Source organism: Euprymna scolopes, chromosome 19 (genome assembly GCF_053919585.1).
Source record: "Euprymna scolopes isolate OS-2025 chromosome 19, ASM5391958v1, whole genome shotgun sequence".
Classification (NCBI taxonomy): domain Eukaryota; kingdom Metazoa; phylum Mollusca; class Cephalopoda; order Sepiida; family Sepiolidae; genus Euprymna; species Euprymna scolopes.
The window spans coordinates 48,660,801-48,804,979 of NC_136500.1; the positions used below are offsets into that span (position 1 = coordinate 48,660,801).

Genomic DNA, 144,179 nt, shown 5'->3' on the forward strand with positions numbered 1-144,179 from the left:
TTTTACGACTGTTTTGTTAGATTAATTATGCATACATTGGACGAAGCTCTCTAATACTTGTAAATGACATTTTTAACAGTTTTATTTTTTTCAGGATGTGTATTCCTGGTGAATTTGATTTCGACGTTCACATATAGATCGCTGTATCGGCGGTAGGTATCGAATCTTATAATCTAAGTCGAAAACTAGGATACGTGCATCTGAAATATATTGACCTCCATGTCTGCTCTTTTGTCTTAGTAACCGCTACACCAGCAAAATAGGAACCGGTCATTTCCGTAAATTTTATCAGTTACCAAAATCCCCCTCTCGACATTGCAGACAAAGTCCGGCGGAAAAGCAAGTTAATACTGTCGGAGCCAGCGCAACTGCACGAGTTGCTAGAAGGCGTTGCACTGCTTCACCATTCGGCTATCGGCATTCCAAACTAATAAGTGAATATAGCAGAAAGTCGGTTATAGTTAAGATAGTCTTCTCTTTTTTACTTCCGGTTTCTGCTGTCCTTTTGACTGAATAATTAGACATAATCAATCGGACAAGAAAGCCATTCTTAACATGGGGAAAGGGGAGTTCACATTATCTATGAGGAAGATTATCATTAATCAGAACGAACGATATCTTGCTTATTACCGCCGCCACGGAGATAAAACCGGAAGTAAAAAAGCAGATAATCTTGACTTTAATCGAAAATATTCGAAAGAGATAAGGCTGTTTACTCTTCTCTGAAAAAATCTTGGTAAATTCAAAGTGTCTCTTGCTTTAACTGATATAGGTGTCAGTCAGTTTGAAGGTGGTAGATTTATTGTTTGTGTTATAGTGGTGCGCACTTTTCAATTCCAGAGTATTAAAGTAGGGATTTTTTTTTCCATTTTGTGAAAGAGGAAACACGTCTAGTAAGGTAGAGAGATTTATAACTCACCACCATACTTCGTTTATGATAAGGCCCGTAAGTGATCAGAACATGACCTCTCACAGGAAAAACGCTTGGTTCTGTTTCCTTCGAATAACAATCTTCTTTCTTCTTCTTCTGATTCAATCTAGGTTATATTGAGACATGAAAAGCTCCAGGATTTTTAGAGGTGGATTAAGTACTTATGACGACCAGACAACACATAGTTTCGATAAGTTTTGGGATATCTTTCGACTTCATCATCATCATCATCATCATCATCATGGACACTCTCGTCTCCGTCATTTTCATTGTTTTCGTTTGTTCTAATTATTTGAGGTAATATAATTTCATCCTCATCATATGACGGGTTTTCGTCTGTAAAATTAAACGTGTCTGTGAATTTTACACACCGGATTCTTTTTATTTTATTTTTTTCGGGAAAAAATATTAAATTGGCTGGACTGTTTTTATCGTATCCAAGAAATATACCTCTGTCGGGTTTAATATTCAATTTACTCTTTTTCTCTCTATATGCGAAGCAAGTTGAACCAAATATATGCATTCTGCTTAAATTTGTTTTTTTACCGCAGAAAGATTCATATGGAGTTTTAGATAGTGTTTTGTTAAAGCACCTGTTGCGTATATAGGCTGCCGCCATAAGTGCATACGTCCAGAGGTTTTTAGGGAGTTTTGATTCAATGAGTAGGCATCTTGCCATTTCAAAAAGTGTCCGCCACGCACGTTCAGCAGTCCCGTTTTGGTGTGGCGATCTAGGAGCTGATGTTTCATGCCTGATATGATGGTTAATTAGTCAAAGTTCAAAGTCTTTATTGGTGAATTCCGTACCGTTGTCAGAGCGAATACACTTGATTTCACCGTAGGGGGGCATGTCGGCTAGATATTTCTTAGTTGCTAGCGGGGTATCAGATTTGTTCTTTAAAAAGTAAACCATTATTAAACCTGAATGGCCATCTACGAAATTCAACACATATCTATAATGTTCTCTGGCCATCGGTTCTACGGGACCGTTCAAGTCACAATGCACCACTGATAGGATTTTTTTTTGGGCCTTTTTGTCTGGTATCTTGTTTTGATAGTTTGACATTTTCCCTTGCGTACAGACGTCGCAGTTGAAAGTTTTTGATGTTTGTATTTGCATTCCATCAACTACAGTCGGCAACTTTTTGATATCAGGAATATTGCAGTGTCCAAGAATTTTATGCCATGTTTGTAGATCATGGCAGGCGGTTTTTGATGGGACTACGCTATTTAAATAATATAGTCTTCCATTTTCTTTAATGTCGAATACAGTTCCATTCGGGTATACCAGTTTTGATTTATTGGGGCTAAAGTTTATATTTGCACCTTGTTTTGTGGCAGCTTGTACAGAAAATATATTTTGTTTAACTTTTGGGATTAGAAGAGCGTTTTCTAGAATACAGAAACACAGTTCACCTTTATTGCTCTTTAGCGAGATTTTCGCATTGCCTCTTTTCAAAACGATATCATTGACTCGACTCCCGTCAGCTAGTTCTACAAAATGATTTTGTGGCTTAAAGTTGGGATCAAAATTGATAAAATCAGATTCCTTTGTAATCACATGTGCCGTGGCCCCACAATCGACAAGAAAATTATTATTGTTTGTTGAAGCATCAAATGTACACGAAAATAAAAACGTATGTTCGCTAACAGAGCTCTCTACATTTTTAATGTAGTCGCCATTTTGAGTCCTGTATCTACATTGGAAACTCTTGTGATTAGGTCGTCCACAATTATAGCAAATAATTTTTGTACTTTTTTTTTAGGAAAAAACCTGCTTCTGGCAAAGTTGCGTTTTTTATTCCTGGCATGGGTATAATTCGATTTTGGTGTTTTTATGTGTGTATTTTTAAATTTCATGATATTTGTGGATTCGTTTTTTTCTGTGATCATTTTTTCAGTTTCTTGGTAACTTCTGAGTGCTACCTTGAATTAGCTAAAACTCATGGGTTTTTCTTTCTGGGTTATCACGGTGGTAAATGGCTTGAAATCACTCGGTAATCCCTTAAGGACCATGGAAATTAACTATCTTATCTGTCACTTATAACTTCACCGGATATTTTTAAAGAATTTGCAGTTGTTTCGGCTCTTATAATATAATCAGTAATAGTTTCGGCTTCCATTCGTTTTAGAGAGGTCAGTTCAGTGTATAAAGAAATAATTTTGGGTTTTCCTTTCGATAAATAATGCTCTCTCAATATGTTTAATGCTTTGCAGCCGTCGTCCAGGGCTTCTCTCATTACCAGTGATAGACTTCGGTCATCTAAACACTGTATTAATTCCGCAAAGACAGTTGCGTTCTTTTCAATGAAGTCGGGGTCGTTTTTGTTTTCAGGTTGTGTTTGTAGTACTTTGTGTAGCTTTTGGATTCGTAGATATCCCAGAAATTTAACTTGCCACAATTCGAATTTTGATTCGGATCCATCGAAATAAAGACGCACGCTGGGCGCATAACCTCTAGAAGTGTAAGCCATTTTGAGTTTCAGAACAGTTTGAGATGGTTCGCTGTTACACACAAGTCCTGGGAGGTGACTTTTTTGTAGTATACAGTTCCACAGAACAAAATATTCTTACCGTGTCGAAACCCGGGAAAAGAACATGTGAAATTGCTCCAGAAAAGGTTTAATATTTATGAAGCAATTCTGGTTTCTGATTGGTTGGTAGCAGAACGTGAATTTATTTGATTCGTCAGTTCTTAGCAGCATCGTTTATAAATAGAATCGTCCGACTGTGTGGGATCATACCCCATTGGCCGTTCAAAATATTGCAACAATACGTATATCTCGCCTGTCCCATTTCCTGATGATGCTATAATCAATTAGATGCCAGTGCTTTGATCCACGATGTCCTTTTGCGAATAGGGAGGTGAAACACGGTGTTTGTTATCAGCAGGTCATGTCCAGAGCAGGTTTAAAGGAGGAGAAAACCATTGCTATTACATTTTCCAATACATGTTTTCCTATAATACCTTCCCAAGCAGCACTGTCCCAGCCTACTCGTGCATTAAAATCACCAAGTATGATGAGTTTGTCTGGAGTTGGTGTTGCACCAATGATGTTATTCAAGTCCTCGTAGAACTTGTCTTTGATGTCATCAGGGTTTGTCATCGTAGAAGCGTATGCACTGACAAGAGTAACAAACTTCTTTCCTTTTGAGAGAGGGAGTCTCATTGTTATTAGAAGGTCATTCACTCCTTTTGGGGGTTCAGCCAGTTTATTCATAAGCGCTTTTTTCACCGTAAAGCCAACTCCTGCCTCACGCCTCTCAGGTCCTCTGCCACTCCAAAAGAAAGTGTAGCTCTGACCTCTTTCATTAATTTCACCTTCACCTGCCAGTCTTGTTTCACTTAGAGCAGCAATGTCAATATTGTACCTGGCGAGTTCGCCTGCAGTGAGTGCAGTGCGTCTTTTTGGTCTGTCTAGGTCATTTCTATCAAAGAGTGTACGAACATTCCATGTTGCAATCTTTTTTTTCTTCTTTATTTCAACCGCATTATTAGGGTTCCCATTGACCTCGATAAGCCAGCCAGGATATAGTGGAGCAGGCAATGTTTGGGGCACCTTTACTAGCCCGTTCCCCATGCCACGGGGTGAGCAGTGCGGTCCTAAAGAGTGCTGCTCAGGCTCTCAGACGGGTGCCGAACTCCATTTCCGCTCCCGTTAATGGAGAGCGACCCTATGGCCTGAGCCGCCTGAGTTCAGGTTTCCGGCTACGACTTCCAGTGTACCCATACCTATCACTTTGTCGCTCGCCAAGTGAGAGGGGGGGTGATGGATGACATGCGTTGGGAGTTTGTTTAAAGTGAAGCTGGTTTGCGTAGAGCCAGCCTCACTCTCGTCCAAAACCAGCCTGGTCCAGCAAAAAGACAGGGTCGAGACAGCTGGGGCCAGGTAGGACTGCAGGAGCTGCCGGAAGGAGACGAGTATGCCAGCCAACCGCCTACGGGGCTTCACTTCAAGGTCCACAGCCGAAGTCCTCTTCCTTGGTGGTTCGCCCTGGTCATGGATGCATGGAAGTTACTGTAAACAGAGTTCAGTCCTGGATGTTAGTCCAGTCTGGTGAACTCTCCACCCAACAGTGCTGCACCAGCACCGTCCCCTCACAAGGTTTGGCAAGCCTGCTGAGACCAGTACCCATGCCACAATATATACGACTATAATGCTCCCTATCTTGGGTTGAGCATATTGGGAAGTGATATACAAATTACCATTAGCGTATGAAGCGATGTTTTTTGTGTAAACAAATTGAGCTTAGGTATGTGGACAATGTCAAAACAGAATAGCACAACGGTTAGAAGCTCTGATTGTCATATTGGCGGTCAGGTTTCTATCCTGGCTTGAGTTAGTTGCTTGTCTAGCCGTACTGATGAGCTGCGAAACAGAACTGTATGTTGATGACTGTATATATATATATATATGATCTTGGCCTCAATATTAATTTTTAAAAAATACCTTCCTTATATTTTTGCTATTTTGTTCGATGTGTACCTAATTAGCTCTCCTTGCCCGTTTAATAATTGACTTCGATTCATACTAGTTATTCCTACATTATTCTTTGAATCATTTCATTTTGAAACCTAATCATTCATGTTTCAAGTTCAAGCAACTTTCTCTCCTATATTTCCTGATACATTTTTTTATTTTATTATTAAATGTGACTGAGTGTCCGCAAAGCTTAACGATCTTGGGCCAAAGTGTTCATTTTGTATATTATGCGTTTAGAAATTATGCGTTTAGAAATTCAAGCGGTTTTATTTCTTGTGAAAACGGATCAACCTAAGCAAATTCTGTGATTGACACCATTTTGCACATCGTAAGATAAAAACAACTTTTATCATCCTTGAGTGGCCTTTAGGTCTTGACGACTTGTGTTCAAGGTTAACAAATTATGTAATTTGTTCGATTTTTTTATCGTTAATATTGATGTTAAGAGGAGATTGTTTTGTTTTTGTTTTTATCAATGATCATGCATTTAGTCTTTGATGTGTTCATAGAAAGACCAAGTTGTTTCTAGTTCTTCTCAAGATTATCCAGAAATAACTGCAAGCAGAGTTGATCAAGATACTTGTTTCAGCTATGTCTTTCGCATAGCTCAGATTATATTAACGATGGAAACCAATTAAAGCAAAGCAGATTTACGTTGTTGCTTTGTTTTCTAAATAACTTATCTTATAGTGACACAGAATAGAATTACTGAAAATACGACTGTGAGGCGTCTTCCTATCCCGAACGTTTCAAAATGTTTCAGCGGTTCTTTTAGTCTTTTTTTTTTTTACTTTTACTCTCGATATTTTTGCTCTGATAATGAACAACCTTCGTCCACTTGTTATTTTTTATTTTTACTTCCGACAGGTTTTTCATTTTTTATGAATCACTTTCTCGCACTCTGTGCGAGGGGGGCGTTCATAGTATCACGCATTATCCTTTTAGATGTCTTATAATAAACATATAATTTCTCGCGTTATTGTGCATGTTAAATAATAGGAGCCACGTTTTCAGTGTGACAAAGGTTAGAGGAAACTTTTGATGGAAGTTGTGTGGGGCCACGTAACTTTCAATTTGTACGAAGGAATGCATGTTTCAGAATGGAGACAGAACACATTTAACGGCCGACACAGTGAAAATGGACGAAAAAAAAAACAAAAAACAACCTGGGTTCACAACGATGATGACGGCGACAACAGAGATGGGAAGATCAAATTAAATAAAATATTTTCTTTCACGTTTCTAATTTTATGAAGATGAGGATCGATAACACTCAAGAATAGTTCGACAAATCCAAATAATATCTATATTTTATTTATAACTTTTTCTTAATATATAGATTATAAAAATGAAATTTTAAATAAAGAGTTTTTGAAATAAATATTATATCACAAATAGTTTCTTAAAACATCTTAAAATTGACAGCATAATATAATAGAAAATGATGGAGAATAAATTTTAAAACACAATTATTTGAATTAAAGAATTCTTTTTGCATCAATTTCTCAAATCTTTTACATTACAATCGTTTTAAAACAATTATGTCTTCTTTTCAGAACGTTAAATGATAAAAAAGTTGAACGTTGATGGTAAAAAAGCAAATCTGCACAATTTCCTTATTTCAATTCAAGCTAGGCCGAAAAGCTGCTGAAATAGCTTGCGAGATCAACAAAGCGTTTGGCCCAAGAACCACTATTGGACACAGAGCACAATAGTGGTTTAAGAAATTTCGTAACGGCGACGAGAGTCCTGAACATGATGAGTATAGTGGTCTGCCATCGGATGGTGACAATGATCAATTAGGAGCCTTAGTCTACGCACAACTGTTCGAGAACTTGTTTATGAATTAGACGTAATGTATACGACGATTTCCAACCACTTGGGAGAGATTGGAAAGACAAAAACTTGATAAATGGGTGCCTTACAAATTGAATAACAACCAAAAGAAACACCATTATGAAGTGTCACTATTCCTTTATTTAACCAACAAGAACGACCTGTTTCTCAACAAGGCTGCAACATATGATGAAAAGTGGGTTCTTTACGACAACTCGGCTAAGTGGTTAGACACTTATGTAGCTCCAAGATACATCCTAGAGCAGAGTTACATCAAAACAAGGTCATTCTGACTGTTTAGTGGTCTGCGATCGGTCTCATCCATTGCAGTTTTTTTAATGCAGGTGAAACCATTACGGCGAATAAGTACTATCAACAAATGGATGCAATGCACCAGAAACTTCGACAACGACACCCAGTATTAGTCAATAGAAAAGGCCCTATTCTCCTCTATGACAATGCCCGATCGCACATTGCTAAACTGCTCTTGCAGAAGTTGAACGAATTGGGCTACAAAACTCAGCCTTATCCGCCATACGCTCTAGACCTCTCACCTTCCGACTGCAGCTTTTTCAAGCATCTTGACAACTTTCTGCATGAGAAATGCTTCAAAAACCTAAACGATATCAAAAATGCATTCAACGACTTCATCGCCACCAGAACACAAGATTTTTACATTATTGGCATAAATATACTTATTTTGCATTGGCAAAAGAGTGTTGATTCTGATAGTGCTTTTTCCGATCAATATTTTTTTTGTCTGAGCCGAGATATGTTAACCTGAATTTAAAAGTTAAAAATCGTAAGAACTTTCTTTTCAACCTGATAATATCGTTAAGATTGTAATCGGAGTTTTGTTAAATAATTTTCAGTGGACGATCCTGGAAACCTGAAAATCATATTCAGCAGGAGTTGAGAGGGTTAAGTGACTTCCGGGTCTTATTTTTCTCTGTAGCTGGCAATACTTGAATGAGGAAAGACATATTTGCATGTTGTCCCTTTATTTAAAAATTTGAGACGACATTCGAAATGTGGCCTGGTGTATTGAAACGGCCTATCTGCTAGAACATTTTCACACAATTGCTGACATTTAATTGGATTTGTTTTATTATTGTTTGTTTAATTTTCGATTTTTGAGCGATTATCGAGGCTCGACTGTGGCTCTAATGAGACCACCATTTTGTTCTTCGTTCTAACTCGACAGGCTTTACAGATTGGATAACAGCAGACCACCCCAAAAATAAGATTCAGGTTTTATATCTAAGGCAACAAATTAACCTTATGTTCTTTGTTTTTTTTTTAAAAACCTCTTGTTGTAAATGTACATTTTTTAATTGAATAAAATGAAAATGAATTTGAAAAGTATATTAGCGAATGAGTTCATTTCATTGTTTGGTTTTCATTCATCTCTATATTTCGTCAGTTGTTATCGAAATGTTTTTTTTTAAATTAGGAATCTCATTAGCCATCTATAATATAAATCTCACCTGTCTGTTTAAATGTATGTATGCATGTTTGCATGTCTGCCTAAAACTTTCGATAAAGGGACGGATTTTCATGAGATCAGTATCATTTTAAAGCCCGACCCTTCGGACGACAAATATTAAAAAATTGGCTAAACTCATTAATTCCTTCACTCTCAACTGGGCACTTTTCTACAGCCTACTACAACTTTTTGTTTATGCTCAACACACACCTGCAAACACCCACGCAACACCGGGCAGTCAGGCTAGTTATACTGGAATTACTATGGCGCAGGAAGTGTGACGAATCATAGTTAGTAATTCAGTTTGTCATCATTTTTCATCATTTTTGAGGAGATAGAGAGTAGGTTTACTTTTTGCAATTTTGTTACCCGTTTGACCTCTTTTGTCCTTTAATCCTCACGTTCCTGGATGTTTCTGACAAAAAGTGAAGAATTGCAGTTTTCTGGGTTGGAATCTATCCATTTAATATTTATTGTAGCCTAATATTGTATCTTAAAGTAGTTTTTCTTTTTTTTTTAATATTTTTTTTTACATCAAGTGACTTCAGGTCTTGTATGGAGCAATTTCCACAAAAAATCGTATAGTATGAGGTTCAGACATATAAATAGATGTATTTTCTCATCAATCCTAGTGCATCAGTTTTAATCTTATAGCTTAACAGTAAAAATAATGAAATAGTCTAGACAGAATATGAACAGTATGGGTTAGGGTTAGTCTGGGTTAGCAACTTTAATTATAATTGATGATAGTAGAAAGTGAACGATAAGTTTAATTTTGCCAGCGTCATAACCCTCACTTATTTTGTTCTTTAGTCCTTATAGTCCATGAGCGATGTTTCTGATAAAGAGGGAAGAATTGCTGATTTCTAGGGAAACTATCGATCTAACACTAGCTTTTGACCTCGAAGTCGTATTTTTTAAACTTCTTACATTAAGTGGCTTTATGTATTGTTTGGAGGGATTTCAATTAAAAAATTCTTTTCATCGACAGAGAAAAAACAATTACTGGTGACCACAACCCTCAAAAAAAAATGTCACCATGTAATCAATAATAAACTTACATCTATAACTGACTTGTCCACCAAGTTTTAGTCATGAATGACCAACATTCTTTATTTTATCCTCATTCAATAATATACGGAGACACTTTATCAGCAAATGGTGTGAGGAATCCTATGCATATAAACATATACATAAATATATAAACATATACATAAATATATAAACATATACACATACCTAACTTCATGTAAGTAAATCTGCAATTACAAGGTATCCCCCCTCCCACAAAAAAGCTATTTATGGAATTGTTAATAAAATTCACAAATCCAACCATATAAGATACAAATATCAACTGTCTATGCCTGGCTTGTCCACCAAGCTCCATTCATTAATATCCAACAGCCTTTGTTTTATCAGTGTTCAATGATAATTACACCTGAGTACAACTTGCAAAATTGTCATTTTGTTTTGACAAGCGAGTTACCACTTATCAAGGCCTGAAGGCCACTCAAGGATGAAGGTAAATATTTGAATTTTCAAATGACTGGTTGTGCCCATTATAATCCCTATGATCTCTTAAAAATAATTCAAAGAAACTGATTTTCTTTTTCTTTCACAAAAAGCTTTCACTCTCTATTTGCCTTTTTTGCATAAAATTAAATTTTTTTTTTTTTACATAGGCGTCACCACTTATCAAGGCCGATAGGCCACTCAAGGATAAGGGTTAAAGAGTGTAGAGTAGTCAAAAGGACAATATAGTAATCGATAGTAATGGAAGTTCGGTAAATTTGTTAACTTGAGTGGAACGGCTCATCAGAAACTTGTTCACGTTGGACTTAAAGACAACTATATTATAGACAGCTGGAAAGCAGGAAAACGGAAGACAATTCCACATGCAATTCTAAGAAAGAAGCTTTGATCATGGAATCTATGTTTAGGTTTAGGTACAGATAAAGAGTGGGGAAAATTATTGATAATGTTTTCAGCTAGTCTAGTGTTTCTTGTGAAAGTTTGGCGAGGGGGGACCATAGATTGAAGCTCAGTTGAACACTTTCCATGAAAATAACGATAAAGCAGAGACAAACTCGCAACATCTCTTCTGTGAGATAGAGGTTGCAGCGAAGAGAAAAGGACATCTCCCACCAGGCCACGAAGTCTATTTTGAACCCTATCAAGGCAGGACAAGTCTTTTCTAGCAGCCCCTGCCCATATGTGGCAACAGTATTCCATCCTTGGACGTATCTGGCTCTTATATAGATAGAGAATTGCATCAGCAGTGAGATATCTACTGGATCGATAGAAGGATCCTACCATTTTTCCAGCGGCCTTGGCAACAGATTTGATGTACGTATTCCATTTAAGATCAGGAGTAAAGGTCAAGCCCAGAAGCCTGTCAAAACTTGAGGCCTCCCCAAGACGAGAGCCATTCATTTTAATTGATGCCAGATGGGGATCAGAACGTTGATGATGTAAAGATAGAAGCTTGGTTTTAGATACATTAAAAGTAACCAGCCACTCCTTTCCCCATTGTACAACGTGATCAAGATCAGAGGAGAGAGAATCAGAGAGAACTTGGTCGTTTACTGTCTTAGATGTGCTACCATAGATGGTAGTGTCGTCAGCAAAAATGTCTACGAATGATGTAAGGATGTGATTTGGAAGATCATTAATGTAGATCAGGAAAAGAGTTGGGCCCAGGATGGACCCCTGAGGGACTCCAGGATTTATACTGTGAGCTTCTGATTTTTGCCCATCAACTACTACTCTTATGAACCTATCAGAGAGAAATGATTTAATAATTGAGAAGACATTTCCAGCTATACCATAGCTGGAGATCTTGTGAAGTAAACCTTTATGCCATACCCTATCAAGAGCAATTGCCCTAGAAAGGTTGCCTCTGTCGAGAGATTCGCTAATCCTATGAGATATAACTGTAAGCACATCTGCTGTAGATCTAGCAGAACGGAAACCATATTGTGTGTCACTAAGGTTATTTTTGCTGAGATGGTTGATTACTTCTCTATTTAACACAGATTCCAGCAACTTACTCATGACGCACAGGAAACTTATTGGCCTGTACTGAGAGGGGGATGAACGATCACCTGAATTCTTAAATACAGGGCATACTGATGAGATTTTCCAGGGTGATGGGAAGCAATTTTCCTTAAGACAACGTTTAAACAGTTTTGTAAGTATGGGTGCTAGTTCTGGTTGAAGTTTTTTGAGTACTATAATTGGAATACCGTCAGGGCCAGTTGCTTTACTGGAATCAAGGTTTTTGATTAGCTTGGCAACATCACATACAGATATTTGTATATCACATAGTGTGTTTTCTGATACAGGAGGAAATGTTGGGGGTTGATTAATTAAACTAAATATAGCTCACATTACGAACAGCAGCGTCCCAAATTTTTTCATGATCAGTTTATTAGTTTAGGAGTGAATCTTATACATGTAAGAACTAGTTTACATTAGACTTGAACTCTTCTTTTAGCACTGTCCTGATGATGGATTTCTCTCTTTGTTCTACATCCGTTTAATAATAAAAAGATTACAGAAGATTATATCTGCAGATGTACATGCACGTCATGCGCCAATATGATTGTTAGTATATGTTTTGCTGAATCTTCGCACATGATTACAACTCCACCGCATTTTGCCACTTAGTAGACGAACCAGAATTGATTTGATGCACAATTTTTGCTGCACCATTTTGAGAAACCTCCCAAATAACAGATATGCCCAGCTACAAGGACCCCGATCAAAAAAATAAGTTGATAAACGGTGACCCATTAAATGTCTTTGAACACCTTACCGGCTCTCTATATAAGAATTTATTTTTATAGAATCACTCCAGACAAGAGGTGAAGCCAATTTATGTAAGGAGCTAACAAGAATAAGAGATGATTATTGTAAAGAATAGATGCCTTCTTGAAAGGTTTCAGTCTTGAAAAAGACCAAGGTTGTAGATAGATAAAAAACTGTAAGCAGGAAGAGAGTTCCACAGGCTTGTGGTAATTGGAAAGAAGCTACTGGAATAGGAAGCTGTATTACATTGAAGTATCAAAGCAGTAAATTAATGGAAACCATTGAACAAATGAGTTACACGAGCTGAAACAAAGGAAGCAGAGAATAGATCGAACAATTCCGAAGAAAATATGCTGTAATAATATTTGTAAAATATACTGAGACTAGCACCATCACGTCTTTTGGAAGTGAGTTTGTTTTTATTGTTTACTCGATGTTTATTAACAACTACACTTGATTAAAAAACAAAAATATAAAAAAAAATCTTTGTGCAGTCATCATGGAATGAAGATGTCATATTCCAAAAATCACATAAATTGATCAAGTAGCTTTTTTAAATTAAGAAAATAAAATGTTATGATTTTTAGCGATTAAAAAGAATACAAACAAAATCCCTGTAGTCGAATTGAATTGTCGCCCTTGAATTTGGGTAAAATTTAAAACAATATGGCTGCACTTGGTTTCCCCCTCTCTTCGTCATAAAATTTTATTTTCTTGATTAAAAAAAAATTACTTGATCAAATTATGCATTTTTTTTAATATCATATCTTCATTCTGTGGCGAGTACATACATCATGAAGATTTTTCTGTATTTTTTTTATTTTTATATAAGTGTAATCTATAATATAAATCTCACCTGTCTGTTTAAATGTATGTATGTATGTATGCATGTATGTATGTATGTATGTATGTTTGAAACTTTCAACAGAGGCGACGGATTTTCACGAGATCGTTATCGTTTTGAAGCTCGACCCTTCAGACGACAAATATAAAAAATTGTCTAAAAACATTAATTCCTTCACCCTCAACTGGGCACTTTTCCACAAGGAAATCATCCCTTCTTTTCAATTGACTAGCCTTAATTTAAACCTTCGCCACTTCCGGTTTGTTGATGGATGCAATGGCAAAGATGTCACTTTGTTTTGTTTTTTTCACGTTCGTTTCCTCCTTCGCAGTACGGGTTCGAGCCTGTCTGCCTACTGCCACTTTTTGTTTTTTTTTTGTTTTTGCTCAACACATACCTCCAAACACCCGGGCAATGCATAAATTCAAATGTAATGTGAACAGACATCTTGCTGCTTAACTCCCTACATAATATTCATGTCCCTGATAGTAGCCCCTACATCAAAGTGGCACTGTGTCTTGTTTGGTTGTTGTGAGTGAAAATGTAATATATATATATAGTGTTTCATGGTAAACAACTGATGATCCCTTGAAAAATAAATTATTGGTATTATAGTAAATTCGAGAGCGAGTTGATGCAGTGATTGCAGGTTATTAAATGACTTACTGACTAGATGGTTTTCTAACAAATGAAAAAAAATTTTTTTTGTATAGTTTTAAAGGTTAAAAACTTCAAAGACTATATATATATATATATATATATATATATATATATATATATATATATATATAAAATAAAATAAAAACTACAATTAAATTTACTGGATTATTTATCTTCCACCAGACTATCCATTCACGTGTAATCACCTTTTTCTTCATCATATTCGCTCTGCTTCACTTTTTTGTTATCAAGTAAGATCTTTGACTTACTTGTTGCTTCATCAAATACTTTTGCATGCAAAATCCGATCCTGCATTTTGCTAATTCCTACCCTCTGATGAGAAGAAAAGTATTTCTTTGAAACTCCGCGGATTAAGGACTATCCACTTATCAAGTGTTTCTTTTTCAGATTAAATATGTTTTTAACTTTTTCAAAGTGTTTTTTTAACATGTTTTATTAACTGTTTGCTCGTATATATATTGGTAGATTGAAAATTATTAACAAAATAGCATTTAATACCAATTCTGATATATTAAACGTATTTCACAATTATAAATAATAAATAATAACTAAATACAAAAATAAATAAATAACATAAGTAAATAAATAATATCACTCAACAAAATGTAAAAATCCAAAAAATAAATATATAATCGACTCGATCACACAATTTTTCTTGCCTATTCCTCATCTTGCCAGATTACTTGAATATATATATATATATATATATATATATATATATATATATAGTAAATAAATGGCAAAACCTATATTCCAAAATTCATAATGTTGATCATCTTATAATGTATTCCTTTAATTCAGTTGACTTTTACAATTTTGTTAAGAATTGTAAAAGTCAACTGAATTAAAGGAATAAATTATAAGATGGTCAACATCATGAATTTTGGAATATAGTTTTTTGTCATTTATTCCCAATATTGCTCTATAATTACATTGAGCTTCTTAAATAAGGATTGGTATATATTATAAGAAAATATATTTCTACAGATATATATATATATATATATATATATATATATATATATAACTAAAAAGCTCTTTCTAAGCGACCTACTCCTGATGACGATCACAAAGATCGAAAACGCTACAGTTATAGTTGAAACAAGAACACTCGGAGCCACATTATACAATTTACATGCCGAAACCAAAAACATTGTTCACTGTGTCGATAATATAACCAGGAAAATTTAAAGAGAAAGAGAGAAAAAGAGAGAGAGAGAGAGAGAGAGAGAGAGAGAGAGAGACAGGCTCTGTGCTTTTCAATCAAACTTGCTTAAATATAACTACCTGAAAACACACACATACACACATTAAATACACATATGTCTGGATAGTCAAGGATAGTTTAATCATTAAAACGAGTGTGATTAAGTTAATAATAAGAAAAGATTATTTATTTGTCTGCCTCTCTACGACGGCAGGATGTGATAGCAACGGGTGGGTGAAGACAGTCTTTAGAAAGTACTTATGAGAAGTGCGCGAGCCTTTCCTAGTCTCACACAAAAACACGCGTTTACATTTCAAGCTATATTACTTGTCATATACATATGCACACAAACATACGTGCCCACATCCACACACGTACATATATTCACGTTCGCGTATATACACTCACATTCATGTGTATACTCACACACGAGTACACACACGCATGGACAACGTAACTTCCCCTTTCAAAGGAAATCCACACATGCGTAAAAGACCAGCGGAAACACCTATAAAAGCAAGAGCAATAAGCAGCTTCTCCCTTTTTCAGACCAGCTTCCTAGCTGGACGGTGCCTCACACCACTTGCTACTATGTGGGACAAAAAGCTATCAGACCGTACATACATTTTATATGCTTTCTATCTCCATAACCTGGATTGACTTTCTCACTCTATCTCCCCTTTCGTTTTGGTCCATCAACACAGACATGTGCGCGACTCTCTACTGAGCTTAACCCTCTCTTTCTACAGGCCGGCTTGCCACTTTGCGTTTCTCTATTGCATTCCCCTTTCCTAGTCGTCAACGGCCGAATGAACACATGTACACCCAAGACTTTCATTTCTCAACAGAAAATAAACGACATGTTTATTTTATTCCAGCATTTGAGTTCTTTGTTTCCTTCATTCAATGCGTTTCATTATTTTTTCTTGTAGCGAGTTAGGGTATTTATATCCTGGTCCACTGGTCCGCAACAGAAGTTGTCACCTAACCTAAAATTCTCCTCAGTATTCTTAATAAAGCTATACCCTACTCTTTCAAGGGACTGCCTCCATGGAATTATTGTTGGCAGTATTGCGCCTGAAAGAAAAGATACTGGGCTTAGATATTAAGCGTTAGCAAAAAAGTAAAAATAAAAATACAAATATAAAATATTAATTAAAAACAGTAGCGTGAGGTACGTAAAAGGGGGATAACTCATCTAAAAATGCAACAAAAACAAAGGGACGTCACTCAGGCTTTGTAAGAGAGACAATTTTCAAGGGTGGCAACTGTAAAGTAAATAATCTCATAGTTCTAAATCAGAAATATTGGGTGATATCTGACTATTGATACTATAGCCATGATGTAAGAAATTACGTCATATTGTTATATAGAAAGCCTAATCTAGTCTTTTTAAATATTTACATAAAAAGCATTAAATTAGATTATTACATATTCATATTAAAGTCATTTTTGTAAAATAGAACGGGTAAAATTAATTCAGAAAAGTTTTACACCATTCTTATGTCCCTTATAGAGATTAATTTTACCCTGAAAAAAAATCCAATTCTTGCATGGAGAAATGTGGTAGCCGTTCTGTGGATAAGCTTTGAAACACAAATATGGTGATGGAAGGTTTTCATGAGAAGGAACATGAAAATGTATACAATTTTAGAGCAATTTTACTGGATGAGCAAAAAATGGCATATAATACAAGAAAAAGGTCATTGTTCATAAAGGAGAAGGTTTGTTACGTTTGCAAAAACGTGCTTCGCGAGAACTTATCTGGCTGAAGAGTTTAAGCAATAAGTTGCACTTGTGCGTCCCTAAATTTTCTCTTTTTATGTAGAAGTAAAGGCTTTTCTGCATGGTTCTGCCGAGAAGTAGACCAGCAGTTCAAGATGGTAATGCTGAAAAAAAGTGACTGCCATCAAGGACATTTGTCACCGAGGTTCAGCCGTTGTGCTGCTAGGTTAAGGGGGTAGGTTCGAAAAAAAACCAGAGCACAATGTGTAAGGATTTTATAAGAGTAAGGATTGAAGTGTCTATTAACCAATCCATAGGGCCCTAAAGGACATTCAGTGAGGGGAACATAAATTTTAATACTCTTTATGAAGATCAAAATTAAGATAGAATGATACTAAAACACATATAACATATACAATTCTTATTCTAATTTTATCCAAATCCATTATATAATCTTGATTTTGGAAATTGTCGAAAATCGAAAGTTTGAACTTAAAAAGAAGAAAAAACAAAATTCAGTGAAGCCTCTTTGTTCCCTAATGACTATAGACCAAATGAAATGCAAATCTTAAATGATTGAATTTCCAAATGTGAAGTGGTGCTCATATTATGACCACTAAGACACGTTCAGAATACCACGTAAAAACTATAATTTGGGGAATATTTATTAATTAATGTTTAATATGTTCTTTAAACATAAAAATCTGAGGTATCAGAATTTTAATGAAGACCTTCCACTCCCTCTTTGTTTTTTTTGTTTTTTTTTGTTTTTTGCATAAAACAAAATTAAACGAAATACATTTTGGTATTGCAGTTGTGTCTGATAATGATTAGTTTATATGTTTAGAAGTGAACTCAGCTTAACCAGATGCAGCTGGACGCTCTACTTATAGCTTCTCTATAGCTCATTCCCTCAGTCATGTTCCTGACTTGCCTCCCAGACCATGAACACCAGCAGGCTCCACTTCTAGACCTATTCCTTGCCACAGTATCCAAGGATTGTGCGACTAATACCCACGGTCCACTTGGAAATGCAGACCACCTAGTGGTATCAGTAGATATCACACTTAAATCCCAACCCCAAGCTAAGGAGCCATTGCTCAAAACAGCAAAAGGCTAACTGGGAAACAACCATCAGAGATGTGACTTGAAATTATATCTTCTCTCTTCCTGTTGAACAGTGTGCCAATGAGACAACTGAATGGCACAAAGCAGGCATGGAATCACATGTTCTAACATGGAAGTATTATAGCAAACCCCATTTATCCCTAGTAGTCACTACAAATTGTGCACAATTGCACAAAGACAGCATGCATTCTGTTGGTTCGTACGTTATAAGGCAAATACAAATAGACAAAATAGATGCTAGAAATCATTGCAACATAAAATAGCTACAGTCAAAGAAGGCATGCTGAAATAACTAGGGAATGCATAGAATTGCAAAAGATATTTGGAAAATTTATAATAGTATAGTGAATAAAGAGCAATCAGTAATTCCCAAACTATCCAACAACCAGAAGGTTGCATGCATGGCAACCGAGAAGGTAGAATTGCTTGCCTAGCGATTCGCCTCCAATGCCACCTTAGAACTAACAAATAACTCCCTCCCAAATCTCCCTATGCAGATTGAAGCCACACTGGTTGATGTGAAACTCACCCCTTCTCATGTCCACGATATCATAAAAAAAACTTAGACACATAAGATGGCCTCTGTGGTACCCATGTACAAGAATTCTGATGAAAAGACTGACCCTCTCAATTATCGCCTTATCAGTTTCCTCCTCTCTTCACTAAAAGCTTTGAAACCACTAGTCCACCACCTCGCAAAAGCTAATCTTCTCTCTGACAAATAGTATGGTTTTAGGCAACTAAACTGCAGATATTCTAACAGTCATCTCTGAATGCATATACCATGCACTGGATAAGGTGGGCAAAGTCAGGGCTGCAGCCCTTGATATTTCCAAAGTCTGGCATGAAGAGCTGCTAATGAAAATTAAACTGTACAGTATAAATGGACGTATACTAAATATAATTAGATCCGTCTTAGACAATAGGAGAATCCAGGTTGTCATTGATGGACGTTCATCCAAGCAGCATAACATTAATGCAAGAGTGCCTCAGGTGTCGATCATTGAATCACTATCATTCCTGATATTCATTAACGATCTCCCTGATAATATTGTGTATGAGATGAGTATATTTGCTGGTGATTCAATGCTCTATAAAATGTACAAAGGAAAAATGGATGTACACAAATCTAAGATAATGGCAGAATTGTTAGAAAATTACTTCCAGACCTTAGTGGAATGGGTCGTAAATGGATGGTAACATTTAATGCTAGTAAGACTAAGCTGCTCACCTTTAACAATTGCAAGACATCTCCCAAACCACCGATACCCATGACAAATAACACCTACCTGAGAATTCTTCCTTTAAACTCTTCAGTTTAACATTCACAGGTAATATGAACTGGAACAAATACATTGAGGACATTGCGAAGGCTGCTACATGAAGGTAGGTTCCCTCTATCATGCTAGAAGACTAGTCACATCTGAGAGTATCCTGTAGCTCTACAAGTCCACCATTTGCATACCATGCATGGAACATTTGTTGCCACATCTGAGTTGGTGCATCCACCACTAGTCTCTCTCTCTTGGATAGATTCCAAAAAAGAGTTTCCAATCTAACAGGTCCCACTTTGTCAACTAAGCTCCAACCCCTGTCCCATCACTGCAATGTTGCATCCCTGTGCCTGTTTTACAAGCATTTTAATGGAATGTGCTCTGGTGAACTCGTTGCACTTGTGCCTTTTCAACATAAATATCTCTGATAAACCTGCTTAGCCACAAAATAACACCCCTTCACTGTTGAGGTCCCTAAATGCCAGAAGCTTTCTACTCTAATAATTTCTTCCCTTGAACAGCTAGACTTTGGAATTCCCTTCTTGCTACCTGTAACATTGACTGTACTGATGTGCAGAAGTTTAAATGTAACATAAACAAATATCTTGTTAATCTTTTTTAGACCTGCTCCCAAATATTAGCCCCTTTTTTTTAGACCCCTCACATCCAAGTGGCGATATGCCTTGTTAGGGGTGAACGTGAATAAAAAAAAAAAAAGAAAGTGCAATGTAAAGAACCTACTGTGTATTTTATACAATTATTTTTTATATATAATGGCTTGAATTAAAGTTTAAAATGCAAAAGTCAAGTATAATGCTTCAACTGTACTCTAAACAGAAACATTCATTTCAAACGCGCCCTACTGTTGATTATAAACGCCGTGCCCTTCTGTTTGTGCGATGATAAAACTTTTCAAATGCACTTGCATTGATTAACTCATATTTAGCAAAATAATAGATACGAGGGTCGTTCCAAAAGTAAAGCCTCCTATTTTTTAATTTAAAAAGTTGAAAATCTACGAAGACGGGAGTGGTACCATTAAAATGAGCGACCTTTTGTTCTCCAGAATTTATTTTCTACATAGTCACCATCATTCTTGATGCGCTCGTGACAGAAATTCGATGAAGCATGCTCCTGATTTCAGGGCAGGGATTGTTTTCTTATAAAAAAAATATACGAGCATTATTTTTTATGACGCTCCTCGTATATGCACTTTAAACATTTGAAATATTTGTATTATTTAAACTTAAAAAGTCGGCCAAAAAGGGGAATAACTCTTTATCAAGGGAGATCATTCCGATTAACTTTATACGGCGTTTTGAAAAACAAGTTTTCTCCTATTAAAAAGTGTCTGCCGTTCCATCTGCACCGAAAAGAATTCTTGTGTACCTTAAACATGCCAGTCGTGATAAAAAGCCAGTCTTGGCTAAGTTCACACAGGTAAATGATTATTTATCTCACCCAGATAGGTTAAATTTCAAACTGTTTAATTAGAGGTTAATTGCTTTCTTCTTAAGACATCACATACATATCGCTACAGACGTTTTGTATAGTTAGTTTTTTTTTCCTCCTAAAAAATACTGTTTTTCGAAAACCATCTTCTGAAAATCTTATACTGAAATCACTTTCTATTCGTTAATTTAATTAAATTCGAATGTCAAAGTTCATCGCCAGATAATATTTTTTATTTGTTTTATACATAGAAGCGGCGCCAATTATGTATTCGTGGCGGTGCAAGATTTAAAAAAAGTTAAACCTTTAAATCATTAGAAAGAAAGTATTGAGGGAGGCGGCGGTCATTTTCTTTTTGTTTTTTGTTTTTTTCACCTCTAGTTTTCTCAGTATTTTGTAGCGGTGACAAATAAAATTGTCCACCGTAAAAATTGTGCCGTCATTATGACGTTTTATTGTGTATACTAGCGGTTCAGTTCAGCCAGGCTTTGCTCGGGCCCTACTGTTCATAACTTTATATGCATATGTATATATATATTAAAAAGTTTGACTAACCTACATCTAAAATTTCAAGTGTTTAGACCCAAAATTGGCGGAGGAGTTTGGTAGAGTCTGCAAAGGTCAACTCTTTCAACTTTGACCTGTTAGCAGCCAAATTTTCGTCCAAAAAAGTAATTAAAATCTTGCTGCATGTTTGAATACCCGTTATATAAAATTTAGATGTTTAGATCCAAAATTTGCGGAATAGTTTGCTAGAGATTGCAAAGATGAAATCTTTTGAATGTTAACCACTTGGCAGCCAAATTTGCGGCCAAAACCCGATTAAAAAGCTTGCCCCATGTCTGAATAAACTTTATGTAAAATTTCAAGTGTTTAGACCCAAAATTGGCGGAGGAGTTTGGTAGAGTTTTCAAAGATCAAATTGGTGAACTTTGACCCTTTGACAGCCAAATTTCTGGCCGAAAACCGATTAAAAAGATTTTCCCAAATCTCAATACCCTTTATGTCAAATCTCAAGTCTGTAGACTGAAAATTGACAGAGTAGTTTGGTAGGGAAATGTACACACACAGACACACACATACAGACATACAATTTCACTTTTATAGATATAATATATAGATTAATAACCAAAATATTGACACACCTGCTCTCATAAGATCACCAATGTTAAGCAATGTTGAGCCTCATCGGTACTAAAATGAGTGACCATTTGGGAATTCCAGGTGCTGTATGTGTGCTCCACTTATCTCAGCATTGATTCTAGTCGTCTAGTACTTCTCATTGCAACTGGACTCAACCAATGCCGATTCAGGAAAGGTGTGGTTGGAGATTGTGCTACCCTTGCAGAGGATATCTATTATCTTTCAAGACTGAACAGGGACATCGAATAACCAAGATAATCAAAACAACCTCAGACTCCTATACTTTTAGGAGTAAGTTAACTTTCAAAAGATTCCAGTGATTCTAAATGATTCCAGGAGATTATCAGAAGATTCTAAGAATACATATATTTGGTGTTTCACTATTTTAAGGAGTCACTAGTTTTGGAGGGTTTCTATAGGAATTTGGATTTAGGCATAGGTGTTTTGAGGATGAACCTGTTTCAGAGAAATATTTTCAGTGAAAAAGGTTTTTAGGTTTATAATTAAATGTGAGAAAATGAGAGACATGTTATACGAAAGACACAAGCAAAAGAAATATTTTATATATGTTTAAAATGGAAGTTTACATCAATAGGAAATTGTAAATTTTTTTTTTTTTTACAATTTTTTTTACAAAGGAGTCACCACTTATCAAGGCCAGGAGGCTACTTGAGAATAAGGGTTAATGAGATTACAGTGGTCAAGGGGAACATGTCAGTCATCGTTAGTAGCTGAAATTTGGTAAATTGGATTACTTAAGAGGATTGCTCCTCAAGAATTTGTTCACATTGGACTTGAAGACAACCGTATTGTAGTCAGTTGGAAAGCAGGAAAACGGAACAAAGTTCCACAGGTGTGCAGTTCTAAGAAAGAAGCTTTGTTTATAGAATGTACATTTATGTTTAGGCACAGATAAAGAGTGGGGGAAATTATTGATGGTGGCTTCAGATAGACGAGTGTTTTTCATGAAAGTCAGGCCAGGAGGAACCATAGATTGGAACTCAGACAAGCACTTGCCATGAAAATAATGATAAAGCAGAGACAGACTCGCAACATCTCTTCTATGGGAAGAGAAAAGGGCATCTCCACTAGGTTACGAAGTCTATTTTGAACTCTGTCAAGGCAGGATAAGCTGCTTCTAGCAGCTCCTACCCAGATGTGGCAACAGTACTCCATCCTTGGATGCACTTGGCTCTTATACAGGTAGAGAATTGCAACAACAGTGAAATATCTACTGGAACAGTAGAATGATCCCACCATTTTCCCAGTAGCCCTGGCAATGGATTTGATGTACGTGTTCCATCTCAGACCAGGAGTAAAGGTGAAGCCCAGAAGTTTGTCAAAACATTGAGCCTCCTCAAGATGAGAGCCATTCATTTCAATTGATGCCAGACGGGGGATCAGAGCATTGATGATTAAAAGATAGAAATTTTGTCTTAGATGCATTTAAATTAACCAGCCACTTTTTCCCCCATTGCACTACGTGCTCAAGATTAGAGGAGAGAGAATCAGAGATTTTAGAGTCCTTGTAAAATAAGGTGGATTCTTTAGCTGAGATATTTAAGAAGAATAAATACTTAAAGACATTGCATTTAATTTCTCCGCTCAGTTTTACAAATTATATTTCATTAAAAGTTATTAATAATTGTCAATGTTCATTTGCTTTCATATTAGAAAGAAAGTTCAGTGAGAAAGTTTAGAAATATTTTAATGAATAAATTGGTTTTAAATGAGCAATGACAACAAAGGGATGTGTGTGTATGTGTGTGTTGCGCTTTGTAAGTGTTAGCCGAGGCATTGCTCAAGGCTCAAGAGAGAGGTGTTGAGGGAACATTGGTCTGTGGCTTCGGCTCAACTGGTTATTGATGAAATATTTGGCTTTTTATAGCATTGAAGGTGGATTGAAAATGACAATTTTGATAAAATTGAGAAATGCATCTAATTGGCTTAGAATGTTTTTATTTGTTTTTATTAATTCAGACGAGAGTATGTGTTGAACTATCTGCATGGACACAAGTTTAAGCATTTTCATTTTGGCCGCTGAGGTGTAAACACTGGTGGCCACATATCTTTAGCTTTTGTTAGAAGTATATTAAAATCTTTAGACTAAATTTGTAGAACAATTTCCATTGAATACATTTGTAGAACAATTTCCATTAAATATATTGGAAAATATACACAAACTAAATTTCCTTTGATTAAAAAAAAAAAAAAATCAAAAGATTGACAACAAAAAGATACATTACTAAATGAACATATGAGGGGTGTTCCAAAGGTAAAGCTAAAACGTTGATGGGAGTGGTACCATAAATGAGCGACCTTTTGTGCCCCATAATTTATTCTTCTACCATTTTCAATGCAATTTTGCCAGCTTCTTTAGATGCCTTGGTTGTAAAAGTCCAAAGCACACGTTATCACTTACATCTCTGAAGCTACTCTGAAATCGACAAACCCATCTTCTTACTTTGCTAACATCAACTACATCGGTTTCATGAACATTCAACAAGCGCCAGTGAATGTTGATCAATTCAATTTTTTTCTACATGGAGGAATTCCATGACTTCTCTTTGCACGTCCTTGACAGGGGCTGCTTTCATAGTCTTATATCGGTTAATAAACTAACCTTGTTTTTCCTTCCATACTATGTTTTTCATTTACTATCAATATATAGAAGTACATCCTGCATCTCTAAAAGACTTTTGTTTTCATTCAGTGCTACATTTTTATTATTAATATATATATATATATATATATATATATATAAGAACAAGTAGTTGATAAACATGTTAAAAAACAATTTGAAAAAGAGTTAAAAACATTTTTAATTTTAAAAACGAAACACAAAATAAGTGGATAGTCTTTAATATGCAGAGTTTTGAAGAAATACTTTCCTTCTCGTCAGAGGGTAGGATTTAGTAAAATGCGGGATTGGATTTTGCTTGCAAAAGTATTTGATGAAACTACAAGTAAGTCATAGATCTTACTTGATAACAAATAGTGAAGCAGAGGGAATATGGTGAAGAAAAAGGTGATTTCATGTGAATGGGTAGTCTGGTGACAGGTAAAATATCCAATAACGGTAAAATCCAAAAATAAAATCCAAAAAAGTTGGTTAAGTTTCCATTTCCACAAGTAAAATCCAAGGGAAGCGCGTGATTAGAAGATGGTCTAAAGTAATCCAAAAGGCAGAAATCCGTGGAATAATTCACAAATGGGGGCAAGGAAAAGGCAATGAGTTTAAATAATATTATTAAAAGGAAGATAAGATGTGCATAGAAAAAAGAATTTAAAACGACCATCAAGGCTGGGCTAATTTTGGGAGAATGAGTGAAGAAGAAGAAAAAAAATTGAATTGTGATTGAGTTAATTTTAGAATAGAAAAGCCAATGTCAAAATGATCCAGACAAGATCACGTTGAAAAGGTGCCAAAATTTAAAGCAAAAAAATGGGGTCAAATGAAATATACAAGTTATTACTTAAGAATTAAATCATCAGCAGGAGTTATTAAAGGAAGCAAATGAATTATTAAATATATATATATATATATATATATATATATATATATATATATATATATATTAAGTAATGTGATTTATAATTTAAAAGTTTTAAAATTTTTAAAATTTAAAAATCAAAATTTAATTAAATTAAAAATCAGTTTCATAAGAAGGAACAACAACAAAGTCAATTATCTGTACGATCGTTTCGGAAATCCGTGCTTTTTATTTGTGGTATACATGAAGTCACGTAGAATAATTATACATAGTTTTTTTGGTAAGCACGGTCTCCTCATCAGCAAATTTAGGAGGATTTCTATTGAATTGAAAAGACACCAAAAATAAACCTAGCATTAAAAGTAAGGCAGATGAATCTGAAAAATTGAAGTAAAAGGTTTGGATATAAAATTTATAAGAAAATTAATAAGGAAATTGGTATAGGTTAGAGATAGAAATGAGTAGAAAAAATATATATATTTTTGAATTTACATAATAAATTTGATTTAAAAATATATATATATATAATTACCTTTTGCTTACCAAAAAAACTATGTATAATTATTCTACGTGACTTCATGTATACCACAAATAAAAAGCACGGATTTCCGAAACGATCGTACAGATAATTGACTTTGTTGTTGTTCCTTCTTATGAAACTGATTTTTAATTTAATTAAATTTTGATTTTTAAATTTTAAAAATTTTAAAACTTTTAAATTATAAATCACATTACTTAATATTGAATTAGCTCTAGGACATTTAACTATCGAGCTTATTATATATCTAAATTACAACGAGCATTTCCTGTATTTTAATTAAACTAGTAATTTCACTATTACATTAAAATACACTTAGCTCTTTAGACTATTATTCTAATCTCCTTTATATATATATATATATATATATATATATGTATGACTCAGGATACTGAGGTTCTTCTCTGACAATCAGGATCAAATCATAAACAGGCAGAATAATAAGTTGATCTGCAAAGACACCGAAGAGGTTCCCGTTATGAAGCATGCAAAGTTTTCTCGTTTCCATTATGCTTTTGACATCATCTTCAGTGAGGGGATTATCATGCCTCTATTTTTCTTTCAAAAGAGCCTGAGAGTCACTGCTTAGATTTACTAAGAAGTGATAAGGAGTATGGTAAATCCTGGATTGATGAAATCGCCACCAGACGCTTCTACATCTTCCAACGGGAGTCAGCTTGTGTACACAAGACCAAGACGACCCAGGTGTGGCTGCTCAACAAGGTTCTTCACCACTGATTGCTGAACTTATGGCAGCCCTCCTCACCCAACTGCTATCCCTTTGACTATTTCTTCTTCCCGGGTATGATTGAGATCAAAAGCAACAAGTATGCTCACAACGCAGTTGAGTCTCTAAAGAATGCCATCACGTTCTTTATTAGAGACAACCATGGTCGCCAAAGTGTGTAACTCATTTTCCCCTGTCTTGTGATGGTTTTCTCCTCTGTCAGCGCTTACATTGAAAAATAATGTAGTTTGTAACTGTTTCCAAATAAAATTTTGGGTCTTTGTATTTTTATTTCTTATTCCGTTTTTTTTTTATGTGCATGATTTGCTGCAACAGTCTGTGTATATCTATCTATATATAAAAGTGAAAGTGTGTGTGTGTGTCTGTCTGTGTACATTTCCGGACACAATAACTCTAAATTTTCAGTCTACAGACTTGAAATTTGATATGCAGGGTACTGAGATTTGGGAAAATCTTTGTAATCCATTTTCGGCCATAAATCTGGCTGTTAAGAGGTCAAAGTTCAACGATTTGACCTTTGAGAATTCTACCAAACTCCTCCGCCAATTTTGGATATAAACAGTTGAAATTTTAGATATAGGTTCCTTGGACATGTATCTAACTTAATTACTTGATTTGAGCCCAAAACAATAAATGTCAAGGGGTCATAATAGGGGTCGAAAATTTTAGCTACTAATATATAAATGTATGTACGTATGTTTGCATGTCTGCCTAAAACATTTGGCAGAGGCGACTGATTTTCACAAAATCAGTACTGTTTTGAAGCTCGACCCTTCAGACGACAAATACCGAAAAATTAGCTAAAAACATTAATTTCTTCACTCTCAACATGGCACTTTTCTACAGGGAGGGATCGCTTTTTTCACCGATATTTTCGAAAGTCATCCCCTCTTTTCGATTGTCTAGCCTTAATTTAAACCTATGTCAGTTCTGGTTTGGTGGTGGTCATAACAGCAAAGACGTCATGTTTTTTTCCCCCATTTTTTTTCTCCTTCACGGTACGAGTTCGAGCCTTCGCGGTACAGGTTCCTACTATCACTTTTTTTTTTTTGCTCAACACACACCTCCAAACACCCGGGAAACGCCGGACACCCATGCTAGTATGTATATATATCTATATATACTTTTTTTTCAGTGTATTTTAGATTATTTTGGTGAATCCGGGTTGACTACTTCGGTTCAAGGCTACTTGCAAGATAACTGTTTTGTTATGACAAATGAGATAGACCCTCATACAACACCACTCATACTAAAGGTCAGTATATATAAATGAGGCGACCTTGCATATTCACCAATCTAAACGACTTCCAGTTTTGAAACTCGTCGAACGTAAGCAATGTTATTTAATTTGAGGCACCCACTATATTATATTACTTTACTGAATTTTTTTTTTCAGCAATATCATCTATTGGATTCGTTTTTATTATGTAGCGGATAAATGTACATTTTCTTTTCATTAATTTAAATTATTAGATATGAAAATTTCATCTTTTTTTTAATCATGTTAAGCAAACATTAATTTATTTTCTTTTACATTTATTTAAATCAATTCATATTAAAAAAATATCTTACTACCAGTATATTTTTTTGCTGTAAATATTTTGCTGTAAATAAACATATTGTAATAAAAATAATCAGTTTCTGGATATTATTATGTTTTCACCAACATTTTCATTGGGGTATTCAGATTAAGTGACGTTGTTTACTTCTGTTGAGTTTCAAAACGGAAGTCACTTGTATTTGTAAATATGCAAGATCCCCATTAATTAATCAAAAATTTTTATTTAAAAGGTATTAACTCTGAACCAGCCCATTATGTAATTTAGCTCATTTAGCATAAAATTTAAAGTGTTTGCTAATGGACTGGGAAGAGCGAGGTTCGAGTTATACAAAAAACTCAGAAAATGGTATTTGATGCCTCCTTGTTAAGTATTCAGCATTATAAATCCACCTACCTCCTCCAATCAAGACTTGAAAGAAATATACACATTATAACTATATTGTCCTGGTACCCTTCGTAACTGGATGATACACTCATAGACATTTAGTTTTCTATTTCCTGATTCCAAAAAACTAATTTCTCCCTTCTAAAATTCCGGCAATTCTAATTGGCTGAGAGCTGAAAAATCGATTATTCCTGATTACACACCTTATTACAAAAACGAATGCATGAGATCTTTATAAATATGGCAGCTCTCTCTACACAAAGCAATAGTTCTATGAATATATAACCAAATACAAAAATATTAACAGCTCCTAATCATATATTTACATACTTAAATGCTCACAGTTAACTGCACACCTATTATTACCACACAACTACCTCCACCTTACAAAAGGCAATCCTTGAAACAAAAACATAACATTTATAGATAGCATTGTTGTTTTTTTTTGCTTTTGAATCTCCTTAATAAAACGGCAGCAATGCTTTTTTTGTTTTTCTTTTAGTTTGTTTTATAACAGGCCATTTCCTTTTTTTATATGTTTTTATTTATATTTTTTCTGTACCTATGCACACATTAACATCACGCAGATATCCCCCCTCCCCCCCCAAAAAATTAAAAAAAAACCCTGAAACATAACATTAATATTTTCTTTAAAATGACGGCTTTTTTTTCTTTTGATTCATAGTATTTGTGTGTCAGGGTCCTTACAGCAATTATCAAAGTTAAATTTGAAGCAAATATTTTGACAACCTCCCTCAAACTCACAGGATGAAGTGTATATTCCGAGAGCCATTCTTAACACTGGCATTCTTAACATAAGAAGGTTGAGAGTTGGGCAGCAACAACAACTGTACTTTATTGTTTTTTATGAGAGGGGCATGTTTGATTATAGATCCAGCTACAGACTTTCTTTTAAAATGACGACTTTTATAGATTTTCCGATATGCTGCTTAAAATTTCATTTATATTTGGCGGATGCAGATAGTTTTCACAATATAAAGCCCTGTATTATGCACTTTAAATTACTGGCCGCCAGATTAGTATGCATAGGTAGAAAAATCTAATTATATCCGACCGACACTGCCACCCCCAAATTTCTTTGTTGGTTTATAGTATTTGCATGTGGAGATCCTCACAGCAATTATCAAGGTTAAATTTGTGGCAGATAATACATGAAACCACTTGATATAAAGAACAAAAAATATTTCTAGGATGCCAAAACTAGACAATTATGTGTGAGTTGTATGAATTCTGACTCAGAAAACAGCAATTATTTTCCCCTTGTCAGAAACATCACTCGTGGAATATGAGGACTAAAGGACAAATTTTCAGTAAATTTGAAACTATGTATTATCACTGTGAAAAACATGTTCATTTGTAAAATTTATGAAAAATCAAATTCTTACTGTTTTTTTTTTTTTTAATCATTAAAAATTGAATTTTTAATAAAAATACAAGTTTTTTTATCCAATTTATAATTTTTAATAAATTCTGACATAATTACTTTTGGTTCAGGGCATTATCTTTGTGCCATCATTTATTAACACTTTGATAATTTCTATTAGTGTATTATGTTACATGGACTATAATGGCAGAACATGAGCGAAAGCTCAATGGCTTCGAAATAGAATGTTTCCTTGGAGTAACTTTGCAAATGCAAATTTCAGAAAAAATACCTTATATTAACAGCTCCATCAACAACGTTATTAAAAAAAGTGGCCATGCTGCCAGACTTCAGCTATGTAAAGAAATCATATCACAAAGATTTCATTAAAAAAAGATCCAGAGGACGATTGTCAAAGAGACATGCTGATTAGATAATGATTTAGATTTGCATGCCTCTCCTGATAGCTGAAAGATTGGCCTGAGATCATGGTAAGTGGTGGAATTTTGTTTTCAAGCATGTGGTGAAGCTCTGTCAATTATGCAAATAAGTTCAGTCAATCTTCTCTTAACCTTAATTCTTTTCTTTTATTATTTCTTTTCTTCAATTCAAAAATGTCTAAAAATGCGTAATATTTTCAAAGTTTTTTCTGAATAAGATTAACAATTAGGTATGTTTAACTAGTTAACAGCACAAAAAATATAAATCCACAACAAACGACTATTACCAAAGGCAAGATGTATTACTCTTCTGTTTACTTGGATCAGTTTTTTTGTGTTTTTTAAACCGTTTTTTTTTTTTTTTTTTGTTAAGCTTAATACACTGATAGTGTTGTAGCAGTCTTAGTCTAGGACTTATTTTCTTGCATGGAGAAATATCTGCTAAGTGATTTGGCTACACATTGACCAACCAGCTTGCAGGACATACTAATTTCATCTGTCCCTTGAAGAACTTCTTCAGCCCCTTTGGGAATCACAGTCGGAAAGTAATGTCTCTGTTTGATGGATGCTTCAGCAATGATGATCTTCACATGAAGATAACTGTTGACTGATCTGTGAACCTTCTTTTCTTCGCGTGGACATCATCATACGTTCTTCCAATTAAATCTTTCTGTCGTTGTAATAAAAGAGATTTTGTTTTCTTCCCATGCAAAATTTTTCCGTTTACTACTAATATGGATCTCACATTTCTATAGTATCAACTCTGTGAAGTTAGAGCGAGAGAAAAAAAAGATGGCTGACATTAGAAGATCACGTGGGATCTCGATAATCGCTCAAAATTCAAAAATTACACAACTCCATTAAACTGATTCATTGAAAGATTTTGAAAAATAACTTTTTCAAAATCTTTCAAGATCAAGTGAGTAAAATTATCTGCCTTGCATTAAGATTTAATGTTTTCTTAATTCATAATAATTCAATAACTACATTGCAAAAAATTTTTCTATATATCAGGATTTTTGATGTTGGATTCTGCACATCTTTCTGACTCTCTCATCTCTGACAAGGAGAAAGTATTGCAATGGTTGGAAAAATGGCTTGTTACTTTTAACACCTCATGAACCAAGCTTTTCTCTTTTCACCACCAATGCTCAGACCCTCACTTCCCCCCAGTCAAAATGAATTGCTTTCTCCTCATGGAAACCCCTTTCTTTGATAAATTTGCATTCCACTGATGTTCACCTCAGACTCAAAATGAGACACCAAATCTGTTGCTAAGGTTGGTAGAAAAATGGTTGAATCATTCTTACACTCTAGAAAGTACCAGACTACAAATGCAATCCTTTACCTGTATAAAAGCCAGATTCACCCTAGAATAGAGCACTGCTGTCATATCTGAAGAGGTGCTATTCAGAGCATTCTTTCTTGTTTTGACAAACTACAAAATTAACTTTGCAATCTAATGGAGAATGATCTCTTCTTGTCCCTGCACAGTCTTTCACAAAGTGATGCTGATAACCTGTTTTTAGTGCATTGTTATGTCCACAGTAGATACTGAGCTCTAATCCCTGCCCTGACCGCTCTTCTGTAAAACACCCACAGTAAGAACTCGTCTGACTACGATCACAGCAATGAACTTTCTTTTCTCTCTTTCAGTATCAAAAACCATATGGAACTTTCATGAACATTTCTTTTCTGAACATCCACTATGAAACACAATACATTTATCATGCAATACATTCTTATGAATGTCTGAAAGAAGACCTTCAGTGATGCACTTCCCTCATTGCCAATTTCGGTTTTGCATGACACTGACTCAAACAGCAACCAAGATCTGACTCCAGGCGTGCCAGACTGTCTCCTTGAAAGCTATCAGCTACATGTGCCGACATTGCAAAAAAACTGTTCTGAATATCTATGGCCTTTCTTTTAAATGATATGACAGCAGACATAATGCTGACATATTAGTAAAAACTAGCAGGACCCGTTAACTGACGTTTCCTGATGTAAACATGCCTCCTCCCTCTTATGGAAAAATTAAAGTACGGTTGTTGTTGTTGGTGTTGTTGTTACCCAACCCCCATCCTCCTCATGTTAAGAAAGGCTTTTGGAATAGACACCCAATTTTGGTAGTGGGGGTGGCTGTCAAAATATCTATCACAAATTTAACCTTGATAATCAGTGTGAAGATCTCCACATGCAAATACTATAAACCAACAAAGAAATTTGAGGGTGGCAGTGTTGGTCGGATATAATTAGATTTTTCATAAAAGCAAAGCGAATTTTATATTAGTATGTTAGCCATTCAAATTATTATTAAATGTGTTTGAATAACATTGCAAAAATATCTGATGTTTAGTGATTTTTATCTCTTTTCTCTTGAGTAGAAATCGCCTTTGACATGGGTTATTTTTTAAAGGCTCTGAAACAATAAACATGAGCACCATAGAATTTTTCCTTTGTAACAATTTAAATCTATCCTCAGGATCATCATCATATTTGGTTTAAAATGTATTAGAAATGCTGACATGGGTTAGTTTTTTTAAAATTAACCCATTTATGTTAGACCTTTATTCATCCCTCTCAAATCCATCTTTATCAATTCCTCCCATGTTTTTCTTTGACTTTCCCCTCTCAACCAATCCTGCAAATCCAACTCTTCTACATCTACTAATCCAAAAGTTTTCATTCATTCTTTCAATGTAACCAAATCAGCAGTCTCCTGTTCTTCACGCATCTTCCTATACAGTTTATATTTAATCTTCTTTTGAGATCATCACATAACACTGTACAGACTCCATTTCCATACATTATCACACTGCATACACATACTTGAGGTATTGTCTTTCCTTCGTAAATTGTGAAAATACTCACCAAAATTTTATTAAAAACGTGAAACAACTCCAGTATATTTATCAAGCTAAAAATATAGAACTGATGGAGTTTAGTTTTTAAATTGATTCTCATCATTTCTTGTCTTCCATTTTCAACAGCATCCCTCTTTCTGTCCTATTCATTCGTTGACGACAAGTGTCTTACTTCCAAATGAGGTCCTAAATCGTGGCATCGATGTTGGAGTAGCTGTCATTTTAGAGAGTATGGACAATAAAGTCTTACTTTCACGCAGAGCCAAGCATCTACGTATATTTCCTGGACTCTGGGTACCACCAGGTAAGTACCTGTTTTTATCCATACTAGCAAGATCCCATGGATATATCACGATGTTTTCTACATCAATTTATATAATTTGTTGTTAATAATAATATTTCTTTTGAATTAATAAGTGCCTGTCAGGGTCAATACTATTAAAAAAGAAAATATTTCTCCATTCAAATTTTTTTAAAGTCATTTCCAGCAGAATATTCTTTAAATAAATATAATGAACATGCCTCTTCTTTTTTAAACATTGTAATAATCAATTTTTTTAAAAACAATAAATATTGTCTTATTACTATAAAAATCATTAATGATTCAAGAGTCCCTTAAACCTTTTGGGTCTTAAGTCCTCCACTGCATTGCTGAACATTACACCAGTTACCAGTTACCTCCATCTCTGTCGGTCAAGGGCAAAGGTTTGTATTATGACAAAGCTCTCTCTCGTCTACTTCACAATGTTGTCCATTTCTTTCTCTTCTTGTAGCTTCCACCCTACATTGTCCCCTGGAGAATTGTTTTTGCTAGAGTACTGGCTTTCATCACATACCTATACCATCAAAGTCTTTTTTTTTTTAAGATAGAATTTGTTTAAAACGTTTCTGTTGTGACCCTAGAAAAGGGTCGTGAAGAAAGACTCAAACAATGGGTTTAGGTAGAAAAGAATATATTGTATAAGAAAGTGAATACAAAGAAAGGTTGTTGGTATTTTCTGACTATTAGTTAGACAGTCTGTAATCTCGCCTTGTGTTGCAGTAATTCCTCATGACAGTATTAAAATCACGATTTTTATAATAATTAGAAGAGTCCATTATGAGTAAATGGGTTTTTGTGTAGGATCGCAGTTGTACGCATTACTTCATTTGTGATATAATTCACAGTCAATACTTTTTTTACACATTCCATTTCAACTTCTTGAGATTTTCTTTACAGCTCTCGTGTTAGTGTTCATGTTCCACAGGCATATAAAAAGATCAGTAGGACATATAATTCTTAACTAAATATTCTTCAAATCAACCAAAATGAATGTTACTTTTTCAAATGAAGTTCATGGAATTATAAAATTCGATTTTGGAACAATTTATTTTAAAATGTGTAAAGTCGGATTTTTTTATCACTAATCATCATTTTTGCTGATTGGACGATCACATTGTTTTAAATAAGTGTGAAAGGTGATAACATACAAACATGAAATGTCTCAGCATATTATATAGATTACAAACTCTCAGAAGTCCAGGTTGTTTGTTTATTTTACAGCATATCAACTCTTTTTGAATTATTCAATTCCAACTTCAGTTATTTTAGTAAAAAATTATTTGTTTGAAGTTCTTTATATTTTCAAATATTTATTCATAGAGTTTGGTTTAGTTGTTTTATTTACAGAATATCAACCTTTTCAAGTTATTTAATGTTGGAAATTGGTAAAAGTTTTTATGTTTCAACTTCTTTATATTTTCAAATATTTATTCATGGTGTTTAGTTTAATCGTTTTGCAGAGAAAAATTGATGTTTTTGCTTTGAGACTTGCAGAGCATGATGAATTTTTGCAAAGGAAAAGGAAAAATAAACAATAGCATCAATATTTGGTGAATTTTAGACCAGGAAACCGATGTCTTCAGACAGCCCAATCTGGTAGCATCAAATCAAAAGTGCAGGTACAAGACCTTGAAAACCGCATAGGTGAAACTTTTCGGTCATCATCTCCATTGTCAATCATTTTCTTGCTTCATACTCCTTGCTCTGGATTTAAACAATTCCCTGCTTTCATGGCAGTGGATGTAGTCCCTTAACAAACTGCATCGCCCATAATCACATAACAAAAGAGGCGTCCATGTATAGTAAAAGCGATCATGTCACTTACACTAGGGAAAGGCTCTCCTCAATACACTCCATTCATGTAGTAACTTCAAAGCAACCACTTTCATCTGTGGCTTATTCAGAGATGTAATATAACAGGTTCAGTCGTTTCTTGACATGGTTCTGTTGAGACCTGTTGACTTTTATTGATGCGATAATAATCAAGGTTATCATTGACCAAGTGGCCGGCCTCATACACCATCACACTCGATGCTGCAATTTCACTTTCTTCAGAACTACTCACCACATGAGGATACAATTTAGGAGACCCAGAAAAGAACATTAAAAAAGAAGAGTTATGTCCCTTGCACTAAAAGAAGCCAGATTTATGGCCCTTGTTGAGAGTAGCCATGGCACTTTGGAAGATAGACAAAAAAAAAGTGTCTCCATCACAAGCTTTAATCATTATACATCCAATGTCTTTTCATTGATATTAATATGTCAGTTTGTTTAATAAATTCGCTAAAGATTATACTTTGTCTTTTGATCATTTTAAGTGCTTATTAAACCGATAATGTGTATTGTCAAGATGTAACAAATGCAAGCAGAAATTGCTAACATAATAAACAACCCATCCGTGTAAACTGTTTGAGATGATCTATAACCGTATCTGTTTCCCATTTATTAACTCTTCTGCTAGACTCATATCTCCTTTTTCATATATCCCTAAGCTTCATCAATGCCTTCCACTTCATACATGTAAAATTTAGCTGGAGTAGTTGCAGTACAGACACCATTTTTCGGTGTGATATCTATATAATAATAATATGTTGAGACAATTTCAGGTTCATACTTATGTTGTCACCTTTCACCCCTTTTGTAAAAGATGGGACTGCCCGATTGCTGAAGATTCGATGCAAAAAAAATGAAATGAAAAAATATTTACTTGATTTTGCTGGAACAACTGCTAATCTCGGTCAGTGCAATGGTTGCCACAAGATAGACCAGAGAGTAGATCTCAGGTTTTTACATCAAACTTTTTCATTCTCTTAGATGCATGTCCGAACTAAAACTGAGAATGCATCTCTTAGAGTAAATTAACCATGTACCTAGATACGAAGCTGGAAATTTATATGTCTCGGTGTGTATATACAATGTCTAGCATTCCAAAATGGTCAACTATCTGCTACTGGCCACTCATCATTACTTAACTTCGGTGATCTGGTCAGAACAGGTGTGTCAACATGATTATATTATATATATATATATATATATATATATATATATAGAGAGAGAGAGAGAGAGTCATCCACATACAGTATTGTTTCACTGTCATCAGTGTGGTTAAACCAGCACCTTTCCCTAGCCAGGAATTTAACCTACAATCATCGTGTTGATAGTTGGCAATTCAAACCTCCAGCCCATGGGATCAGTGCTTGCAAATAACTTCATCAAATGTCCAATACATACATAAATATATATATATATATATATATATATTTATATATATATATATATATATATATATTTATGTATGTATGTACGTATATATCCAGTCACACAAAAAATAGCAAGTAAAAAAACTGTGAAATGTTTCCATTTAAAGTAATTGTGGAATTGAGAAAACGAATCGATTTTCATTTTTTTTTTCTGTTTTCTATACCAATTTATACGTTTTTTCTATCTTTTATTCCTTTTGTAATTGCACTGACACAGACATTATTTCATATAAATATTTGTGTGAATAATAATGAAAATTTCTCATCAATAAAATATAGAGAAATCTTTTACTTTTGTCTAATATTTACTTGCAGGCGGCCATCTAGAACATGAAGAAACAGTAAGTAATTACAGAATTAAATTAAAGAAACAGTAAGTAATGCAATCAAGTTCTTCAACAATGTGCATCGGAAATTAAATAAAAAAACCCAAAGCAAAAAACTTCTGTAACTAAAATTCAAGCATGTATCTTATTTCCTATCATTGTTGCAATTTTTTTTTTTAAACATATTTACCCCAGACAAGGCCCATTGGCACTAAGATGTAAAGTATTACTGTAAATAAGGCACCATGCCTACAGGGACATTTTAAGTAGGAAGTTGCACAGCAGAATGTCTGTTCACATTACATTAAAATTTCTGCATACTAGTACAGTCAGGAAAGCAGAAAACAGGGAGGAGATTCCAAAGTCTACTAGTTCCAGGGGAGAAACTTTCACAGTAGAAGTCTCTCCAGCACTGGGAAACCTTTAATGTAAAAGCATGGGATTTTACTGCTTGCTGGGTTAGGGATGAGTATTTACATTGAAGAGGCACCAGTACTATGACTTCATTGAGGCACACTTCTTTAAAGTAAACGAGCACAAGGATGCTACATTTCAGCAATGGGATAGGGGGTTGAGTTCGGTTGAGTGTTAAGATCTATTAAAGATGTTTTTTTTGTGACCTTGTCTAATAGAGAGTATATTTAAACTATAGCAGTTATATTTTGATAGATTTTATATGTAAGCTTATGTTTGTAAGGGTAGTGATGTGATTTATTATCCAATATAAACACTTTGTGTTGAATGTACATTCGTTGAACTATTTATAGTTTTCCCATAAGCTAACTGAATTAAAGACATCAACAAAAACGGCTGCATCGTTAATACACCCTGTTCAACTCACCATTAGCTTGGAACCCTTACCTAATATTTGACGTCAAATCTTTTCATAACCTTTATTTTCTGTTAAATGATGCTGTAAAATAAAGCTGATGAAATGATAGAATAAGAGTTTGCCAGTAATTTACTTTTTTAAATGATATCGCCTTTCTACAAATCCATTTGTTATATATTCGTTGCAGTCGGTCATTCAAATGTGATTTTCAGTCGATATAATTACTAAATCTAATTTTGTTACTGGTCTATGATATATACACACTGACAGTAAGTAAAACACAACACAGCTGATCTATAAAATAATATTTTCTTTTTATTTCACACCGACAAGCAGTTTTGGATTTAAAGTTAAAACTAATGTTTTAACACCTGAAAGCACATGGGGTTAGTGTGAATGTTGGTGATGAAGAAAATGTGTCAGCTTTTCTTTCTCTTTGATCGACTGCCCCACTTTCTGTTTATATTGATTTATATAAACATTCTTTCTTCCTGGAAGGTTTAATATTTCCCATTGTCTATTGTCTCAAATTCTTTAACCAATATCCTCTCACATATTTCTGGGTCAAATTATACACTTCAATAGACAATGATGCAAAGTTCTGCATTCCACACATGGAATCCATTTGCATGTGTGCAAGCCATCAAATGCTTCTCTTCCTGGGAATCCAACATATTCAAGTCTGCTGTTGAAGTTTGGAAGAAGAATGTCGAGATAGCCATTTTGTAGCAGAGTTACTGCATCTGTATCCATTCTTATGGCCTTGTTTCATATGAAGAAAAGAGTCACTGTTTTGGTTGAAAGGACAAACTTCTCTACAATTTTAGATCAGTTTTATTCAAACTATTTGATGAACACATAACATGAGAAAGAATTATGGAAACAAATATAAAATAGTTCCACATATATGAACTATAGAAATGGAATAAAGTCTGAGTTTCCTGTCGTTAAGCAAAGCCGTTGCTAGAGACAAGGTGAGAAAAATAACATCTTGTTACATTGACATCGCAAATAGAACAGTTTATAATTTGCAGGAAAAAGGTTTAGGTGGAAACAGAAGTCTCATACTCAAACAGTGTTCATATCATCGAATGTATATATCGTTTCATGAGTTAAGACATTCAGGTGTGCTTCTACCGAATCACATATTAATCTGTGTGTGAGAACATGCAAATCTTTCATCCTCTTTGTCTTTGCAGTCTGTATTCTGCATACTTACAAACCACATGTTGCAATATAACATTACAAACGCAGTAAACTCTACATCAGTCATGGCAATTGTGACAAAGAGTTGTTAAAGAAACTAATGCTTAGAAGTAACCGCCTCAATACAGCAATAACTGACGGTGTCTGCCAGGGTCCGCTATTGGCATCAACTAACAGTAACCTCCTAAAAAAATCACTATTCCTCAGTTAACACAGATAACTGCCCAAAAACAACAATAATTGCCAAATATGATAGCCAGTGGATACCACTAGCTACCACTGCCAGACTTTGCAAGATGGTGGAATCCAGATGCTTCCATTTTGGCCATTGCTACCTGTACCCGCAATTTTCTTGAGCCGAGAATAACTACCACCAGCAACTACTGCCATCTACTTGTGTTCTGTGTTAATATTATTTTAGCTGTTTATCCATAGTCAGTAATTTACATCTCACATATGATAATACACTAGATAACCAAAGATTGTTTCGTTTTCAGGGTGGGGTCACAGTAGCTGTTCTGACTCTGCGATATTTCCACCAAGTAATGCTGGTACACAGGTAAAATGTGCATAAATATTAATATACAAGTATTTATATGTAGAGGATTCACTCCTAAACTAATGGGTAGATGACATTTCTGAAATTTGGAGATGAGGTGTTCAAACATTGCGAGACTATGTGAACTCGATCCTTCCAACTATACAATTCATGATGGAAAAGAACATAACAAATTATTGTTCCTAGATGTGTTGATAACCAGCATTGGTCAGGGGTTTATGTCATCTGTATACCGAAAACCAACTTTTACTGGACAATACCTAAACTTCAACTCCCACCATTGATATAATGTAAAGAAAGGAATCATCCATTGCCTACAACACTGAGCAAATGCAATACGTAGTAAAAGCAGTGCATATCAAGAGGAGCATTTGTCACCATGGCTTGATCTTCTATTGTTTTTTTTGTTTTTTTTACACAGTGATCACCAATTATCAAGGCCCGGAAGCCACTCAGGGATAAGGGTTATTGCAAGTACATTACATTAGTGTGGAGATTTGATGAAGTGTTTACTTAAGGGGGCGGTTCATTAGGAATTTGTTAATGTTGGACTTGAAGACATCTAAGTTGTATTCCAGTGGGAAGCAGGCAGACGGAACAGAGTTCCACAGGCGTGCAGTTCTAAGAAAGAAGCTTTGTTCATGGAATCCACATTTTGATTTAGGCAGATAAAGAGTGGGGGAAATTTTTCACAGTGGATTCAGCTAGACGGGTGTTCTTCGTGAAAGATTGGCGAGGGGGGGACCAGAGATTGGAGCTCAGACGAGCACCTGCCATGGAAATAACGATAAAACAAGGATAGACTCGCAACGTCTCTTCTGTGGGAGAGAGGTTGCAGGGTAGAGAAAAGGGCATCCCCCACTAAGCCACGAAGTCTATTTTGTACTCTGTCAAGGCAGGATAGGCTGTTTTTAGCAGCTCCTGCCCAGATATGGCAACAGTATTCCATCCTTGGACATACTTGGCTTTTATATAGATAGAGAATTGCATCAGTAGTGAGATATCTTCTGGAGCGGTAGAAGGATCCCACCATCTTTCCAGCGATCTTGGCAACAGACTTGATATACATGTTCCATTTCAGATCAGGAGTAAAGGTCAAACCTAGAAGCTTGTCAAAACACGGGGCCTCACCCAGATGAGAGCCATCCATCACAATTGATGCCAGATGGGGATCAGAGCGTTGATGATGTAAGGATAGGAGTTTGGTTTTGGATGCATTAAAGGTAACCAGCCACGTCTTCCCCCACTGAACCACGCGCTCGAGATCAGAGGAGAGAGAATCAGAGAGAACTTTGTCATTTACAGCCTTTGATGTGTTGCCATAGATGGTCGTGTCATCAGCAAAGATGTCAACGAATGATTTAAGTATGTGTTTAGGGAGGTCATTGATGTAGATCAGGAAGAGAGTTGGGCCCAGGATTGACCCCTGAGGGACTCCAGCATTTATATTGCAGGCCTCCGATTTTTGTCCATCGACCACTACTCTTATGAGCCTATGGTGTGTCATATCAAGGCGTGCATATCAAAAGGAGATGGACAGTTTAAAAGAAAACCTCCACCGAAATAACTATTCAGAGAGCATGACATCAGTTCTAAGAAATCTGGACCAAACACAAAAGGACATCACTCAGAAACTCACCACAGTTTGTATACCATATATGAAAGGCTTGTCTTCTTCAACGAATATGTAATCCATATGACATTAGGACAGTATTTAGGAGTGATTAACTCTCCAGAAACAGCTTGTGAGAGTCAAGACCCCTACAGAAAAAATCATGACTAAGAACTGTGTATATGAAATCCTATGTAAATGTGGAAAACTATACAGAGGTGAAACGTGTCGTCCGTTGAAAGTACGGTTAGAAGAACATCGAAAAGCCATAGTACGTGGAGAGACTGAAAAGTCAGGTATAGCTGACCATATCTGGAAAGAAAAGGGAAACCATTTACCATCATGGGACAAGTAAACATTATAGACAGAGCGGAATGGTGGGGAGTAAGACGACTTAAAGAAGCAGCACATATGCTTTGGAACAACCAATTATTAAGTAGACCTAGTATAGAATTTAATATGATATGAGAACCATTAATTATAAACAATAGATAATATAAACAAGTAATAAGTAAAAACATTGATATATATATATATATATATATATATATATAATGTGGTGAAGCGTATTCGGATGGCTGTTTTCGCATTGTACACAAGGCCCATTCTAAACAACATCTCAATATTTTGGAGGCCATAACTGTACTCATGCGTAAACCATTGCTCTGTAGGCAAAAGGAGCTGTCACATAAATTAGATCTGTTAAAGAGCTTTGATTCAACGGGAAGGACAAAAAAAAAATGCCTACATTGCGTCATTATTTGTTGTTTCTGCACTTATTTGCATTTTTTTTTTTTAATTTTGTCCCAGGTTCTGAAATGTGGACGATATATCACGGGTTATTCATTCCTCATTTAATTCACCCCGTGTAGTTTTATAATTTTTTTTTTTTGGTTTCCCCCCTCTCTTCGCCTCCACTTTTCAATTGCATAAATTATTTTATTTTAATTGGTGCCGACATGATTTCTTGACAACGGTCGGATGAAAGGTACCTCAAGGTTCTTTTTTTATTTTAGTCGAATAGTCTTTTGACTATTTTTAGTATCTATTTTTTTTTCTTCCTGCATCGATCTTCCCCCAAATTTTAATGACTCCACTTATCCTTTTAAAAACTTTAATATATATATATATATATATATCTCAATGTTTTTACTTATTGTCTATATTATCTATTTGTTTTGTCTAAGAAGCAATCAAAGTCCTGGAGGAGGATTTACGGCTGTATTTAAATAGTCTTTCATGTGGAGTGCAGAGTAACAATCTAATTGAGTGGAGGGCATCAGGTAATACGTCTTTCCAGCTTCATATTGCTAGAGTGTAAGGTTACTTGAATGGTCTTCCATAAAGTGCCATTCAGTTTCTCAACCTGTCCATTCCATTCAGGTCTGTATCTACTTGTGTTAGAGGTAGCAATACTTTTTCCATGTAAGAAATCTCTAATTTCTCACACAAGGAAGTCAGCAGCCCAGTCAGTATGTATCATATCAGCCATCCCAAAAATTGAAAATAACTGATTTAGACAACGGATGATTGTTTTGCTTGTCTTGTCCTTATAGGAAAAAACAAACGGAAAATGAGAATACTCATCAATTATAGTAAGGAGGTTAGGAAGGTAATTGGCCTTTAAAATCGATGTGTTCCCTTTTTACTACAGACAAATTTGGGCTTTCAGATGCTGGCAGGAGGAGCAGGAGTTGGTTATGCTTTTTATCTGGTCTAAAGAGAAGGAAGATTCCTCGTTCTGATAAAGTGGCAGAGCTGTGTAACACCAGGATAGCATAATCGAATATGCAAATCATGTAGGTCTTGCAAAATGTGAGAGCTGAGATGTGAGAGGATGTGTCAACAGCTGTATTTTACATTCCTGGACGGTAGACAATACTGAAATTGAACTGTGACAGTTCAACGTGCCATTGACATATTTTGCCATTTTTAATTTTTAATTTTCTACTAAATTGTCAAATATAAAACTAATCCTCTTTTGATCTATAATCACTTTGAAGTGTCTGCCAAGTAAAAGTGGCGCCACTTTCAAAGAGCTTCAATGATCACAGCAGCTTCCTTTTAAGACAGCATGATATTTAATTTCATTCATGTCCAACGCCCGTGAAAAGAATGCAACAGGTCAACCTTGTTGATTTAATGTAACAGCTATGCTGTAATTACTTGCATCCATCTCTACTTCAAATACTTTATCTAGGTCAACTGTTATTAGAGTAGCGTTTTTTATGTCATTTTTTCAAAGTCTGAAAAGAGTTAAAAACAGATTGAGGCAGTGGAAATTCCTTGTTATGATTGAGCAATAGTATCTTGTCAGAGAAGTTTGGAATAAACTTGCTATAGTACGAAAATATTTCGACTACTTGTTTTTGAGATGGTGGCATTTCGAGAAGTGGTTTCAGTCTTTGGTAGTTGGGAGCAATTTGGTTGTTTTGTATAGTGTATCTAAGTAGAGTGATTGTAGTAGGCAAAATAATGCTTTTTCTTTCATTCAGGGTAATATATCTTTTCGCTACATCATAGAATCTTTGAAGATTGTGTTAATTTTTTATTTCTTCCACATATTGTGATGTTCTTTACGTACACAAAAGTATCTGTTAGGTTTCCTTATCTATGATGTCATCAATGAATCTTTAGAATGCACGTACTCCATTAGTAATGTCAAAAAGGGAGGCGAGTGAATTGGTAAAGTTTACAGCTTACTTCAAAAGCTGTGTATTTCTGATCAATGTGACTTATCAGTATTTGGTGCTAGGCAGACTTCAGATACTATACCGCACTATGTCATCAATCATTTTATTGATGTTAGGCATAGGATAAGCATCCAGTTCCATAAATTTATTTATGATTTATGATATCACTGTAGTCAACAACCATTTTTCTTTTGTTTGTGATTTTCGTTGGAGGTCACTAGACTTACGGAACTGGATGCTCATTCTATGCAAGGAGACAACAAGGACTCTATTATGCCTTCTCTCAACTTCCTAACAGTTTCCTCCATTATGAATTTGTTGTCAGCAATCGTGTGACGATGTGATTTAGTGGCAATGGGAGTTGTACGTGGAGAAAGGTAAGAAAAGAGAGGAGAGGGAGGGATGTTTATAGATGGAAAAGAGTTATTCTTGTTAATAGTTCCAATAACAAGTTCATCCTCAAGACCATCGAATTTTAGAGTCACTCTTTTGTATTTTTTTAGGATGTCTTTCCCGATAATTATGTCGATAAAGAAAACCTTAATCACTTCCACTGTCATGCCGGGATGGGTCTTATTTTTTTAGAGCAATGTCTACAATGGTTTCACCAATAATTTTGGCGTGTTGGTAAGGATTATTTTTTATTTTTTTTTATCGAATCGTGAAGAGTTTCAGTTTTTTTATGGTATTTTTGCTGATAAATGTTCCCATGCTACCAGATTCTACCATTGCATTCACAAAATGTCCATTTATTTTACATTTAGCGAACGTAATATCTTTTGCTTCTGTACCTAGTCAGGCGAGACTAGGCGAGAGCGAGTCAGGGTCGTATAATGCAGCAGCAGTAGAAGAGGAAGATTTACATACCTTAGCCCAATGTCCGTTTTTTTACATTTCCTACACGTATAGTATTATACGTAAGGCATAGCTGTCAGAGATGCCATGAGTTTCCACAGAAGAAGCAAGCTCTTTTAGGTTGGCCATTCTCCTTTATAGAGGCTGTGGATGTCTTCCAAAGAAATTACAGCATGTAAATGTTTTGATGGGCATTTAGAAAAAAAGTAACTCTTTCTTTGTTTCTACACCATTTACATATGTAAATTAGATGGCAAAATAATCTGTCTCTTTACTTCTATATAAGAATAAAATATTACTACTAATATATGAGAATAATAATACTGAAGTAAATAGATTTATTTTTTGTAATATTGCAAGATGTAATACCAGAAATCTTTGCATGTAGAATAAATAGTGGCAGTTGTTGTGACCCAATGAGTTACGGGTATGTCTAGTATATTAGAAAATGAAAAGAAAACATGTGACACATAAGTTTGTTATTTTTGATAATTAAAAATGCCAAAGTTAAAACCAATTTTATTTGATTATTCATAACAATCAAACACTTTGTTTTTTGTTTAGAGTAAATTTTATCAAAGCTTTTCACAAATTAAGCACTAAGATTCAAAAATAATTATCACTAGCCGGACCTGTGGAAATTCCACAGGGGACTCATTCATATGTAATATATAGATGTTGGCATTCTGTAGATGTTCAGTGTAAATGGAGACGCTCTGATATTAATGTAGTTTTTTTGTTAAAACTGTAAAAGTATTTATCTAAGCTAGCACAAACGCCTGGCAAAGCCGGTCGTTAAGTACGCTTAAATATGATATTTTAATTCTTGCAGATTTCATATATATTACAGAGTTAAATGTTCTATCGATTTTTATATATTATAAAGTTGCGATTTCAAAAATAAAAAATATATCCATATGACTTGGGTGCATTAAGCTTGAATCGAAACTGAAATAAAAAATTATGAAAAAAAACATATGTATATATATATATAACATGAGTTCCTTCAGCTATAATCGAAACCGAAACCAAAACTTATGGAGAATTCTCGGTAAAATTATTTATGACAAGAAATGAAAGTACATAACAATTAAACGACCCAGATGTAAGCGTGACACAGAAAATAACAGACATGCTATCGTATTAATATATAGATTATTGAATTGCCTATGAAATTTTTATCCTTTGAAATTGTGTTCACTTTTGTTTTGATACAAGGCTTTGTTATCAATGAAGATTAGGAATTTTCAGTAATTCTTGCTAGCCCCTATTTTATAATTTAGTTCTTATATCTTATTAGTGAGGTTTTTACAAAGGGGGAAGGATTGCTGTTTTCTGGGTCGGCTGGTTTTAGTGAGTGGTATGTGATTTAAAGTTAGCCCATAGCAGTCATCATTATTTAATTATCAATATATCTATCCATCTTATTAACCCTTACCCTTGAGTGGTTTTTAGCCTTCATAAGTGGTGCCTCATCAGAAAATAAAATAATGGAATTTTAGTTCCAAAAGCTTTTTGTTTATCGTGTACTAGGTTTCTTTTTTCTCGGTTATAGCCTTGGAGAGAGATATAACAGAAACATTACATTTATGATATAAGATTATCACTTAACTAGTTGTTTTTAGTATTATTATTATTATTACAAGGGAGTCACCGCTTATCAAGGCCCAAAGACCACTCAAGAATAAGGGTTAATGAGTGTCAGGTAATCAGTGAGACAATATTGTCATGATCGAGTTAGTGGTAGAAATTGGGTAGAATTTGATTATTTAAGAGAACAGACCAGCAAGAATTTGTTTATATTGGACTTGAAAGCTACCATGTAGAAAGTAAATTTTCATAAAATTTGCATTTAGTTTTATGTACACATGCCATGAAAATAATGATAGAGCAGAGATAGACTCGAAAAGTCTCTTCTGTGAGAAAAAAGGTTTTAAGAAGAAGAAAAGGACTTCACCCACTAGATTACAAAGTCGTTTTTTTTAAATATTTTTGTTATGTTTTGATCTAATAAAAATAATCTAAACATTTTTCAGACTGAATATTGCAACAATTTGACTGTTCATATCCATTTTATATTCCAGCTCACTGAAGCAGGTCTTCGCGAATTCAGGGAGGAGACAGGATTTGAAGTGTTACCTAAACAATGCATTGGTGAAAAGTTGAACTTAATGGCATTTTGGGAGGTAAGTAAAACCTTGCAAAATACAGTGTCAGCTTTACGTTATTAAAACCCCTTATTCTGTTTCAAGTACACTGTTCCACTTCAATATATTTCTTTCCTTTTTTTTTCATTTTTGCTCTAAGGATCCCTTAAATCCTGTCTTTAAGTATTTAAACATTTTAGTAGTTGATTGTATGATACTATCAATGTCCTTCTCAAAGTGTTAGGAAGTGATTTAAGCTAAAAGGTATAAACTATTACAAAGAGAGGAAATAAGTTTATCAATAGAACAATGGTATAGAAAGTGAAGTTAGTTGAAAATCAATGGGGAGGAAGTTGCTTACCAAGGTACACAAAAGCAATCTAAAATAGGATTGTTAATCAAGCTGTAAGAGTAATTAGAACAAAAGACTGGACAGATGTTAGTACATTTAGAGTTAGTTTATGGACAGTTTAGGAGTGGAAGCGAGTTTTATAGATAGTCTTGAGTTGACGACAGTGGCCGGTAGTTTACAATTTGGGACAGTGGATGACAGTTGGTGGCTCAGAAGTCCCCAAGAGAGATCAGAGAGAATCAAAGTCAGGAAAGATAAAATCAGCAGAGAAAAAAAAACCAAAAAAAAACTGGGGACCGATGTGACCAGACATCCAGCAACGAATAACATGTGGGATTCCGTTTTTTTATGCTACATGATGTCATCACACACCAACAGTTCAACTCAGTTATATCAACAACTTGTTTCACTTGTAACCACAAAAATAATCATTGAATAATCAACTGAGCATATAATGCCTTTTACTTTGCCCGTGCTGTCAGAGTTCAGCAAGACTTTATCTGAATTAGTATATTCAACAATTTTCCATTACTAACTATTATTACGATATTATCCCATTGACTACTACACACTCAATAACACTTATCCTCGAGTGGCTTCCGGGCCTTGATAATTGGTGAGCCCCATGTAAAAAAAAAAACTGTTGCAGATCTTAATGAATGTGTGACAGACATGTATTGGGAATACTATTTGCAAATGTTTATGTTATTGAATTTCAAAAAAGAGGCCTACGACATTGGCACATGATCATAGAGTTGCGAGATCAAGATAAGATCAGAACAGTTCATCAAGTTGGTGCAATTGTATCAGCAGAGATACCAGGGCCTGAAGATCCAGAACTTTGTGATTTGTAATCGTACATGGTCCAACCTCATTGTAATTACTTGATTATGTGATAAGATGTTTGTTACTGATGTGTGTTTTTTTTAATTTTCAACTACCGTGGAATTTCCACGGATTCTGCTAGTTATTATTAATATTATTATTATTCTTTTGTTTCTAGTCTGTGTATCCTGCCAAATTGAACCATGGAGATCCCAAACGACATCATGTTGTGACCTACCTTCATGGCCGACTGAAAGATCTCAGCTCTGAGGCCGTATCTGCTCAGCTCCAGATAGAACCAAATGAGGTGGATGCTTGTGTCTGGCTAGACAAGGCAGTTGTTTCTGCTATTGTGGCATCTGATGAAGAACAAACAAATACAACAGAAAGGCATCAACCTAATCTCCCATCATATTTAACGTTAGTTTCCTTTTTTGTTATTTTTTAGATGAGGCACAAATCATAACCTACATAAATATAGATTTAGGCTCCTTGCACTGAAAAATGACGTCATGTGTGAAGTCTTAGCAAGCAAGATCTGTTGAACAGTCAATAACTAGTAATAAGAAGAAATATTTACAAATTTTAATAGATTTTCAACTACTACTAACATGATTATATTTATGGCTGTCTTTTTAGTTTTTATTTTTATAAAAGCTGATCTTTGCATTTTATAAATTATTTTTATAAAAATAATAAAAAATGCATTAAATTTTTTTATTATTTCCCTCAATCTTAAAACTATGATTTTTGCATTAAAACAAAATTAATAAAGCATGTTTATGCTTTTTACTAATGAAAAAGACGTTAATTTTATTTTTTTTCACATAAAAAAAACGTTTTCATTTTAAGAACAAACCATAATATGCTGCAAATTTATAAGCATTTGTGTGCATATATATTTAATAGTCTCAAAATACATACTTATAGTAAGTGAGTTACAAAAGCGCTTGTTTCTTTCTACTAAAAGAATTCGCCAGGCTAACTGTTAGTCTGGCACATTCCTTTTATGGAATGAAACACCTGTCATTATATATATATATATATATATATATATATACACACACAGTGGCACAAAAAAGAATGTTCGCACCTATCATTTTTTTCAAAGACCACAAATTTAAGCTAAATTGAATGTAACTGTTTAAACAATCTATACCTCATTTGATTCGCTTTTTATCCCTCTATAATTTTTCCTCTCTAATCGTAATTGTTGTTGTTTCAGATTATACAATGTAACATTTAGTCCATGTGCCTCACATTTCTCTTAGTGATTGTCAGTACTTCATTAATCTCCACCTTTTTGGTTTATCCAATCGTGAAATCAGCCACATATTTAAATGATGAGAAAACTGTAGAAATGACTGTGTAAAAGCACCAAAACACTAGCAGTGTTCATGATACCCCTAAATCTGGTCGTCCTAGAGTTACTTCTTCAGGGAAGATGATGCTATCAAGATCCGCAACCTTGGAAACAGATTTTAAATCCAACAACAGTGTAACCTTGTTAAAAAGTGCTCTCTTTCCACAGTTAAGAACAGATTGAAGGAATTTAATTTGCAAGGCTGTGTTGCAAGATGCATGCTAATGATTTCTGTAAAGAACAGAAAGCGTTGTCTGGATTTCATCAGATGCAATGAAGATCATAACTCTTCATATAAGTCGAAAGTGATTTTTAGCAACTAAAAGAAGTTCAATAGTCAAAATTTCAGCTTTTTACAGTTATTATTTCTAACAAATATTAGGTTTTAAAATGTTGTCCCATTGGTTTTGAACGCTATTGTGTATATATATATATATATATATTTAAAGAAAAAATAGAAAAAAACCGAATGAAATTATTAAAAAATCAACGTTTCGTCCTTGTCTCAGAGGACATCTTCAGGATAATTGAAATAAAAATGTGATAAAAGAAAAAGTCATAGATCGTGCGAAAAAAGACAGTTTTTTTAAAATCCAACCCATGTCGGGAAAGGACGACTGTCTTTTTTCGCACGATCTATGACTTTTTCTTTTATCACATTTTTATTTCAATTATCCTGAAGATGTCCTCTGAGACAAGGACGAAACGTTGATTTTTTAATAATTTCATTCGGTTTTTTCTATTTTTTCTTTAAACATAACGTCAACCACCGCTGGTACATTTTTTCATTCCTTATACATATATATATATATATATATATATATATATATATATATATACACACACTAGTAGGCCACGTGGCATTGCCTAATAGTAAAATATGCTTTAATATGATATTTTGATTAATTCAGATTTCGTATTTATTATTATATTATATTGGACCCAATATATAGTAATGATTTTAAAAAGTTAAGAAAAAATGACCCGTGTACCACCACCAAGAATTGAAACCAAAACGTTTAGCTTACAATTTACCTTTTCCGTTTATTGTAATACTTCAGCTATGAAGACATGTTTGCTGCAAGGCTAAAAATTAAAACATGAACCAATAAATTTATTTATTGGGACTATTATCCTCATCTTTCTTAGTTGTTGTTTCACGACGTTTCGCCCAACAATTCCTTTGGCCTTCATCAGGTGGTAAGTAAGCCTCTGGCCAGTTTTGAGTAGGATTGAAACCACTATCTTCAGACTATTCTCACCTGGAACCGTAGAGATTCAACGTCTCTATCCACTACACCACGAACCCCGAACTTCATATATAGGGTATTCGAACCCATGCAAAACTTCGGAGCTCATGGCACAGTGGATAGAGACGTTGAATCTCTATGGTTTCAGGTGAGAATTGTCTGACGATAGTGGTTTCAATCCTACCCAAAGCAGCCAAGAGGCTTACTTGGCCAAAACATGGTGAGACGACAACAACTATGGATAGCAGTAATTGCTAAGAATGCAGTTAGGAGATTCAGCGTCCCTATCCCGTCGTGGTTACCACCTGACGAAGGCCAGAGGAATAGTTTGCCGAAACGTCGTGAAACAACAACTAATAAAGATGAGAATAATAGTCCGCAATAGATAAATTAATAAATAATACTTATCTCAATAATGAATTGCAATTAAATAATATATATGAACCAATAACTATAACGTTATGTATATTTGTAATGTCATCGTTCAACCTTCACCTGGCAAATTCACTTTTTTTAATTTTCACAATTTTGCACCTATTTTCTCAGGCTAAAACCCAAATATAAAGTTTTGCATGGGTTCGAATACTCTATATATGAAGTTTCTGTAGACCAAAAACTGACAGAGGAGATTGGTAGGCAAATTTTTTTTAAACAAATATATATATGCCTGCATAAATATATATAGAAAGAGGTTTGTGTTTACTATAAACTTTTTATGCAAATATTACGCAAGTATAAATCATGTAGAATATCTGCATGAATATAATTACACGTAATAGTTAACTAAAGATGATCATCCCATAAGAAAAGCAAAAAAACTAATAGGGAATTAATTAAAATGAATGTTGAAAAGAATATGCAAATTAGCAAATGAATAGAATTCCATGACCCATATATAACAAACTAGTATTTTCTTTATGAATAAATAGAAAAGAGGGTTGCCTTTTTTCTGTTGTTCTTGGCCTTCGGGCCGGGATCAAAGTGTGCCTAAATTTTTTGTTCATTTTCCCAATTGTATTTTTTTCCTGTGAATAAAAAATTTAATATCTCAAAGTGTAGTATCTGTTCTGCAGATGATGCACTTAAGGTAATTTGTCCTAGTCAATGGAGGGGAAACCCTCTATACTGGGACAATTATTATTTTTGATCCCAACCAGAATGCTCCTTTTCCCTTTTTTTCAGGGAGCTGGTTTAACCCACATTAAAAACGACCTCGTGTCACATTTTGCTTTGGTGGGAAAGCAAATAAATACTAATAGAAAAGAGTTTTTTTTAATATGAATATCAATTCATAAAAAGAAAATTTATAGGAGTATATATTCACATATATATATATATATATATATATATATATATATATATATATTACTACTACTGCTACTGATAATTTGCTACATATATAATTATGAATTATAAATAATTATTTAAATACCTTCAGACACTAGTATTTCATACTGACACAATCATTAGTGCAGGAGATAACGATCAATGCTGGTTTTAGGATTTGAACCCTGCCATGAAGCAACCTTTGACTTCATTAGTAACGAACATACCCAAGGACCACCGTTCACCGCCACAAAATCAAGGGAAATTTTTAACATTAGTGAAACTTAACGTTTAATATAGAAGATCTTAGAGTGATCAAATAACAGGAAGCCACAATCTCACACACAAAGCTAGCTGACCGACTTTTTCAATTTCCCAGACAGTGTTCAATTCTAAAATTTTTTTTATTTTTAAAGGGGCAACAATAATTATAAATTATAAATAATTATTTTAATACCTACAGACATCAGTGTCTCATGCTTACGCAATCATAAATGCAGGAGATGCTGATATATATATATATATATATATATATATATATATATATATATTACTGATTTAGAATTTGATAACTATGCATTTGAAGTAGAACATCATAAAACTGAGTATTAATTTTAAGTTGAGAAATATACTTTATTTTTTATTGTAAATTGATTCAACAATCTCTTTGTTCTTTTTCTCCACATTTATGTCTTTCTACAGAGGCCATATTTTATCAGAAGAACAGAAAATGGTGGAATGCCGCCTGCCTTTATCCCCTTTCTTGCGTGTGGCATCTGAAAACTGCGATACTGGTCTGGAAAGGGTCAGTTCGGGGACCAAATTTGCTTTAGAACAATGGTTAAAATTAGCCAGCTGATTATTTCAAACAAATTTTAAGACTCACGGCAGCAGAATGTTGATTTTTATGAAAAAGGTGCATGTACGTTCTGATTCTACAACCCTTTCTATTTTGTGCATGTTTTATGTTTTATGGGAAAATTTTTGTTCACTCATAAAAAAAAAAAAATGATAAAAATAAAATTAGCTAAACTTGAGGACTTCTTAAAACTAAACAAAACTTTCATGAGCAAAGTTTTTTTTCTAGAACTGTTCGTTTATAGAACACAATACTTCAAGGATGCTTCCCAGCTAACTATAATATGGCCGTTTTCAAGTTTAACTAAATAAGTTCTTGTTGGGCTGTCCTCTCAAATATACAAACACTAACCTAGTTTCACCATTACTGATTATCACCGGCCATTTGAAACTCATTTACCCTTATCCTCGAACGGCTGTTGGGCCTTGATAAGCTGTTAATACTCCGCCTAATTAAAAAAGAACTGTGTTTGCCCAACCTACCATTTTATTTAATAAAATAAATAATTGCTTCTGCCTTCCCTACTTCTCAACTTTATCAAATATTCAAACTCCAAAGCAAAAAGGATATCTTCAGATGAAAATATTATTATTTATTTTATTTTACTTGTGTTCACCCCTAACAAGGCCTATCGCCACTTGGATGTAAGAGGCTACTATTTGGGACCATGCTTAGGAAAGATTAACAAGATGTTGGTTTACATTACATTTAAACTTCTGCATATCAGTACAGTCAGGGAGCAGGTAGCAGGAAGTGAATTCCAAAGTCTTGCTGTTCGAGGGAAGAAACTATTAGAGTAGAAAGCTTTCTGGCATTTAGGGATCTCAACATTGAAGGGGTGTGATTTTGTTGCTAAGCGGGTTTGTTGGGGATATGAGAGGATTGAAAATGATAAATAGAATGAACAAATTTTTAAGACTATTTATTACAAGTATTTGTTGACATTCAATTTAAAAAAAACAAGTCCACAGGGAAGCAGTTCCATGTAATTGTTTTCCACAAATAAGACGTTCTCAAAAAAAATATCTTTTTATGGAAATTCTATTTGATGAGCTATTTTTTGGGAATTTAAAAGTTAAATTCAATTTTTATGGTTTTATTAAAATGTGAACATACAAAATGATTAAAAAGCTCCCCCCTGCCCTTAAGAGTTGAGAATAGCTTTCAAAATAGTAATGTTATTATTTTGACATGATTCATAAAGTGCACAAGTACCAAAGAAAGGAATTTTCTTTGCATCTGGTGTAACTAGATGAGTTCTTATTGCAAAAGTCTTACACTTACAAAAAAGAAGAGATTGAAGCTCAGTCAAGCACCTTCCATGGAACTAGTGATAGAGGAAACGCTAGCAACATCTCTTCTGTGGGAAATAAGCTACCATAAACAACAGATTAAATCTTTCCCACTAGATTGTTAAGTCGATTTTGTACTCTATCAAGGCATGAAAGAGTGCTTTGTGACACTTTCCTAGAATTTTGGCAGCAGTACTCCATCTGGATATAACCTTAAGCTGCACCCATTAGTATGTCACCATTTTGGAGTTTTGGGGAGCATGAAGTCATTCTTTAGTTGCTATTAATCCCTGATCCATTCAGAATCAGTGTAGTAGTCACTCTCATGGTCCCATCTAAAGGGAATAAAATGTGGACCTTGGGTTTACTTTTGTCAGCCTAGTAACTCCGGCTTCCCTTATTTTGCTCTTTAGTTCTCACATTCCATGAGCGACGTTTATGACGAAGGGAAAAGAATTGCTGTTTTCTGGATTAGAATCTATCTGTCTAACACTTATCATTGGTTAATTGTTGACTTAATTATTTTTTAGTTCCTTACATCAAGTGGCTGCATGCCTTGTCTGAAGTGATTTTCATAAAAAATTTAATGCTTCAAGTTTTTGATATCTTCATTTGAAGATATCAAAAACGTTGAGGATAGAAAAAAAAACCTTTTATCAAAATGTTTGAATATTGGATTAAATTATCCCAAATGGGTTGATATACCATAAAAGAACCAAACCAAACCAAAGACAAACTTGTATATTTTTTTCTTTTCATAGCTAAGAAAATAATGTCAGTTTTTTTTTTTTTTTTTTTTTTTTTTCACCTTTAACTTGAAAATACTTATAAACTTGCTTTGACTCAAATAAAAAAGATGTTTTGGAATTTTTAGATGAAGATTCATTGGATTATTTGAAATGTTTTAACTATTGTTTTCATCTTAGTTGTTATTATTACAGCATTCCAGGTGTAACTGACCTTCTTCAGGTTCATTTCTACGAACTTGAGAATCTTTCTGTTTGACATTCCACATGTTTCCAAGTTATTGTCTCCAGTGTTGCTGAGTTAAACAGAGTTGAAAGGGAAAAGATAACAAAATACCAAAGGTCTTGTGTACGACATGAAAAGAAACTGGAATTTTATGAAGATCTCCATCATTCCAGTAATTATAGGAGTAACTGAACCCGTGAAAAAGAATTTCAAGAACTACCTGGCAAATATACCAAGTGAACCAAGTGCTAAATAGATTCAAACAATTGCACTTAAATGGACAGAATCCTAAAAAGATCGCTCAGCTGGAATGTAGAAGATAGCAGTGCAATGTCTGGCATCCTCAAAACAAAATAAAAAAAAAACTAGAAAAATTTTCAAATTCAAGAAAATGCATCTGAAAAAGGTCGGAGTACACATTGAAAGATTATGATAAAAAAAACAAAGATTAAAAGCAAGATGAGAATAGTCATCCAAATAATAGAAAAAATATTTTTGCCAGAGAAACACAATTTATGTATGTCCATTGGATGCAAACAGTTGAAAATTATTTTCAGTCAAACGTCATGTAGATTTTCTTCTGCAAGAAATGGTTGACATGCATCAAGAACTGACAGTCAGTGGGAGATAGTTTGCCAAGTAAGGTGGGTGATGCAAAATTTCTTGACTTTTTCTGTTAGCCAATGCTCGACATATGTTGATGATTGAATTATTATGAATTCAACAGCTGACAAGGTTTAATCTGCACTTTAGAGGATGCATTCCACCACCAAATAAACGCAGCCATATCCAAGGTTATGTGGATGGACAATTGATAATAAGGAGAATTTGAAGGATGTGCAGACATTTGTCTACCTTGGCTCTTTCGCAGTGATGCCATCTGATCAAGGCATGAATATGGTTGAATGAAAAACAAGTAAAATAATCCAACTCCGACGGTATATATATAAACAATATATATATATATAATTTATTACGGCAGCTAATACATTAATTGAATAAATATGCAACACACTCACGATTAGAGTTTAACGGTTAACAAACACATAAATATTACGACGCCATATTGAAAAGAAAAATTCGTTAACTCTGCCTTTTTATAAGGGAGATAACTTAACAAATTATATGCATATTAATGCCAATATAAAGGGAGACAACTTAACAAACTCATCTTTAAAAGTTTTTTTTTTCTTTTTTGATTTTTAATTTCAATCATTCAAACTGCCTTGTTGTAAGACGCTTCTCAATAACCAAGGGGATGCACCCCGTTTAGTGAGGCAGTCTGCCAATTGTCTTCTTGTCTCTTGCCATTGGAACTCTTCAATCTGTCCATTTTCCACAAGTTCCTTAATACCACTGATTTCGATCTGTAATCGTTTTTCTTTGACAGACTTTGTTGATTTGACCGCTTCATAGAGAGATTTACAATCAGTGACACAAATTATAGACTCTTGGGATTTGTTCTTCCTGTTGTCAATTCACCAAACAGGGTGGAGATGAAGACAGCCATATCAATAGCTTCAGACATTGAAATTGTTTCTGCAGCTAAGGTACTGTGGGCAATCCGTCTGATTTTCTTTGAGTTCCACCAGATCAGTGAGACTTTCCCAGATGTCCCAGTGAGGAATATGACATAACCCCCCTGACTTCCACCATCAGGAAGATTTCCCAAAGCGGCATCACTAAATATCATCAAACGTAACTGATCATTGTCACCAAGATGTTGATACTTCAATGATAGCTTGGATGCCTTAGCTTTTCCAACAATTTTGTTGGCAGTTATCAGGTCCTTTATGATGCTATGGTTAATATTAGTCGCTAGGCTACAGACATCAAACAATAAGTCCGGTCGGCTCTGATGCGCTAACCACAACAATTGGCCGATCTTGGATCTGAGTGAATTTATCTCAATTTCTGTTAGCGGTGATTCTTTTTCCATGGTCCTTGAACAATCTATTGGAATGGATTATATACTGTCGGTATATTTGTTTTGGTTTATTAATATTTCTGGACCGTAGCAATTAAGCTCAATTCCACAGTATTTGAAGACCTTACTATCCTCTTTTCCAATTTTAAATGCGCTGCGTATTTTGCTGATGGTATTGTTGAATATCTGGTCCCCTGACCAAATGAAGTCATCTACATGACACGCAAAAACTCCAACTAGGTTATCAGATTTACTAATCCAGTAGAAAACTGTAGGGTCCATTTGAGGCATTACACCACCATTTTCAATCATAACTGATTTCACTTTATTATACCACTGTAGAGAAGCATCACTCAGTCCATAGACGCACTTATTTAGCCGCCATATCTTGTCACTGAAAGCTTCTTTGGGTGGTCTGATGTATACTACCCTATCCATAGTGTGACCCTGCAAAAAGGCAGTTTTTATGTCTATGGAGTGTAGACTCCATTGCTTTTGGGCTGTTAATGCCATAAGTCTTAAGGATCCATGAGCACAGGTTGGTGAATCCTTTTGAATGTCATTCTTGGGTTCTTCAAAACCTCTAGCGACCAGCCTTGCTTTTTGCATAACCCCATTAGGTGTGTTTTTTAAACTACACACCCAGCGCGTAGATATGCATTTCTGTCCTGCATCATCTATTTCAGTAAAAACATTGTTTTGTTTCCATCTGTCAAGTTCTCTTTTCTTGACCTCATCGAATTCTCTACATGCCACCATCATTATAGTGTCTCCTTCTGTGGGTCCTATCAGTGGTTCTGCCACATTAAGATCCGTGACTTTACTTAAATCTACCGACATCTCTTCATTCTCCAAGTTTACTGGCCTTTGGATTTTCACATTAAACCAATGTTTGTTTCTGCCGGTGGCTTTTCCAGCCCGACTTATTATTTCCGCCTGTATTTGTCCATTGCTTCCCTTTTGGTTGTATGTGATGATGTTACCAGGCTTTATCTTGGCTATAGGATCGGGTTGTGGGTCATTTTTTGTCCCAACCTCAGCTGTTTCAGTATATTCCTCATCAGATGTTTCATAATTATAGTCCTGGCTATCAGAGGTTTTTGATGCTACTGAAATTTCATTAGAGTTTACATCCGCAAGTGGTGAGTTACACAAACGCAATCTGCATTTATGTACTCTCACAAGCATTCCACCATGTCTGACAAATACCACAGGACCATCCTGACCAATGACAACACCTGGACCCTTCCATTCTTGATTGTCTAGTCTTTTGTAATAAACTTTATCCCCCGGTGAGCAGAGATCAGGTGTGGGGCGTGTTTCTTTCCTTAAGGCCCTCCTAATTTTCTCAGATGATTCGGCTTTGATAAAAGCCTGTCTTGCAGCATGCAATCCATTTATGTTGTTTTTTACAACTTCACTTGTGGTGGTCCCTTCTAGTGCAGGTGGTTTATCAATAAGGATCGTGGGAATGTTTGGATTTCTTCCAAAAACTATCTGATAAGGGCTATATCCATGTACGTTTTGTAACGAATTCTTTGCCATAATGGCCCAATTTAGTGCTGTTTCCCAATCCAGAGTGTAGTCGAACCTCAACTCCAATAATATTTCAGTTAGTATCTAATTGTGTCATTCCAATAGACCATTACTCCAGGGTGAATATGCAGCAGTGGTAGAGATGTCTATGTTAAAATTTTCAGCCATATCTTTCATTTCAGCATTGTCGAACTCACCTCCCAGATCGCTGAACATTCGTTTAGGTGCTCCATGGATACTAATCCAGCATTGAATGAATTTTTTTACAATTTTAGATGACTGCTTAGTGTTAGTGATGCAACCCGCACTGAACCGGGAAAATTCATCTATGATATGCAAATACCATAGGTTAGGTTCGAGTTGATGAAGATCCATGGCTACAGTATGGTTGTAGTCATTAGCTAAGGAAAAACCAACAACTGGTCTTGGTGCAGGTTTTCTATAATATATTCAGAGATACTCATGTTTTCAGGCCGCTGGAATTTATCAAAGTTTTAGTAACCCTCGTACATAGAGTCTAGAGAATCCTTTAAAAACAAATTGTCTAATACATTAATAAGATTCGACATACCTTCGTCTGTGTTGAGTTCTTCCACTTCAATTCCCATAGCTGCCCGTTTTGCATTTCCGTTAAGTGAAAGGCTAACAGCCAATGCCTGTTTGTTCTTTGGTAAATCCGTCATCATTGTCCAAATCTTTATTTCATTTTTCCAGCATGGGTAGTCGTTCTCATCAAATCTAGGGGGATTTTTGTAGTTAACGGCCATTTCCTCTTTGTGGTCGTTCGTTAAAAACAACTTCAATTATTGGTACATAGATCGTTTTCGCTCGCAACCACGCTCTGCTACCATGAAAAACAAGTAAAATAATCCGACTCCGACGGTATATATATATAAACAATATATATATAATTTATTATGGCAGCTAATACATTAATTGAATAAATATGCAACACACTCACGATTAGAGTTTAACGATTAACAAACACATAAACATTACGACGCCATATTGAAAAGAAAAGTTTGTTAACTCTGCCTTTTTATAAGGGAGATAACTTAACAAATTATATGCATATTAATGCCAATATAAAGGGAGACAACATGAACACTGCATCGGTGCCGCAAGATTGTTTTTTAAACTGTCTCATAATATTCTTCCTTGCTCATTTCATTCACCCTCATCCTCGAGTAGCTTTTAGCCTTAATGAGAGGTGAATCATTAGTAAAACACCAAAACATATAACAACTCCATTATTTGCTCTGGGTGACATGTTGCTTTATTTCGTTTTCTTTTTTTTTTGTATTTTGTTTTTTTTTTCACCTGTAATTCATCTCAATGATTGCATCTTCCCAGGCTCCCCCCTTTTCCCACAGGTGCTGTTGGAAGAACTTCAAAAAAGACTTTCGTTCACCTAGATGGCAAACATCAAAGAGACAGAATCTATCTTGTTTCTTTGTCATGTTGATTTCTTGCCATGACATTATATCCTGACATGTAGCTCTAATTCTAATCTTAAACTTCTAATGGAAGTTTTTATTTCTCTGCTTAATCTACCCCATGTGGAAAATTCCAATTTTAGCGTTATTCTAGCTCACTCACATCCAATATTGCTGTTCAACATGGATTACCATTTATCTGATATTTTTAAAACACATTTTAGAAAGAACTTATTTATGTATTCTCAGCAAGTCCTGTGAATATATACCAGAAAGAATAGTTGGGAATAAGTCATATACCATCCACTATGACTATGCAATTCCTATAATTCGTACTTAGAAAATGGAGCTGTTAAATCTGACATATTGATGAGGTACAAGGAGAAATAAGTATTCTTAGAAGTTAGTGTTCCTAACAATACTGGCTTAAACAGACCTGAGAGAGAGAGAGAGAGAGAGAGAGAGAGAGAGAGAGAGAGAGAGAGAGAGAGAGAGAGAGATGAGGAAATACCAAGGTCTTATGTAAAACATGAAAAGAAACTGGAATCTTAGGAAGATCTCCATCATTCTAGTAGTTATAGGAGCAACAGGACTCATGGAAAAATAATTTCAAAATCTACCTAGCAAATATACCCGGTGAATCAAGTGTAAGTGAGCTACAAACAGTTACACTTAAAGGGAAAGTTAAAATCTTTAAAAGATCTCTTGGGTGGAATCTGTGAAATGGCAGGTGAATGTCTGGTATCCAGCAGGATGCTTCATACCTGGCTAGAACAAAATAAGAAAGTTGAAAAAGTAAAAACTAAAATAGAATTATTTTTTTATTTTTTTTTTAATTGATTTAAAATATAGGAGATCTTCATATCCCCCCCACCAGGTTCAAAATCTGAGAGCAATTTTTGTGAATTATCCGTGTGATTTGTCAGCGAACCACTTATCTGCTTTGCCTGACTATGCTTTGTGTGGTGGAGGGGGCAAGATAGAATGTAGCTTTGTATCTTTGAAAAAAAAAAACTGCAACAAAATATTATCTTTATATTTTGTGTTTTTTTATCGTTTAAAAATATGGGATTCAAACATCTGTTAGCATTTAGAAATCAGAAAATCGAAATCTCTTTAAAAAAAAAGAATGAATTACTTCCTAACCCTTTGAAATTTGAAAGGAATTTAGAAGCATTGAAACTGTCAAATAGAAAGTAATTTTAACTGTCTTTAAAATTGTAAGAAAATCCTCTTGTATTAAAAAGTTTTTGAAAGTTTATAATTAGACATTAAAACAATATTGACAACAATTATAATTTTCTAACAATTCAGTTCAGTTAATAATTCAATAACCAGGCGGTACTGTAATAATTAAATTTAACTATCAAAATTGAAAATAATTTTGTAAAACAAAAACCAGCGGAGTTTAAAAAAGAAAAAAGAGAGATAAACAAAAATTAAAGTAAAAAGATTCCTGGGCAATGTTGATGCGCAGAGACCCATTCATCCATGTATGGAGTATTGTTGTCCCATTTGGGATGGTGTATCTTCTACTAGTCTCCAACATAATAGGTCCCGCACTGCCAATTAGGCTTCAACCTCTATCCCTAGATGAAATGTTGGACCCCTCTGCCTGTTTTACAAGTATTTTAATGGTAGGTACTCCGAAGAACTACAAGCCCTTGTACTCCCTCAACATAACTCCCGACATAGTATCTCTGCAAATTATGTCCCAAATAGCAGCCCCCTACATCAAAGTGGCACTGTGCCTTGTTTGGTGTGAAAATGCAATTAAAAAAAAATATTATGCTGAACTGAAATTGGTCAATTATGGGTGGCTGGAATTTGCTTCTTTCTCATCAGAAGAAGATGTGGCACAAGAAGGTATGGGGGAATCAAGTCAGCATCCTTAAAGAAAGAGCACTCTGGCCTATTAAAAATTGCCTGGATAGCCCCATCTGGTACCTGAAGCAGTCAAGAATAAACTAACTTCTCCCCAAAGAGAGAAGATAAGGCGATTTTCATTTGCAGGCTTTTCGACAGCATGGACAAAATTCAAATCCGCACGATTTTCTTGTTCCAGTTCAAACTAAGCCGAAAAGCTATCAAAACAGCTCGTGATATCAATGATACGTTTGGCCCAGGAACCACTAATGGACATGTGGCACAACAGTGGTTCAAGCAATTTCGCAATAGTGAAGAGAGCCTCGAAGATGAAGACGGTCGCAGCTGGCCGAGTGCAGTTGATGACGAATATTTGAAAGCCTTAATTGGAGTCGATCATCGCATAACCACACGAGTTGCAGTCGAACTCAAAGTTGACCACTCAACAGTTGTTCGCCATTTAAAACAAATAGGGAAATCAAAAACGTTGAATAAATGGGTGCCACATGAATTGAGCAATAATCAAAAAAATCATCATTTTTAGGTGTCTTCTATGTTTCTTCTGCACAACAAAAACGATCAATTTCTCAAGCGGATTGTGATGTGTGATGAGAAGTGGATCCTCTACGACAACCAGCGACATTTAGCACAGTGATTGGATGCTGGAGAAGCCTTTAAAACTTCAAATATGTCCTATTTTTATGAAATGTATATCATATGTATAAAATTATAAAATTACCCTTCGTGCTGAATATCTTTATACATTCTTCTTGTATAATTTCAAATCTGCATGATTTTCTTGTTCATGTTAATGAAATTCAAACCATATGTATAAGGCACTAATTTTTTGAGCTTTCCAACATTTCAGCTTCTTTTGACGATGTCACGTGGGTGAAATGAGCAATGGAGGATGCAGTAAAGACAAAGAAACTAATACGTTATTATGAGCGTATTGAACAAGTACATAGAAGTGATCTTCATTTAATTCCAAGCAGTGTCGTGTTTTCCTGATAGTTTATAAATAAAAATAGTCTCTGTTACAATTGTTTCTTATTACTTCGAGAGATTAAATAATAAAAGAGAGAGTGAAAATCACTGTATTTATACCATGCACAAAATTTCAGGTGGAAATCTTTCCTGTGTTTTAGATTGGTTGAAGGAAATTGTTGATTTGAAATTTTGTCCAATCAAGAGCTGATACGTTACAATATTCACTGCAATTGCTACTTAAGAACAATTCAAATTAACCGGGAATAGTTTAAATTAATCGAGAATAGTTTAAATTAATCGAGAACAGTGGCAAAAGGGAATGATTTAGTGAAAGAAAGACGATTATTACTAATTGGTGTATGCTTTCTTCTTTTTACAAATTGTAAATAATATTGTGGAGTCTGCGTTCTGACCAGATGAAAAATAGCTCTTTTTCATGACTGCAAAAAAGAATAATGGATGATTTCTTAAGAATATCACCAAAAAAAAAACACCATGAGTAGTTATTAATGATTATGAGAGAGTAGTAGCTATAAGAGATAAAATATAGTTTTGTGGTCATAAGTGCAAATAAAAGAGTAATTATTTGGCTCACCCCAAGTTAGACACAAGGTCAGGTGTGAGTTAGCTGAAAGTGTTTCTGTATGAACGAACTGGATTCCAACATAGTGCACCAAAGCTTTCAGTCTGTGTCGTTAACCACAGCCTCATGGCTATTAGAGAGTAAGAGGTTAATGGCTATGGGAAAGCAATAGTTATCAGCGAAAAAAAAAGTAACTAAATGACGACAAAAGCGCAAATTATCTCAGTTAAAATAATAGAGTAGTATCTCTAAGAAAAAAACAGTTCGGTTGGTGTAAGAGATTAATGATCAGTGGCTGAAAGAGATTAATGATCAGTGGCTATAAGAGATTAGTGATCAGTGGCTGTAAGAGATTAATGATCAGTTGCTGTAAGAGATTAATGATCAATGGCTGTAAGAGATTAATGATCAGTTGCTGTAAGGGATTAATGATCAGTTGCTGTAAGAGATTAATGATCAATGGCTGTAAGGGATTAATGATCAGTTGCTGTGAGAGGTTAATGATCAATGGCTGTATCGAATTAATGATCAGTGGCTATAAAAGAATTAATGATCTGTGGCTGTAAGAGTTTAATGACCAGTGGCTGTAAGAGATTAATGATCAGTTGCTGTAAGAGATTAATGATAAATGGCTGTAAGAGATTAATGATCAGTTGCTGTAAGAGATTAATGATCAATAGCTGTAAGGGATTAATGATAAGTGGCTGTAATAGATTAATGATAAGTGGCTGTAAGAGATTAATGATCAATGGCTGTAAGGGATTAATGATCAGTTGCTATAAGGGATTAATTTACAGTGGCTGTAAGAGATTAATGATCAATGGCTGTAAGGGATTAATGATCAGTGGCTTTGAGAGATTAATGATCAGTGGCTGTAAGAGATTAATGATCAGTTGCTATAAGGGATTAATGATCAGTGGTTGTAAGAGATTAACGATCAATGGTTGTAAGAGATTTATGATCAGTGGCTATAAGGGATTAATGATCAGTGGCTATAAGAGATTAATGATCAGTGGCTATAAGGGATTAATGATCAGTGGCTGTAAGAGATTAATGATCAGTTGCTATTAGAGATTAATGATCAATAGCTGTAAGAGTTTAATGATCAATGGCTGCAAGAGATTAATGATCAGTGGCTATAAGAGATTAATGATCAGTTGCTATAAGAGATGAATGATTAGTTGCTATAAGAGATTAATGATTAGTGGCTGTAAGAGATTAATGATCAGTGGCTATAAGAGATTAATGATTAGTGGCTATAAGAGATTAATGATCAGTGGCTATAAGAGATTAATGATCAGTGGCTATAAGAGATTAATGATTAGTTGCTATAAGAGATTAATGATTAGTGGGTGTAAGAGATTAATGATCAGTTGCTATAAGAGATTAATGAATAGTTGCTATAAGAGATTAATGATTAATTTCTATAAGAGATTAATGATCAGTGGCTGTAAGAGATTAGTGATCAGTTACTATAAGAGATTAATGATTAGTTTCTATAAGAGATTAATGATCAGTGGCTATAAGAGATTAATGATCAGTGGCTATAAGAGATTAATGTACAGTGGCTGTAAGATATTAATTATTAGTGGCTGTAAGATATTAATGATCAATGGCTGTAAGAGATTAATGATCAGTTGCTATAAGAGATAAATGTCAGCTGCTCTAAGAGATTAATGATTAGTTGCTATAAGAGATTAATGATCAGTTGCTATAAGAGATTAATGATCAGTTGCTATAAGAGATTAATGATCAGTTGCTATAAGAGATTAATGATCAGTTGCAATAAGAGATTAAAGATCAGTGGCTGTAAGAGATTAATGATCAGTTGTTATAAGAGATTAATGATCAGTGGCTATAAGAGATTAATGATCAGTTGCTATAAGAGATTAATGATCAGTTGCTATAAGAGATTAATGATCAGTTGCAATAAGAGATTAAAGATTAGTGGCTATAAGAGATTAATGATCATTTGCTATGAGAGATTAAAGATCAGTGTCTGTAAGAGATTAATGATCAGTTGCTGTAAGAGATTACTGATCAGTTGCTATATGAGATTACTGATCAGTGGCTATAAGAGATTAATGATCAGTTGCTATAAGAGATTAATGATCAGTTGCTGTAAGAGATTAATGATCAGTTGCTCTAAGAGATTAATGATCAATGGCTGTAAGAGATTAATGATCAGTGGCTATTAATAATCAGTTGCTATAAGAGATTAATGATTAGTTGCTATAAGAGATTAATGATCAGTTGCTCTAAGAGATTAATGATCAGTTGCTATAAGAGATTAATGATCAGTGGCTATAAGGGATTAATGATCAGTGGCTGTAAGAGATTAATGATCATTTGCTATAAGAGATTAAAGATCAGTGTCTGTAAGAGATTAATGATCAGTTGCTGTAAGAGATTACTGATCAGTTGCTATATGAGATTACTGATCAGTGGCTATAAGAGATTAATGATCAGTTGCTATAAGAGATTAATGATCAGTTGCTGTAAGAGATTAATGATCAATGGCTGTAAGAGATTAATGATCAGTGGCTATTAATAATCAGTTGCTATAAGAGATTAATGATTAGTTGCTATAAGAGATTAATTATCAGTTGCTCTAAGAGATTAATGATCAGTTGCTATAAGAGATTAATGATCAGTGGCTATAAGGGATTAATGATCAGTGGCTGTAAGAGATTAATGATCAGTTGCTAATAGAGATTAATGATCAATAGCTGTAAGAGTTTAATGATCAATGGCTGCAAGAGATTAATGATCAGTGGCTATAAGAGATTAATGATCAGTTGCTATAAGAGATTAATGATTAGTTGCTATAAGAGATTAATGATTAGTGGCTGTAAGACATTAATGATCAGTTGCTATAAGAGATTAATGATCAGTGGCTATAAGAGATTAATGATCAGTGGCTATAAGAGATTAATGATCAGTGGCTATAAGAGATTAATTATCAGTTGCTATAAGAGATTAATGATCAGTGGCTATAAGAGATTAATGAATAGTTGCTATAAGAGATTAATGATTAGTGGTTGTAAGAGATTAATGATCAGTTGCTATAAGAGATTAATGAATAGTTGCTATAAGAGATTAATGATTAGTTTCTATAAGAGATTAATGATCAGTGGCTGTAAGAGATTAGTGATCAGTTACTATAAGAGATTAATGATCAATGGCTGTAAGAGATTAATGATCAGTGGCTATTAATAATCAGTTGCTATAAGAGATTAATGATTAGTTGCTATAAGAGATTTATGATCAGTTGCTCTAAGAGATTAATGATCAGTTGCTATAAGAGATTAATGATCAGTGGCTATAAGGGATTAATGATCAGTGGCTGTAAGAGATTAATGATCAGTTGCTAATAGAGATTAATGATCAATAGCTGTAAGAGTTTAATGATCAATGGCTGCAAGAGATTAATGATCAGTGGCTATAAGAGAGTAATGATCAGTTGCTATAAGAGATTAATGATTAGTTGCTATAAGAGATTAATGATTAGTGGCTGTAAGACATTAATGATCAGTTGCTATAAGAGATTAATGATCAGTGGCTATAAGAGATTAATGATCAGTGGCTATAAGAGATTAATGATCAGTGGCTATAAGAGATTAATTATCAGTTGCTATAAGAGATTAATGATCAGTGGCTATAAGAGATTAATGATTAGTTGCTATAAGAGATTAATGATTAGTGGTTGTAAGAGATTAATGATCAGTTGCTATAAGAGATTAATGAATAGTTGCTATAAGAGATTAATGATTAGTTTCTATAAGAGATTAATGATAAGTGGCTGTAAGAGATTAATGATCAATGGCTGTAAGGGATTAATGATCAGTTGCTATAAGGGATTAATTTACAGTGGCTGTAAGAGATTAATGATCAATGGCTGTAAGGGATTAATGATCAGTGGCTTTGAGAGATTAATGATCAGTGGCTGTAAGAGATTAATGATCAGTTGCTATAAGGGATTAATGATCAGTGGTTGTAAGAGATTAACGATCAATGGTTGTAAGAGATTTATGATCAGTGGCTATAAGGGATTAATGATCAGTGGCTATAAGAGATTAATGATCAGTGGCTATAAGGGATTAATGATCAGTGGCTGTAAGAGATTAATGATCAGTTGCTATTAGAGATTAATGATCAATAGCTGTAAGAGTTTAATGATCAATGGCTGCAAGAGATTAATGATCAGTGGCTATAAGAGATTAATGATCAGTTGCTATAAGAGATGAATGATTAGTTGCTATAAGAGATTAATGATTAGTAGCTGTAAGAGATTAATGATCAGTGGCTATAAGAGATTAATGATTAGTGGCTATAAGAGATTAATGATCAGTGGCTATAAGAGATTAATGATCAGTGGCTATAAGAGATTAATGATTAGTTGCTATAAGAGATTAATGATTAGTGGGTGTAAGAGATTAATGATCAGTTGCTATAAGAGATTAATGAATAGTTGCTATAAGAGATTAATGATTAATTTCTATAAGAGATTAATGATCAGTGGCTGTAAGAGATTAGTGATCAGTTACTATAAGAGATTAATGATTAGTTTCTATAAGAGATTAATGATCAGTGGCTATAAGAGATTAATGATCAGTGGCTATAAGAGATTAATGTACAGTGGCTGTAAGATATTAATTATTAGTGGCTGTAAGATATTAATGATCAATGGCTGTAAGAGATTAATGATCAGTTGCTATAAGAGATAAATGTCAGCTGCTCTAAGAGATTAATGATTAGTTGCTATAAGAGATTAATGATCAGTTGCTATAAGAGATTAATGATCAGTTGCTATAAGAGATTAATGATCAGTTGCTATAAGAGATTAATGATCAGTTGCAATAAGAGATTAAAGATCAGTGGCTGTAAGAGATTAATGATCAGTTGTTATAAGAGATTAATGATCAGTGGCTATAAGAGATTAATGATCAGTTGCTATAAGAGATTAATGATCAGTTGCTATAAGAGATTAATGATCAGTTGCTATAAGAGATTAATGATCAGTTGCTATAAGAGATTAATGATCAGTTGCAATAAGAGATTAAAGATTAGTGGCTATAAGAGATTAATGATCATTTGCTATGAGAGATTAAAGATCAGTGTCTGTAAGAGATTAATGATCAGTTGCTGTAAGAGATTACTGATCAGTTGCTATATGAGATTACTGATCAGTGGCTATAAGAGATTAATGATCAGTTGCTATAAGAGATTAATGATCAGTTGCTGTAAAAGATTAATGATCAGTTGCTCTAAGAGATTAATGATCAATGGCTGTAAGAGATTAATGATCAGTGGCTATTAATAATCAGTTGCTATAAGAGATTAATGATTAGTTGCTATAAGAGATTAATGATCAGTTGCTCTAAGAGATTAATGATCAGTTGCTATAAGAGATTAATGATCAGTGGCTATAAGGGATTAATGATCAGTGGCTGTAAGAGATTAATGATCATTTGCTATAAGAGATTAAAGATCAGTGTCTGTAAGAGATTAATGATCAGTTGCTGTAAGAGATTACTGATCAGTTGCTATATGAGATTACTGATCAGTGGCTATAAGAGATTAATGATCAGTTGCTATAAGAGATTAATGATCAGTTGCTGTAAGAGATTAATGATCAGTTGCTCTAAGAGATTAATGATCAATGGCTGTAAGAGATTAATGATCAGTGGCTATTAATAATCAGTTGCTATAAGAGATTAATGATTAGTTGCTATAAGAGATTAATTATCAGTTGCTCTAAGAGATTAATGATCAGTTGCTATAAGAGATTAATGATCAGTGGCTATAAGGGATTAATGATCAGTGGCTGTAAGAGATTAATGATCAGTTGCTAATAGAGATTAATGATCAATAGCTGTAAGAGTTTAATGATCAATGGCTGCAAGAGATTAATGATCAGTGGCTATAAGAGATTAATGATCAGTTGCTATAAGAGATTAATGATTAGTTGCTATAAGAGATTAATGATTAGTGGCTGTAAGACATTAATGATCAGTTGCTATAAGAGATTAATGATCAGTGGCTATAAGAGATTAATGATCAGTGGCTATAAGAGATTAATGATCAGTGGCTATAAGAGATTAATTATCAGTTGCTATAAGAGATTAATGATCAGTGGCTATAAGAGATTAATGAATAGTTGCTATAAGAGATTAATGATTAGTGGTTGTAAGAGATTAATGATCAGTTGCTATAAGAGATTAATGAATAGTTGCTATAAGAGATTAATGATTAGTTTCTATAAGAGATTAATGATCAGTGGCTGTAAGAGATTAGTGATCAGTTACTATAAGAGATTAATGATCAATGGCTGTAAGAGATTAATGATCAGTGGCTATTAATAATCAGTTGCTATAAGAGATTAATGATTAGTTGCTATAAGAGATTTATGATCAGTTGCTCTAAGAGATTAATGATCAGTTGCTATAAGAGATTAATGATCAGTGGCTATAAGGGATTAATGATCAGTGGCTGTAAGAGATTAATGATCAGTTGCTAATAGAGATAAATGATCAATAGCTGTAAGAGTTTAATGATCAATGGCTGCAAGAGATTAATGATCAGTGGCTATAAGAGAGTAATGATCAGTTGCTATAAGAGATTAATGATTAGTTGCTATAAGAGATTAATGATTAGTGGCTGTAAGACATTAATGATCAGTTGCTATAAGAGATTAATGATCAGTGGCTATAAGAGATTAATGATCAGTGGCTATAAGAGATTAATGATCAGTGGCTATAAGAGATTAATTATCAGTTGCTATAAGAGATTAATGATCAGTGGCTATAAGAGATTAATGATTAGTTGCTATAAGAGATTAATGATTAGTGGTTGTAAGAGATTAATGATCAGTTGCTATAAGAGATTAATGAATAGTTGCTATAAGAGATTAATGATTAGTTTCTATAAGAGATTAATGATCAGTGGCTGTAAGAGATTAGTGATCAGTTGCTATAAGAGATTAATGATTAGTTTCTATAAGAGATTAATGATCAGTTGCTATAAGAGATTAATGATCAGTTGCTATAAGAGATTAATGATCAGTGGCTGTAAGATATTAATTATTAGTGGCTGTAAGAGATTAATGATCAATGGCTGTAAGAGATTAATGATCAGTTGCTATAAGAGATTAATGTCAGTTGCTCTAAGAGATTAATGATTAGTTGCTCTAAGAGATTAATGATCAGTTGCTCTAAGAGATTAATGATCAGTTGCTATAACAGATTAATGATCGGTTGCTGTAAGAGATTAATGATCAGTTACTTTAAGAGATTAATGATCAGTGGCTGTAAGAGATTAATGATCAGTGGCTATAAGAGATTAATGATCAGTGGCTATAACAGATTAATGATCAGTTGCTATAAGAGATTAATGATCAGTTGCTATAAGAGATTAATGATCAGTTGCAATAAGAGATTAAAGATCAGTGGCTGTAAGAGATTAATGATCATTTGCTATAAGAGATTAAAGATCAGTGGCTGTAAGAGATTAATGATCAGTTGCTGTAAGAGATTAATGATCATTTGCTATAAGAGATTAACGATTAGTTGCTATAAGAGATTAATGATCAGTGGCTATACGAGATTAATGATCATTGGCTATAAGAGATTAATGATCAGTTGCTGTAAGAGATTAATGATTAGTTGCTATAAGAGATTAATGTCAGTTGCTATAAGAGATTAATGATCAGTTGCTATAACAGATTAATGATCAGTGGCTGTAAGAGATTAATGATTAGTTGCTATACGAGATTAATAATCAGTTGCTATAAGAGATTAATGATTAGTTGATATAAGAGATTAATGATCAGTGGCTATAAGAGATTAATGATCAGTGGCTATAACAGATTTATGATCAGTGGCTATAAGAGATTTATGATTAGTTGCTATAAGAGATTAATGATCAGTTGTTATAAGAGATTAATGATCAGTGGCTCTAAGAGATTAATCATCAGTGGCTGTAAGAGATTAATGATCAGTTGCTATAAGAGATTAATGATCAGTGGCTATAAGAGATTAATGATCAGTTGCTATAACAGATTAATGATCAGTGGCTATAAGAGGTTTATGATTAGTTGCTATAAGAGATTAATGATTAGTGACTGTAAGAGATTAATGATTAGTGTCTGTAAGAGAGCAAGTTAACTAGCGTATGTAAGAGAATAGTAGTTATAAGAGTAATAAATATAAATTAAGTAAGTAGTTATAAGAGAATAGTTGCTATATGAAAAAAGATAGCTCAGTGGCTATTAGAGCTATAAATTAACTTAGTGTAAATAAGAGAGCAGTAACTTGGAGTGTTTAGTCTAGTTCAGTGGCTATAAAGGGTAGTGGCTTTAAGGGAGTACAGTAACTCAGTGGGTATCAGAAAGTACATAATAGCTATAAGAGAAATAACTCTGTATCTATAAGATTGTAAATTAGTGATAAAAAAGAGTGATTATGAGAGAGTAGTAGTAGTTGTAAGAAAGAAGATGTTTAGCTTGATTAGTGGCTATAAGGAAGCTAATTAATTTAGCCTCAAACAAATTGTTAATAAAGGGTTTTAACTTGCATATTGGGCATGAATAACCTCTCTTTCAGATAAAAATAAGTTTAATACAACTAAACTTGCTGAAAATGGGATCCACGGTCGCTATCTTTTAAATCCAACTGAACAATATTAAAATCTCGAAACATAAAATTTTCTCTAACCATTGAAGCTATAATTGCTTCTCCTATAGAGTTTGCCCTGTCCACATTCACCTTTTTGTCTCTAGTTACTCCACTTGAAAAACTGTGAATGAACGGATCTTCTGTGGAAGCTCCTTGTGTTTCTCCAGATATATGTCCTTTTGCATATATCTGGAGAAACGCAAGGAGCTTCCATATATCCCTCACATCTCACTCTTTTCTTGTTGAAATAGCCTCCTGGTGGTATCATTAGTGCCATAACGAATGCCTACAAGTTCTTGTGTTGTAAACTTGATTTCAGCGCATGCTGGCAGTGATAGCATCCACACCTATCCTTGAATTTCGTCCATTCCTCCGCCATGAGTAAGAACTCCAGATGTCTTCATGCTTCTTGTTAGCACCTGCTCAATAACTAGATTCATCGACAAGCCAGCTCCGTCTAATCACATGGAATCCTTTAGAAAGTTTCTAGTACTATTTAGGATAACTTTTCAGCAGCCTTTTCATTTGCTGCAAGTACAAGCAGGCCGACTTTGCTGATAGGATGTGAACTACTGCAGTGAATATTGGCAGCATTTTCCTTACAGCGTCAAAGTGCAATTCCCAGTTCCTCGATAAACAGGATCTTCATCATATCAAGGTATTGAATCCATCAACCATCACATCTTTCACATGGTTGATTCTCTGAGCAATCCTGGTCACAGACTCTGATGAGTGAACATTATCTAATGTCTCAGTTCCATCAAGGAGACCTTTCAATAGCCCCTGAGCTTCCTTAAGGTGTTTATTTTGATGAAATAACCCTTCTGTATCAGTGTTGGGTTGATCATCCTCAGTGAGATGTGAAACTGGCAAATCATAGGCTTTCTCTAAAAAAATAACATTCAGAGCAGCATCAAATAAGAAGTGAGCACGAAAGTTTCTTGCAATGCCTTTTCCACTTAGCATGTGTTTGACTGTATTTTCAGCATACACAAGTTCAAAAAGTTCTTGTAATCCAGAACCTGTCATCAAATGACTAATTGATCCTAACAAGCTCATCTGTGTATGGAACCCACCAAGTCACAAGACAAATGATTTCAGGGGACTGGAACTAGGTTGTGATTCAACTATCATCATTACTTTGTACCAAAGTAGCTGGTCAAATTTTAGAATTAGTGCAATGCTGTTTTTCCTGACTAAATCACTAATGTAACAAACTGTTTCACACATGTAGGTTGGGTTATTAGGGTCCATGTCGATCATTAGCAAAAAAATGTGGCTGATTTCCCAGGATATATTTCTTTGTGCACTGACTGCATAATACCTGACCGTGCAGGTCTGGACGGATGTAAAATTGGTGAAACCTCCCAAAGGATGTCAACATTAGCAGTGGAATCGACAACTTTCTTGGCCTGGAACTCTTTAAATGTCACTGGTGATTTGTTGGTGTGCTGTGAATCTAAGTACTTGATGTTGATTCTTTCAACCCTTATTATATCTTCTGAAAGAACCTGAATTCTTGGAACTGGTTTTGCTTTAACTTTCCTGGACGTAAAAGATGCTATGATGCGCATAACGTGGAATGTGTTGAATGCATTAATACTCCTTACATTATGGTTCACATTATCAGCTACGAACTGCACAATTCAGTTTCAACAAGGAAGAGAGTTTCAGTGCTATGAACAAGAGCAGCACTTCTTTCGAATTTCTGGACTTCCAAGTAAGATGAGGAGAAGCCATGCTTAATCAAAGTATCAATTAAGAACCATGATCCTAATTAGTGATGCATTTTCACTGCTAAACCAAACCGCAAAGTTGCAAGGAGAACTCTGGGTCTAACAGCCTACATTATCACTTGACCTATTGATGCAAGTTTTCAGATCATTGTCTTTGCCTACAATATCTTCCTGAGAAAGATCAACAATATTTTGGGAACATATTCAAGAATCACATCCTGTTCAAGATCATTCTTAGACGGATAATATTCTGAAGTCTGGATACTTTTAATATCATTCTTGATAAGCTTGGCTGCCGCCTCTATGATTCCAATGGCCTCTGATTCTAAATTGTCTGTTGAACGACTCAGTGCATAGAATTCATGGAGAATACATTTTGCTGTACTTACGAATGTAACAACATAAGGTTTCCCATTTATTTCAGTCACAATGATTTTGTCTTTGAAATGTTCTAGCAATCGAGATTTCATGTATGAGAGACTGTATAGTTCAAAGTGAGTGTCCGCAAAAATTTCCTTAACTTTTTTTAACATGATCGACAATCGTGAGTTAATCCTTGTCATTTGCTGCAAATAGCAACTTTAAAAAATGCCTGCTTTCTCTTTGAGTTGTCTGGTCTACCAAGGTTTTGTTTCTTAGAAAAATCAGCAGAAGAGAATGCCTTAGGAATGTTTTTAATGGAATCAAAGTTTGCAAAACATGTTATGTGATAATGTGCTTCTTGTGAAACAAGGTCAGGTACATAACATATTCTACCTTTGACAGTGGTGCCCAACCATATTTTTTTCCAGACTTTCTCACCAACTTTTAACACTCTGTCCTTAATAGTTTCTACATGGGAAACATCAACACCTCTTTTCTTTCTAGCAGATTTTGCTCCAGAGCCATAAAAAAGACAATGTTCCTTAAAGTTAAACATACACAAAGAATGGATTGCACAGGCTGGTATTTCATCATGGGTCGACCTGTTTTTACGGTCAATTTCTATGTATTTGGGGTTGATCCAATGCTGTTTGCATTTCTCGTGAAGACGTTGACCAATCTGAATTATGATCTTCTCTCCACGTTGTTCAGAAACTCTGTTAATGGAATCGATTCCCTTCTGGCTGACAATGAATATTTCTTCATTACTGGACAGTTCATTGTTGCGAATAGCACACTTGTCAGCATCCATAATCATCGATACTTCACTTTGACCAACCTGAAGTTAGAATATCACATAATATTAAGATCCTGCAGTAATACATCAAAACAGACAAAAATGAAGGCATAAGAATTATTATTTTTAATTTTACGAAAACTGTTGGTTTTATCCAATTTCACATTTGCTACATCTGTTATTTTTGATGATGGATTTACATTAATTGAGTTAAGAGAGGGGAAGCTAGAATCAGCAGCAATCTTTAAAGATGGCAGCCGACCCCTTTCGGCAAGGTTAGTTGTGGTAAACTTTTTATCTGAAACAGAGGTTATTCATGTCCATATATTAGCATTTTGTTTGAGGCTCAGTCAAAAACATCAACTAGATTGACCGGACTAATAGCTATGAGAGAGTAACCTAGACTAACGGCTATTGACCTATGGCATCTCTGTGGCTAGACAACGTTTTGGAGATAAAGACTAGAATAATGTTAGATATAAAAGGTTATTTTAGTATGTTTGATATTAGGCAACGTCAAATAACCCTCATCATATGCTGCATTATGGGTATGCCACCAAATAAGTTAAGCAACGCCAAAAATGGCCACTATTTTTTTGGTGGCTTGAGATTAGCAGGTCATGTAATCTTTTGAAGTGGCATAACTCAATATTTTGCAGGATGAATAATTCAAATTAAAATTGAGTCGCTTGAACAGTGGCCTTGGGCACCCAAAATAGGGCACTTCCTATTGTAGAAATAAACAAAATAGTGATTTTCACATTTCAGCAGTGTTAATATTTGTAGGCTCACCAGATTACGGAGCCAATAGTTGGTTTTTATTTTTAGAACATGGTGTATTTTTTCCGCTAAAGAAAATGCTGCCTCCCAAATGCATGTGTATAGTGTACATGGAACATCCAGCAAAAACAACAACGAGTCATGCCTGCTTGTTCCTGGTTTTTCCTCATCATAATAATGTTTTCTTCTAAAATGTTCATTTCATGTCTTTCAAGCATGCAACCAAGGAGTTGACCTCGGGAATTATCACCAGACCTCTAAAGACAATTTCCAAGCAAATTTTAATAAAGAAAGATGTCAAAATTAAGGTCTAAAATGAGAATCTATTGCGAATTATGGAATGAATTGAAAATAATTAAGTTTAAGAAAAAGAAAAAGGGTCAGGCACTACGTCAACCTTGCACCATGCCTGGGGAAACAAGGGCGTTGATGATATGGTTAAATTTCTACAATGACCAGCATTACAGGGTAACACAAGATCTTGTTCGTGATGAGAAAATTATAATTAAAAACATTTTCTGTCTATCTCAGTTTTGGATAAGTCAGCATCACAAACTTAAATTTACTACAAAGAAAAATCATATAGATGTGCTCATATATATATATATATATATATATATATATATATATATATATATATATATATATATAAAATGACTCTTGAGGGAGTACAAAAAATTTTTTCCCACCTTCACCCCAAAAAAACTTGGACGTAAGGGGCTACTAATTGTCTAAGAAAGATCAACAAGATGTTGATTTACGTTGCATTTGAACTTCTGCATCTCAGTACAGTTTGGGAAGCAGGTAGCAAGAAGGGAATTCCTAAGTCTAGCTGTTCTAGGGAAGAAGCTATTTGAGTAGAAACTTTCTGACATTTAAGGACTTCAACAGGTAAGAGGTATGATTTTATTGCCAAGTAGGTTTATTGTAAATTGAGGGGGCACAAGTGCAATGAGTTCATCAGAGCGCATTCCATTAGAATACTTGTAAAACAGGCACAGGGATGCAACATGCCTAGTTGACAGAGTGGAACCTATTAGACTGAAGACCCATTTTTGGACTATCCAAGAAGGAGAGCCTAGTGGTAGACGTGGCAACAATTTTCCTTTATACACAGACGAATGGTGGCCTTATAGAGGTACAAGATACTCTCAGGTGTGAGCAGTTTTTTAGCATAATAGAGGGAGTCCGCCTTCCTTGCAGCGGCCTTCGTAACGTCCTCAATGTATTTATTCTAGTTCATATCTCCTGTGAATTTTAAACCTAGGAGTTTGAAGGAAGAATTCTCAGGTAGGGAGTTATTTGTCATGGTTATTGGTGGTTGGAGAGTCTTCTCGTAATTGTTAAAGGTGAGCAGCTTAGTTTTACTTGCATTAAATGTCCCTGTTAATTTATGATCCTATTCAAAATTAGTATGAAGGTCATTTTCTAAGGATTCAGCCATTGTCTTGGATTTATGTACATCCATTCTTCCCTCATGCATATTATAGAGTGCTGTATTATCAGCAAATATACCCATCTCGGACAATATTATCAGGGAGGTCATTGATGAATATCAGGAATAATAGTGGTCCAAGGATCAACTCCTGAGGCAATTCTTCATTAATATTATGCTGCTTGGATAAACGCCTATCAATGACAACCTGGATGGTCCTATTGTCTTAGAAGGATCTAATTATATTTAGTATTCGTCCAGTTATACCATATGATTTGATTTTCATTAGCAGCCCTTCATGCCAGACTTTGTCAAAAATCTTGGATATATCGAGGGCTACAGCCCAGGTTTCACCCATCTTATCCAGTGCATGGTATATGCGTTCAGAGATGATTTAAAATATCTGCAGTAGAACAACATTTCCTAAATCCATGCTGTTTGTCAGAAAGAAGATTAGCTTTTGCAAGGTGGTGGACGTGCTTGATTGAGTAGCGTCTCAAAGATTTTAGCGAAGAGGGGGAGGAGACTTATAGGGCGATAATTGAGTGAGTCGGTCCTTTCGCCAGAATTCTTGTACACTGGTAGTACAGAGTCATCTTTCAGTTATTAGGGAAGCAGGATTCAGCAAGGCATTTGTCGTAGAGTTTGGAAAGTATGGGGGCTAGCTCAACTGAGCATTTCTTAATTAGTGTAGCAGAGATGAGATCAGGCCCACACGCCTTGGAGGTGTCTAAGCTTTTCATGACATCGTGGACATGAGAAAGGATCATTTTTAGATCATCACTTGTGAATTCCGTCTGCATAGGGAAATTTGGGAGAGAGTTGTTTGTTGGCTCTAGAGTGAAGTTGGAGGCAAATCGCCGAGCAAGCAGTTCTGCCTTTTTGGTTGCCATGCATGCAACCTTCTGGTTGTTGGACAGTGGGTGAATTACTTACTGTCCTTTATTCACTACACTATTATGAATTTTTCAAAAATCACGAGTTCCTATCTTCTGCAATTCTATATGTCCCCTGGTTATTTCAGTATGTCTTATTTTGACTGTGGTTATTACTCTCTGACAATGATTTCTAGCATCTATAACTTTTTGCCTATTTGTATTTGACTTATGATGCATGAGCTGGCAGAGTGGATGTTGTCTTTTTGCAATGGCAGCTGCACAATCTGCAGTGAACCATGAGGGTGAGTGGGGCTTGCTATAATACTTCTGTGCAGGGAAATGTGCTTCAATGCCCGCTTTGCACCATTAAGTGGTCTCATTGAAGTTATGAAGGAGATACTTATTTTTTATAATTAAAAGTAAAATATGATAATAGCTTGTCCCTTCCCCGTTTATTCTTTAATTTTATAATATAATCCTTTGATACAGCTCTTGTTGAGTGAAGGCAAAACTGATCGGTTGATTACTTTTAATCATGAATATCAAAAACAAATAAAATCTTCCCTTCATAATTACGATAATATATACTAGCAGGACCCATTAAGTGGTTTTGCTCGGGGAAGCATGACAGATACAGAACAGAATTGGTAAAGGACTTCCCTCGAAAACAAATTAACATACAGTTGTTGTTAATGGCCACTGCCGTCCCTGGAACATAGTACACACTGGCGGTCGTGGCCCAAATGAAATAATCTGGTTTGCACTGTCGGACATTGTTTTCCAGTGGCAGTTAGTGAAAGCCACTGTCTGTGAATATATGCCCTGTTGGTTACTGGCAATTTGTGTTGGTTTGGGGCAATAATCTGCAGGTACTGTCTGATTCTAAAGAAAGCATTTAATAACTCTTTAGATTGAGCGAAAACAGAAGTTACAATCCCAACCCAATACTGTGTTAATATTTTGAGTGTTCCGTCCAAGCAAGGAAAGAGCAATATGTGTTTGATTGCAGTTTATGTTAGTTTCGTATGTGCAAGAAAAATTTTTGCAGTACATGGTGAAATTACAATAACTCTCAAACCTTTTGTTAGAACTCACTGTAGTAAAATTTTAAGCATTCCAGTATTTGATTTTAATAATATTGAGCGACCTCAAAGAGGCTATTTTTTTCGCAGAATTGCATCATGTGTGGAAATATGTATAGTTTATTTTTACTGATGCATGTATGATAACATGTTGAAATGTTCCAAATAAGTTTCCATTATTTATTTAACATTTTGACAATTTCAAGGTTTCCAGTAGTTAAATTTCGAGACGGCCAAAAATTTAGAAATTTTATTATTCGACAAAGAATACTAAACTAAAATTTTAATTTTTAATTTAGTGTTCCTTGTCGGATTATAACATTTCTGTTATTTCTTTATATGCACATTTTTAAATTTTATCTTCTTTTTTATGCACACATTATTGACTACATATATGCATACATGTTTCAATTGCAATCTTTTTCGAAATCCAACACCTCAAAACACGATTTCGACTATATATATATATATATATATATATATATATATATATATATATATATATATATATATATATATATACTGTGTAAGCAAAATCAAGACATTCAAAAAAAGGTGTTGAGATGGCAACAAAAAGTGTATTTCATTTTACGTTACAATTGTTTCCATGTCAGGTCGACAATTTCAAACATTATATCATTTGAAAATTTTCAAAAACCATCATTTCTTCAGACTTTATGAAAAAAACACTCTTGACAATAGAACATTGTTTGAAGCGAAAGAAAAAGAAAATTCCCTTAACCGAAAAAGCATGTGAGAAACATTTACCCTTGGGGTAACCTCCACGTAAAGCCCATTTAAATATTAATATATCACCTAATTTTCGTATTCTTATTTAAGAACAAAGTCATCAAGAGTCTTCAGAAAAAAACCATTAGCCATTTAAAAAAAAATTTATATATCCCATTCGTTCCTAAATTAGATTTCACTATTTATTTATTTCACATAATTAATTTTTTTATAAAAATTTTTTAAATTTTTATTTCTATATTTATAATATGCCCATAACAACGTTACGGTTATTTTTGGTTCGTATTAGTGGAAAGTAATGTTTACAAATTTTCGTTATTTTGGTACTTAGATTTAAGACCATTTTAGGTTTAATGTTTAATTGAATATGAGAATAAAGAAAAGACTGCATTACATATATAAATCCTTGTACATCATTTCGAGTAAAGCATTCTAATCTATTTATCATTATTTAATGTTGTAAAATTCATTATCATTCTAATTAAATATGTTTTCATATCATATCATATCATTTCATATCTGTTTGATTAAATTAATTATTAAATCATAGACGCTTTCTAGTAATCACTAGACCGAAAACATCAAACAGCCTTTAGCTATTTATGGGAAATAAAATTGACTCTTTTCCAACAGAATTAACTATTAGCAATTAACAACATAATTGGATTATCTCCTTTCGTTATTGTTTTTTAGTAACGATATGATATATGTATATATATATATATATATATATATATATATATATATATATATATATATATATATATATATGTGTGTGTGTGTGTGTGTGTGTGTGTGTGTGTGTGTGTGTGTGTGTGTGGTACTCTTGCATAATTTAACCCGAATTTTCATGATTTCCCGTCAAGCCCGGATCGGGCGAGACCAGCAATCATCGGTGACAGCCAAGTGGCGTAGCAGACTAAGTACAAAAGCAAAACAAACCGAAAAAAAATACAAATGCAAATTATCAAAAATTAGCAAAAAAAAACTACCTTGAAAAAAAGCAAACATGTTTATTTAATTTATTTTAGTATTTATTTTTTATTTTTTATTTTTTTTTGCAAAATATTTATCAACAGCAAATTATTTAAAAATGTTATCTTCAAGAAAAGGTTATTTACCTGTATAAATGTTAGGTGTAAGTACAATTTTTTTGTTTTTCTTTAACCGTATTTTTTTCCTTGTTTTTTTATTTCATTTTCAAGACTTTGTTCAGTCAGGTGGTGTTTTTTTTTGTTTTTTTTTAGGGTTGTGTGTGGGGGAGTTTGCACAGAAATAGAAAAAACGTATTTTTTTTTCAAGAGTGATTTTTTAAATCTATTTTTAAAAAAATTTAACGGTTGAGGATATTTCCTTAGGAATCTTTTACTTCGGTCGACTGTTGATCGGCCATCGATAGCAAAGAGGGAGGTGATGGGGTAGAGGAAATGGAAGGAAGCCCCCCCCCAACCGGAATGACCTTGGAAGGACATCTAACAGCAGCGTATTTATGTAGAGGAATACATATTCTTTCTGGTGGAGATGTAAGCGATTAAGTATATACAGAAACACTGGAAGGAATGTAATATTTGATATGAAAGAAAAAAACACACATGCCCTTCAGTAATCTTATCATTAGCCCCAAGTCCGATAGAAAGCAAAACAAACGAAAACAAAAACTATTTATAGTAAAAGGGATGTTTAAAAGTCAATTTTACCAAAAATATCACGGTCAGTCCCGTCGACACTCACATATGCGATGTATAAAAACATTCCTTCTCGAAATGGAGGTGGTAATGCTTGTGAGGATGGCCTGCCGTTACTTTAACAACCAAGACGAATTCTAAATAAATCAAAAGCACCGTGTATTTTAATATCTTAATACTAACCCTAAGTTCGGATGGCAATAACAAAGAATGATAAACAAATACGATGCGCACAATGGGCATAACAGGATGGTTAAACGTCAGTTAATAGTTTAAGGAGAGTCACAACGAGAGACCCAATGGGAGACTCAGAGAGATAATGAGATCGATAGTCGACGACTACCCAGCAAATACCTTCTCCAGGGACGGTCTACCCATGACTATACTAATGGACTTTATGTAAATATTGTATATACTTTCTTGCTCTCAATATGTCTGTTCTATTTTACTTCTGTGTTGTAGTTATTAATTTCCATGTGTTCAGTCGAGTTTCAACAATGGCGACAAGGTACGAACGAACCATACGGAGAAAAATTAATAATTAAGAGCCTTCAACAATGTCGGTGCGTAGAGGGAGTGTGGCGCATGCAGAAAAAAGCCCAACCTTAGCTTAACGACGAAGGATTCAGAACTCCATGATATTTAAAAGTCGTTAAAGGACGACTAAGCATTAAGGAATTGCAGACGTTTCAACGAAAGACACTGGTAAATTGCCCATTTAGAAATAAGAAATGTTTCGTGTGCAACAAGAATGGACACAAAAGTTCGTGTTGTAAAAAAAAAAATCAATAACCGAATTAGACAAACAAGTTCGAATATCAAATCAGACAGATATTTTAGGAAATATATGACGACGGAAATATTTAGAAAAAAAAAAAATCAAATTTCAGCTCGATTCAGAATCAGATCTGACAATAATGAACTATAAAACATGGAATTTTTTTTTAAAAATATGCCTACGATAATGAAGTCAAAACTCGCTCGTACGGTAACTGGCAAAAAAATTAACTTCGAAAGCGAGGTTGTACTTCCTATGAAACTAAACGGGGTCGTTAAAAAAATAAAAGTTTTAATTCTGACAAATGGAGAAAACTTGATGGATATGGATTTTGTTGAAACATTCGAATTGTGGGATAAACGTTTAAACTCTTTCTGCCGAAAAATACAATGTGTTGGCCCCAAGGGTAAACGTGGGTAGCGTTACATATATATTTACAAATAAATACACGTTGCGCTGTATTATAGTGTGGACGAACACTTTTAAATTCGCATGCAGATATGTATGTATATGCATGTTGTGACAATGTTTCACGGCACGATCGTTGAGAGTCTCTGCCCTAACGAATATTACAAGCAAGAGTGGATGCGGGCTCAGATAAGATGGTTGATAACCTGACGTCATCGGCATTAAGCCACACTTGCGCACGCTTATCAGAAGAGCTTCTTATCAACACTTGTAGTTTCCCAACCTGTACACAAATGTCGTGGGTGGGTGTTCGGGCGTGGATAACACTAGTACAATGGGAGGACTTCTACAAAAGGTATAAAAACCGCACCTTTACTCAGTGGCATTGTAGATTTTTGGTGGACGTACTACCAAAGGTAAGAGATCAGCGCATTCAAATTTTCGTTTATTTTATTTCATTCGTTGTTTTTCTTCTACACATATTCTTCGTTCTTTTTTTCTTTTTTTTATTAATGAGTCACCATTTATCAAAACAAAATTCCCTTGGGGATAAGAATAAATGTGATCGAAGGTTATCGTTACAATTAATTGTTTCCGCGTCATTTCCGGTTGCTCCCTCGTTTTTAATTAGTTTTTTGCACGGCATGTTTTGTTTATTAAATTGTTAGCTAAAAGTACAGCATGGTTAATGGATAAAGGAACTCCCTCCCAATGTTAGAAACGGCTTTTCTAAATAACAACGTTATTATTTAGAACATTTTTTTCTAAATAATAATATTATTATTTAGAAAAAAAAAAATTCTAAATATGAGGAGGGGAACATGAAATGAAATGGAATCAGTAATCGTAAAGACAACCAGATCGAATGATTTTCAGTATGCACAACATAACTTCGTTGACCTGCTAATTCTCATTAGATCATCGAAGTTAAAAAAAAAACAGTACCAGTTTGGTAACCCTTTGAGAATATCAGGCGCTGTATTTAGGAGTACTTTCACACCTCAATGCAAGAACTACAAAACCTAATGTCGTCATCTCCTCTAACGGGGATATACATTCGACTGGGGACGGCTTCTGAATTTCATATTCCTATGACATTTTCTCCTTCAGAGAAAGTCGGCTCAACCTTGGCTAAGGTGAATGTTTTGCATTAAAAACATGATTGCCAATTGAAAGATGAAAAATTTTATGAGAAGATTGAATGAACTAAGTTTAATTAATTATGGCGACAGTTTATGATAAGAATCAGTGAACATTGAATTTGAAGAGGATCATTTGCAGAGAAACAGTATCATGGTAATATGTTCCACAGGCGCAAAACTCTTGCAAAAACGTCTAGTCGTAGAAATTTCGTCTGATGCTAGGTACATCAATAATAAAAAAAATGATTTTTTTTCATTATGGCAGAAAAACGAGTTTTTGTTGTGAAGGAACCAGAGATTAGAGAATTTATTTTTCTTCCTAAGCATTCCCGCCTGTCATAGTCCGGGGAAATCGCTTCTTCATAGGTTTGTAATGTCAACATAACAAAGCAATATTTTATGAGATTAAAAACAATATTTTATGATATTAAAAACAATATTTTTTACTACAAAACTATAATGTAAGCATCGCAAGCGACATTCAATAAATACAGTTACTGGAGGAAGTCATCTTAGTATTGAACAGATACTACACTTTGAATTATTTACAGAAAAGGTAAACTAATTTTACACATTAAAAGTGTACAGAATGTGTTGAATCGGTTATTTTCTGTTTATTCTCATTTCAAAAAATATTTTTTATTTGTGATGGGACGATTTCAATATCCTGGTTCTGATACAAATTATTTGTATTATTTGTTTTATTTGGATTACTGTTTCTCATACTGAGTGTTATATTTCAAACCATTTTGGCCGATATAATCTGCCCTCTTCAGCTGTGTTTTATTGAACTTAGGAATCTATCTATCAAACTCAGAAATTTGCATGAAATTTCGAACAGAATCCCATATTTAATTGTAGTGGAGCCGGAAAGGATGAAAGTAGGAATACGACGAATTGGTGAGAATAAGAAGAACATTTATATCAAGCAAGGGTTAGTGGTACAGAAAAGGTAAGGAAGTCCACAGGGAGTCGTCTTTGTACGACATCCGGGATAGATCTCATTGAGCAGTCTAGACTTGCTGGTTATATGCCTAATGGACAAGTCCATATTAGCGATTTTTTTGTTCAGGGGAAAAAAACGTTAATATTTCTTCCTTTTTGGATCGATGAAAAGGGGTTCAGTAACCTTTCTCTTTCTTGTCGATCGGCGCTGTTATAGGTTTGCTTGGGGAGGTTCGATATCGAACATATCATATAACGTATCGCTAGCTTCTTCGACTTGAGGCGTGTCTTTACCATTGTCACGATAGCGTCTGATTTGATTTAAGTGTATCTTGTAAGTGGTTGTAGGGCCTAGAACGATGGAGGTAGTGTTTCCAATTCTGTGGTCAATTGTTCGCTGCTCCCAAAACGATGTATTGTTTCCGTATGCTTTAAAGAAAATTTTTTTCTCCTGGGTTATACTTTTTTGTGGGAACGGCAGTGGTCCTACCCGAATTTGCTTGTTTTGGCAGTTGTTTTTCGAATACTGGTCGTATTTTTCGCGCAAACATGGTCTCTGCATGGGGCGTTGCTTCAGGGATATTCGGGTTCGGTGTAATCCTGTAAACCCGTCAGAACTGTTGTAAGGCATTATATGAAGGTGTTCCCGAAGCTTTCTTCAATGCTCTTTTCAAAGTGTCTACCACACGTTCTGCCTGTCCATTAGATCTTGGATGTTACGGAGGTATAGTGATGTGTTTTATTTGGAAACTGTAGCAGAATTCTTTGAAATCGGTTGATGTGAACTGTGTCCAGTTGTTGCTGACTAAGCAATCGACAATGCCAAATTGGGCAAAAAGTTCATGGAGGAAAGAGTTAGTGACCCTTGTGGTGGGTCTCTGGCACCCGAGTACTTCTGGCAATTTTGAATAGCTATCTAATACAATCAAGCAGTAGACATCCTCCACTGGTCCTGCGAAATCCATATGTATTCTCAACCAAGGTTGGTCTGTCTTTTGTAGGTGACTTGTTGTACTTTAGCTGCTAGAGAACAACCATTGCAAGAATCCACCAAATTTGAGATGTCTAAATCCATATTTGGCCAACATACATAACTCCGCATAAGGCTTTTCATCCTATTCTTTCCTGGATGACCTGTGTGAAAATCTCTTAGTATTCGTTACTGTAAAGTCTTAGGTATAACCACCCTTTCACTTTATAATAGTACATTGTCACACAAGGAGAAAATGTCCGCTATCTGTCGATTATTTTCCATGATCCTCCGTTTTGTGGAGCAAATGAATTCGTCTTTTTGGGCTTCACATTTTATTTCTGGGTAACTGGTAGTTCTTTAATCAAAGCATCAGATTCTTGATCTCACTGTCGTTTTTTAAAGAAGCGATCACAGTGTCTTCTAGTAGTTTGCTTTGACTTAGAATTAACCTCGACAATCCGTCAGCATGACCAATTTTTTGTGAGGGGTGGTATTCTAACTTAAAGTTATAGTTAAGTAAGACCGTACCCCATCTCAGCAATCTGTTTGCTGTATACAGAGGTAGTCTTTTCCTCGATCCGAAGATAGTTAGGAGTGGTTTATGGTCAGTTTTCAAATTGAAAAATCTTCCATGCAAATAACGATGGCACTTTGTTACCGCGAATATTATGACGAGGGCTTCCTTCTCGATCTGCGAGTAAAGTTTTCCCGAAGGTAATAACGTGCATGATGCATGTGCCACTGGTTTCTTGCTTCCATCCGGCATTCTGTGTAGTATGCAAGCGCCTATGCCATGAGAGCTTACGTCGCTATCTAATTCTGGTTTGTAATGTGTAAGAGATAGGTCGGACGTCAGTACAGTTTTAATTTTGTTGAATACCTACTGGCATTCATATATCCATTCCCAAGTACTGTCTTTCTTCAAAGGTTTGTTAAATGGAGCCCGAAGACCATGCATTGTGTGAATAAATGACTGGTAATAGTTGGCCAGTCCTAGATAGCTTTGTAGTTCGGTGACGTTCCCGGCAGTTGGCATGTTCTTTATTGCAGTTGTTCTGTCAGGATCTGGTCTCCTTCCCTCTTTGTCAATTATGTATCCTTTGTAATTTCTTCTAGGAAACATTCGAACTTTCCTTCCTTGACTTTGAAATCGAAATCCTGTATCCGTGAAAATACTTTTTGTATGTACTCTCTATGTTGTTCCTTAGATTTGCTGATGATAATTATATCGTCCAAGTATGCAGTTGTGAAATCGAGTTCGTCTAGCATAGCATTCATTATTTCTTGAAAAATCGCCAGAGCGACCTTGACCCCAAACGCTAGTCTCTCAAATTGGTATAAACACCTGTGAGTGTTTATAGAAAGTAGCTTTGAGCTATTTTCCTTAACCGGAATCTGAAGATAAGCCTCACTGAGATCGACCTTAGAGAAGATCTTACCTCCGTTCAGTTTCGTGAAAATCTCCTCGGGACTAGGCAGTGGGTAATAGTAGTCTTTCAAGACGGCATTTATTCCAGTAGAAAAATCAGCGCAAACGCGGATTTCTTTCGATTTCTTTTTGACGTATACGGTAGGAGCTGCCCATTGGCTGAATTCCACTTTTGATAAGATGCCGGTCTTGACTAGTCTGTCAAGTTCATCATTGATTGATCATTGAAAATTAAGATCCATTGCAATTTTGGTGTACTTCAGATGACTGCCTTGTTGGAAACCACCAGAATCTTTTAAAAAGTGCTGGAAAACTGAGAAAAGATGTTGATAACCTATGGTCATTTGTTATGGTCCGCCTATTGGCATAAAATCGGCAACAACAACAGCTACACACGAAATGTGCCAACATAAATAATAATAATAATAATAATAATAATAATAATAATAATAATAATAATAATAATAGCATCAGCCTCGGCTGCTATCGGGCAAAATAGTTGTGAAAGGTCGAGGTGGATGTAAAGACCACGAGGAGGTTTATTGCCACCCAAATCTTGGAGAAGATTAATGATCTTTGCCAGCGAAAAAAACCCCAATGCTAAGCAACTGTTGTGATAACGCAAACTGATGTGAAATGGTTATTGAAAGAGGTGGATAGTAGATCGAAATCTGGATGGCTTGTTGTCACTCAGACTCCAGGGAACATCTCTGGTTATCAGTGAGTCATCACAGATGAACTCCTGTGTGAAAAGTTCTAGTGAGTATATAATAATAATAATAATAATAATAATAATAATAATAATAATAATTATTATTATTATTATTAGTAGTAGTAGTAGTAGTAGTAGGAGGAGGAGGAGGAAGAGGAGGAGGAGGAGGAGGAGTAAATATCATTATTACTATTAGTAGTATTAGTTTAAGTTTATCTGAGGACACATCCGACACTCCAATAATTTCTTATATCTATCTATCTATCTATCTATCTATCTATCTATCTATTTGTCTGTTTGTCTTATGCTAACAGTCTTACACGTACGTCATGTATATTCATACAGGTGTACTTATATAGGTAATTTGAATGATGAACACCTTTCTACCATAGATGTATACATTCAATTCATATAGCGATATTCCTGTCTATATTTAAACTTCAAACATTTTCTTTTTTTGTTTAACAGACAAAATGCTTGCGGTTTCATTACTCTTCTTACTGGCTATTGGCGGAGTCAGCAGCGGTAAGTCACACACGATCTTTCATCTGTGTCTATTTGTCTACTTGTGGAAACTACGCCTAGCATGCGTACAATGGAAATAATCCTAAATGCACAAAATAATATAAATGCGTTGTATACAACACAGTGATTAGATTTAAAAACAAAAAGTAGGTTAATATTGTGATTGTCCTTTAATTTTCAAGATGTGAGAGAGAGAGAGGTAATCAGATATCAGATAAGTCCCCAGTAATGAACTGTTCTAATAACAGAAGCCAAGGCGAACCTTTCTCAACTATGATCAGTTCTTAATAACATCTAATAAAGAAACTAAACCCTGAACCAGAAGGTTAGAGTATGTTCCCTTCTTTTGAAGTCTTTTCTCCTGGTTCATAAGTATCGTAGGTTTGGTGGAGAACATTCTAAACAAAGCATGAAGCCACTTAGTGTAAGGAGCTAATAAGAATGGAAAATGCTTATCGCAAAGATAGGAGATGCCTATTGACCTTAGTCTTGGAAAGATCAAGTATATAGATAGAAGGAAAAACAGGCAGCTGGGAGAAAGTTCCACAAGCCTGCAATTCTTTGAAAGATTCGACTGGAATAGGAAGCTGTATTGCAATGAGATATCCAAACGGCAAATTGATGGAAACTACTAGACAAACGAGTTGGACCAAAGGAAGCAGGGAATAGATCAGACATTTCTGAAGAAAGCATACCATAACAGTATTTATAGAAAAGACTGAGACTAGCAACACCACGTCTTCTTTTTCTTCTTCTTCTTCTTCTTCTTCTTCTTCTTCTTTTTCATCTTCTAGTCTTCTTTTTCTTTGACCATGAGCTTAACATCAAATTAATTTTCCATGAATAGTTTCTTTCAAAGAATTTATCATTGGTGTAACAAGTTACCACACGATCGCCTTCAGATCTAATATTAACGAACACGTGTAAATTACCTGTCCAAATTCAAGAGTAACAACTTTTAAAAAAAACTTCACTTGGAAATTGGATTTATTTAAGGTTACCTCGTCACTCTCGCTTTTCTTATTTTTCCTTTAGTCCTTACATGTAGTAAGTGATGTTTCTGACAAAGGGAAAAGAATTGCTGTTTTCTGGATCTCACACTTATGAGTTTTTTTACATTGAAGTATTTTTTAGCTCTTTACATCAGTTTGCTTCATGTCTTGTCTGGAGCTATTCCCACTAAAAACATGTTCAGTTAAAGTTCAGCTAGAATAATAATTTTCAGTGTTTCAATGAAAAATACAACTTTGAGATTTTTATGCAACATCTTTGAGAAATGTGATATAGTATTAAGTACATATATAATGTGCCAATATGATTTAATTTAAAAGAAATCCTCGTATTGCTAGTGACTAAGTAATAACAATATTGTTGTTTTGTTTTATTTTAAAACTGACTCATTCAATTTATAGAGAAATAACAATTTGTTAAATATATATATATATTCAATTTGTCTTTACATAAGTAGTAATTTGTTGTTACACAGTCATGAGCATGTTTCGGTCTTCTAGCGTTTAGTAACTAGAGACCTCTTCAAGCAACAAATGCTTATTTACGAAAGCGGAATTCAACTTCCATATTGAACACTCTTGTATTAACCTCGTTATATTTCATTGGTTACCCTACTTTTGAAAAATAGCAACCTCAAATTATATATATATATATATATATATATATATATATATATATATATATATATATATATATATATATATATATAGGATAGCGTGTGTGTTATTTATTTTGTGTATCACTCTTACATCCGAGTGACTGTCGTTTAATTGTTATAGGCTTCCATTTCTTGCAATAAATAATTTTACCAAGAATTCTTCATAAGTTTAAGTTTCGGTTTCGATTATAGCTGGTGGCACTCCAGTAATCTATTGTTTTTCTAAATAAATTCATCAAGAATTCTTCATAAGTTTTGGTTTCAGTTTCGATTCAAGCTGATGCCCCCAAGTCATATGGATATATTTTTTTTATTTTTGAAATCACAACTTTATAATATATAAGAATCGATAGAACATTAATTCTATAATAATATATACGAAATCTGCAAGAATTAAAATATCATATTTAAGTTTACTTTACGACCAGGCTAAAATAATATTAAGAGCTTCTCCATTTACGCTGAACATCTACAGAATGCTAACACCAATACATTACATATGAATGAGTTCCCTGTGGAATTTCCACCGGTCCTGCTAGTTCAAATTAAATGCAAACTGATTCCTTCTGAGTTTATATTTTTTCCAAATTAGTTTACCATCCTCTAAAATGCATGTTATTATTTTGTAAAATAAAATCTCAGAATATAAAACAAATTTGTTTTAAAACTTGCAGCTAAATATTCAGAGGGGACTTCAGTTCTCATTGTCAGTTTAACGATATTCCGAAAAGACGCTTATAAACTTAGATCATTTGGACAAAAGACAAGTCGGAAACTTCAAGTCGGGCGATCAGTATGCGTTCATATTACATAGAAAACAGAATCATTATATCATTATGTTAGAATACATGTTATTTTATGTCACAGCTTGTGTATTAAACACATATTTCAAACATATCCATCATTAAATCGAAAGGCTAAGACCAAAGTACTTGTGACATATTTATTTAAAGCAAACAATCATGGAAGGCAAGCGGTGTATACATTTAGTTCTTACTAGTGTTGGGACGGTAAATCGAAATCGGAATTGGGAATCGAGAAAATCGGAACTTTTTAATGTATCGGAATCGGAAAAATGTATGCCTAATTTCTGATGTCAAAAATAGGTCCCTTTGTTGGTTTGTTTTCGTTTAAGGGTTAGTTTTCCATTGCTGATACTACAAATAGATGGTAAATATGTATTGGTTTTAAGGTACAAACAAATTTAGAATCTATAGATCACTCACATGAATGTATTCCTACGTTCGCAAAAATATATACCTTTTATCACATGGGTTTTCACGATAATCCAAAGAAAAACAAGTCTATAGTTAAATAGTAATTTTTAAAGAATCAAGATCGAAAGCGGTAATTCTGTCAGAATCGGGAATTTAAAACTGAGTCGGTAATTGTATCGGAATAAGGAATCATTTTGAAATCGTCTCATTACCAGTTCTTATTATTTAAGATAGGAATATTGTATTATCAGGGGATCTATATTTGTCATTTTTTTGGGAGTCACATGCAGAGGTCCAACAGCGTCAAATTCTTAATACTCTTTAGTTCCTTTCGAGCACAGTCAAGAGAAAATAGTCAGCAGCGCTCCATACCAGTGCCTTATCAGAATCAGTTGGTTGTAATTTTTGAAGTTTTTTGTTTGTTTATAACTTAAAAATATTATTTATTTTCAGCGGGTTACCGACGGGTATGCTATCATACTAATTGGTCCCAATACAGACCTGCACCCGGAAAGTATTTCCCTGAAAGTATTGACCCGCATCTCTGCACTCATCTCTGTTATGCATTTGCGAAACTGAATGGTAATCATTTGACCGCTTTCGAATGGAACGATGAGTCTGAACCATGGATGAAGGGAATGTAAGTTCAGTAACCAAAGTGTTTGCAAATCGAAAAAGACATTTGCAAAAAAAAAAAAGAAAATGCTCTTGATGTTTTAAGCCTAAAACAAAGTACACATTAGAGTATTACCTAGAATCTAATTTCCTTAATTTTTTTTTCTGAAACTGGCTTCCCAAAAAATCTCCCTCACCTCACCAAACAGGAACCCTAAAAAGTGCTCCTCAAAAATACTTGCTTAAAATGCTTTTTAGAGAAATTGAAGAATCGCATTTAAAAAAGAAAGGGATACAATCTGATTTATGCTGAAACTGAACTTAAGAAAAAAAAAGGAATTATTTTAGTCATAAGCAGTCTACTTTCACACGCTTTACCTTCTTTCTTAGAATGGATGAGTTTATTACTAGACACCTGAATCGCCCCTACTGGGAAATACTAACGGGACTTCCCAGGCATTTATTGTAGGCCAGAGTGCACTAGTATGCTGGAAATTTTTCCAATTACGTTTGACTCACATATTTATTTTTTCTAATTTTTCCCAGGTCGGAAAAATTAAAAGAAAAAGAAAAAACTTGTTTATTTTTTTGATACTTATGCACTCATCGTATCCTGCTGAAATGATAACGTTATTATTTAGAAAGCCATTCTTAACATAAGAAGGGGAGGGTGTTTTGTAACTATTCTCATTTCACCTAACAATTTAATAAAAAAAGATATCCTTAAACTTGAATTTAACTTGAAAATTTTATTAAAAAATAGCGTGGTTCAATAGTGCATAAGCACCTATTTTTTTCACAGACTTTTAAAAAAAATATCATGCCAGTCAGTCTAAATTAAAATCAGTTTTACCTTGTTCTTAACATGAGAATTACAGATTCTAAATTTTTGTGTGTTAAAAAAATTCATTTCTTTTTTTCAGGCCAATAGTTTATTTTTGACGAATATCGTTTTAGGTTTTGCGAAAAAATAAACTCTTGATTTATTTTTTTGTGACTGAATATCGTTAATATTGAGACTAAATCCGTTTTGTTGTTTAGGTGTCGAGATTGCTTGAATATAGAATCAATTAAATAAATTACATTACTTATTCCAATTTATTAAATAAATTCATGTGATGAAAATTAAAGATTCAATGCCAATCATGCTTTTATTATATTTGGATTATTTATTTGGGTTATTCTAACTTTATATTATATAATATTGAGTTTATAATCGAATTGGAGGGGTTAGAAAATTTATGGATAGAGAATAGCGTTAGGTTTGTTTTATGATAGAGGCTATGGAATTCGTTTAAGTTGTAGTGAGACATCTAAGAAGTTAGAGGTTTTCTTCTCAGGTTTAATGATTATGGAGTGGCCAAAATTATTGATGAAATCATTGTTTCTGAGATGGGTATATTTGCTAATGACACCACTCTCTATAACAGGGAAAACAAAGAAACACATAGCTAAGGAAATGGCAGAAACACTAGAGGATGACCTAGATCTGTACTGGAATAGGGACAAAAATGGATGGTCAAATTCAACGCTGCCAAGACTAAGCTTGTTTCCTTCAATAATTACAAGATACCTTCACTACCACCAATAGCAATGGCCAAGAGCATATTACCCAAAATTGCTTCCTTTAAACTCCTCGGCCTAACATGAACTGGAATAGATACATTGAGAGCATTGTCAAGGCTGATGCGAAGAAGATTGGCTCTCTCTACCGTGCTAGAAAACTACTTACGCCTGAAAGTATCCTGCATCTCTATAAGGCCACCATTCGCCCATGTATGGAATACTGTTGTCACATTTGGGCTGGTGCGTCTGCTACTTATCTCTCACTCCTTGACAGGGTTCAAGTCGTCATCTAAGCTCAATCTCTGAACTGTCATCTAAGCTCAATCTCTGTCCCATCGACGAAATGTTGCATCCCTCTGCCTGTTCTACAAGTACTTTAAAGGTGAATGCTCTGATGAACTACAAGCACTTGTACCACCTCGACGTGAATAACCCCGACAAACTTGACAAGCAGCTAAATCCCATCCCTTCACAGTAGAGATCCCTAGGTGTAAGAAAGCATTCTACTACAATAGTTTCTTCCCCAGAACTGCTAGGCTTTGGAACTCCCTTCCGGGATTCTGCTTTCTCAACTAATGATAATGACACATTCCTAATAAAAATATTTAATACATTCATTAGAATACTGCATTTATCATATCGATAATGATACATACACTATAAGTAAATTTTGAGCAGTTATTAGTGTGAAATGTTATAAAGCTCAGTCTCTGTTAATCTTTAAAATTAAGGAATCTCTTGATAACTGAATCAGAGCATTGCTAAAGCGGGAGAAACACTATCTAAGATCTTTTTACTTACTGATATATATATATATATATATATATATATATATATATATATATATATAGAGAGAGAGAGAGAGAGAGAGAGAGACAGACAGACAGACAGACAGACAGATAGACAGACAGACAGACAGAGAGTAAGAAAAAGAAATATATATATGTACATATGTATAGATAGATAGATATATAGATAAAAATAAAAGACGGGGTAAATATCATGCTACTGATCAGATTTTTAATAATATCTAAATTATTTATTTTATTCTCTTTTTAAAATTATTCTTTTACTGAGTCAAAGCAAAACATATTTAAAAAATTGACATAATAATTTTATGATGGTTTCTGTGCTACGAAACAACTCCTATCAAGAACTAAGTGTTTTACTATATTGACATAAATAAACGGTAAGATGAACATAATCTTTGAATTTGGAATATTCACTTTTTCATATATATATATATATATATATATATATATATATATATATATATATATATATATAATGCATAAAAATGAATACGAAAAGTATAAAAGTTTATCACTTTTCTTTATTCGTTTTCTATTGATGACTTACAGAAATTTTATAAACTTTTTCTTACAAGAACATATTTTCGACCTACTTTCGGTCTTTCTCAGTGATTTATATATATATATATATATATATATATATATATATATATATATATATATATATATATGTGTGTGTGTGTGTGTGTGTGTGTGTTTGTTTGTGTGTGTAATAGTTGTATCATTGCAGTTTCTTATGTGTAAATTCACTGAAACTTTGATATTTATCAATACGTGCTCAATGACAAGCAGAGCCTGATAATAGTATATTTATTCATACCAACAGTATTGCCTATACATGTGCATGCATGTTTATGCTGCAACTCCTTTAGAGATGCAGTCTCTTCAAACCTAATCTTTTTTTAAATTCATATATGTATCCAAAAATGTTTGAATATATATATATATATATATATATATATATATATATATATATATATATATATATATATATATAAGTCACTACAATAAATCTACTTCGTCAGTCTTGAAAGACATCGTCAGGCCACAATATATTTCTGGTATTACTCGAGATCAGTAATTAAATGAAAATGAAAACCGAATAAAAAGAAATTGAAAAAAGAAAGAAGAGAAAAAAGAAAGAAGAGAAAAAAGAAAAGGGAATTTTGTTCACATAAATTGAATAAAATAATACATTTCACTTTTAATTGAGTACTATCAAGTTCAGTATGGTTTACTTTTTTACTTTTCTAATCTGATATATATATATATATATATATATATATATATATATATATATATATATATATACAGAAATAAAAAGGAACAAACCGAGTTATGTGTTCAGTAATGCTTCGTCTTTATTTTGAGACTTCCTCTATTTTGTCGGAATACTATTTCCATTATTCTCATCATATGTACGTATGTATGTATGCATGCATGCATACACATAAGTGTGTATGTCTATGCATATATACAAATCTATCAATGTATGTATGCCATTTTATTCATATCTATCTATCTATCTATCTATCTATCTATCTATCTATCTATCTATCTATAGGTATGATAGGACAATGGCCTTGAAGAAGAAAAATCCGGCTTTGAAGATCCTCATCTCCGTCGGTGGCTGGAACATGGGCTCTCCACCATTCACCGCTATGGTGTCCAGTGCAGCCAACAGGAAAGACTTTATCAAGCATGGAATCAAGTGGATGAGAGATCGCGGCTTTGATGGTTTGGATGTCGATTGGGAATACCCGGCAAACCGAGGAAGTCCACCAGAAGATAAAAACCGATTCTCTGATCTCATCAGGGTAAGCGCTTCACAAATATTTCTTTACCATCTTATTTATCCCCTTCCCCTCCCTTCCCAAGGTTCTGCCATTTTGACAACATGTCGGTTGTTGTACTCTCCGCGCTTTCTTTAGTTGGTTATTAATCGAAGTCAATAACCTTCTGGAAATTTCGAACTGGAATCTGTATTTAATAAATATGGTATACATTGCTACGCCCCAAGGAGAGGTACTTTATTTAATACATATGGCATACATTGCTACGCCCCAAGGAGAGGTACTTTATTTAATACATATGGTATACATTGCTACGCCCCAAGGAGAGGTACTTTATTTAATACATATGGTATACATTGCTGCGCCTCAAGGAGAGGTACTTTATTTGAAACATATGGTATACATTGCTGCGCCCCTGGTGCGATTTCTTCCGAACTAATCAGAATCTCTGGCGTAGGAACACAAATCACCGGAATTTTTCTTATTGTTGCTATAGTAAATTCTAATTTCATTATACACTACTTTTTCATGTAAATGGATAGGTGTATCACGGGAATAATTACATTACTATAGTCAGTCAGAACTTTTGGCGTAGGAATACAAATCGCAGAACTTCTTCAGCGCCCATGCAATTTTGTTCTCATATGGCAGGTTTCCGGGCCAGAAATATTTGACTGCTGCAATTTATAGAACCTAGCTGTGTAGCTGTTTAATTCCTAATTCAGCGCAGACCAATAAAGGATATTTTTATTTAGAACTTCGACATAGTCTGTTGATTTAACTGTTGCCAGACAACCAGTGGCATTTCCCCTAGATTGGTTGAACCAGCTTCCTTCAAAGGAGGAAGATTCATGGGAATATTAAGTTAACAAGTCACCATTAGTCGCATGTATATATCGGTTAAGGGATATAATGATGTTAGGTTTTTGCAGTTCTTGCAAGGAGGTGTTTATGTTCTACTACATACAGAGCCTGTTATTACCAAACGGTCACCTATCTAGTACTGGCTAGGCTCAACGTTGCTTAACTTTGGTGAATCAATAAGAATCGGTGTGTCAATGTGATAATGTCATCGCATATGAAGTCGCTATTCTGAAGTCAAATCACTAATATTTCGAAAGGAAACTGAAAGCAAAGAAGTGCTTGGTTACGTTGCAAACCGGTTGCCAGAGATTAAAAGGTGTGTCGCCTTCAAGTCTTCAAATGGCGGTTTTAATGAGTCGTTTTGTCATGAAACTCAACGTCAAGCAAATATTAATGTCCTTGATTTCTTCAAGAAAAGCAAAATTTTTAATCAACTCTCTACTATTTGGTAATGCCCGCATTCTCTTTTTTATTTTGCAGGAAACCCGTCTTGCTTTTAATGCCGAGGCCAAAGAAACTGGAAATGAGCGTCTCCTTCTGGCTACAGCTGTATCAGCAGGCAAAGACAAAATCGACACAGGCTACGACATTCCTGAAGTTTCAAAGTAAGTCTTTACATACAATCATTGTCTGCATTCTATATTTTCAGAGGGAGTAAAAGAGACGCCACTTTTTCTTTAAAATACTCACATTATGCAGCGATTTGCAATCTCATAAAAAAGAGTCAGTAACAGTCAACTAGGCATGAGCTAAGGTTGCCAAAAACACAGCATAACCTGCACAAGTGGAGCTATATACAGGACGCTCGGTGTCCCTGCAGCATCAATGTGCAGGCTATCACACACATCCTGATAGACTGTCCCTAAATGAGGAATGCTCCGATATGAACCTGTCGAATTCCTCGGATACTGCCCTACGATGAATCTCGAGATAGAAGAAAATTTTATTATTATGATGATATGTATGGTGACGAGGATGACATCAGAAGTTTCTAAATTTCCAGCATGTAACTTTTTTCAAGATGGCATTCATAATGTTCGCAAAATAAATTAAAGATAACACATGTTCTTAAATTTTAAGATTTCACAACACCCTTTAAAAAAATAGTATTACATATGATTCACAAGATTATCAAATGTCGATCACAAATGTGTATGAGTTATTATTTTTCTTTACTATTGGGTAACCAGTTATTAAGGCCAAGAGCCACTCAATGATAAGGCTTATTGGGATGGACTGATTGTCAGTCGAAATTGAATAATCCAGTGAACTTAGTTTGATTATTTACATAATTTGGATTATTCGGGCGACTGTTCTCATCCTGCCTGTTATTACCACAACGTTTCGGCCGATGTAACCTTTCACTGTATCCACGAACTCGAAAACCTTTCTGTCGAGATCGGAATCTGTATAGAATTTCAAACGGAACCCTTTATGTAATCCATTAATAACGCTCTCTTTATATCATCCCTCAATGACACATGGCATAACGGATAAAGTACTAAGTTGCATTTAGTTCTAAATGACACTCTTCAGGAGGTTGAAGGTTCAATCCTCCGTGCGGGCAATACTAAGAATACAAATGTGAATTACTTAAGACTCAAACCTGGTCATGACCTTGATAAGCGATGACTATATGGTAAAAAAATTAAATTCATGGTGTTCATATGCAACCGCCTTAAAAAAGTACAATCTAATTTTTTTATTGGGAATGAGGAGGGGGGCTGAATTATTTAGAGGAGGATATAAATTTGAAAATATAAAAATAATTAAATAAATAAATAAAAACAAAGAACAAATAAAAACATTTTTCCTTACGGTTTTATTTTTTTAAGTTGTAGAAAACATACGAACGCCGTAATAATAGACTAAACCAAAGCTTCAACAGAATCGAAACGAAATTGCTCCAGTCAAAAAAGTTCAAAATATTCCTTTTCTTTTTCTGTTAAACAGATATTTTGATTTCATCACTATCATGACCTACGATCTCCACGGTGCCTGGGAAAAGTTCACCGGACATAACAGCCCCTTGTACGCACGCAGTGATGAATCAGGAGCTCAGAAAAATCTCAACATGGTAATTGCGACCAATTCTTATATCTGGTATAAACACAAAGTAGTGCTGTAACAAAGGGTGGAGGGGGAGGTAAAAATAGAAAATAGAAAAATTTAAATAATAAAAAGTTGACAAACAATCTGAAATTTTATACTAAAATGAGTTTTTAAGGTCGTAATATGTTTTTGTGTTTTATGTGCGCAATACAGTTTTTAAATAGAGTTTAGATCCTTGATTGTAATTCTATGAAAATAAATATTTTGAGGACTTTCTTGAATTTTGAAGGTTAACGGATTATCAACGGCCAGCAGGGGAAGGGGGTGCAAATCTTACGACTGACCCGGGTGATAAAAATAGTTGCTATACCACTGACACAAATAGTATATACTGTTTATATATATATATATATATATATATATATATATATATATATATGTGTGTGTGTGTGTGTGTGTGTGTGTTTATGTGTGTGTGTCTATGTGTGTGTGTGTGCGTGTGTGTTAAATGAAGCTTTTTGCGTCCTTCTATTTATTATTTATTTATTGGTTCACTTTACTATTTCGTTTACTTCTACTTCGTTTTCTTTTTACTTTTACTAATAAGGGTACTTTTAATTGTCTGTGTTCTTATATATATACGTGTGTGTGTATTGCTCTTACGTATGTTACGTGCAGTTCACGTTTATATATGTGTGTGTGTATTCTTATCCTTACACCGTTTCTTGCCTTGAAAGTCTTCGAGACGTGTATGTGCCATGTATAATGCGTACATACCTGGTTGCCTTGGCCAGCGGATGATGCCTTTTTGAACGCTGATCTCCATCTCGTTGGGAGTGGTCACTGCAGAGATATGCATCGATAAACAACAAGATGGATTTGAAGCTTCAATCTTTTATTTCAAGGCAAGCCTATATCTCGAACCCTGGTTTCGGATACCCGAGATTTCCCGTCTGCATTCTTAGCTGCACAAAACCAACTCTCTGCCCATGTGGTCTTCAACCGGAAGCCTACGACCACAATTCCCGTGTCACCCCTAATTTCCGCTGCACTCTCTCTAGGTGTCAAACCTAACCTTTCGTGATCCTGCCAACTCGCTAATGGGAAACCCAAAATATGCTTATATAACTTCTATTTCTAAAACTACCTATATAGCAATTAAGCTGGGATTCCCAATACTATATATATATATATATATATATATATATATATATATATATATATATATATATATATATATATATATATATATCTCATAAGGATACTAGAGGTGATAAACATGTAAAACTATATGTTAGTGGTATAGCTTTTGAACCAGATAGAAAACGACTTTTGCCGATGTAGAATTACATAAACAGCCAGAAATTACATAAACTGGAAAACGACGAATTAAAACAAACTGGCGTCAAAGTTCAATAGAAAAAAAACTAGAACTACATTCAAAGCAAGAAAAACACTCACCGTACGTTTATGTTTTATGCAAAAATTATTTCTTTTTTTTTAAAAAAAGTAATGAAACAAAGTTAATTTTTAAAAAGTTCTTTTTTTCAATACTGGTTCAGTTCTGTCTTTTTCTCAATACTGCTTCAGTTCTGTCTTTTTTTTTTCACTTTATACTCTAATCATAACTTGATCCTGGGTTACTTTTATTGCCTTTGGTAACGGTTACTCGTTGACTATTTGTTTCGATTTTCACTCTTCTTTCACTATTGGACATTTTTAACAATCGCCACTTTATTATTTAATCAATTTATGATATGACTTGTCGTCTGCTTCTCCCGCCTTCAGATTGGTTGAGCGCTTCAGCATTTTTCAGCTGTTTATATAAACCGTCGAAAAACAAAACGAACGAAAAGTCCGGTTTGTATAGTTCAAGTACTCAAATTTTGAACAACAGATACAAAAAAGACATTCTAAACAATCTTTTGTTTAGTAATTGTTTCCACTTAGACACTGAAGTACACACACAAACACGTTGATAACAAGGATCATCACACTTGTCGCCATATGAGAACTTCATACTTGTGCAAGGCTTTCGTTGGGTGTATACACTACAATAACTAGCAAATGGTGTCTTCTCTCTTAACACGCTCGACTAACAACAAAGCCAGCACCGATAAGTCATTACTTCTTAGAAAAGCATCACTAAATATTTTCTGTTATACTTTATATTTTGTTTCTTTTCCCTTTGTTTAGATCTAATGTACTCTTATTTTCCTGATTTTCTCTTTGATGAATGCTTTGGCAACATTTAATCAGCTTTACAAGACCTGGAAAAAAATCACCTTTAAATCTTAATTAAGATTTCATAAAAGCGAAGTCTTGTCCATATTGCTATATGAAATTGAAATTTAACATCTCAAAATCGGCCAATAGAAAAAATTAGATGCGTGGCTTAAAAAAGATTCTGTCGATGAAATAGAGCGATACGAACTATCAACCAAGAAGCCAGAAACCACACTAGACAACAGGTAGTATCGTCAATAATCTGCAAACGACATCTAACCTGGATTGGCCCTAAAATCGTCCCCCAGATAGAATTGCGAACCAAGTGCTCCAATGGATTCATGATGGAAAAAAGTAAAGGAAGACCAAAAATGAATTGGAAGCAGGCAATCGAGAGAGATTTGTTTGCAACAGGAAGAATCTGAAATGACGATGTGGATCTGACTTCAAGCCGAACCCGATGGCATACTTTGACTGCCGCATGCATCGCTAAGGAGTTCCTAAAGTTTTTTTATATATATTATTAATGACTGTTGACAGGCGTCTTCGGGTTGAGGTCGGTTGTAATGGCTATGCGAGAGTAGACATAATAAGCTAGTATAATATAGTTCGTTAATGCCGTTTTCTTCGATCCGTCGTTTTTAGGGTTTTTTTTAGGTAGAATAAAATAATAAAATAGTCATAAACGATAAACACATTAAAATAAAAATATGATAATTCTTGGGAGAAGTGGCATTGGCTAACGCCATGAATTAAAATCCAAATATATACATTTATATTTAGTTTTTTTTTACGCTTATGCCCCCCCCCCCCGATGAATACTCCGTCTAACATAAATTCTTTCATACCTGGTTTTTATGTCACGCATCCATCGATGGTAATGTAATAGGGGGCAAGATATGAAGAAAAGAAAATGATACGAGAACATTTCCGATTGAGCATTCAATAGAGAAGGAGGGATCCTGGGATGAAGAAGAGGAAGTGGGATGTGTAGTGATGCTCAGGTCTCATAAGATCCCTTTTTCTACCACTAATAAAATAAAATAAAACATGTGAAATAAACGGTGTTTATTTACACAAAAATAACAAGTAACAAACGAATCATTTTTTTTAGTGACCAAAAGGTTTGTCTGGATAGACAGTTCTTGCAAATGTAAAGGTCTGCTTGTTGTTTTGACAAGAAAAAGCAAAAAGTGTCCTTTGTTTTTTCAGCGAGAAAACAGGCTTAATTTTTGTGTGTGCTGGGAGAAATAAAGAAGAAAATAAATACCCTTGCATGCGGCTGAATATCATATATTATATTATAGCGGAGTGTGTGCGTGCGTGTGGATAAACGCTTTGTGTGTGTGTGTGTGTGTGTGTGTGTGTGCGCGTGTATGTGAATAATCGTGTTTTGTCATGTTGGCGGAAAAATACGTTGCAACGGAGTCGTTGACGTGAATAGAGAAGTGAGCGAAGAACAGTGAGCGAAGAATGAGGAACGCAGAGTGCGGAGCGCCGAGTGAGAATGAGTGAGTGAGTGAATTTGTTTAAGTATTTGTCAATCGGCTCCCAGGCGATGTGAGAAAAAAGGTTTTGAAAATTAAATCTTTCTCTGAGCATTGATTAGCCGAGAAGTGCACTCTTTTGTCACGTTGTATGCTTTCAACTACGTCCGCCGAAAAAAACGCATTTTAAGTTTTGTTCCCCGCAGAATTTGCGTGGGCGTATTTTTTTTTTTAAATCTTTGCGCCTCTGAAATTTATCTTTTTTTGTTTGCGTGCGTAATTGGGTTTTATTTATTTATTTGTTATTTTTAGAACAAGAAGTGAATGCATTTTTTTAGGTGTGTTTAACCGCAATTGGAGAACAAGTCAATAGTTGATGTGGAAACTTGTCATCCCGAAAAAGAAGTGGGGGGAGGTTAAAGGGAAATACAAGTTAAAACTGCCAACAACAATTATTTCTTGTCGTTGATATTTAAAAAAAAAAAATTAATGTCATATCATTGATAGTTTGTTTAAAAACTTGTTTTAAAGATAGTTTTATTTGCTTTTGTCTATCGATGAGCAACTCATCCTAAAACCAACTGTCCGTCCATAAACTGAATCACCCAGTGAACTAAGTTTGATTATTTGGATTATTAGAACCACTGTTTTCATTTTGACTGTTAGTTGCACAAGATTTCGGCCGATAAAATCTTCGACCGTATCCAGGTGTATCTTGTCGAACTCGGGAATCTTTCTATCAAACTCAGAATCTGTATGGAATTTCGAACAGAACGCTTTATTTAATGAACTGATAATGTTCTCCTTCCATCAGCCTTCGTTCTTCAAGGATCCGTAGCATAACGGATAAAGTACTAAGTTAATTTTATTTCTAAGTGACACTCTTCGGGAGGTTAAAGGTTCAATCCTTAGTGCAGGTGATATTATTGATGCAACTGCAGATTACTTAGACTCCGATCCAGGCATGACTGAAAAATGAATAAATAACAAAACCAACTGGCTGTGCATAAACTCATTATTTGATGTAGGGTTCATATTTTCACACTATGACTGTGTAAGAATGTAATCTTATTTATTAATTTTGAGTTTCTTCTTTTTCTTTTCTCGTGTCCAATATCGTATTTCCCTCGATGTTGCTTTAGAAATGGGCATCTGAATACTGGGTATCGAAAGGCGCACCCAAATCGATCCTGAACATTGGAATGGCATTGTATGGACGAGGATTTACCCTTAGCAACAAGGCGAAAACCCAACCAGGAGACACCACCAAAGGTCCGTGTCATGCTGGCAGATACACCCGCGAAAAAGGATTCCTCTCTTATTACGAAGTAAGCTAATCAATAATTCTGTTTCTTTGCGCACACTCGAACGCATTGGCCTAACATTCACAGGTAACATAAATTAGAATACATAAAATATATTTTGTGTTTGCTGCGAAAAATGTGGGCTCACTCTATCAGGCTAGAAAACTTCTCGCGCCTGTAACAGAGGGCCAACTAAATTTCTACATAAATTTGTACAATTCTATAGCTTTATAAAACCATCATTAGAAAATGCATGGAGTATTGTTGCCACATCTGAGCTAGTGTACCAACAACTAGTCTCTTACCCATTGGACACAGTCTCTAAAAATATCTAATCTCTTTCGTCCCTTACTATCTACCAAACTTTAGTTTCTGTCCCATCACTGCAATGTTGCATGCGTGTTTTACAAGTACATCAATGGAATGTGCTCCGACTAACTTGCTACACTTGCGCCCCCTCATTGTAAATACACCGAGAAACCCATTAAACAACAAAATCACACCCCTTCACTTTATAGCTCTCTAGCTACCTGAAAACTGTTTAATCTACTAGCTTTTCTTTGTAATGCCCACATTTGGAATTCCCTCCCTGCTCTCTGTTTTGGTGAACGTCAATATGCAGAAATTTAAATGAAATATGAACTTAGGATGCTCCCTTATAAATCTGGCCCTTAATTATCAGTAGCCTCTTTCGTGTCAGTGACAGTGAGCCTTGTTTGTTAGAAAAATCTAATATAATTTTATATTATTAAAATATTATTTGGCTTTTCTGAAAAAAAAAACATGAGCATTTTAGTAATCCTTATGAAAACTTACTTATCTTTTTAATGTGATCAAAGCAAGTAAGAAGGAAGAAATCGATTTCCATTTTCGCTTGAGATTCAAAAATAGATCGTAACTTGTTGACAACCAAGTTGATCCGTCTAAAGAAAAAAAAACACATTTCAACACAAATGCTTAATGTTTAGGAAATTAAAGATATCGCTAAACAGAACTATTTTACTGTACTCAAATCAAAACAATAACTAAACAAAAAAAAAATTAAATTAATAGTTTATTAGTAAAATGCCCTTTTCCAAAACCAATATGCAAATTAGTTAACTATATAACTGATATCGCAGATACATAAACAATATATGAACATATATAAACAATACATAATCAATATATAAACATATATAAACAATACATAATCAATATATAGACATATATAAACATATCTAAGCAATATATAAGAGTTGGCATGTGTATTGTACGCAGGTCGTTTCAAAAGTAAGGCCACTTTTTTAAACTAAAAAACTAAAATGTTGAAGAGCTACGAGGTCTGGAGTGGTACCATTAAAATGAGCGAATGTTTTATGCTCCTTTCTACAATGTCTTTGATTGCAAAAATCTAGAGCTTGCTTTGTCACTAACGTCTCTGTCGCCACTCTGAAATTGACAAACCCATCTCCTAACGGTGCTGACATAAACTGCGTTGGTTTCGGAAATATTTAACAGGCGCCGGTAAATGTTGATCGGTTCAATATTTTTCTGCACGGAGGAATTCAGTAACGCATCTCTGCTTCTGAGGACCGTCCACGATATTCCCTGGACGGTCCTCAGAAGCAGAAATGCGTTACTGAATTCCTCAGAGTTTCACATCGTCAATATAACTAAAATAACTAAAAATAACTAAAGTAACTTAAAATAACGAGCCGTGTCTTTGTCTTTAGTGTAAGAAACGAGCCCAACTTTCGCATGTATTATTCATTTAGATTTAAAAATTATTTTTTCTAGTAGGACCTTCTGGAAACTCAACTATGCTTTCTATATCAATCTGCATCATTCACTGTCAATTATAATAATATTCTCTTTGAAACAATGTCTGTCAGAGTCAATACTAAATAATAAACATGAATCGCTCTTTACGTTAAAAATTATTGTTATTGTTATGTTCTTTAAATAAACAAAACAAATATTCTCTTGTATAGAAATAAAAAGTAGAAGTATATGTATCTGTGTGTAAATATTTAACCGATAAACTCTTTAACTATTGGTCACATAACATAAATTAACAGGAAATAGTAATCATACACCAAGAATGGTTTATAACTAGGGCTATGACAACAGCATATTCTTTTCCTTGTTTTGATTCCCAGGTATATATCCATTGATATCTTATATGATTTTATGTAGAGTGATATGATCCTCGATTAATTAATTGTGTTTGTGTTGGATATATACTCGAGAGTAAAAACAATGAAAAGAATATGCTGTGGTCATGGCCTTATTTATAACAAATAACATCTTTGTTTGGGTGAATGAATAACGTGTATAGAAATATGTCGGCAAGCTGAAATGCAAAATATATCGCCAACATATTTCTATTATTTCTGCACATGCACACATTTAAAGGTAGCTTGAAGTGCCTAATTTAAAATCTTTCTCGTCTATCTGGTGATAGATCAAACGGCAGGGAATGCTTCTGGAGCGCTGATTTTTTTTTTTTTTTTTTGCTTCGATTCTAACTGATGGCAAATCATTTTTTAAAAACTTTTGAAATAATAGAATATTCAAACGAGAATAGGCTCTGTAATGATAAATACAAAATCTGCATGAATCAAAATATATTTAAGCCTATTTTACGATTGGGCAAGATCAGGCAAGCCGTCCCCCGCTAGTTTTTCTTTGAAATTGTAGCAATTTAATTCTCTCTAAAAGAATGTGTTAATTCGGAATTATATGTACAAAATTGAAAAAAACGTTAGGTTCTTCTTTAGAATTCGACTAAATTTAAAAAAAAATATATAGAAAAATCTTTATGATGTACGCAAACGTCAGTGAACAAATATGTCATATTTCCAAAGTCATGTAAGTTGATTACGTTTTTTTTTAACTAACAAAATCAAATTTATGAGTAAGCAAGAAGAGACTATCTCGCGTCGACGTCTTGAAAAACCAGGGTATATAAGTCCACAATAATTCAAACTTGCGAGCTCAGCCTTGTAATGCTATAGATTTCGCATTAAACGCTATAAATCGTTTAAAAATTAATTTTCTTTTATAAAAATAATTTACCTAATGATTTTATAATATAACATTTCCGCATAATTTGCTTTATAAAAAGAAAAAGAAAAACTACTCGATCAATTTATGTGATTTTTGGAATATTGCATTTTAGTGCTATGACGGGTTCGTACATCATAAAAAATTTCTGTAATTTATTTTTTTTTAATTAGGTTGAATTCTGAGTAAGAACCGAATCTTAATGTTTGAATTGTTTTCAATCTATTGCGTTTCCTTAATCTTTCGTCAGATCTGTGATATGATTAAAAAAGGAGGCACTACACACTGGATAAAAGAACAAGAAGTACCTTACGTTGTCAAAGGAGATCAATGGGTTGGATACGACGATCAGAAGAGTTTGACTATTAAGGTTTGTTTATTTGGTTACTATTTCTCTAACTTTACACGTATACCCAACACGTTGTAGAAGAGTACGTCGCTAGAAACAGAAGACAAGTGATTACTCAGTTTATTTTTTTCTTTAGCAACGACATTTTTTCCGGGTACTTTCCCGAATAAAACGTGATTCTGACGCCTCTGTGCTCTCGAATGTCATCCACGTCTCTAACGTGATCGCCAGTCTTTTTATAGCCTTTATTCACACACAGTTCTGCATTTGCATGCACGCATCCGCGCTGTGTTACATTTCTATCACTAAATACGGTATAATCATATCCGACACACCAGTTTCCATTAGATCAAAGTTAAGCGACGTTGAATCTGGTCAGTACTAAAATGGGTAACCATTTGGAAAGAAATATGAGGTGCTGCATGTGCTCTCAGCCTATCTTGGCTTTGTTTCCAGTTGTGTTGAATTTCTTCTACCCACTGGAATCAACCAGTGCCGATTAATGAGAAACGCAGTTAGTGACTGTGAAACTCATGCTCCACAATTACATGTGCAGCGACCCTATCAAGGGGGTATCTATTACTCCTCGAAACTGAACGGGGGCGATGTATTATCATTACGTCTGTCGAACACATACCAATATATGAAACGGAATATGACGATTTCCTTATCTGAATGGTATAAATATTGAGGAATTGGTAACAACAGCAATGAGTCTGCGATGCCTAATATATTTCTCTGCTATACTAAAATCTACTAATGACCAATCATTTCAGATTTGATCCTTTTTTTTAACTCATGCGTCACCACTTATAAAGGCATGGGGACCGGCGATGAGAATTAAAGAGTGAAAGCAAGGGCGGGATCTCAACCTTGCTTAGCCCATGCACCCCTTTCACAATTTGGAAGACCCCCCTCCATTTTCTGTCCTTTCCAACATTGCCTGTCTCAAAACTACTCTATCCAAAAATGACTCACGCTTACTATTAGCGACGCAACAGTACAAGATGATTAGTAATTATTAAAGTGCGTAATGCGTGTCCACTGAGGGACCGGTGTTGGTGTCAAACTAGACTTTCATGGGGAGTGGCGCTGCTGGAACTACATTGAATGATTGAAGTAGTACCTCAGCGGAAACCATGACTCACTGTAAGGAAGGGATTCTCAACTTTGCTTGCCGATGCACCCCTTTCACCATCTGGAAGAAAGTCACCCCCCTCCCATTTGCAGTCCTTTCCAAGATTGCTTGTGTCAGAAAGTGCACTGTCTTTCTATCTTAAGTGCTACGACATACGAAGCTTCAGTAACATTTTTGGTTTTCTTCTTTAAAATCTTCTGCTGAAAACAACTTCATCGTTTTGAGAATATCCCATGGTGTTCAAAAAAAAAAACAAAAACAAATGTTGTTCTTGTTTTTGTGATGATGATGAACAAGTGCTGCTTCATCTTTGCTGCTTTCATACAATCATTTGTCAAAACTTTTCTACAAATAACACACTGTGTCCTTTCTTCTCCATTTATGATGATGGATGTGAATCCATATTCAATATATGTATGATCGTATTTTCTTTTTTTTTTTTAGACTCATGATGGGTTTTGAATTCTGTAAATACAAACAAGAAAAAGTGAAAACTATAAATAGGTTGAAAATTCACCCCCGTGTGAATTTCACGGGTGAGATGTTAAAGGGAAAAATTTGTTCATGGAAGTTTCGTTTGGATTTTGGTAAGGAGGGGGAAAATGAAAGTCATTTGCTGTGGTTGTGGCGAAAGTTGGTTGAAGCCTTTGCAATTATGCTTTGCCAAGAATACTCCCGATCATTTAAAAAACAATTGCTTTTGTCACGCAAGAAGAGACGTTGCGAGACTGTCTCTGCACTACCGTTATTTTCATAGCAAGTGCTCGACTGAACTTCAATCTATGGTTCCCCTTTGCCAAACTTTCACAAAAAACACTCGACTAACTACGTCCATTACATATGATTTCATCCACTCTCTTTCTGTGCCTAAATCTAAAGGCAGATTCCACGAACAAAGCTTCTTTTCCAGAACTGCCTGCCTGTGAAACTGTTCCACTGGTCTGTCGTCTGGTTGAATACAACATAGTCATATTCAAATCCAATGTAAACAAGTTCTTGTTGAGCCGTCCCTATAAATAATCAAATTCTATCCAATTTACACCATTATCGATTACTATACTACTATTTCATCCTTGAATAGCCTTCGGGCCTAGATAAGTGGTGACTCCCAAGTACAAGAGACCCCCGGGATACGGCATTAAAAATTAGTTACAAAATGTAGTACAGTACATGGTACACATGTATATAATCAAATAACATTATAAATAACACCGTAAGGCAGGGTAAATACCGTAAGCAGAGTCTGGAAAATCATCGTATTCTACATCGTAATCTGAAAAAACGTACCCTGGGATCACCGTATCCCGGGGTTCTACTAAAAAAGAAGTGTTTTTGCTATCTTTGGCTTCTCAAGAGAACCTTTTTGGATGATCGTGGCCGATGGATCAATACTAATTGATTCCTATTAACAATGTCTCACCATGGGACACAGTTAGACACCAGGGTCGTTTCTTTTTTCAATCCAGGCAAAATGGCGACGAGCATCGAAATGGACGCGTTTCATCAACAGTTCACTGGGCCTCCCGACGGTATGATATGCGTACATAGGTAGAACGTTTCTAATACAGTCGACTTGCTGAGTCACAACGGCCGATAAAAATACAATCCTGTTATATTTTTTACAACAGAAATTAGGATTAATCTTAACCTCCTATTCTTAAGACCTATGTTCGTATACATAGTTTTGAAAAGCTCTTCACCTCTAGAACATTAGCTGATAATAAATACAATAAGCATTTGATCATTATCTACTATTATATAAAAGAATCGTTGTATAAAGTGCTCGCCAAACTTCCACGAAAAACACTCATCTAGCCAAAACCACTATCAATAATTTCCCATATTCTTTATCTGTCCCTTAAACCTAAATGTAGATTCCATGAACAAATCTTCTTTCTTAGAACTGCACACTTGTGGAACTCTCTTCCGTTTGCCTGCTTTCGAACTGACCACAATGTGAAGTTCAATGTAACCAAATTCTTGATAAACCGTCTCCCTAAGTAATCCAATTTACAAAATTTCTACTACTTATGTTTACTACGCTATAATCACATTGACTAATGTATACCCATTAACCCTTATCCTCAAGTGGCCTCTGTACTTGATAAGTGGTGATTCCTGTCTAAAAAGAAACCTTGTGTGTGTGACTGTGTGTGTGATTTCATTCACATGTGCTCCTATCGCGCCGACTTTTATGAAATTTCACACAAATGTACTTTATGTATTTGGCAGTGTTCTTAGGTTTTGTATCGGAATTTCTTCGAAAAGTATCGATAATTGATAATCGAAATAATCCGATGAAAGAAGGAACAGACAATTTTGATCGAAGTTAACACCTTACACAGCCTTACACCACAACTGCAGTTTTATTACTTCACAAGCCAAAAGGCATGACATATAAATCAACAGCAGGTTCTTTGATATGATAAGGGCGCGTTTGAAATGAATGTCTCTGTTTAAAACACAAATGAACCATAATACCTGACTTTTTCATTTTAAACTTCAATTCTAAGCCATTATCACCGTACAAGCTGAAAGGCTAAGCATATAAAATCAACAGTAGGTTCTTTAATATGACAGGGGCACGTTCGAAATGAATGTTCATGGTTAGAGCACAACTGAAGCATGACAGATGACTTTTGTTTTTTAAACTTTAATTCAAGCCATTATATATAACAATAATTTTATATGGCCAACAACAGGTTCTCTATAGTGCAATGTGGGCTAAATCACTGCGGAGAGGAATGTGAAGCTTCCTTTTGGTACAGCGCAATGATTCCTTACCTAGAACAGGCAATCAATTGATTTGGTTGAAAAACGAGCGATTTCACTAATTTTGATGATAATCAAAATATGGGTGCGTGAAACGTTTGTTGGTAATCATTCAATCCATGGCAACATCGGGTCTCCCTGCTTGTAATGGATATTTGCATCAGTCTCAAACATTTACAATTCTTTCCTTGTGCAGATAGTTAGGTCGTTTGGCCACATGATGACTAATCAGACTACATGGCATATTAATTTCGACCAGAAAGAGGGCAGCTAGCGAAACAAGTGTAATAACATTAGAAATAGAGGTTGCTATGATAATTTTCCTATCGACTTGTAGCAGTCAACAAACTATTTACTATAAGCGGATCAATGCCCGGTGCCAAAGTGATTCGACCACACTGACCAATCGGTTGGCAGGGCGCATTGATTTGAGCTGTCCCCTTAAGGACTATTTTTAACCCTTTGTGATCTCAGCTGCGATCGCCAGAGAGACGCTAGCAAGCGACCTATACAAGCCTCTCATTCACCCCTCCCACTTCTACTTGTTGACGACTGCAGTCTGATGGCAGACGACACCTTCAAACAAACATTTACACTTTCTTTCTCTCCAGTCTGAGATACAATCTCGCCTTTTTTTTTTTAAATAAACCCTTTATTATTGTTTTGTTAAAAGTAATGTCGTTTGGCCTTGTGTTAATTTAAGTAATTATTAGGAGAGAAATGCACAACATTTACCTCCTATAAAATCTTATCACAGCTAGGTGCAATGCCCAAATGAGTAAAATCAATAACAAAGCTTACTTTTCTTCTGGCGAGGATCGAAATCGTTCCCTTATCGATTGGTTTGTGTATAAATTGATAAGACACTAGTGTTTTGTGCATTTTAATTTATTTTATTCTTCCTATATAGTCAGCGCTTATTAAGACCCAGAGGAAACTCAAGGATAAGGGTTAATCTGATGAGCTAATTTATTTTATAGACAATAAAAATTTGTTTATGTTGCACTTAAAAACGGCTATGTCATAGTCTGCGATATTGTGTTGCATAGACGAGCAGTTCGAGGGAAGAACAGTTCTGCTCATGGAGTTTTCGTTTAGTTTTAGGTGCAGATAGAAAGTAAGAGAAATTGCTGGTTGTGTTTGCAGGTAGTTTATCTTTTTCCTATAATTTTATTCTAAACTTGTCTATTCGTAGACAAACTGGGTGAAATCTAATGGCTATGGAGGAATTGCAGTGTGGGCTTTACCTCTTGATGATTTCGGCGGTATGTGCGGTGGCGAGAAATACCCTCTTCTCAAGTCTATTGTCCGAACTCTTGGAGATTCCGTCGTTCCAAGGTGAGCAATTCTTTTTTGTCAAATATGAAAACTTCAGAAAATCTATGATAAACGTTATGCATTTATTACAGTAATTATAAAGTCGGAAATCAGTGTTTACTGCACGCATCATATTGAAATTGATGAATGGATTTTTGTATATATTTAGAATTCAACATAACTTGAAATAAAAAAATCCTTTTGATATACGTATACGTGACGGAATTAAGCTATCATTTTCTAAAAATCACGTAAATTGATCAAGTAGTTTATGTTTAACTAAGAAAACCAAATTTTATGAGTAATCAAAACGGATCGCGTTGCCATCTTAAAAAAATACCAAGGATTGTAATAATTCAAATAATTCCACAATAATTCAAACTTACGAGCTCAGCATTGTGATGCTACTGGTTTCACATTAATCATATTTAAATGATTTAAAAATTGTTTAAATATAATTTTCTTTATATAAAAATAAAAACTACTTAATCAACTTACGTGATTTTTGGAATATGACATTTACATTACGTGACAGGTACGGTTTTGTAGTTTTCCTTTTTCATTAGGTTGAATTCTAAACCGAATGTTATAGATGGTAGAAGAAGGGCGAAAACATAAATAAAAGGCGAATGATAAGATTATGTGCCAAAGAAATCACTCAGTGTCATTTTTTGTGTAACTCAGCCTGAAATACAGTCCGGTACTATGAAGATCTGCAGAACGTTGTGTTGACGTCACTTCGTCGGAAACTTGGTCGACGATTCCGCTTAACTTTCCTCTGAGAAGAAAGAGCTATCATAACATACGGGTAAAAGTTTTCCGTTGTACTGTATCTGAGTGGTTGTGAGCAAGCAAGCTGGAATAAACTGATGAGACGATCACCAAAGCTTCCCTGCATATGATTGCACGGATATAACAACAAAGTTAAACATTCATAACTGAAACTTGGTGGACTAGTCTGCCACAAACTGATGAGTCTTTATCCAGTTTACGACCCAATCTCCGGCGACGTTACATTGGCATCTTCTGATAGGTTATGTAAACAGTCTGAAGATTCCGAAGTGAAGACTGCCAGACAATTAGTCTCCCCTTCCTCGTGTTAAAAATGGCTTTTTATTTAGAAACGGGGGAATTCCACGTTTAGACAGTGCTGAAAGTCATTTTTGGTCTAAATTTTTTTTTCGACAATGAATTTCACACTTTCTTGAAACATGTGTAACAGCTAATTGGTTAATCGCTTTGACATCTTCCGGTTGCTTAGTAAACTGCCTGAATTCAGATATGAAGATAAGAAAATAATAATTAAAATTAATTATTACTATTTCTTTTTTTTTTCAGTGAAAAACCAGTTGTTGTCACAAAAAAACGTAAGCATTTTTTGCCGTTTCTTTCTGGTTATCATTCATTAAAAAAAATCCATAAATCATTAAAGTTAATTAGTTGATTGCGTGTTAGCTTTACGGTATTTACAGTATTAAGCCTGTAATCTTTTAACTCAGTGAACCTAGTGCTAATCACATTTTTTTCTTATTAATAATAGAATTTCTATTTTTGAATTTTTTAGATGAGGATTGATTAATCATATTATTCGGATTCTTTGAACTGCTGTTCTCATTTGATGTCATGTTCACAACGTTTCGGTCGTTGTAACCTCCGACTTTCAATTATATTTTACCATACACTTGGTAAAATTCAATTCTAAAGTTACACTCTTCTAGAGGTTGAAGTTTTAATCCTTTGTGTGAGCAACACTCAAAAATACAATTGTAAATTATTTACATTTTCTACCCAGTCATGGCTAACGGAACAGGAGCATGCAAACACCATGGATTAAATAAAGAGTTTCGTTAGAAATTTCGTGCAGATTCCTGAGTTATCCAAGATACACCTAAAGGAGGTTATAGATTACATCGGTCGAAACGTTGTGCGAATAACGGTCAACATAAGAACAGCCCGATAGAAAAATTACCGAGTTCGACAAGATACACCCGAAGAAGGTCCGAGGTTACATTGAACAAAACATTCCATAAATAACATTTATGATGATAACAGTAGTCCGGAGACCCGGATAATTTATTTTGAACCTTTCGAAGTAGTAACCCAGGAATCAACAGAGTACAATTTCAATCAATAAGTCAATCTGGTCAAGTTATTTAGCTCATCTGTTTCATCGCTTTCGCTTCTTCCAATCTCTAAAAATATACATCTTGGTGTCACTGGTTACGAAATATCTCCTTAAAGAAAAGAATATAGAATTGTTCTATTATTCAGTTTTGGACATCGCCTGTCAGACAAAGGAGTGATATTAGAACTTCTGGTCTTGGAAAATATCCGGTAAACGTAAACTTCACATTACTTCATTTTTTATTTGATCCGTTCAATTTTAAAATCACATTTCACATTGATCAAATCAATATTTTCTGTCTGTCTTCTGTCTGTCTGTCTCTCTCTCTCTCTCACTCTCTCTCTCTCTCTCTCTCTCTCATATATATACATATATTTCATGATTTTCTTGAGGATACAAAACTTTATTAAGGCAATCATGAAGGGGAGACATATTCCTTCGGAATTCCTTTTATATTAATATATATATATATATATATATATATATATATATATATATATATATATATATATATATATATTACAATAGAAAAATGCGAGCATGAAAAGTAATATAGTTAAGCTTAAACATGGAAAAGTAAATGACTAGTTGTTAAAACTGGAAAAGAAAAGGACAAGATATGCTAGTAAAAAATATAATAAATTTATAACTTAAAATATTGCAGCATTAAGAATTGATTATATTATGTTATAAATTGAATTAAAAAAAAATCTTAATGATGCAATATTTTAAGTTATAAATTTAATATATTTTTACTAGAAAATCTTGTCCTTTTCTTTTCCAGTTATAACAACTAGTCCTTTATTTTTCCATGTTTAAACTTAACCATATTACTTTCCATGCTCGGATTTTTCCAGGCTTCCAATAAATTCACTTGTTCCTTGTTTAATTTCAATCTTATTCCCCCCCCCCTAAACATAGAATAACACACATGTCATAACAATGTACGGCACTCGTCTGCTTTCAATAAAATCCTCCAATTATATCCTTTTCCTGCTTCCATTCTCTCTGTTCCACTTGTTACTTTTATTCTCGCGAGGGCGATAAATTAGTGGCAACATTATTCGCTGAAGCGTCGTGGTTGCTATGGAAACCAGTCATAAAAACTTCGCTCACATCCTTATGTTTTTTTTTTTACGATTTTGAACCAGTAAATTCATCATAACTTTTGTTTTACTGAACGAATATTGAACATTTTTTCACAAGATAGCTGAGAGGATGATCTATAAACTGTAATAATTGTTTGAAATTTGATCGAAAAATGAGTGAGCGGTGAAGCTTTAAAGCAGTTCTAAATGAACAAAACTGCCACTTAACCATATATTCAAACACTTCCATGTTTGAATGATATGTTAGTATATATATATATATATATATATATATATATATATATATATATATATATATATATTAAAGTATTCGTATTCATTTTGTTGATCGGAAGATCTCATTATTAAAATGTCTGTGAAAGGTCATAACGTACATACATGCATGAAATTACCAAACGTATAATTATTCAGAAAAAATATAACAAGAGTATTAGAATTGAAGAGTAACGTATCATAGGTGGTTAAAATTAGGAGACGACTATTAGGTTGAGAAGAAAGTTCTTGCAGAATTTTTCATTTTGATTTCAAACAATGTATTTTCAAAGAAGCTTTCGTTGTAATACCTTTACGATCGTTTAAAAACAATTATGTATTCTTTTCCGAACGTTGAATCAAAGATAGAAAAATGCATATTCGCGCAATTTTCTTATTTCAATTCAAGCTAGGACAAAAAGCTTCTGAAACAGCTCGTGGTATCAACGAAGCGTTTGGCACAACAACCACTACTGAATGTACAGCACACTGGTGGTTTAAGAAATTTAGTGGCGGCGACGAGAATCTAGAAGATGATGAGTGTAATGATCGGGCATCGGATGCTGACAACGACCAATTAAGAGCTTTAATCAAAGTCAATCCAAGCACAACTGAATTAGACGTAATCTGTACGACGATTTGTAATCACGTCAGATAGACTGTAAAGACAAAAAACTTGATAAATGGCTGCCTCATGAATTGAACGCCAACCAAGATAAACGCTGTTATGAAGTATCATATTTTACACAGCAAGAACGACCCGTTTCTCAACTGGGTTGTGACTTGCGATAAGAAATTAGTACTTTATAACAGCCGGCGACGCTCAGCTCAGTGGTTAGATGCCAACGAAGTTCCACGACACTTCCCGAAGCCAGAGTTGCACCAGAAGAAGGTCATGCTGATTGTTTGGTAGTCTGCAACCGGTTTCATCCTTTACAGTTTTTTTGATGCAGACGAAACCATCACGGCAGAGAAGTACCGTCAACAAATGGATGAAATGCATCAAAAACTTTGCCAACAGCCAGCATTACTCAACAGAAAAGCCCAATTCTCTTACACGACAATGCTCGACCGCACGTTGCTAAACCAACCCTGCAGAAGTTGAAAGAATTGGACTAAGAAACTGCCTCATCCACCATACTCTTCAGACCTCCCACCTACCAACTTTTGCAAGCATCTTGACAACTTTCTGCGTGAAAAATCCTTCAAAAACTTAAGCGATATCAAAACCGACTTAAGCAACTTCGTTGCCACCAGAACGCAAGATTTTTGTTTTTACGTTACTGACATAAATACATTTGTTCTGCGTTGGCAAACGTGTGTTGATTCTGATGGTGCTTGTTTCGATCAATAATTTTTTTTTGAGCCGAGATATATTCATCTGAATTTAAAAGTTAAAAACCATAAGAACTTTCTTGTCATATTAATATTGATATTAATCATTAGAATTAAAGATTTCCACTCAATCTCAATGCTTAAGACTAAAAATGATATTTCTACAACTTTCTGACAGCCCGAGCTCCTCAACAAAATACTCCTTTCTCTAATTACAGCTGTAACTCTTCCTTCTGGCAATGAAGATACTCTTTGCTCTGGTAAAGCCGATGGCACCTACGCCCATCCCAAATCCTGCACCGATTACGTGCTCTGCCAAAATGGTCAGACATACGTAGACCACTGCACCGCAGGAATGTGGAACGATGAAATCAAAGACTGCGACCCAACGCCTGGTTTTGAGTGCCGTCGAGGAAACAAAGTAGTCACCAACCCTTCAGTTGTTACTAGGAAACCTATTACTCATCCTTCTGGAAGAAGTAAGTATTCCAACCTATCCCTCACACACACACACACACACACACACACACACACACACACACACACACACACATATATATATATTAGACTACCCGTGACCGGTTGGGTCAGTATGTTAGATTAGCTATGGAATTAATGTATGAGCGTGACACTTCTGACGTAAAGAAAATAGTTTTTGTGACATAACAGAAACATTTCTATGAATTTCTATGAATGTATATTAAAATGAAAAAAGAATATAGATAGATTTCTATGAATCGTTCTGTTTATAATTGTATATTTTTGAAAAAAAAAACTTACAGCGATTAAATTATAAGTGGTTTGCCATACTTATAGTAAATTTGCACTGAACAGATACCATAATACTTCAAGTTAAATTCAAATTTTGATACATCTTTTTTAAATTGTTTGTTGAAAGTACAGAATAGTTAAAAACACTCTCCCCATGTAAAGAATGGCTTTTTAAAGAGAAAATGAAAACAAAATGTAACCTTTTAATTTATTTTAAACAAACATTCATGACCCATTGGGTTAAATATTTAATTTATGTTAATAATAAGGTCGATAAAACTAATTAAGACAATGCGGAAATAAATGATGTAAAAAAAGCAGAAAGTATTAACAATTGTATATTTGGATAATTAAAACACGAAAAAAAATCAATTGGGACGCTGAAAACGTAAAAGAATGCATTTTATTGTGTTGATTATTTATTTGTAAAAAAACAAACATTTTCGGGGCTATTTATTTATGTTGGTAGTGTAGAAGAAAATGTATGAATGTTTTTAAGAAAGGTGTATTAAAAAATGGAGAATAAATTTAAACAAAAAAGGAAGAACGTAGGTAAATCGCCATTGTAAAATGCTCTTATAGTTGTCAATGGGTCAAAGTTGATTTATTTGTAAGAAAATTGCGACAGTATAATTGTAATACAGAATAGTTGCAAAACATACCCACCTTTCCCATATTAAATAATAATTTCTAAATAATAACGTTAATATTTCAGTGCGCAGGTCAGATTTGGCAAAAGTAGCGATTTGTGTTTATTTGTTTACGCTGTTATGGGCTTATGTTTATGTACACATACGCAACCGGAAGTCGTAAACCGGGTGTGTGGTTACAACACCCATTACAAGGTCATTTGAATTTTATAATTATTAGTCCTCGCGCGAAAGAGCAGGACACAAAATGTTTTAAATGTTAATAATAGAATAACAATAACAAAGACTTTCGCTGGCGAGGACTACTTTTTTTATTATTACATTTTCACCCCAAACAAGGTAAATTGCCACTTTGATGTAGGAGGCTACTATAAGGGGCAACAACTACTGGGGTACTATGTAGGGATTTGGGCAGCAAGATGTCGGTTCACGTTACACTTGAACTTCTGCACGTCAGTACTGTTGGGGAAGCAGGGACCTGGAATAGAATTCCAAAATCTAGCGGTTCTGGGGAAGAAACTATTGGAGTAGAAAGATCTTTTACATCTAGGGATCTCTACAGTGTGGGTGGGATTTAGCAGCCTGTCGGGTTTGTCGAGGGTGCTCACGTCGTGGGGGCACAAGTGATTGCAGTTCGTCAGAGCATTCACCACTAAAATGCTTGTAGAACAGGCAGAAAGATGCAACATTTTGTCGATGGGACATTAACCAGTTATACAGTCCTTTTGAAGTTTTTTTCTTCTTATGTACTGAATATTTGTTAATGAAACGTATATAAAATATGTTCCTTATTACATTTTAAAGATTTTCTATTCTGAAAGAAGTTAAAAAAAATTTAATCTAAAAACGTTATTTTAAAGTTTTTGTTAAAAAAATCAGATTTTCTCATTATTCAGACCTGTATTACAAAGAGGGGGTTGCAGAAAATGAGTTGTGGCGTGAGGCGAAATACAAACTGAAACAGAGAGAATATTAAGACCTGTAATAATAAAAAGAGGGGGTTGCAAAAATGAGTTGTGTTGTGAGAAGAAATACAAACTGAAATAGAGAGAAGGAGAGTTCTAAAATATAATCTTAAAAAGATAAGATACAAGTTAGAAAAACATTTCATCTTATTTATCTTCAAAGTGCACTTTTATAAATTTTACAAAATAAGGTATAAAAATTTAATTTAAATTGAATCAAAAAATTACCTTGGATTTATTTTATGTAATGTACATTTTGTTGCAATTTAAAAACATTTTCTTTCATCTAGCAATTAATGATATAGATATAAAGTTTTCAATGATTTTTTTCTAAAGTTTGCAGTTAATGAAAAAAAATTAAGAAATTTACCTGCAGAGTTTGAACCTACATACTGCGTCATGAAAAATCACACACACACACACACACACACACACACACACACACGCTATCAGCTTACCCTTACCCACAGCAGAATTTTCACGGCCCGTTGTTCTATCATTGTTGCTAAGCGACGACATGGAAAAATGGCTTTACCGATGATAGATAAATTAAAATAACGGTTTTGATTATCGGTAATTATCGGGGGTATTCTGAGACAAAACTCACTCCCAGACTTATATACTAAAGTTCTGTAAATTTTAAAGAAAATCTATTCAGCCGTTTTGGAGTATATAAGGAACGACCTCACACACAGAGTCAAAGTTACGTTTATATAATTGTAGAAGATATACAGAGATAAATAATATATATATATATATATATGTGTGTGTGTGTGTGTGTGTGTACCTATGTTTATATGGCAGAACTTCTCATTTGTAAATTCGGTACTGCAGTTTAAAGACCGTTTTTCCGTGAGTATAGCTCCGCAACGACTGGTGAACGACGGAAATCGCTGGCTTATACCGAGCGAACGGAAGTAAAAAAAAAAAAGAAAAGAAAAGAAATCAAACAACCTACCGTAATATTTTCATAAATTTTACTGTTTTATTTATTTATTTTATGGCAACTGAGTTTATTCTATTTTTTTGGGGGGGGGGTGTAATAAAAGTTTTGTTTCTTTGAATTCGTGAACAAATATATTCTTTGTTTTGTTTATGTATGAAAAGTTATTTTTATGACCTACCCCAGCATAGTATAAACATCCCCACCCTCCCCACGTTAAGAACGGCTTCGAAATAAATACTCCCAAACCTCTTCATGTTAAGAACGGCTTTTGAGGTTGGGGTTTTTATTCCTAAAACCGTTCTTAACATGGGGTGGTTGCGTGGTTGCCCTTTCTTTTCTTTAAACTTTCCTTTTTACCGTCTGCTCGCTCGCGCGCGGCTCTTTTAGCTCACTCGGTATAATTCGGCGGTTTCCGTTGTTCGCCGGGCGTAGAAAAGCGGGGTTTAAACTGCAGAAGTACCATAAATTCAAATATTTCAAGTTTACATTAAATTCAATCCAGTCATAAAGACACCAATTAAGATCTCTGAATTTGAATTACTTCTTTAATTACATTGTAAACTTATTCAAGAATTAATGTTATACAATGTTTTTTTTTTTCATATAAACAATTGAAAACAGCGATTCTAGAAAAGTTTAGTAGCATTAGATCTTGATTATAATGTTCATAAGGGAACATAAGAGTTTGGTTTGTGGAACTCATGATTCAGATGTTAATGGTAATTTTGGATGCAGTGTTTTGTGCTTTTGCTTCACAATCTTTACAAGGGCTCTATGATCTCGTTTAGACAACTTCGGATTTCTTCCAGGATTTGGTTTAGAGGAGAATGTCCCCCCGCTTTCCACAGGCTGTAATCACCTTCGAGACAATTCCTCTCGATACGACCACCATCTCAGCCAGTTATGTTTCAGTAGCACTCCCTTTAAAAATCTGATAGATCTGTCATTTTAATTTTTCTTACAAACATGTACTATCTGAGATAAAAAGAAGAAGAAATTAACCAACTCTCGTTTCAAAATTGATTTCAGTGGAGTTGTAAAGTTGTGTTCTGTCCCACCTACAATCTTTTGAGTCAACTTCAATAATCCTGAAATACACGTTCGTTCGCAAAACCCGCTGTCTTTCAATTCGACGGTCGTTCCCTTTTTTTATGCATCTTGAATAATCTAATTTGCATTGAGTTTGCGTTACTCAAACGTGATCGTCAATACAAAAGCGACGTCGCCATTTTAGCTTTGTTTTATTTCTTCCTTGCGCGAATGAACACGACACCCATGCTAGTCAGGTGAACTACGATTTTCCCTACACCAATTAATTCAGGACATGGACGTTATTTCCATGGCAGGTGCTCGTCTGAACTCCAATCTCTGGTCCCCCCTCGCCAATCTTTTACAAAAAACACCCGTCTAGCTGAATCCACTGTCAAAAACTTCCCCCACTCTGTATCTATGCCTAAATCAAAACGTAGATTCCATGAACAAAGCTTCTTTCTTAAAACTGCACGCCTGTGGAACTCTGTTCCGTCTGCCTGCTTCCCTCCTGACTACAACTTGAATGTCTTCAAATCCAACGTAAACAAATTCCTGATGAACCGCCCCCTTAAGTAGACACTTTAAATATCCACACTAACGTACTGTACTTACAATAGCCCCTTATCCCTGAGTGGTTTCCGGGCCTTGATAAATGGTGACCACCTTGTAAAAAAAAAAAAAAAAAAAAAAAAGAAAGAACGATAACCATAAAAAAAGGAAACCCCAACATTTTATTTTTCAATTTTTATTGGTGTTTTAAAATTAATGCTGAAAACACGGTATTTTCATTTTGTCCAACCCTTGTATATTGATGCAAAATTCGCAAGGTGTTTTCAGTATTTTGTTCAATTTTGTGTATCATAAAGATGCGAGGAAAGATTTATCGGGTAATGACTACCGGCCGTCTAGCCAAAAGACATTTTTTAAAAGTAAAATAATTGTATCTGTATACGTGAATAAAGAAGAATACCACCAACTTATCTCTTGTTCTTTCAGAAAACGACCAATTTTGTAGTGGAAAAGCTGATGGCCTCTATGCTGATCCCAACGACTGCGGCGCTTACTTCAATTGTGCGGCTGGTCTTACTTTCGCTGAGAAATGCGGACCTGGCACTGGTTTTGACCCAAAGATTAAATCCTGCAACTTTAAATCTTCCATCCCTGGCTGTTCTTAATTATGTTACTCTTAAAAAAGGCAATATGGACAGGAAAATGAATAAAGTTAATTTAAAACATTAGTGTATAGTTTGGTGTTAATATATTCATTTGAATTGCTATTACGATTTGAGTACAGAAATTACACAAGCATCCAGATCTACGAACAGGATAAATAAGATAAAGTAAAATGCAAATTTCTTTTTAATTTCAAAGTTATTCATTTCATACATACAACGTGGTATCTTGAAAAAATATTTATAGCTCTAGTATTGCAGTATTGAGCTATCTGAATGAGAATTTTATGTTGAATTACATCCAAACAATTGTAATATATATATATTATTTGACTATAATATTAGCCTCTGTTTGATTTGTGCGATGGCAGTATGCACAATGAAACATGTGTAAGACGTTTATAGAAAATGTAAATATAAGATTCGTATGAAATAGATCAAAATAGAAAATTAAAATAGAAAATTTATGATTGTTGATGGACTTTTTGTGGTAACTTAAATGTACATTTACAGGGCGGTCACGAGAAAAAGCGGGAAATTTGTCAAAAGGTAATATATTTTTACAAAAGCGAAGAATTGTTTGTTTTTTTTAACTCGTTTTTTTTTGACAAGTAAACAACTGCTTCAAGACATTCTTGTTTCAAATTTGTTACAATATTATCAAAGTGATGCTTTGTAATCGTTAAAAAACACTGATAAGACAACTAGATATTTTATCTGTCCCAAATCGGATTTTCATTTTTGAAAAGAATAATCTGATGCCTTTAAAAGTGTCTCCATTCATAATTTTGAGAATCCAAATTTAAGCAAATAAATCCGACGCAATAAAATTTTAACAAAATAGAATTTACGAGCTCAAATTTCCCGCTTTTCTAGCGACCACCCTGTATAAGAGTTGTTCAAGAACGATAGCTATTACAAATGACCCTGATGCTTTTTTTATATTAACAAAAAGTGAAAAATAACAAATTTCCAAAATGCTGCAGATACAATTTAGCTCAATAGATAAAGTCCAACAGAGCTTGAACATTATAAATTACATTTTCTATCCATGCTCTTAAAAATTCAACACTTTAATTTTTAGAACCATGTGTATTCACCGTCTAATTGGCAAAGCCTTTGTCAACACGGAAATGCTAAACTTGAATATAACTTTGTTGGTCTGCTCAATATTAAAATATATTCGTACAGAAAAATCAGCCTTTTATGCATCATAAGTAAGCTGGTTTCACCTGCAATTATATCAACCATCTAAACAAAAATTATCTAGTAAAAAGCAATATGGATTTCGTCCTGCGAGATCAACTGCCTGGTGTGCCAACCATAATATCGTATGAGACCAAGGGTTTTGCATATAGAGCAATAGCCCTTGACACAGCAAAGACCTTCGTCAAGATCTGGCAGAAAGGGTTGCTCCAAACATACCAACTATAGAATATTATAAAAGTCTTTGCAACCATTGAACACTTTCGGATAAGTTTATAAAAGTAAATGTTGATGGGTAGAACGTTATAGCATGCATAATAAATGCTGGCGTGCATCAAATGTTTATTCCGTAGCGAACACTTTTCCTGATCTTCAATAATGATTTTTTAATCATAGCCAGAGAAGAATTGCTTGCATCTACACAGACGACACGACTGCCTATGGCTGCACTTCGAAGTGCACTGATGATTAATATTTGGATGTTTCTCTATTCGGATCTGGAGCATGCAGTACACTGAGAAAAAAAAGTTACATGCTACATTTAACATATAAAGATCAAGCTTCTCTTTTCACCACCAACGCTCAGATGCCGGTTTTACTCCCAGTTGATATGAACAGCACTATCCTCGAAGAAACCCTATTATTTTAATAAAAATGAAAGATGCATATTGTTTCTAAGTTTACTGGGAAAATATTTGGATCATTCTACCATTCCAGAAAGTACCTAAGCACTATATACAATTATCTATAATATAAATCTCACCTGTGTTTAAAATGTATTTCTAAAAAACTTTCGACAGAGGCGACGGATTTTCACGAGATGATATCATTTTGAAGCTCGACTCTTTGGACGACAAATATCGAAAGATTGGCCAAAAACATTAATTCCTTCACCCTCAAATGGGCATTTTTCTACAGGCAGGGGTCGCTTTTTTCGCCGATATTTTCGAAAGTCATCGCCTGTTTTCGATTTAAACCTACGTCACTTCCGGTTTAACGATGGGTGCAACAGCTAACGCATCAAGTGTTATTTTTTTTTTCACTTTCTTTTCCTCCTTCGCGGTACGTGGTCGAGCCGGCCTGCCTACTACAACTTTTTTTTTTTGTTCAACACACACACACACACACACACACACACACACACACACACACACACACACACACACACGGGAAACGCCGGGCACATAGGCTAGTCTACCTATATGAGATTCAGCCATAAAAAAATGGAATACCGCTGCCACATCTATATTTATATAGATAGTTGAAAGCACATCGTCTTGCTGAAAATAGATTGATTTTTTTTTTTAGATATTGATTTTTTTTTAACGGCAGACTAACAATTTTTGGATTATAATGCCGAATCCGGTAATTTTGGAAAGAGGTTTTTATGCTTAAAGTTCTTTATCTCCAAATATTTTAAAGAAATTAAAAAAAAAATTTTTTTTAATTTTATTTTTTTATAACAGTTTTGCAAATCTTCAGGCAGCATGATCTGGTGGCACTAGATCACCTAACCATTCCGGGCCAAGGTGGACCTGGGGGCAATTGTAACTCCACATCCCGTACGTCCTCCAAATGGGACCCTCACGATTAGCGATCTTTAAGGTCATACCCAGGAGCTGAAAATAAAGATATCAAACGGGCAAGTCCCCAAGTATATAATTTTGGGGAGAATAAAAAAGGGATCGCTGAGAGGTCAGCCTCATTTTGAGCTTAAAATTGTTTAGGCAGTGAGAATATACTAAAAACAAATATGACGTAAGATGGATTAAATAGAAAAGTTATATTATGGATTGCCGAGCGTCACCGGGTAATCTAGACATTTGTGATTGTTCGAAATCTACATATTTGATTACTAAAATTGCAATAATTGATAATGTTGGTGAAAACGAGATATTTTGATAAAGTTCGGAATTTTGGAAACTGCAATGCCAGCTAAAGTATATATCAAGAATTTTATCTTAGAATGGATTTTTAAGAACAGGATTTTTAGTTTTCATAAATAACGAGTAAAGATATTCATTTTCTGTCGTGTACAAACGAGTGAAGACCAGGTGACCGATTCTTTTGTATTAAATTACAGATGACGTAGTTAGAAATAAAGAGTTTGATATATACACGCATAATTAAAGAGCAGTTAGAGAGTTCGAGTCGACAGTCATGAAAGCATTTGGCGGGGAAGACAGCGAGGAGAAAAAAAATAGTATTCACTCCGAGAAAACAGTCATGATTAAATATTACGTGCAAAAATCTAATTTGGTTGTAAGTTTTCGGAGAAAATATTTTTCATCCTCAGGAGCACGTCCAGAACCATATCTCAATGGTTGCGACTATAAAACGTTGTGTTTATTCGTCACGTAAGGAACGTAATATATAATGTAACAAACACACCCACTGAGAACTTATATACTAGACAATCACATGTATTTACACATACATACATTTAACTTAAAGACAATACGGACTGTGATAAAGACATGAACTTAGACGACACAAGTAAATATACTTGTCTCTCTCTCTCACACTCACACACACACACACACACACACAGCGATAAAAGAATCTACAGGAAAGCTCACTTTAGCGTGGGATGGTAAAATTTAAGAATCCGTTCAAAACCAGATAAGATGCAGGATGATTTCAAATAAATACGTTTTGAATCCAAATTTTCGGCTTCATGATTGTCGCGATCTTACAGTGCAACCGAAGATGGCGTCCAAGGCATCTCACTAGGACTATCGAACATGAAGTTTGAAAATCCATTAAGAAACCAGATAACACGAAGCAGTTTCTTCAATACGATCGGAAGAAATCGGCAATCTCTGAACATACTGTAAATGAAAAACGTAAAACCATGAGAACGGAGAGTGGAATCGAATATTTGAATTAGAAGATCAATATTTCGTGTATTAAAAAATCCTGCACGTGTTATTTGGTTTCTTAATCGATTTTCAAATTTTCCATTGCTTCTACTGTAGTATAATTGATCTCAATAAGAATTAGTGATTCCGATCACCATATCTACACCTCTTCATTTGAAAGAAAAATCACATTGAATAAGTGTCCAGTTTTTAGTATAGTTAATCTTTTGAAAGTATACATTACAAAATTAATTATAGGGTGGCAAGTCCCGAGTTTGAGAGAAAAAAAAAAGCACAAACAAGGAAACAATCTAGCAACCACGATGTGGATAATGTTTCTCTAATAATTATGGCAACTTGGTTATTGCATGACAACGTTGAGTACGAAACAGGAATAATTGCATACGGATTGTTATATTTGCACATTTAAAATCAACAACAGAATCAAATCTACCACAAAATATTTCATGTCAAATTAGCAATTGTCTTACTTAAAGCTGCATTTCAAGTTCAATTTTATTGAATTGAAAATACAATTGTATTAATATTAGTTTATTATCTATATAATTATAAAACTCAAATGACCTGGTAACGGGTGTTGTAACCCAATGTCCGATTTACTTCTGGTTGCGCATGCGTACATGGACAAATAATCAACCGACAATAAAACATTGTTTTACTCTGTACGTTTTCAGCGTTCCAATGTTTTGTTTTTTCGCGTTAAAATCATCCAAATAAACAATTGTTAATACTTTCTGCATTTTTACATCGTTCATTTTCGTATTACGTTTAAGTTATTTTAACACAATTTTCATACAAATAAATCTACTTTAACCCGTTGACAACCATTTTACAACGGCGATTTACCCACCGCCTTCATTTTTAATTTATTCTCCATTTTTTAATACACCTTAAAAAAAAAAATATACATTTTTCTACACTACCAACATAAATAACCCTAAAAATGTGTTTTTTTTTTAATTTGCGTTACAAATAAATAATTAACACAATAAAACGTATTGTTGTACTGTGTACGTTTTCAGCGTCCCAATTGTTTTTTTTTTCGCGTTTAAATTTAGATATATCAAAATTTGAATTTAACTTTAAGTATTATGGTATTTGTTCAGTGCATATTTACTTAGACGTATGGCAAACCACTTATAATTTAATTGCTATTAGTTTTTTCCCCCAGAAATAAATTATAAACAGAACGACTATTAAAATCTATATTTTTTTTCATTTTAATATACTTTCATAGAAATGTTTCTGTTATGTCAAAAACTATTTTCTTTACGTCACAAGTGTCACGCTCATACATTAATTCCAGAGCTAATATAACATACTGACCCAACGGGTCACGGGTAGTCTAGTATACACATAAAAATTAACTGGTGTTCCCGTAAGTTATTCGAAGGTCTTGCGTCAAGACGTTTCTATGCATATAGAATATTTTTTTTTTATTATTAACGAATCATATTGAAACCTTGGTCCAAAATACACTGGAGGATAGCTTTTAAGGTATAGCAAACCTCTTTTAGAGTTATTTAATGTTGAACACAGTAATATTGAAAATAAATAATTTTCAAGTTCTTTCTGTCTGGAAATCTTTATGGTGTTTTGTTTGTAGAAGCAAAATGTTTTGTTTTTGTAGAAAGTGATCGAGTTTACAAAAAAAAATTAAAAAACAAACAAAAAATAAAACAATGTTGGGTGCATTTATAATCAGGAATCCAGTATCTTCCAGATACCTAACAGGTATTACCACTCCGAGTCTGTGGACGTTAGTTAGACCAATGGTAGCTAAGGGGCAATTCCACATTTCCAACAGCCCCCATATGGGGGTTCACCACTAGATGTCTTAAGGTCATACATAGAACCACTTGAGGAGAAGGGCTTAAGAGGGCTTACCGCTTGAATGGTAGCAAATACTGTGAAATGATTAAAAGTGATGTAATGAACAAGATTTAGTTTATGACAAGTATAAGATAGGAAGCTAGATAGCAGATCCAAAGCTTCTGACAAGTTCTGGCATGAAGGATTAACGAAAATAAAATCATGCGGTATTACTGGACAAATGCTAACTATAATTAGAGCCTTTTTGGGCTCTAAGAAAATCCGTTGTCATTAATGGATAAATCCAAACATTAATGCTGGAGTGCTTTAAAAGTTTATCCTTGGTTCTTTATTATTCCTGGTATTTATAAAGGATCTCCTTGATAAAGATTTGAGATAGAGCGCTGCCATCCGCAAATATACTATTATAAACACAATGGGGAAGTACACATTTAAAATAATTTAAATGCTACTAAGACTAAACTTCTTTCCTTTAGCAGTTACAAGAAAGGTTCTGAAGCAACAATAGCCACATCTAATAACACCATATTAAAGAGCTCATCGTTTCAACTCCTTGGCTTAAAATTCATAGCAACATGAACTAGAACAAATACATTTAGAACGTTGCCACTCTCCATCCTAGAATAACAGAAAAGGATGAAATCTAATAGGTCCCACAATATCATTCACGCTCCAGCCCCTGGCCCATTGCTGAAAGGTTTTATCCTCGTGTCAGTTTTACATGTATTTTGATGTTCCTGCAAATTCATTGCGCTTGCACCCCCTTCAACGTACATGCACCCGATAAACCGGTCTAGCAGCAAACTCCCTTAACTATAGAGGTCCTTAAATATCGGAAAACCTTCTACTCTAGTTTTTACCTGGCACTCCTAGACTTTAGAATTGCAGCTTTATTTCCGCCCTGATTGTACTAACAGGCAAAACGTTAAATGTAATGCCATCTCAGACTAATAGGTATGGTCCAAAATAGTATCCCTTACCTATAGGTATGGTATATATATATATATATATATATATATATATATATATATATATATATATATATATATATATATACACAATAGGTATGGTCCAAAATAGTATCCCTTACCTCCAAGTGGCAATATACCTTGTTTTGATTGAATAAGGTAAGGTAAGTTTTTGTTCAGTGGCACATCAACCCTATAAGTCATTCCATACCATGAAATGTGAAGAGAATATTTTTCATTTGAGGCTTTAGGTAATAGAGTGTTTTAAATTAAGATTTAGTATTTCTAAGTCTCTTTTCTAGGGGTTTTTCTTTTCAAATGCGTTCTTGATTGAATAAGAGTAAGAAAAAAATTGCAACCAAACATTCTATCAAATGGATGAAAAAAAAAAACAAAACAAAAAAAACACTTAAATCAGACCATTTATTTTCAATGTATATAAAACAATCGTATTATGTAAGGAATCTGAATATTAAAGTATCCAGGATTAAACGAAAACCTCCAAAACATTTCCAAGCGTTAATGAAGGGTTCATCATTTAACAGTTATTTTATGCCGAAACAATATTCAGATCCAATGAATCTGCTATTCTATTTAGGACAGCAAATTCAAGATCGTATACAAATAGGGGGGGGTGATAATTGTTGGCATTTGTGTGCAAACGAATGTAATTGAACGATTTGAAATCGATTCGTCAGATATAGAGTATAAATAATATATTTTGCTTTATTAACAAAAATAGATGAAAATAAAATCAGCGAGATAAGAACGTAGAAGCCAGAGTATGATATAACAAAATCTGACATTTTGTAGTTATAATTTATAAATAAAATACTTAGCTTTAAGAAAGACTATATTAAAAACGCAGCCTCCATTTTTTATTCATCTTAGCTTCCATTCCCGAAATATATCTAAATCTTGAGAAATAATATCCGGGTCGGTTTCCGGTAATAATCTACTGACAGGTTCGGAGGTGTATATTAGCATCAGTTTTGATGGGATTTCTTTAAATATAGGAGGTGGTGGCGGTGTTAGAGTCCATTTAGAGAACTCTATATCGAATATAAACATAGCGGAGAGGTACGGTTCCATATGATAATAGAAGCACAGGATATTCTCCTTGATTGCGTTCAATATCTCAGAGCCGACACAATTTTCACGTCCAATTGATTTAATAGAAGGTAGTTCTAGTTGAGGGGCGGAGATTTGTATATGTTTCTTATCATTAGGGTTGATGACGTGCTGTATTGTTAATTTGTCTTGGTCGACGACGTTGTAAACGTTATTCACGAAATATAGCTTGTTCCCTGAAATAAAGCAGTCGTTCTTCATGATGCCGTCTCCAAATAAACTACAAGATGAGCCAATGACCCTTCGACCCAACATGTCAATAGCAAAAACGTAAGATAACTTAGAGACCGAGGTGTTCTTACGGCTACAGGTCTGTTCAGTGATGGTCAGATAGACAAGGCACCGCCGCGTGCTGAATACCCGAATAACTACCTGGCTTAGATAGTGGAATAGTGGAAAACTAACACGGAAACACCATCGATTCGAAAGGTGCTCGTAACGTAAGATAATCAATTGAAAGCTACGAAATTTCTGCACGATTAGGGCCACGTGAAGGCATCCGAGTGCCAAGAAAAAATTGGATTGAATAGGTAGAAAAGCAATGTTCATATTACATTCCGCCAGCGTGGCCAACACACATCGTGTTTGGGTGGACTTTCCAGTCTTCAGATTCAACAAATTAGCCGAACTTCCCTTGGGTACAACCCTAACAAGTATATTGCCGTGTATTATCCCAAGAACAATACCATTATAGGCAGGAACACACAAAGTTCGCCACTTTTTAGTTTCCATACAATAAAATGCCGCCAGGTTATTTCGATTCATCAGCATTACACAAAGATGCTGCTTGTGCTGGTGTTCGCAGCAAGAACTTTTAAATAACGCATCTTGATCTGGCAAGATTAACCTATGTAAGAACAGCGACAAAGCATCCTTAGTCGAAGTCACACCAAGGTTTTTGAGACTTTTAAGGGTTCTCTTCGCAAGAATATTCGACACAGCTACCTTATCCGAGATTATAGATTTGCACTGGTCACTATTGCCCGACAACCAAACAGTTAATAATGTTGAAAATAGATTAGGGTGCGTCTCTGAAAGATTACTTTTGAGGAGTCCAATAAACCAACTAGGTAGGCTGATAACCACACTCTTCTGGATCTTGACGAACGAAAACACAGAGGAGAAGAGATGCCGACAGACAGTCTCCAGTTTCTTTAAAGAATAAAACGATGCTGTTAACCAAGTTTCCAGACAATTCGAAGGCCGTAAGTGTCTGAAGAGGTATTGGGAACAGAGCTCCGTTAAGTCTCCGAGGAAGTATTTTTCGGAAGCATTCAGAAGTTCCATTACGTTGTCTGGATCGAGATGAAGTGGTTCCCCGTAAATGAAACTAATAAATTCCTGGAGATGTTTGATGGAACTGAACGAACTCGATAGGTCCACATTTCCGCTTAGGCTCTCTTTGAAACTATGACGGAACATGGCTTCGAAAACCGGACTTATACTCGATAATACCAAACTGTGTGCATAAAGTTTCTCACCATTCACCTCCAAAGTAACATCACCGAATGTTCTATCTTCGAATGTTGTACGGCTGGATCTCGAGCAAAGTCTATTCATTGGCGGTCCGTGATACATATCAGTATGATTTTCAGTCCAATGCTTTGGTCTAGAAAGATAAGTTTATAAATTAAGAAAATACATGAAAATTCCAGTTTAATATAGAAAAAAATATTAGTTTACATTATATATTTTGATAATTCGATATTCAACATTTCGGCCGCTGTAATCTCCTACAAAAGAATCTTGAACCGAATCTAAACTAAATTCAGATTTTAACAATTTTACAAGAGTATATTCCTCTCGTTCCATTAATCATAATGGAGTAGAAATCGTCAGTAATGATTATCCCATTTCTAGCGTAAGGATTGAACCATTACTTAAGTGCCACTTGGAACCGATCTGTGCTTAAATATACTTTGTTCCACGCATTTATTTCCGGGACGAGATCAATCTACCTCATTGATTAAATAAATGGTTTCATTCGAAATTACACAAGAGACATTAAGGTCGGTTACTACATCGGCCGAAATGTTGCGAGAACATCATCCAAGATGAGAATAATACTTTAAATAATCCAAATCTAAATTATCAACCCTGGGGCATTTTAGAAAAAATTAGAGGCCATAAGACATCTAATTGTAAAATAACTGTTACGTGCAAATTTTAAAGATTAGTATTACTGTAATGATTTATACGCAGTCAACGATGTTGAGAAAAAAAATGTCACGCATCGTTCAGTTATAAAGCCACATAAAAAAATGGCCCCAGATTTTTTTTCGCTTGTAGGAAGGGGGTCTGTTCTACTATGAACAAACCGTAATAGCAGTTTTGTTGCACCATCCACCATCCCAGTTTTCTGAAACTGACGACTTAATAGTTGGAAACCGCAATATTATATGTTGTAGAGGCATTGCACCATATACAAATATTAAGGGATGGAAGTGTTCAAATTGAATTTATATTTGATTTGGTTTTGTTCAATGGCATACAAACCCTTTTAGGATTATTTAATGCTGCATCTGATCATGTTGGTAAAAGTTTGGTTAATTTGTAAAAGGGAAAATGTCAGGTTTGCAAAAAAAAAAAAAAAAAAAAAAAAAAAAGCTAACAATGTTTGGTGGATTTTAGTTTAGGGAGACGATATCTTAAGACCGGCTGGTCTGGTAACACCAGTTATATTACATGGACGATATAGTTAACTATAAAGTTAAAATATTTTGGAGCAAAATTCTAGTAGTACCGAATCTAATTCAAGAAATTGGAACATATACAAGTCAGGCGCTTTCTAGCATATCGCAATTGAGACAAACGTTTTATATAGTAAGTAAAAATATACGACAGTAAACATTTAAGTATGACCAAATAAGGCATGAAACAACCTATAAGCGACTAAAGAGAACGAAAATTGATCAATGTGCGTAAGAGGGGGTGGGTGTAGAATTACTTTTAAGCAAAGCACAGGGTGGTCGCGAGAAAAGCGGAAAATTTGAAGATCAGCTTAGATCATGAATAAAATGCGTGATTGCTATTTTTTTTGGTTGGTTCTTTTGTTGTCGAGCTTTGATTTCTAGGTTAAGACGCTGGAGTGAAGTGCACGGACAACATTTTCAGTCTGAGTATAATATAACATTTGTCTTTAAAAAAACTTTAAAAATAGGTCGTTGTTTGACAAATTTCCCGCTTTTCTAGCGACCACCCTGTAGTATGTGGCGTGGTCCATAGACTTAGTAGAAAGCATTTCAGGGCGTCTTTAAATAGGATCAAGATCCACACCGTTATCTTGTGGATAAAAGTAACATACGAATCACCAAGTAACATGTTCTACTTTATGAATGAAAATGAAATCCAAGTTTACAAAAATTGTTATCCAAAACTGTTATTTCCATGTTAGACTGATCTGGTAGCACCAGTTATATTACATGGACGATATAGTTAACTATAAAGTTAAAATATTTTGGAGCAAAATTCTAGTAGTACCGAATTTTTATGAATTGTTTCTTAAATCAGAAAAAAAAAAGTTATATTTTTAGTGTTTGCATAAAGTCAACTAGGTAATCTCCAAAAATACCGTTAGGGCTTACAACATGGCCGCCAGAAGAGTCACGTGATCCGGTTGATCCAAAACATGAATCGCCGTATTACGAAACCGGAAAACGCAAATTTAAAGCAAACTTTGACGAACAAGCATAATAATTAAGTACAAAAACAGTTTTTCAATATAATAAATAATTTATTTAGAACGGTCATTTAATTTTTTGTTGAGAAACAATCACAGTTTGTTTGTTTTTTAAAACAGTGTTTATAAACACTACGAACGTGCGTAGACATTTTGTAAACATTGTTTTTAAAAAATAAAAAATAATACTTCTATTATGTTTTAAACGACTGTAATAGTTTATTTTGGAAGTATATTTCATAAAGAAAATTGACAACCCACTTTAAAAACAGAAATTACGAGTTTTATATATTTTATTCGCAGTTTTTTGTTGGGGGTGTCAAAAATTCCGCCTAAAATTCTGATACACCTAGTCGACCACTTGTTTGTTCTGAATAAAATACTTTTTATAAACACTGTTTTAACTAAAAACAACCTAAGATTGTTTCTCAAAGTTTGCCTATTTTTATAACAACATTATATCAACAAAAAATTAAATACAAACAAATTGTGATTGTTTGTCAAAGTTTGCCTTCAAGGCTGCGTTTTCCATTTGCACGATTCATGTTTTGGATCAACCGGATCACGTGACTCTTCTGGCGGCCATGTTGTAAGCCCTAACGGTATTTTTGGAGATTACCGTCAACTAAATATTACAGATCAAAAATGTTCATTGTGTAAACATGTGCGTATTTGAGTATTTAACAACTCAAAAATTTGAACGTGTGTACGTTACCCTTGTTCTCCGGTGTATATAGATGCGCGCGGGTGATTAAGACTGGACACACGAGTCATGGGCGTTCTTTATCTTTCACCACTTCCGAGCCCCCGAGAGGGGGTGTGTGTGTGTAAAGAACGCATTTTTGAGGATTCCTTTTCGTTTGGACCGGCTGGTGACGTTTGAATATTATAGACGTTAGTCTTCTCGTTTTCAACTCCGCATTGGCTAATTATTTTCACACAAAAGTTGTTAATTAAAAAATATTTGATTTAACACCTGAAAGTTGTTAGGTTTAAGATTGAAAAAAGCGAATTCCAACGAAGCGGAGAAAATAGTGTAAGCAATTATAACCATTCGCATTTTAGTGTTCGTTAATCACGACAATCTTTACTGACGGTAATAAATTCAGAGGAAACAAAATAATCGAACCTAAAGCTGAAACATTGACATGGCAGTGACGGATTCACCACACCCATACGCAACATGCTGGTTATCGTTAAAATTCGCATTCCCTTGTTCAAAGGGATTCTGCGGTACTGATGATATACAAATTTCAATCTACGGATGACCAACAGTGTACATAATGTATCGTTAAAATCTTTGTATTTTTTCTCAATATTAAAATGATACTAGATGTCCATTGTTAATTCTTTATTCGAACTTTTATTACAAAAAGAAAACCTATATAATAATGAACTTAAATAGTACTTTATAAGAATAGTATATAGAAAGCACTTTTTAAAAATATTTTTTATGAATTGTTTCTTAAATCAGAAAAAAAAGAGTTATATTTTATTTTACTATCGAGATGAGGATCGATTATTCGGAATCTTCGATCTATTCCCATCTTGAGTGAGACTTTCCAAACGTTTCAGCCGAGGTAACGCCCGGGATTTTTCAGGGATATCTATCCATCCCTGGAATCTTTCGGTCGAACTGGAATCTGCACGAAATTTCGAACCGAACTCGAATCAACGTGTGTAGTATGGTCTCGTTTCATCAGCCACGACTGGGTAGAAGTCTTCGGGAGTTCGCAATTGTATTTTGAGTGTTTAAGACGCCGAAAATTCATACTAGAATTGTCCGCAAATAGTGGATAAAATACTTGATAAAATTCAGTTGTAAGTTACATTTTTGAAGATTGAAGGTTCGATCCACAGTACAGACGATTCTGAAGAATTGCTGATGTTACATCGACCGAAACGTTGGGAAAATAAAAATTCAACACGAGCAGTGGTTCGAAGAATCCAATTAGAGAAACACTATGACCTGACTTCCACAAAAGGACATTAAAATTCCAGTGTCTACCGACATGTAACTTTTAGAGTTACATTTAGATTTATCTGAAATTGTTATCGTTAAATTGGAGCAGAGAAAAAACTGCATCTGTTGCCAACGCCATTTTTATTTATATAAATAAAACAGTACAAGTGTGTAAATATTTTACTCTTAAACTACTGGTCACATTGCACTGAAATTAACAGGAAATAATCATTTCCGAAGGATGGTTTATAACGACTAAAATCTTTTCTATGGAGGAATAACGTGTACAGAAATATGTAAGTTGAAATGCAAAATATTCATTTCAACTTGACATATTTCGTTTCTCCTGATCATGCGCAGATCACTCATAGAGTGGTTTAATTTTAAATCTTTAGCCGTCGATCGCTCAAGTGATAGTGAACGCGGCTGGAACGCTAAGGTTTTGGTTTTCATTCTAGCAAGTCTTAAATATTGAGATCAGTATTATATAATAGGTACAATAATAGTCAATAACGAATTTACTATATGAAATCTGCATGAATTAAGCAGTTTAAGCATATTTTTACTATCTGGCAATCCGCCCCCACTTTACTGTTCAACAATTCAAAATGGCGATAAATTTTGATTGTCATACGGGATCCAAACTTAAAGTTTGGAAGTTTTGTAATTATTTTTCGATTTGGTGTTAAAATTACTCAAAGGTTTTACAAAATTCATAGTAACTTTCATAATAGCAGTATATTTTTGCTAGAAAGGTTTAAGGCGTGTGCGAAAGGAATCCACAAAAAATAAAGTTCACTTTGTGCTTGAATGGGCAATACATAAATACAAATTAAGGCTTCTGTTCGCCGTACACGATACGGAGATTCCCGAATTTTAGCGTAAGTATTGAAATTCTTACGAGGTTTATTCTGCGTGATTGCCAATAAATAACTTTGTTAAATTACAATTTTGAGGAACCACAAAAAGTACATTCTACGAAATTCAACACACTTAAGAGTTTTTGAAAATATTTGGTTTTCGTTCTTGCTTGGCCTTCGGGACAAGATCAAAGTGTAGTATCTGTTCTTCAGGTGCTGCACTTCTATTTCTTGTTCTCTTTCGGTGAAGGAGAAATCCTTCACGACTGAGACAATTTTTATTTTTGTACCTTTTCTCCACGTTAAAAAACGACCCTAGTGTCTAACTCTGTCCCGTGGGGAGGCATAGTAAATAGGTACAGTATCATATGTATATTTATGTAAAGATGGCATTTTTAGCAGCCATCTGGAACTTACTTTCAGAGTAAAAAAAAAATGGAGTAATTGGAAAACACTCATTAACCTACTCGAGCGTGGCCTACGTAAATACAAGGACGTTCTATTAAAGTAACATAACCTGCTGACACCGCAGAATAAAGTACAATGGCCACGATTAGACGATAGACAACTATTAGGAGGATGATTATTTTCTGTTTCAATTTTCAAAGAAATTGCTGATGGATTTATAAAACTCGTCCCAAAATAACTTTTTCGAAAGAAAAAATATTAGTGGTATACGTCTGGTCTTGCCTGGTCGTAAATTACGCTTAAATATATTTTAATTTATGCAAATTCACATTTATTATTATAGACTTAATTCTCTATTGAACATTGTTTACCTAATATATAGTAGCGATTTCAAATGACTTTGGTGCAATTAGCTAGAACGAAAACCAAAACATTTCGCGCTCCAAACACGTTACCTACCGTTTGAATTTTCGACAGAAGAGAAATATTTAATAAAACTCAAGTTTTACCTTTGAATTTGCGCATGCGCAGAAGTGATAGAAATATCGGCAAAATTAAGTGAATATTTAGCATTTCAATATTTCTGTACAAAATATTCATCCAAAGATTTTAGTAGTTATAACCGATCCTTGGTGTATGGTTATTATTGTTAATTTCAGTGTTATGTAACCAGTAATTGAGGTCTTTATAGGTTAAAAAATTCAATAAATCACATCAAGTTTTATATAAATTTGAAATGCATCCGTTTTAAAATAATCCTATCGCTTAACCGTAGTCTATTATATTCTGCGACGTCAGCAGGTTACGTCTTTAGTGAAACGACCTTGTATTTTACCTAGATCACGTCCGCGTAGGTTAATGTGTGTTTACCAAGTAATTTGCCATGTTTATTAATCCCAACAGATCTAGTTATAGCAATCATAATACATTTCATCTAAACGTGAATTTTTTCAATTCACTCATTTTAACGGGGTAAGATTATTCAGCGCTTGCGCAGATGGCACCTATTTAAAAAAAAACAAAAAAAAAACAACTTCTAAGTACTTGATATAAAAAAAATATTACCGTACACCAGAAAATGATTTTTTTTAAATGGTACTTAAGCAAATAAGATACCATGAAGAAATAACGTTTGGAAACCCATTCTGAACATGTCGGGGGAAAGATGGTTTGTAACTAGTCTGTACTTCCATCTAACAATTTAAAAGGCACAGTAAAACTTAAATACTATTAACATTGTGTTTCATGTGTGAGGATGCCCACGGATAAAATATAACATATCTGTTGCTGTTCATGCAACACATTGCCTTTCTGCATAAGTACCTTTATGAAATTCAACTATGCATCGTAATCCATGTAGGTCCGCTATTACCAAAATTTTGTTTTAATATAATGCCAAAGATTCTACAATCATCTCCTAGGCGGGAACAGCGTAAAATCGTTTATTTTTCTTATTAAAATTCTATTCGATCATTTTCCATTATTTGTTTACTGTAGTTTTTTTCCAGTAATTAAAAAATGTAATAAGCAATGTTTTTTCTCATTAGGTTGCTAGTCTTTCTGCTCTATAACCCTCTTCATAACGGGTGCTCGCCTGAGCTTCAATCAATGCTACCCCCTATAAAGCAAAAGTCCATCTAGCTATAACCGTTAGAAAATTTCCTTCCTACCGAAAACTAAAGATTCAATGAGCAAAGTTTCTTTTCTAAAACTACCCATCTGTGGAGCACAATACAGCAGGGTTGCGTCCTGACCGACTATAACATGGTAGTTGTCAAGTCCAATGTAAACAAATGGAGCCGTCCGACCAATTTCCATAATTTTATGATCATAATATGGTTGTCTCACTGTCTACTCAACTTTCATTCTCGAGTGGCCTTTGTGTCTTGATAAAAGAGGGCCCCCTAGAAAAGAAAAGGCACTTCATAAAGTTTTGATGTAATTTTATTTTTAACCGTCATATTCTACAGGCATCTTTTTATGCACAAATGCCGATTATTTTTTTTTTTTACATCCGTTCAGTCTCGAGATAGGAATGCCTACGCGAGGAGTTTTATGAAGCAAGGATTGTGCAATCCTCAACCGCATCTCTATTGAATCTCTATTGCTCTAGTGGCACGGAGTCAAATACAAGAACATGCTAGGAATAAACAAAGTGTTCATTTCCATACTGCATGTGTTATTCGTAAATTGGAACCCATTCTGTGCTAACCAGGCTTAACTTTGGTTAACTTCAATGGTCTAACGAGGTCGGTGCGTCACGTCATGCCGTAGACGTATGCATATAGTAAGATGCAGGATACAAGGAGATCATTTTGGAATCTTAAATTAAAAATTAAAAAGCTAAAAATTTACGCTTTTAAGCTAATTTTCTAGTTTAAAGAACTTCAACGATATTATTAATGTTAGAACCTCACCTTTATTACTGGAACTGGCGAACGAGCCTAAAAACAAACACTGAAATACGAATGCAGTTAGGACGGTTAGAGCGAAGAAACATTTATGAAAAACAAGATTAAATTTTCTACTGACGCAGGTTACTAATGTGTGAGAAAAACCAAAGTATTATCTCGAAGTTCGTGTGCTAATAAAATAAAAATATGGCGACAACGCCGATAGATTAACTTTGTTAAAGTTAAACGATTAAGCGTGGCTTTAATGGCTTTTCTGGGGGGGGGGGGAGGCGCCAACTTAAAGTTAGCTTTGTTTTTAATATCGGTGAAAGTGCACGGGGGGGGGGGCACCCGAAGATTTACCCTTAAGTTGATTTTTTTTTCGTATTCAACTATTTACAGGTGTATTCGAGTCTGCCGCAAACAAATCAGTTTAAATTCTCGCTGACAAGAATAACGTACAATAGTAACACCGTAAAGATCCAATGCTTTCTATAATAGCTTTTGTGCAATGGCCGCCATCTTTTTTCTTACAAGGAAAAAAGGTCATGGTGTATGTAGATTTTGGTACTCCTGCAGAGAGTGATCAATGTTGAAATAACGTTATTTAAAAAGCCATTCTTAACATGGGGAGGGTGTTTTGTACCTATTTTGTACCTTACAATTGAATAAAAAACGTATAAAACTTTAATTAAACGTGGAAATACTATTTTTAAAAATAGCGCGGATCACTCTGCAGTAGCACCTAGATTTTTTTTTCGGTAAATGTTTACTTCAACAACAGAACACCAACCAATAAGATTTGGTTTTATAATGGTTTTCGGGGTCGGTGACAACGAATCTGATATTCAAACCAGTCGCAAATTTACCGTTTGCATGGTATTAACCCCTGAACCCTCGCACTATTTTGTGCCAACTCACCGCCATCGTTTATGCTATTCTTACATGATGCGTTCGCGCATGGAAGCGCGTAGTAAGGTGACTTGGAAGAATTTTTAAGCAGACATTTGAAATAAGTTTTCAAAAACAAAATGTGGTTCATTTTTCTGTGTTACGTAGTTTTTGATGCTTTGTAATTGATCTAAAAAAAAAAAAAATAAAAAATAAAAAAAAAAAGTTTTCACGAGCGGTTTACAAAAGCATTTTTATTTTTTTTATTTTATTTTTTTTTTTTTTAGGGGGTTATTCAATTATAGAACTTGAACATTTAAGTGCTTCTACAGTTTAATTTACCGTTTTACCGCCCCCCCCACCATTTTACCGTAAGTAACGCGCCGACACACCGAGCAGAAGAACTGTTCTGCTCAGACTGCAGAAGCACATCTTAAATGTTTTACAATTGAATAACACCCCCTGCAAAAAATAAAAAAACGAAAAATAAAAGTGTTTTTGTAAACCGCGTGTGAAAACTTAATTTTTTAGATCAATTAAAAAGCATCAAAAACTACGTAACACAGAAAAATGAACCACATTGTTATTTTTGAAAGCCAGGCAGGTCCATGCGCGAACGCATCATGTATGCAAACAGTACATTTGCGACGGGTTTGAATCAGATTCGTTGTCACCGACCCCGAAAAAAAAAAAAAAATTTATTGGTTGGTGTTCTGTTGTAGTTAAAGTAAACATTTACCTTTTTTTCTAAACAAGCGAAAAAAAGAATTTTGTAAAAATTGCCGTTCTTAACATGGGGAGGTTGGGGGGTGTATTCCGGAAGCCGTTCTTATGGGGAGGTTGGGGATATCTGTCTGCTACACTAACTGTAATTTTCTGCGCATGTGTACCCACTTCAGAGTCGTGTACATGAAAGTTTGAAGGAAAAAAAAAAAAAAAAAAAAAAAAAAAAAATGGCGGCCAAACATGACTATACTAGTAACTACGGGCTAGTGAATGTGTTACTTTTGTAAATTCTTGTCAGCGACAAAATAAACTGATATTTGTTCGTAGCAGACCGGAATACACCTGTATAAACAGTATTTTTTTTTTTTAAAAGTCAACTTCTTAAGGTAAATCTTCGAGTGGTCCCCCAGTGCATTTTCACCTTAATATCTTGTATGTATTAAGGCCGACACCTCGTCGGTCGCTATATTATGTCAATCGAGATCAAGTTATGAAATAAATCTTAGTTTCCATACGTGAAATGTTATGCAAGTTTGCATCGATTTAAGTTCTGCGTTTGCTATAAATTTGACACCTTTATTTGTTTGAATTATCATCCGACAACTAATTCTGAACTTTTCACAATTTTAAAAGTGATAATTTTGATCAAATTAAAAACGGGAGTTTTTTTTTTTCTTACCGAATTTGAATGTCCGATTTTTCAATCATATCCATTGGCATTTTTTATTTTATTTTTATTTTTTTTTTTTTTAGATAAGAATTGATCGTGTCGTTAAACTTTCGATTTTAGAATAGTTGCGCTTTCGATGTGATTTCGTTTTAAAATCAACGGCGGTGGAAAGTCGTCCTCTCGTGTTATAAAAGCCCACGCTTGAAAGAATACCCGGTCCGTTCGTCAGCTCATTTAAACAGATTCGATTCAAATCTTGGGGCGCGAGGAAAACCTTAGCTATTTTATATCTTAAGGACTATACCATTTTATTTTGGTTTGGTTTGGTTTGTCTGCTATAGGGCAGATAAACATTTGTATTATCTGAATTACCGTTCTCATATTAAATGTTATTCTTCACAACATTTCGGCCGATGTAATCGCCAACCTCCTTCAGATGTATCCTGTTGAACTTGGGAATCTGCACGGAATTTCAAACGGGTCATTCCATTTAAACCACGGTAGTAGCAAATTCGACAATAGATATCTAAAGAAGTTCGGGGTAACATTAGCCGAAATGTTATGAAAAAAAAAAACACAAGTTAAGAATACAAATAATACGAATCATAAATCGTTATAAAGATACTAAACAAAGATGAACACGTTTGGATTATGTAATGCTCGATCGGCAGGATTTTAATCGACTTCGTAGACAAATTGGAAACGACTCATGTTTCATTGGACTGGAAAAAAGTTTTGAATAATTCGTCTTTATTATTAAAAACTCCCTTAATTCGTCTTTATTATTAAAAACTCCCTTAGTATGCGAATTGGCTTCGACTACTGCTCTTAGTTGATCGTTGTCAACATCCGGTGGCCACCACTATGCTCATCATCTCCAAGATTCATCTCGCCGCCACGAAATTTCTTAAACCACCATTCATTGTTGTGTGCGTTCAGTAGTGATTCCTAGGCCAAACTCTTCGTTCATCAGTTTTTCGGCCTAGCTTGAATTGAAATAAGAAAATTGTGCGGATTTGCTTTATCACCATCTTATATTAAACTTTTTGAAAATAAGATATAATTGTTTTAAAACGATTGTCGT

The 144,179-nt window shown here is 34.5% G+C and overlaps 4 protein-coding genes across 5 annotated transcripts; 2 read left to right on the forward strand and 2 right to left on the reverse strand.

The window, feature by feature from the left end:
* Positions 1-3,816: 3,816 nt before the first annotated feature.
* Positions 3,817-4,512, reverse strand: LOC145240212 (protein CFDP2-like). The gene has a single exon (XM_080103797.1). It carries the CDS (start codon positions 4,510-4,512, stop codon positions 3,817-3,819), a length of 696 nt encoding a protein of 231 aa, XP_079959923.1.
* A 16,198-nt stretch (positions 4,513-20,710) lies between these two features.
* On the forward strand, positions 20,711-55,370 carry LOC145303565 (m7GpppN-mRNA hydrolase NUDT17-like). 2 transcript variants are annotated; one of them, XM_080145076.1, is made up of 7 exons: positions 20,711-20,846; positions 27,917-28,036; positions 33,545-33,722; positions 37,316-37,341; positions 47,168-47,269; positions 48,586-48,827; positions 53,049-55,370. In XM_080145076.1, exons 2-7 carry the CDS (start codon positions 27,992-27,994, stop codon positions 53,203-53,205), a joined length of 750 nt encoding a protein of 249 aa, XP_080001202.1. In that variant the 5' UTR covers positions 20,711-20,846; positions 27,917-27,991; the 3' UTR covers positions 53,206-55,370. The 2 variants fall into 2 exon arrangements, with proteins under 2 accessions (XP_080001202.1, XP_080001203.1); XM_080145077.1 differs by lacking the exon at positions 27,917-28,036 and having other exon boundaries at positions 20,727-20,846.
* A 28,124-nt stretch (positions 55,371-83,494) lies between these two features.
* On the forward strand, positions 83,495-123,551 carry LOC145303566 (chitinase-3-like protein 1). Its single transcript, XM_080145078.1, has 12 exons — positions 83,495-83,589; positions 88,843-88,899; positions 92,239-92,425; positions 96,343-96,595; positions 97,916-98,040; positions 99,389-99,512; positions 104,343-104,528; positions 107,803-107,922; positions 113,007-113,149; positions 114,467-114,495; positions 118,168-118,428; positions 123,310-123,551. The coding sequence occupies exons 2-12, from the start codon at positions 88,848-88,850 to the stop codon at positions 123,486-123,488; spliced, it is 1,659 nt and encodes a 552-aa protein (XP_080001204.1). The 5' UTR covers positions 83,495-83,589; positions 88,843-88,847; the 3' UTR covers positions 123,489-123,551.
* Positions 123,552-130,778: 7,227 nt separating this feature from the next.
* Positions 130,779-143,608, reverse strand: LOC145303567 (uncharacterized). Its single transcript, XM_080145080.1, has 2 exons — positions 143,105-143,608; positions 130,779-133,114 (listed from the first exon to the last, which is right to left on the reverse strand). The coding sequence occupies exons 1-2, from the start codon at positions 143,143-143,145 to the stop codon at positions 131,257-131,259; spliced, it is 1,899 nt and encodes a 632-aa protein (XP_080001206.1). The 5' UTR covers positions 143,146-143,608; the 3' UTR covers positions 130,779-131,256.
* Positions 143,609-144,179: the final 571 nt, after the last annotated feature.

Excerpts from the sequence above, each read along its gene's own strand:
- LOC145240212 (XM_080103797.1), bottom strand. The coding sequence starts at position 4,512 with ATGGGGAACGGGCTAGTAAAGGTGCCCCAAACATTGCCTGCTCCACTA.
- LOC145303565 (XM_080145076.1), top strand. The coding sequence starts at position 27,992 with ATGACAAATGAGATAGACCCTCATACAACACCACTCATACTAAAG. Across the intron at positions 28,037-33,544 it reads CAACACCACTCATACTAAAG|CATCCCTCTTTCTGTCCTAT; the intron begins GTCAGTATATAT and ends CATTTTCAACAG. Across the intron at positions 33,723-37,315 it reads TGGACTCTGGGTACCACCAG|GCGGCCATCTAGAACATGAA; the intron begins GTAAGTACCTGT and ends ATTTACTTGCAG.
- LOC145303566 (XM_080145078.1), top strand. The coding sequence starts at position 88,848 with ATGCTTGCGGTTTCATTACTCTTCTTACTGGCTATTGGCGGAGTCAGC. Across the intron at positions 99,513-104,342 it reads CTCAGAAAAATCTCAACATG|AAATGGGCATCTGAATACTG; the intron begins GTAATTGCGACC and ends ATGTTGCTTTAG. Across the intron at positions 104,529-107,802 it reads GATTCCTCTCTTATTACGAA|ATCTGTGATATGATTAAAAA; the intron begins GTAAGCTAATCA and ends ATCTTTCGTCAG.
- LOC145303567 (XM_080145080.1), bottom strand. The coding sequence starts at position 143,145 with ATGCCAATGGATATGATTGAAAAATCGGACATTCAAATTCG. Across the intron at positions 133,115-143,104 it reads AAATCGGACATTCAAATTCG|ACCAAAGCATTGGACTGAAA; the intron begins GTAAGAAAAAAA and ends TTATCTTTCTAG.